Source organism: Nyctibius grandis, chromosome 5, assembly GCF_013368605.1.
Source record: "Nyctibius grandis isolate bNycGra1 chromosome 5, bNycGra1.pri, whole genome shotgun sequence".
NCBI classification, from domain to species: domain Eukaryota; kingdom Metazoa; phylum Chordata; class Aves; order Nyctibiiformes; family Nyctibiidae; genus Nyctibius; species Nyctibius grandis.
Genome location: NC_090662.1, coordinates 4,546,813 through 4,666,643, shown reverse-complemented (window position 1 = coordinate 4,666,643; position 119,831 = coordinate 4,546,813). Strand labels below are relative to the sequence as shown.

The 119,831-nt window shown below is 45.3% G+C and overlaps 3 protein-coding genes across 8 annotated transcripts; 1 reads left to right on the top strand and 2 right to left on the bottom strand.

Annotated features, from left to right (window-relative positions):
* Window positions 1-14,219: 14,219 nt before the first annotated feature.
* RBM17 (RNA binding motif protein 17) lies at window positions 14,220-28,203 on the bottom strand. 6 transcript variants are annotated; one of them, XM_068400930.1, is made up of 13 exons: window positions 28,115-28,203; window positions 27,293-27,501; window positions 26,261-26,401; window positions 24,729-24,845; window positions 23,513-23,679; window positions 21,465-21,562; window positions 20,425-20,481; window positions 18,370-18,511; window positions 16,274-16,425; window positions 15,491-15,564; window positions 15,033-15,131; window positions 14,628-14,700; window positions 14,220-14,496 (listed from the first exon to the last, which is right to left on the bottom strand). In XM_068400930.1, the coding sequence occupies exons 3-13, from the start codon at window positions 26,381-26,383 to the stop codon at window positions 14,393-14,395; spliced, it is 1,206 nt and encodes a 401-aa protein (XP_068257031.1). In that variant the 5' UTR covers window positions 26,384-26,401; window positions 27,293-27,501; window positions 28,115-28,203; the 3' UTR covers window positions 14,220-14,392. The 6 variants fall into 6 exon arrangements, with proteins under 6 accessions (XP_068257031.1, XP_068257037.1, XP_068257033.1 ...); XM_068400936.1 differs by having other exon boundaries at window positions 21,465-21,559; XM_068400932.1 differs by having other exon boundaries at window positions 27,350-27,501.
* A 22,674-nt stretch (window positions 28,204-50,877) lies between these two features.
* Window positions 50,878-66,023, top strand: LOC137664350 (interleukin-2 receptor subunit alpha-like). Its single transcript, XM_068402288.1, has 6 exons — window positions 50,878-50,938; window positions 61,441-61,626; window positions 61,849-61,971; window positions 62,270-62,506; window positions 65,021-65,068; window positions 65,980-66,023. The coding sequence occupies exons 1-6, from the start codon at window positions 50,878-50,880 to the stop codon at window positions 66,021-66,023; spliced, it is 699 nt and encodes a 232-aa protein (XP_068258389.1).
* A 10,399-nt stretch (window positions 66,024-76,422) lies between these two features.
* On the bottom strand, window positions 76,423-79,471 carry LOC137664453 (endonuclease domain-containing 1 protein-like). The gene is made up of 2 exons (XM_068402504.1): window positions 79,187-79,471; window positions 76,423-76,968 (listed from the first exon to the last, which is right to left on the bottom strand). Exons 1-2 carry the CDS (start codon window positions 79,469-79,471, stop codon window positions 76,423-76,425), a joined length of 831 nt encoding a protein of 276 aa, XP_068258605.1.
* Window positions 79,472-119,831: the final 40,360 nt, after the last annotated feature.

Here is a 119,831-nt window from a genome sequence, read left to right as displayed (position 1 = left end):
GGGCTTCCTTCCAGCAACTAGAACCAGTTGCACCAGCTGGTTTCTACCCTGTCCCCAGGGAACACAGCAGGACACGCTGGGGCTGGGTCTCTGGCCAGGCAAATTGAGCGGGCAACCATTTCCTTGGGGAAAAATCATCCAAAAATGGGATTTTCCAGGTCATTTAGCCACCCTAATGGGCTGCAGGCTGGGAAAATTCAAGGCAGCTGGGCTAGATGCCCACATGCCGCTTCCAGACATAGCCCAGCAGGTAAAGGAGAGTCCTTCCTCGCTCCACATGGCCCAACACCCACACAAGAGAAGGACACCCCAGCCATGCCCGAGGCCAGGGCGGCACAACAGCAACCTGACTTTCATCGCATTTTCCAGCAGAAGCAGCCAGTGCTTTCCAGAGGCAGTTCAGCAAGCCCTGATGCTACTCCAGAGCCTGCGCAGCCCCTCGAGTGTCCTTCAGGCTCCTTCCACCCCTTGCTCGAGGCTGCTGAGCCCTGCTCTGTGCACAGGCTCTTGCACCGCATGGCCCTGGCTTCTCCTTGCAGCCGTCCCAGCACAGCTCATGGCTGAGAAATGGAGAGCAGCTAAAGGGAGAGGGAGGACAGCCCGGCACTGCCCCGGCTTGCTCGGGGAGCCCAAGCAAGCGGTGCTGCTCACAAGTGCCAGCATCTATCCATGATGGTCCCTGTGCAGGATCTGGCCCCAGGCAGGCAGGAGCAGGCACAGGGCAGCTTGTGTCGCTGTGTCTCCAAGCATCCTGGATTCCCAGGGCATCGGGGAGGTCAGCATTTCAGCTCCAAAAGCTTCCCTGTAAGAGCATATTAGAGCATTGTAGGTGCGATCAGGTCCTGTATTAGAGGCTGGTGGTTAAGGTCCCCATTAAGGTGCTTCCATCACCTGGTCAGGGAGGCAGAGAGGCTTTGCCACCCCCTTGGCCAAAATGGTGCAAAGGCTTAAGTAACCCCTGGGAGAGCACCCAGCCTTGGGGCAGCCGAGGGGATGGAGGGCTGCTCCTGCTCCAGGAGCGTTTCAGGACTTATGAGGTGCCTGCTCAGCAGTGAAGCACCTACTTCTCCCCTGCATCCCATGGGTGAAACCAAGGCCAGTCACCTGGGCCCAGCTGCTCTTCAAGGGAAGAGGCTCGCAAGCTACGTCCTCCATTGAATCTGGTCCCCCGGAAAGTGAATAAAGCATCTGGTTGGTAACTGGGATTTGCTCCAGTCGCTCTGTGTGTTGGGCTAGAAAAATCTCAGATGGGACCATCCTTGGTCTCCACGCATCTGCTCTTTGTTTTCTCCATGGGCAATTTCTAGAAAGCAGCTTCCAAGCTCCAGCCAAGGCCATCGTAGGTGTTGGAGCATCTTGTTACCTCATTCCTTATATTAGGCACTATAGTTTTTCGCCCACAGAAAGCACCTCGGGCAGCTAAGTTGTGCCAGGCAGTTTAAATAAACAGGTAAGCCTTCAAACGTAGTCTGGGGATTTCTGGTGCACCAGGATTTTCATCCCTTACTCACTGTTCAACAGCATTTGTGTCTGGGATCTAAAAAGAATGACATGAAAGCAATAATAATAATTAAAAAAGGAGAAACACTGAGAAGCAAGCTGGTCCCAAACCCAGATTTAGATGAAACCGAACAAAATATGGCCCAGGACAGTGAAATGAAGACGGCTCTCTTCTTGTCAGAGCACAAATGCTGGGCTGCACGGTCAGAGAGGCTGGTGGGTGGCTCAGCTTCACTCGGGGTTTTACGCACAGGTTGGGCAAACATGCTGGGAACGGTCTTAGCCAGAGCTGATCCTGCCCCGGGGCTGAGGGATGGTCCAGACGGCTTCTCAAGATCTTCCCAAGCGTTGGTTTCCGTGGGAGAGGCACAGGCAGCAGTGATGTTCACAGGCACCTTTCCCAGCCGTGTCCTGTAGGAAGCTGTCTCCAAAGGAAGGAAAAGCATGAATTAATGAGTATTAATATTTTAGTGGGGTTGTTCAGATCGAACTAATCCAGTGGAGAGCCCTTTTCCCTTTCTCCCAGGTTTAAAACCCATATTGGACTGAGATGCTGTGACTGCAGCCCTCAGCTTCATCCTTAACCCCAGAAAAACCCTCTTTGGCCAAGATGATGGAGACTTAACTTCCCTTCCCCACCTCGCACCAAATCGATAGGTGTGCACGAGCAGGCTTTATATCAAGGGGCACTGGAGATGCGATGCTCTTCTGGGCTAAGCTGCTCAGCATTTCTGCACATACGGAAGGGAAGCAGAGATGTCTTTACCTATAGAGGGAGGAATAGATCTTCGTATCAGTGATTGCCCAGCCAGGAAATCAGTATTGAACTGACCTCCCTTTCCAGTTAGTGGTGCAGGAAGATAATGGGTGGTAGCAGCCTGCGAGACAAGGATGTCGATGCTTTTCTTGGGTTGGAGCCACGCAGTTGTTTCAGCCTGAGAATCAGTCACAGGGATCTCCTTCATTACAAGGGTTGTACTCTACAAGCAAATAATCACAAAATCATAGAATCGTTTTGGTCGGAAAGGACCTTTAAAATTATCGAGTCCAACTGTTAACCCAGCACTGCCAAGGCCACCACTAAACCATGTCCCTCAGCACCACATCTACACATCTTTTAAATCCCTCCAGGGATGGGGACTCCACCACTGCCCTGGGCAGCTTGTTCCAGTGCTTGACAACCCTTTCCATGAAGAAATTGTTCCTGATCTCCAATCTAAACCTCCCCTGGAGCAACTTGAGGCTGTTTCCTCTCGTCTTGTGGCTTGTTACTTGGGAGAAGAGAACAACCCCCACCTCGCTACACCCTCCTTTCAGGTAGTTGTAGAGAGCATTAAGGTCTCCCCTGAGCCTCCTTTTCTCCAGACTAAACACCCCCAGGTCCCTCAGCCGCTCCTCATCACACTTGTGCTCCAGACCCTTCACCACCTTCGTTGCCCTTCTCTGGACTCGCTCCACATAATGCAAACAGCTCGTTTAAAATATTTATAACGTTTCGAACAGCTTGTGCAGCACAAACCCAAGAAAGAGGAGGGTGCTCATAATTGCTGGCACTGGGTATGTCGTGGGAAACGCTCACACGATCGATCAGGCTTGCAGAATCCTATTTTGTCCTTTTATAAGATGTTTGAGTGCCCAGGCAGGCTCTCAGCCTCACTGATCATCAGCAAGTCGTTTATAGCGCCGAGGCTTCAGTTTTCAGCCCGTGCCCACGTTTTCAAGGCCTTTGCTAATCCTCCCATGCCCCAGCAGCCAAAGACACCTGGTGCCCAGCTCCCTTTCACACGGCGAGCTTTCCCCATGCACTGATCACAAGCCTGACGCTACAGCCTTGCTGATTTAGCAGAAGGGAAAGTTGCAAAGAGGCTTGTGGCCTCTCGCTAGCAAAGGCAATACGGTTTCTGCTGGGAGAGCGGGCAGCACAACCAGGTCATCAGGGCTTAAGAGGCAGCAGGGACTGGGAATGACAAGCATTTGGAAACTTTCCAGCCAAGCCCCATGTACACTGCAGCCTGACCTAGACGGATTACTTTTTGCTAACCTCTGGTATTACAGCTGGCATCTTCATATCGCAAAGATTAGGCGCTCTATAAAGGTGTCAAGCCAAGATTAGATTAGAGAGATGCAGGTCAAAGACTTAGGACCTGGTGCTCTTGGTCCCTTGCACAGCTCTGGGTCCAGACCTCCTGTTTTGCACACAGCTTTTGGGTTTTGGAGAGAGAAAAAGGTCCCAGACAGCAGTTCCCAGGAGTGATCTGCACACAGTAATTACTGCAGCAGCTGTCAGATACAGACCATGGTGGCTTTTCTGCAGCTGCCTGCTTGAGCAGGTTTCTAAGCGTGATTTTGCTCTTCCCATGCAGGAAACTCTGTCTCCCCTCTCCACTGATTTCCATGGTTTTGAACTGCTACCACACACCCACCTGGCACAAAAGAGAAAATGTCATGTTTGGAGAAACATCTCCATCCTTCTGGTGCATCCAGAGCGACAAATAATCAATTCTGTTTTGCACAGTCCAGGCTTGGTGAGGCAAAACCTTGCCATGCAGTTCAATCTTTTTTTTTTAATCAGAAAAAAAAGGTATTGATTTTATGATGACAACATCATGATTTTTTAATATAAAAACTGATAGTAGACTCAAGCTTCCTGGCTTTTATGTTCGCCAAGCTTTGCCTGCAAAAGCACTGCAGGAAAAACAAAGACCATCAGGCTTTGCCCATGAGGAAAGCAACTGCTAGATAGAAATAAAACTAAGCAAAACACTTTGAAATGATCAGGTATAACCTTTTTCTTTTCAGAAAGGGTTATTAGACATTGGAAGGGGCTGCCCAGGAAGGTGGTGGAGTCACCATCTCTGGAGGTGTTTAAGAAAAGACTGGACATGGCACTTAGTGCCATGGTCTAGTTGACATGGTGGTGTCAGGGCAATGGTTGGACTCGATGATCCCAGAGGTCTCTTCCAACCTGGTTGATTCTGTGATTCTGGTATAAAGCAAAGTGAAGAAAGCAGGGGGAAAATACATGAATAGCACTGTGATGGCTGTAGATATTTTCAGGACTTACTTGATTTCCTTATCAGCCCTAAATTCCTGACTTTCTCAGAAGAGCTGAGCCCAGTTGAACAGGATACTTCTGGGACAGCACCTGCAGAAGAAACTGTGTTATGTTGTATGGGATGACATGCACAGCTTTAACTGGTGTGGTACAGGGAGATGGGCTGCACGCTCCTGGGTCTTCCTCTGAAAGTTGTGCTTGAAGCAAACACCTGAATCCTGGTTTCAGTATACTTCATTGCTGTATGATACTTCCCCAGAAAGATCTTTAAATTTTGCTGGGCAAGTGCATCACCCTTCTCCTACAAAGAGGGAAGAAGAGTCATTGACAATTGCCTCCAGCCTGTACCCTCTCCCAGTGATGACCCTGCATCACTACAATTGCAGAGTCCCAGCACTCTCCCGAAGTGCCTCAAATGACACAAACCCACCGGTTTTCTCTTCCCACCCTCATGAGAGGAATGGGTGCTGAAGGAGCTTTGTGTGTTTTGCTAGAGTATCATTTGAGTTTTGGTTCACAGTTGCTATACGAGTTTTACAAGTTCGAAGCAGCAAAGTCCAAAAAAGCTACCCAGCTTTCTGCCCGCAGCAACAGGCGTAGAAATCTGTAATGAGTTGAAGACCTTTGTCTTGGCAGGACCACATGAGTTCCTGAGCTGTTGACTTGCTGCAAGCTCTCAAATGGAGGCTAGAGATTACACCTTAGAGATTGGGAGAGGAAAAACAACTCAAGGGCTATGAAGTGGCAAGATGCTTAAAAACTGCTTTGGAAAAAACCACATTCTTCCTACAGGAGGAGTAAGAAGCAGGAGAGAAGCAAGGAAAGAGTTAGTCATCTTCCTGGGAAAGATCCTGCTTTTCATATAGCTGAGGTTGTCTTGGGCTTTAAGCATGTGTCGCTTAAAGCATCCTTGCAAAATCCCCGGTGCCTGTTTAGCCATCCCCAGTGTTAGCTGGTTTATCTTGTAAACCAAATGCAGTGCTGGAAAGAGCGTGCTACAACTGCTGGAGATGGGTGGGCAAGCACCAGCCTTCAGGCCTGCCAAAGCAGGGCAGGAGGGTGTCCTGCACAGGGACATTGTCCTGTGGGAGCAGAGCTTTGGTCCCCCGTCCCCTGCTGCCCACACCTCCGGGGCTGAAAGCTTAGGGTGTGCTAACACTGGATATAAGACATACGGCTGTGCTCTTACATTTCTATACTAACAAGAACAAAACGCAGCACGAATCCTCGTGCTTTGGGATTTCCCTATTTCCTGATGCTAAAAAGAAAAGGAAAAGACAGGAAATGCTGTAAAGCTGCAACCATGAGCTCAGCAGGGACCAGAAATCAGAGAAAGCAGATAGGAGAGGAATAACCTGCAGAAGTGTGCATGCTGTCCCTTCTTCAACTAACCGCTGTTTCCTTTGTTTTTTCACCTCTCTAATCTTCCGTTGCAGCTTTTCCACCTCAATATCCATGTTTCCCCTCCATTCAGGTAGGACTTTGCCTACTCATATGGAAAGCTGTGGTTTTTCTCCTGCGTACAGAAAGCCATGAGCAGTGCCCAGCCCCACTGGACACAGACAGCAAGAGCACTAAAGGAGCACAGCTCGCAACAGCATCATGTTTGTATTTATTGTCAGCTACTGCATAACCCGAGGTAAGCTATCAAGCACAGGCACACGGACAAGGACTTTATCATCTGTTTCTCTCTCCTGAAGAACACAAAAGTGGAAGACTTCAGGTTTGCCCACCTTTTTTTCAGCAGATAGCAGTTACTGTTTTCTCCTCCTCACCACTAACTTGCTGAGTTACATCTTGAGGGAGAAAAGGTTTTTGCAGTAAATAGCAAGTAAAATAACCCTGGACATTCAAGGCAAACAGCACATCTGACCCATTGGCCTGCAGAAAGAGAAAGGTGATATTAGCATCCTAAAACATAGAATCAGAGAATTGTCTTGGTTGGAAAAGACCTTTAAGATCATCAGGTCCAACCATTAACCCAGCACTGCCAAGGCCACCACTAACCCATGTCCCTCAGCACCACATCTACTCATCTTTTAAATACCACCAGGGATGGTGACTCCACCACTGCCCTGGGCAGCCTGTTCCAATGCTTGACAACCCTTTCCATGAAGAAATTGTTCCTGATGCCCAATCTAAACCTCCCCTGGCACAACTTGAGGCTGTTTCCTCTCATCCTGTTACTTGTTTCCTGGGAGAAGAGACTGACCCCCACCTTGCTACACCCTCCTTTCAGGCAGTTGTAGAGAGCAAGAAGGTCTCCCCTCAGCCTCCTTTTCTCCAGGCTAAACACCCCCAGGTCCCTCAGCCGCTCCTCATCACACTTGTGCTCCAGACCCTTCACCAGCTTCGTTGCCCTTCTCTGGACTCTCTCCAGCACCTCAAGGTCTTTCTTGTAGTGAGGGGCCCAAAACTGAACACAGGATTCGAGATGCGACCTCACCAGTGCCGAGTACAGGGGTACGATCCATGCCCTAGTCCTGCTGGCCACACTATTGCTGATACAAGCCAGGATGCTGATGGCCTTCTTGGCCACCTGGGCACACTGCTGGCTCATATTCATCTGGCCATCGACCAACACCCCCAGGTCCTTTTCCACCAGGCACTTTCCAGCCACTCTTCCCCAAGCCAGTAGTGGTGCGTGCGGTTGTTGTAACCCAAGTGCAGGACCTGACACTTGGCCTTGCTGACCCTCATACAGTGGCCTCGGCCCATCGATCCAGCCTGTCCAGATCCCTCTGCAGAGCCTTCCTACCCTCCAGCAGGTCAACACTCCCGCCCAACTTGGTGTCGTCTGCGAACTTACTGAGGGTGCACTCGATCCCCTCGTCCAGATCATTGATAAAGGTATCAAACAGAACTGGCCCCAATACTGAGACCTGGGGAACACCACTTGTGACCTGCCACCAACTGGATTTAACTCCACTCACCACAACTCTTTGGGCCTGGCCATCCAGCCAGGTTTTTACCCAGCAAAGTATACACCCATCCAAGCCATGAGCAGTCACTTTCTCCAGGAGAATGCTGTGGGAGACGGTATCAAAGCTTTACTAAAGTCCAGGTAAACAACATCCACAGCCTTTCCCTCATCCACTAAGCAGGTCACCTTGTCCTAGAAGGAGATCGGGTTAACCAAGCAGGACCTGCCTTTCATAAACCTTTGCTAACCGGGTCTGATCGCCTGGTTGTCCTGTATATGCCGCATGATAGCACTCAAGACGATCTGCTCCATAACCTTCCCTTGGCACCGAGGTCAGACTGACAGGCCTATAGTTCCCCAGATCCTCTTTCCGGCCCTTCTTGTAGATCAGTGTCACATTTGCTAACTTCCAGTCAGCTGTGACCTCCCTGGTCCATAAATGCTCATTTAAAGAAAGTTTCAGAGTTCACAGATCCTTTGGTGAGGAGGAGAAAGGAGCAGCTACTCCTTTGTTGCTCCTGGCACAAGACATGAATAACTATGATTATGTCTAGAGCTGCCCAGGGGTTAAGGCCCATAGGCTCTGGAGCTGGTTGACTTTATAAGCAACTCATGTAATTTCCAGTTTTTGCATCCTTGAAAAATCCTATCATCCTCTACGCTGCATAAAATGTCACTGCAGTCCTTCAAAGAAAAGATTCACCTTCAAGCTCACTCTGCAAATGCATAACAGGCACAGATGAGGGCCTTCCCGTGAGATCTGTCTCCTCACACATAGACCAGTTATTCAATCAACCAACACCTCAAAATACCCACAAACATCTCTCATACATTACTCTGAGCACCAGCACTCCTACCTCCTCAGATCAAACAGTTGTTTCTCCAGAGCACCGTACCAAGCCAACATTCAGAAAAAGGAAAAGCAGGTCTATTTATCCACTAAACCACATCACAGGTGAAAAACACCTGCCTGAAGTGCAGTTTTGGGCCAAAGGAGGACAGAGATGAGGTTCACATATTAAACACACAGTCAAGTATCATGCGTCCTACCAGGAGCTGCCTGACCCATCTCCAGCTGGACTTCACAAAAGTCCCTTCTACAGCTGATAACCAGAAGGCGGTGCTGGTGTGTGAGCAATGTCTGAAGGAATTGCTTTGTTCCATGGTCACACAGCACCAGGCTTGCTCATGACTAGTCCCTCAATATGAAACAAGAATAAAGTATTCACGTTTTAAGATGAGCTCTCTCAAAAAGGCCTGGATCTGGTATACAGGATTCAAGAGAAACCAGTGCCAGAGTCTTGGACAGCAGATACACAAAGCAGATACAACGGCCAATCTGTATTTCTGCCATCTCGTAGTCTCCATCATACTCTGGAGGAACATGCTGTAAGGGATCAGTCACCTTTTGCCCATCAGTGTCTCCCTGTCGATGGGTTTAGTGTAGTGCTAACCTCAAAGCCTTCAAATTTCTGCAAGTCCATGGGGGCTTTCAAAGGAGAGCCCAGGCCCTGAGGACATGACAAAAATAATGAAGTTTCACATAAGCCAAACTGATCGGATGATAAAGGCTCTGGGACTACTCTTTAACTGCTATGCAGCTAAAATAAAATCTTCAGCATCACCAGGCAAGAAGGAAGTCCTTCATTAGAAGTCTTGCTTATAGAATACACCAAAAAAAAATTCCCAAGCCCAGGCACTACTCTCAAAAAGTAATTCCCAAGCCCGTCTATGAAAAACCCACTTCCACAGCTCAGCACAGCAGAAAGCCAAATCTCCTGCCTGACAGATCCAGAATTTCACAAAAGATCAATTCTTCCCTCTGGCACAGGGGTGAAGCCCAAACCCAGGCACTGACTGTCACCATGCAGTAGCTGGACTCTGGCCACTGAGTGGTTCTAGAAGTGGTGGTACAACAACCCACCACGATGTCTGTCTCTCTTGAAGGGTCTCCTTCCATATAGAAACTCAAACGTAAGGTTTAGAAATCCAAACAACACCTGAAAAAACACAGGAGTTTTCAAAGTAGCAAATAAACCTGCCAGCTGCAGACAGGCTGGATGCTCTCATTGCTCAGCTGAAAACAAATTAACAGACTGCTACAATCAATCCTTATTCCTCTTTTAAAGAAAACTGCACGAATTCTCCGAAGGGGTCAATTATTACCACACAGTACTGCACTTACTGGTGCAGAAAGTGCTCGTAAGCAACATAGTAAGTTCTCCATGATCACAAGCAGCTCTTGCTTTATTGGGAAAAGGAACAGGGTTATAGGCTTGTACTGGGTCATGAACACACGATCAATGCTAGATGCATCTGTAAGCAGCTCTCCGCTGTGTGGATGCTCTTGCTCTTTTCCAATTTCTAGAGAACTTTCATTGATTTCTAAGATTCTGGAGCAGCTAATGCTGCAAATTGTTTTCATGAAGGACAAGAAAATCATCAGTAGTAGTCAGGATGGACTCACCAAGGGGAAGACATGCTTGACCAACTTGATAACCTTCTATGATGAAATGACTGGTGGATATTGTCTACCTGGACTTCAGTAAGGCTTTCAAACATTGTCTCCCGTAAGATCCTTCTCATAAAGAAGCTGTTGAAGTATGGGCTGGATGTGCAGACACCGAGGTAGATTGAAAACTGGCTGAATGGCTGATCCCAGAGGGTGAACAGTGGCACGAAGTCTAGTTGGAGGCCGGTAACTAGTGGTGTACCCCAGGGGTCTATACAGGATCCAGTCCTGTTTAACATCTTCATTAAGGATCTGGATGATGGGTAGAGTGTACCCTCAGCAAGTTTGCAGATTACACCAACCTGGGAAGAGTGGCTGATACTCCAGAGGGTCGTGCTGCCACGCAGAGGGACCTCAACAGGCTGGAGAAATGGGCTGACAGGAACATCAAGAAGCTCAATGAGAAGTGACAAGTCCTGCACCTGGGGAGGAACAACCTCAAAAGGCAAACGCTTACACAGACTGCAGTACACAAATTATGTCTCCTCCTCAGCTGAATTCGCTTCAGAATCCAAAGTTCAAGGCAAAGAGCACTTACCATTTTCTGTTGTTAAAACAAGAAGCAACTCCACAAGGAACGTGGGTTTGGGTTGTGTAGTTGCACGTATAGGGCAATAGGGTGTAATCCCAACTCTCCAACCAACCTTCTGCGTGACCTCGGGCAAGACACTTTTTGTACCTGCCTCGCTCCCTCTTCGTATGGCTATTCAGACAGCAAGTTCTTTGGGGCAACAACACTCACCTTTCATATGACATTGGCCAAGCAAGCTTAGATTTTGACAACAGTTAACGTTAAAAGTGGTTCCCGTGAGCTCCATCTCATCAGATTTCTTTAGTCTGACACCGAGTAGGCAAGTGGTAAACTGACAGCTGAAATTCAGCATAGGTTAAGCGCAAAACAGCGCACATAAAATACAATCATAACCCATGTACATACTGATGGGCTCTGAAATAGCTGTTACCACTCAGGAATGAAACCTCAGATTAATAACAATTACGAAAGCAATCAAATCAATGCTTCCCTACTGTTAAAATAACAGCCAGTGATACAAATTAGGAGGAGAAAAAGACAGCAAACTGTTATGCCACTAGGCAAATCCCTGTTCTTAAGACTTCAGGGTTGATAATGCACTAGGGACACCGCACTAGGACACATGTCCTACACGTCCCTCTCAGCTTGCTGTTAACTTCAGGACACTGTCAAATCTCTCTTAAGCAGGCATCTAATCTAGATTCCCAGAAGTAATGAACAGTTCATACTTAGCCCAAGAGGAGCTTCAGTTATTCAGCACATTAGAGAAGCACAGGGTTTACATGGGTACTTAAAACATTGAATTAAAGCTTAACTTTAGGAAATCAGGCCTAAAAAATACCAAACGCTTCATCTGAAGCAGTATAACCGATACCGTGCTGCCAATAAAGCAAATGGATCTTAACAGGCCCACCATCCTCTTCATTTTCTGTAAAATCATAGTCTTTTAAGGCACCACACAAAAAGATAAACAAAAATACTCTTGCTTCAGATGAGTTACAAGTATGTGCCTTACAGAAAAAGGCGGGTGCACAATTTCTAGTATGCAAAGACAAACAAGTAAAACTTTGTAGCTGCAGTGAAGCACTCCAAATTAAGAGCTGCTGAGCCTTTTGAGAGGGTGTTGATGAATCACAGAGGGGAAAAAAAAAATGGATGCTTAAGCAGGAAGAGCTGGAGGTGTGAAATAAAAAGCAATTTGAGAAACTACTAGAAATAGAAATAAGACAGTAATGAGATTCCAGAGGATGTAGGAAGTAGAGAAGTAAATTCAGAACCAGATTTTTAACGGCATGCAAGATACAGCCGTACCTGAGAAAGTCTGAGCTGACACACCAACACAGGCCACGAGGAAGAATGTGCGTTTGCAAAGAAATACTTGCTAACAACTATAGGAGCTGGGACAAGTAAGGTCTGACTAAGGACCTCAGTCAGTATGTCTGATCCTTTTCAGGTTTCCACATCTGTGTATGTGTTTGCATTTACTGTGGCAGCACCTAAAGAACAACCGCTTACAAACCAGGCTCCAGTGTCATGTATTTGTACAGCACCCACCAAAGCGAGCACCCACAAAGAGATGAAGCTAAGGCAATGTGGGTCTGCTAGCACTTCAGAAGGAGGCATGCTCATGCTGTCTTAGAGACCCCATGGTACAGAAAAATATTTATAGCATGATCTTCTACACAAAACACTACATGAACAAGTCCTCTCCCCTACATTTCCAGGGGTAAACTTTACCCATAAGTCTTCAACCACAATAGAACTAAATTCTTCAAAACTTGTCAGTAAAGCAATTCTCAGTGAACGGATGACCTCCAGCTCACCAAACTGGAAGCTCAGAAGCTGGTATTACAGAGGGAACAGCAGAACAGTTGGTTAGAAGACACAAAAAATAGTCTGTATACCTCAGGAAATGCTTACAGCTAGTCACTCAGAACAGAGGTATTTGCTGAAATAAGAGCCATAAATAAATCATGTTGCTTAAAGCCAAGCCATATTTCAAGCTAAGTTCAGATCACACTAAATCTGTTATCAGTGCTTAACTTTCTACAGCATGCCACTCAAATTATTCGACTCTCATAAGCAAATCTATGCTAATTCACACTAGGTTATTTTGTTTCATTACGTAGTAGCAAAGGCCTTGAAGTGTTGCTCAAGGTCAAACAGAAAACTAACAGCAGAGCCAATAACAGAATCTAGATTCTGTTATTGCCCCAAGTCCTGTGGTTTTAGTATTAGTCAGCCTGGTTCTTCACCTCTGCTGCAGTGAGGTTTTCCAGTGGTGGATTACAACTATTGCCAACAGCAGCACACGTGGTGCAGAAGTGACTGACTCTGTGGGAAGGCCTTGTGCAATAGAAGAGGACAGTAACGAAGCCAACACACAGTAGGTAAAATACAAGGTTTTTTTAAAAATTGTTTTCCGTTTTACAAGCAAATGTTTGTACAGAGGTTGGTGGAACACAAGTAGACAAAATAAGCAAAACACAAGGCCAAGGGTTTGTCATACAGATCTGCAGTCAAAACTCAATTAAAGGGCAATAAGTGGAGATATTCACAGCATTGATCAACTACAGGTCTATACCCCCTCCCCCCAATACATGTGTATGATAGGAAAAAGACATCCAGCATCAGCTTTCAAACAGCTAAAACGCCCCCAGAGCTCACTGCCATTTTAGTATCTGTACAGTTCTAGGTGCAATGGAGCAGAGACAACTGCCATCATTGCATAGCCACCTCTTGCCAACTCTTTGTCACATACCGTTCCCAAACAAAAAGCAAACATAAAACCAGGAGTAGAACGCTGTGTATTATTTTACATCAGGTTAAAAAAAAAAACACCATAGAGCTATAGTGTTTAACAGTTTAGTTTGTCAACTCTTCGCATTTTCATATTAGAGTTTTCTTCTACCACGGCTTACTCTGAAAACTTCGACTGGCACTTCTCAAAAAAAAGCCCAACCATGATCTTATTTGACCTCAAATACAGAAAGAGAGAGAGAGCAAATGCCAGGTTTGAATCAGTTAAACAAAAAGTTAGTTACCCACATGTGACATTAGAGGAAGTGAGAATCTGATAGTTGGCCAGATAAAGAATGTTTCCCTCAGTTCTACCTATAGCATTTCAGTAACAACCTGTAATCAGTTAACCCTGGATACTTCTAGCAAAGACTGCCTGACAGCACAGAGCTCCTGCTCACAGTCCACTCATGCTGTTTCAAATGGCTAAGCGTTTTAAATTCCTTCCTCCCTCACCTTCCCTGGGTTCAACGTGTATTTTCTTTTGGATTTGGGAAGACAGACAGACTCATTCTTTGTTACTTTAGTCTCCATTCTGGTATAAAAAGTATTTTCCTGAAGTCATGAGAGAACAAACTAGCTGCCAACTGTCCAACGACCCCAAATCACTCTGGCATGCAGAGGGAGGACTTACGAGAGCAAGGCCGTAACTCTGAGATACCATCAGGGAAGAGAAGCATGATAGCACAGAGTCCTTTTCCAAAGCTTCCCACTTATTGTGGGTGCAGCACAGGGACTCCATGATGAAGCACCAGAACAAGGAAAGCAGGAACACACACAAAGCATCTCCTCAGCAGTGGGTTTTCAAAAGAACAAAGTCATCTGAAAGCTCAAAAAAACCAGGATCCCCAGAGCAATAAGCAGAATTGTGCAATTCAAAAACACACAGACGTGAATCTTACTTTCAAATGGCTTTATATTACAAAAAAAATGTAAGTCACAACGAATGCGAAAAATCCATTCAATGAGGCTTGTCTCCAGTTTGCTAGGAAAGCTACTTTTCTTTATTCCCAGCCTACCGCTGAAAACGTGATTGCCAAAACAGTGACACCTCGAGCTAGATTTTTAAAATCAAACTTGCTCTGCCAGATCCAATACTCTGAACTTGTCCAGGTTGTAGAAACAAGCCTTCACGACTCTGCCTCCAAAGTATCTTCCATTTAGATCCACAACAGCTGGAATTGAAACCAAGAACAGGTCAGCAAGCAGCAATTCAATAAAATAAACCTTTCTTAACAGTCTAATCAGTGAGACTGTTTAATCTCTCTACAGACATTAACTCACAGGACACAATTTAGTATCCTACCTTTGATGGCAGATTCAACCCGTTCAAACTCGAGAAATATTCTTACAGCTTCATCATCAGGGGCACCAGGAATCTGAAACAAAACAAAACAAAAAACCCCAAACCAGAAGTAATTAGAACTGTAGCAAAAACACTGTTTTAAATTGCTGTTCTTCACAAAAGTAGTGAAGAGAACACAATAAAAAGGTTCCAAAAGCACAACACCCAGAGATTTTTGCCTAGCTTCTGACATTAAAAAGTTTCTATCTTACAGATACAGAAAATCCAGAACCACAAGACAGCAAAGCACCCTGTGAGCTCTTTTAATCTATGGCTCTTCTCTTAGGCAGTCACAAGCCAGTTGTGAGGCCCAAGTGCCCGGTTTGCTTTCAGAGCAGCCAAAAAGAGAGACAGATTATCTCTTACCTCAAAGATGACACATTTCCCAACCTTGCCATATTTCTCACATTCCTCCTTAGTTTCAACTTCCAGATCTTCATCCACCTCCCCAGCACCTACCATGTTCTGAAATTTAAAAAAATAAACCAAACTCACTGGATGTAGTGTGTATAGATGATTATGCAGGCAAATCACAGATGCATGCAACTATGACCATGAATACTTTAAGCTTCTGTTTACCAGTCAAGAGCCACAGGAGGAGACAGTTTCTCAATACTAAGACAAGGTAACTGTATAATCTAAAGCAGTGTTGATTTACAGTCACAACTTGTATCTCAAGAAGACACATATTTTCTCCACAACACAAAGCACCAGGCCAGAACCATTCAAACTGTAGAGTCATTGTAACAGGAACACCGGTTTAAACATTTCAACCAGTCACGTATGCTGCAAACACCGAGAGATGTTCTCTTACTCCAACTTACCCTTAGTAAGACCACTTTAGTTGGGCATTTCAGTATCTCAGTCAATGGGTTAGAATCCGCTTTCTTGCCCGTTTCTGTTATGAAGATAGAACAACAAATCACGGAATAATTTAAAATGAAAGCTCATTTAAACCTTATATGGAGGCTTTTATCAGAATCTTACTGTTATCAAACAACGAAATAAAAGCCACAAAATGTAGTTTCGCATTGGTGAGGAATAGTCATTCAGAACTTGTAGCTACTTGGAAGGACAAGCAGCAGAAAAATCACTGCTACAGAACGTGAATTAAGCTAGAACATTGACAACGTACTATTTTTTTGATGGAAATAATTCATAAGTTCAGAATTGTATCAGACTCCCTAAGAACTAAACATCAGACCTCCTGACTTCCAACACTTGTGCTCAGGTGGAGGTGCTGTTCTAGTAAGCCTAGCTGTTGTCTCTAGATCAAAAGCAGGGAAATGATAGCAATATCTAAAGCATATGATAGGAAGAAAGCCAGCAGGAGCAGAGCAAGCAACCCTTGAAGAGAAGGGGCTTCCAAACACTAAAGGAGGACAACTGATGGACGGAGGGGAGTATGAGCTAAAAAAATTAATAGAGGACCACTTTAAAAAAAGATAAATTTCCACACGAAGGAATACAAGTCATTCTTTCAACTCTAACTAGTACTTCTGAAAGGACAGATGGTAAATAAAAAATCCAGGAGCTTCCACAGAGCCTGAACTATTATTTTTCCCTGACCATTTTTCACAAAACTTATTGGTGTAGGACAAAATTACCTTTCTCTGTAGATTCGCCAACAATGATCTTGCCACCCCTCTTGCTCGTTTTCTCTACTGACAGTGCTGTGCTCAGCCCCTGTTCATGCTTTCCCAGCCCCTGGCCCTCTCTGAAACCATACTTCTGCATGATTTTGTGAGCTACTGTCCCTCTGCAAAGAGAAAAAGCATCAGTTAGTAAAGGTTTCTTACACAAAACCTTAACATTGCATTTCTCCTAAGTGCTCAAATATTCTACCTGCTAAAATCTCATTACAGAGACTGAAAACATACGAGCTTCTACACAACTTTACAACCTAGCAATTTCACAGCACCTTGTGAAGACGAAAAGTGTTACCCCTGAATTACAGATAGAAGAGTTGTCAGAGAAGTTGACTAAATAAAATTGTTCATACTTTTATAAATACAACCCAACTTCCATCAGCAGTGCAAGTCAGCATCACACACTACATAGAACGGTTTGGGTGGGAAGGGATGTTTAAAGATCATCTACTCCAACCTCCCTGCCATGGGCAGGGACATCTTTCACTAGATCAGGCTGCTAAGAGTAACTCACAAATCAGATTAGACAAAGGTCTATTCAGTCCAGTTTCTTATCTTTGTCAGTGGCTGGTATCAAAAGCTTGAGAGAAAAGGCAGATGTGGAACAATCTACTTCCCACATTAGATCACATTCCACTATCCATTAGTTCCAAGTTAATGTAAGCTCCAGAGTACGTGGCTTTGCTAGCCCTTTCTGTAACAAATCTGGATGTCCTCAGTATTAAACATGTCTCATCTTTCTGAGTTTTCAAGAACGTACTGAGGCAATAAAGTCCCCAAGCTATTTAAAGGTACCTTTTTTTCATAAGTACCTTACAAAAAGCACCTCCACTGACAGGTTTTGAAATTCCCACTGAACAAATACTCAGAATCAAAATATACCTACACACGTTGACATTTCTTTGGAGACCATAACTAGGTAGATCAAGACACAAAAACCATGCTATTGTATACTAGTTTAAACCACAGTAAACATTCTATGCTCAGTCACCCCCATTTTATCAAGAGGCACATAAGATCACACAGAAAACGCAGCATCAGTGACTACATGACTATTTTCTAAGCATACTATATGAAACATACACAGACACATTAAAGAAGGCCAAAAAGTCTATGTAATGCTGAAAGGTTAAAACACGAAGTCACAGAATAAACAGTAGCCATTTGTGTGGTCAAAGTAAGGCAGGTTAGGTCATATTTTTAGCACTTTCTTCAATGAAGTGAAGGTCCCAGCGTATTGCTAACTAGAGGTAGTAATAATGCATAAACTGGTCCAACAGTACTGAGTTTGGTTATCCTTTTTCTGGATCAAAAAAAAGAAAAAAAGCATTTTTATCCAAAAAATGCATCAAAAATTGTCTCCAAAATGGAAATGCAGCCTAACAATGTAATACGCTGCACTTCTCTGTCTGTGTTTGTCCGGGGTACAGTTTTGACTACACCGAAGCTGCATTTCCGCAGCACCCGATGCAACTGATAAGAGGACCATAGCTAACCACCACACCTTTCAAATGAGGTCTCTAAGCCATTTTTACTATAAATTCATCTTCACTTCGCTGCTCTGGTAGTAACACAAGCATGACACACAAAGCTAATCCAAGGCAGAAAAGTAAATTGACAGATTTGCAGCCACAGCTGCTACATTCATGCAAATACGCTTTGAAGCTTTGAAAAAACAAAGCAGAGATGAAATTATTTGCCCAAATTTAAGACAAAGCTGGAAAAGAAACGTAGAGGAACTAACGTGCCATCTGTATTTTCCTGTATACTACATTAGCTTGGCTTGTACAAGCCATAAACACTTTATACTGGAGCGTGGCTTCAGAACTCACTTAAAAGCACAGCCTTGAATGCAACCACCTCAAATGCATTGCTCTCAATCGAGTAAATCCATGGCTTTTTCTGTATCCTGCCAGTTAGGACTACATGCACTCAGACTAACCACATACATGCAATGGGTTGTGTTCTCCTCTACCGACAAACTATTTTAACTTTTGGTTTCCACCACCTTCTACTGCCTTTTTCCACAAAATGTGCAGAAGTCAATCATTTACCCCATGTTAGCAAGGAAAGAGTTGCTAGGTCCTGTGGGGGAACGAGGTCTTTCTTGCTCATCATACATTGGAGGAGGAATAGCTGCTTTGGAAGATGGTGCCCGAGGTCTCGACTCCTCTTCAAATGGAAATGATGCTACAGCTGAAGAAAATGGAGACATTTGCTTTTTCAATAAAATACTTTGCATGACCTACCTACTTGTTATGAACACTAGAGTACCATGCCTTCAATCTAACTCGTTTGCAGACAGCTCTTCATCTGCAAGTTGTACTTTATTCTGCTTTAATACTAACTACGAAAAAAAGTCTTCCACATAAATCCAAACCAGAAGAATGTTTCCTTAGCACATGCTGCTTTAACACCCCCTCACCTCTCTCTCTCTCAGAAACAAGATTTGAGTTGAGTTATTCGGGATTTTCCTCATTGGATATATGGCAAGTTTGTATCCACGGGTTCATAATGCATTTATTAACCTCTTATTTATCAAGTGGAGAAAAGAAACATTAAGAGGCCACCTGCACTACAATGAGTTTATCCAGACAGAGGGCAAGCAAACTTAAAAGCCTCATTCATCAGGAACAGAACTATGACAAAAATGGATCAATGCACACAGCTTGGGGCTAAGGACTGTAAAGAAAAGTACACTACATGTTTACACAGAAGAGAATCAGTCTATTAAAAAGAAGGAATGCAACTCGAAGCAAAGTATTTATACAACCTTAAGAGATCTCTGACAATTTCTGAACTGCAACTTTTCCTGGGGGATGGAGATATATATATCTTTATATCTATATATAGATATCTCAATCATACTGATTAGATTATTAAACTACCTTCCACTGACAAGTCAAATGGCAAAATGTAAAAAAAAGCCTACGGAACACTACAGGAAACATGCAGAACACACTTCTGAATGTACTTACGGACTTTTAGACTGACTGCATTTTAGATTATTTTCTTGTAAACTAGTACTTGTATCTTACCAAATAAAATGTCAGATGTGAAGTTTGGGGATGTCATATGAGGAAAAAAATCCCTATTTAAGCAGCAGATGGACTGGACTATGGCACTTCTGCTGCAACAATATTTTCCCAGTTTTTTCCAGCCTAGCTTTGAGCATCAAGCAACAAGCAGTACAAAGGTTTCCTTGTGAGATCATGTCATATTACGAAAACTCTCCCCCTCAGGACATTTCTACCATTTCCAGCCTATATTTACTTTTCCTTGACACCGCTCAATTGCTCTTAATTATTTACTCAAAACAATCTCTTTCTGTTTTTAATGTTTACACACTTACAATAGTGAAAGCATTTGATCATTCACTTACTCCATAAGCTTCATTTTTCTTAACTTGAATCTTCTCATAAATAAAATCAGGACTCCAATAGGAAAGTTTGTGTGCCTAAGATTCTTTTTTCTTCTTATTTTTTTAACAACACACACAACATGCTGTTCATTACTTTAATTTTAAAACGTTAAGACAATTAGACATGAAAAAAAAGGAACAGTTTTGTTCTTACAGCAAGATTATGCCATCTAGTGGACAACGGCAATCTTCAAGCTACCTTCACTGAGGGAAACCCAAGTGCACGCACATCTCTTTAGCAGATGCTGTATCCCTTAAAAACTTAAAAAATTCTGTCTGTAGCGCATAACCCCTTTAGAAAAGATACTCATAAAGTACCTCCTAAAGCCAAAGGTAATGGAAAAATGCCCTCTCCATGCTGTAGAGGTTTCTAGTCTACCCAGAGAAACCTGTCTGCAGTATTTCTTCCTTCACATCAGCAATGAGTAACTGAACATGGTTATAAGGGACCAGCTTGCCAAACCACTTCTCTAGCAATACAGAAAGAATCCTTCAGAACAGAGGTGTGAAGCACAGTAGTATTGCAGGTTCCCCACAGCCTCCCCTCATCAACAAAGAACTAGGACAAGTTCTTCTGCCACAAAGAATCGTACTGGAAGAGCAGCAAGACAACTTAACTGAACAAAAGGTTGAGTGAGAAATAAACACCACTGCTAGGTTTTAGAGAATAGGATTTCGGTGTACTTACGTTCTTTGTCCTTCTCAACAAGAGAAGTGGGTGGTGCAATGGCAGCTCCTCCCATACCTATGAGGAAAATGGAAGACAACATATTCATATGATTAGGCTCTGCTGCTCAGAATAGCTTTGCTGAATCTTAACACACCTGCTGGCTCCTTACCAGCCCATTCTTAACATGCATCTCTTATCAACAGAGAAGTAGCAAGAGAGCAGTCTGAGAAGTTTCAGTAGTGGTAAACTAGAAACGGATGAAAAGCACATCAAGGGAGACAACATCAAACTGCAATGATGTACTACATATTGTGTTTATCATAAACATATTTCACAGGATTTCAAAATTAAAGACTACAGTGAAACAAACCTTCAGTTCTAAAACTGCTCATTCAAACCAAATGAAAAAGATACTCTGTTCAAGATTAACTACACTTCCAAAACAGCAAAGTACAAAGACCCTTCCATATTCTAATAGGCAATATTCTAATGTAGTCCCAAACTTCCAAGGCAAAGCAAATATTTTAAATGTTCCCTGTCAGAAATTTTCTTTTTTTTTTTAAATAACAGATCTGAATTATTTCCTGTAACTTTGTTGCTGAAAGAGAATAAAGTTTAATTTTCTTTATAGAAAGACATATCTCATCACCTAGATCCACATCTTCTAACTAGTTCTAAGTGCATTCAAATAAATACAGGAATGGTAAGTTTTAATAGTGAAAACTCAACAGTGATCCTCATAGCCTGATTTTATCTCATGCCTCACCCCTTTCCTGGAACCTACACCATGCAGAAACTTAAAACAGGTATCTACAAACTAATGTAAAAAGAGGTCTTTCCACAAATAATTTAGCTGTCATCCGCCTCCATGGAAAAAAGTTTTCTGCATTACAACAGTTATGGTGTAATAAAATGCTAGGTTTATTCTAAAGGCTCAGAAATAAGAACATACTTCTCAGCTGAGAACAGAGAAATACAGAATCCATGAAACAGGATTGTGAATTCCCCCCCCCCTTCTTCTCCTCTTTCCCCATCAAAAACATAAACTGCTCCCTTACTTCTTTTTCGTCTCTCCCTTTCATAATCTTCATCTTCGTCAGAATCTGGATCTGGTCTTCTTGAAAACCCACTGGCTTCATGTCTGTCTTTACGTCTTCTAGGAGACACAGTAAGTTAGGATAAGAAACCATCAAAGTTAATTCTTTGCTTTAATTTGTGATACCACCTTTACAGTGTGAATTATACTGCTACACTCTTAATTGGCATTTTATAATTTTTTCTATGACGGTGTAAGTAAACACCTTTACTTTTTGTTTCTTTGCTTTTATCCTCATGCAGTACTTTTTGTAAAATATAAGACGGATCCAGAGCAAGATCGTTTGCCACTTCCAAGTCAGCCAAGGAGAATGTATGGAAATGAGAAAGCATCTGAATAAATCTAGTCCAAACTGACTACAGCAACTGAGTGACTACAATGGAAGAGGTGGTGGATGGAACAGATAAAAAAGTAACAGAGATGTTAATTAATCACCCTGCTTTGAACAGAATGCTTTTTAAATTCCCCACCACAGGCTATACAAAGTAGTATCATTTACTCAGTCAATTAAAAAAAAAATCATCACGTTTAAACATCAGATTATTGAGAAGTTAGCTTGGCAATTAAAATGAGATTTGGGCAAGTCTCTCAAAACTTTTAACATTGAGGTGAGAAGTGCTTCAAGAATTGTTTGCATTTCAACTGTTATTGTGTTCATGAAATTACTCATTTTAATACTTTAGAAAAAAGGAGAAGTATTTTTCCCAAAAAGTTAACAGCACAGCTTGGAGCATAAATCAGATCTCGTTCCCAGCACAGCCATCAAAACTGTGCTACAAGATGCTAAAAACAGCACTACTATGCAACAAGACAAAATGTCTGAATCTCTACACTGTGAATTTAAAACAAATGTACACTCTGTTCAAACACCCAGGTTATCACAAAGCATACACCTGATGCAGGCTTGGCTGAGATTGTTTCCCCAATTTTAAATCAGAATGTACTATGTATTTTTCATCTCCTCTCTCTGATTTTATACATACAGACTACCCTCTTGGCGCACGTACAAGTTACAAACATGACTAAATAGCAATCAACTCTGAAGCTGTGGAAATGACAGCTCAGATTTCTGAGATCTTGCATGCTACTTAAGTACGACAGGGCCTCAGGCATTCCTCCTCCACCAGAACAATGAAGATACAACTGAGAGAAGACAGAGAACTCCAGATGACTAGAAATATTAATTAATTTGCACAATCTACACAGAGCAACAGACTATCCCTCTTGCAATTCCACAGACTTTAGATGATTCATACCATGATGAAGCTGGCTTATTAATTTCACTTAAAATAAGCAACTATAATCTTACTGCCTGGCTGGCAGATGTTTTACCACCTATTTCAACAGGACACTGAATCTGCATTCAACTTCTTTAATACGATTAGAGAGATTTCTTACTCCAGGGAAAGGGCATTAAGGTAATGAAAAATAAGTAGTATTTTCTTTTGTCTAGAGACAGAGAGAGTAATAAATACAAAATTAACTTACTTAAAGTGAATGAGGAATATTAAAAAAGAAAATGCAACTATGCCTCTCAAAGGCTGTGTTAGCTACATCTTTAAAACTGAAACGCATTCATGTTTTCAGTCTGGAGCATTTAAAAGCAGAAAGGATGGTTTATCACTGAGTGTTGAAAGGTATTTCTGTAGTCAGGTTATACTGACAGCAAATACTCTAAAATACCTACAAGGTCAAAGGTCTGATAATGATGCATGAAGTACCCAAATACTGCTGCTACTATCAAAATAAAATAAATGTAGAAAAATTCAACATGTCTTTCAGCCAAAGAGGCTATAAACGTGATAAATCTTATAATTTTTGCACTGTTACGTGATTTTAGCAAAAGCATTAAAATGTATTAATTAAAACACTGAGCTTGCTTGTACAAGCATACAGTATCCTTCACAAACTCTTTAAGAATTTCCCTGAAACTTAGAGAGATAAAACTAAACAAATCGATGTTTCTATTCTTAATTGTCAATATGTCATGAGTTTAAACAAAAACCTTACTTTTCTCTTTCTTCGATCTCCTTTTGCCTCTCCAGCTCACGCTGCCTCTGTCGTTCCTCTCTTTGACGTTTTACCACTTTTTCGTAGTCATTTGGGAACATGGGATCATACTCATCCGCCAAAGGAATCAACACATCTCCAGCAGAAAAACCACTAGGTACAGGATCCTTAAAAAAGAAAAAGGAATTTTTTTCAGCCGAGATCTGAAACAACATCCAGTTGGAAACCAATAATCACAGAACCACAGAATCAACCAGGTTGGAAGAGGCCTCTGGGATCATTGAGTCCAACCGTTGCCCTCACACCACCCTGTCAACTAGACCATGGCACTAAGTGCCATGTCCAGTCTTTTATTAAACACACCCAGAGATGGTGACTCCACCACCTCCCTGGGCAGCCCCTTCCAATGTCTAATGACCCTTTCTGAAAAGAAATTCTTCCTAATGTCCAACCTGAACCTTCCCTGGCGAAATAGCGGAGGTTCAGGTTTTCACTATCTTGAAGTTTTTCCGTGAAGAAAGAATCACCCCCACCCACTCCCCCTGTCAAAAACAAAGCAGCAGCAAATCAACGTGGCCAAGAATTTTTCAAAACCCATTAATTCATTATTCGAAGTATTATGGTATCTTGCTGTTGCAACCATCTGCAAGGAGACCTCCCACACAATCTCCAGTCTTTTTTACCATCTGCTATTATTATAATACTGACAGAGGTGCACATACTGTTCTTCTCTCATCTGAAAGAACTATTTCAAAACCATCATCTTTGAAAAAGTTTCAGGGAGAAGGTTTCTTTTGATTCCTTACCACAAGAAATCCATTTTAAAAGGTTAGGTGGCGTTTCTTTCCTTTTTAAGTTGATTGTTACACAGGTCCTCTTCCAACACCGGTGCAATTCCAATTACATTCATTATTTACCTGACCCAATGGCTGTCTTGCAAAGTACTTTGAAGTTGTCCAGGAGAAATATGCTAGGAACACTGTTTTATTTTAACTGCACATTAACCTTGGTAATTCCATGTTGTATCACATGGAAGGCTGTATAATGTTGAAACATTCATTAATTAAAGAACCTCTGAGCAAAGGATTTCAGAAAATGATCGCTTCTTTGACCACTAGGAAAGGTGATGAAAAAATGAAAATACAGACTGCAGTCAAAGAATTCCAATTCCAAAACATTTGTTAACAGCTGGACTTTTTAGCTGCCTTGCTCTTACCTTTAACCCAGCTGCTACATGAGGCGGTGTGTCCACAATCTGCCTCTCATCAGAAGTGCTACCTCGTTTCAGGTCAATCACTGGAGCAAGGACTGTTGTTTGTTTTGTTCTCTGACTCTGAAAAATCACCAAAACACAAAATGTCTAAAAAAAAGATAACAAAATAGTTTTCTAAAAAGCTGCTTGCTTTATATACTTGCAGCTGGGTACCTCCAATTTTTTTTTTTTTTACAAGGATGAAAACCACTGTCTCAAATTCTTCACTGTGCAAAGCTCAATATATCAGCTCTCTTCAGTTTATCAACATACAGTAATTCTCAACATTCCTAATAAACCTTGATGTGGGTAACTTTAGCTTATGCCATATTTTAGTGGTGGCAAAGGTCACTCATTTCTGAGACAGATGCTTGTCAACTATGGCTGAAGAGCTGCTACACAAATACTGATCGGATGCAGTATTTCAAAGAATGCCTCAGTGAAACCAGTGCATACCTTCCTCTTTTTAAGCAAGTGAGATCAGACTTTGCTTGTGCATGCACCAGAACATACAGTGGTAGGCGAATCGTCCCCAGCTGGACTAGGACCAGAAACATATATTAAAAATTCAGAAGATCTCTTCAGATGAGTTTGAACCAAGTGGGTTTTTTTACAAAGGCGCTCAGACTTATTCTGAAGATCTATTTTATCATGTGATAAAATGTATTAATCTATTCTGAACTCTAAATTTTCTAATCCTATTCTATTCTTCTATTAGTCTTTGCATACACTACATATCAGTTGCATAGACAAAGAATATATCTAATATAGTAGCCATTTAGATTTCACTCAAGCAGGTTGTTCCAATTATCAACTAAATCCCGCCCTCAATTTTAGCAGCATAAATCATGAGTAATTCCAGTGAAAATACGCTATGCCTAATAAGTATTTGGTATCTATGATACTACTTCTTTAATTAAGCAATCTTACTTTAGAACATACACACCACAAAGAACACACATGTCCTGCCTGACCCAAAATATGAACACTGCTTAAAGAAAAAGAGTGAAATACTGTAGCAATAGAAAGACAAAATGGCTCTGTCACAGCTTAAGCTCAAGGAATTAGCTTGCACTCCCTTCTACCTTCTGTGTACACTGGAAATACTTTCTGCAAAAATTTCCAGTGTGTGACAATTTGCACTTTAGCACCAAAAGCCTTTTAAATAACAAGCATAAAACGATGCAAACATGTAAATAACAGCAGATGCAAAATGGCAAGAATGACCAACAGCTGCTACTGCCAACTATCAATCACAGTATGACCCTCACTTACTTAAAAAAAAAACAACCCTTAAACTCATTATCTTTAAAGTTAGATACGAAGATCAGCTTTTGGCTCTGCTAGTTAAAAGGCTAGGCTCCTCGCTACAAACTCATAGACAAATCCCAGCAAAACTACCCCAAACTGGTGTTCTAAGGTCACAAACTCTCCTCAGTGCTCCAAACACAAAAGAAGTTTGAATAATAGAGAGCAAAAATACAAAGGGACTATACCTTTGCTTGCGTGAGAGCTGCTTTCTTCACCTGCAATTGAGACTGTAGTAGTTTGAAATTTTTGGACCAGCCTTCTGTTTTAGAATCGCTGGTCTCAACTCCCAAGTCATCGTAAAGAGACATTTTCTCTTCAATTTAAAACTAAAAGACACAAAAATCCAGATGACATAACAAACCTATGTTGCTAATAGTTTGCATATGTTTGTACACCATATTTTTATATTTTTTTTTTCAAAGACAGAGAAAATTCAAAGTAACAACATTTTTCTGGTTAGTAGCAGATACACATAACTGCAGTAAGGCTGTTTCAAAGTAACTGCTTGAAAGGTAATGAATACCTTGCAAACGTCAACAGTGTTGGAAACTACCTAAAATTATGTTTGTAGCATTAGATATCAATCTTTTCAGGCTTTGAAGAAGTTACGCTGTAATCCACACTGGTATTTTGAGGTTCACAAAGAAATTCAACGCTACGTATCACACAAGCCTCACGACTTCTGAATCAAACAAAAAGGAATTACTGTCTCTGCTGTCCTTAAAAACAATCCACACAAATATATCAACATTCCAATCACCTTCTTAAATTACACCGTTTTTTGCATCACTGTAAAGGAATATCTTTCTTATACTAAATATATTTACCAGAGTATCTTGCCAGTAACTATTTCCACAACATTTAAAGGCCTTTCAAATAAATAGAACTTATATATGCATACACAGACAACACACACATATAAAGAATTAGCTAGGTAACAACACCAATAACATAACATGAAATGTGTCACTTTCTCTGATGTTGCATCTGACATGAACAGAAGAAGAGAAAATCCGAATGTAATGAGAGGTCTATCACCTGTGGAACAACTTGTCAGCTCATTGTTTAGCCTCTGATAGGCCTAGATTACAGTATCTTCACCCAAAAACTTTTAACTTCTTAATTTACTGCAGGATCAAACATGACTGATTAACAGTCTGCAGTGAAAGCTTATAGATCAGCAAGATCTTGATCCCACAGATCTGACAGATACTTACATTTGAGGAAACCTGCCCGACATATAGGAGATGACTGTTGCTATAGATATAACTTACATGCATTTAAACCTGTGGAAAAAGTCTCAGATGCAGCAGATGACAATATATTACAACTCCAAAAGATGGCAAGCTCAGTAAAAATTAAAAAAAAAAACAATTTAATCCTGCAGTAGAATATGAACAACCAGGGCTCAGCAGAAGAGAGTTCACTGCAAGAAAATGGAGGAAGTTGCATTCATTGGAGATTATTACATATATGGGCACAGGGAGTGAAACATACAGGAGAACATTATAATGCATACGGGAACAGGATGAGGGGAAGGTAGTACAAGAATTCCCACCTGCCACAGGGGAGTGAAGTTTATGCAGTACGAATGCAGCTATTCTAGGGCAGATATGATGCACTTGGGGTGCGTTATGCTATGCATATGGATACAGGGAGGCTGCTGCCACCGCAGGAAAGGGACTTTGTGCCTCAACGCCTGGAGGGGAGAGGGTGCACCACAGCCGGGGCGCACACGGCAGCAAAGCAGCGGGGCTGTAACCACGCCAGCAGAACGAGTAGGCTGCTATTTCCGACCCCCCTGAGGACAGCGGGGGCCGAGGCCTGGGACGCAGACGGGCCGCGCAGCGGGGGCTGAGGGGCCCTGACCCCCCCCACGGGCCTAGACCCCTCCGAGGCGAGCAGCCGCAGGCCCGAGGCCGCAGAGCGGGGACAGCCGCCCACCTCCCGCTCCGCCCTGCCTCCCCGCACCCCCCCGGAGCCCAGGACGGCCTCCCCGGGCAGGCGCGGCCGGCCGAGGCCCGCTGCCCGCCGCTCACCCGTCACAGCGCCGCCGCCATGAGCCGGCCGCTGAGGCAGCCGGGAAGGGCCGCCCCCAACGGCGGCCGCGCCTGCGCGCTGCGGCTCGCCCGCCCCGCCAATGGGCGCCGAGATCATTGTACCGCCCCCTGGCGGCGGGCTCGGCACCGCCTCACCCACCCTCCTCCCGCCCCGCCCAGTGCGCTCCAGTGTGGCGCTGGGGAGGCCGCCGCGCATCGCAACCCGCGCATCGCAACCCGCCCATCGCCGGGAGCTGCGGGCGGGGGGAAGGCGCTCTGACCCCGAGAAAGAGGGAATGCAGGAGCCATGCGGGTTCCTGGCCTCCCCCCAGCCCTAGTTAAGGTGCCAGACCCACAGCTGAGCCCCCTTTCACCTGCCTGGTGCCGGCCCGGCCCGGCCCGGCCCGGCCCGGCCCGCCTCCTCCTCAGGCTTCCTACACCTCAGAGTTCCTACACCTCAGGCTTCCTACACTTCAGGCTTCTTACACCTTAGAGTTCCTACACCTCAGGCTTCCTACACCTCAGAGTTCCTATGCCTCAGGCTTCCTAGGCCTCTGACTTGGTAGCGTGTTATTTCAGCAGGCAGGACAGGGCAGGATGCAGCGAAGTGAGATACGGGGATGAATTCTGCGAGGGCAGAAAGGTGACAGCTAATTGCACACACGATTTTTCATCACAGGTGTGAAGTTTGGGCTCCCGACTTCCTCAGTCCCAAAGAAACCTGAATTCCTTTTGTTTTTCACAGTGCACATCCAGTGTAGTTGGCGCTCAGAGCTTTGTTTCCCTCCTCACCCCAGGACTCCAGTACCTGATGTGCCTTGGGGGTCCTGTGACAGGGTGAGACCGTGATGCTGGTGGGGTCTGGGGTCCCCCGCAATTGGGATAACCGCGGAGTTTTGAGTCCTGAGCGGTGGTTGTGGATCACAGACCCACTCTGGGGGAGTTTCCAGTTGAGCTGAGTGAGATGGGGGTCATTCATTTCACAGTCTGCATGTGACGTTTGGCAGGTCTCTGTAATCATCCCTGCAATAACCCTTTTAAAGAAGGTGTGCGAAACCATGGAAATAGAGACAAACAACAATAAACACAAAGTGAACTTTATTTTGGCCGGATGGTTTCATGCCAAACAGCAAATACTATCAGATGCTCCACATAGCTCCCATAAAGACAGCCACTTCAAATCCCAGAGGCAACAGCAATACCAAACCCCACGTTAGTTCTGCATTCAGAATTTGAACGATCATTACGAGCCGTCGGGGTTTTTCAGGTTTAAGAACCTGTGTTGCTGCTGAGGAGAGAAGAAATAAATCGTTATAGCTGAATTGTGAGGTTTTTGGGAAATGGAGTCAAGCTTAGAGATATGTCCCTGCAATATGATGAGTTGCTGCTGACCCTTATTTAGTTGGAGCTATGCTGGAGTTTGAAGCAGATTTAGGAATTCGCAGAGGGCAGGAGGGCGAAGGGGCAGAGGGCAGGACTGTATTTATGCCCATCACTATTTTCTCTGGTATGTTATATCACAGTTCTCTATACTGTATTTCTAACACCTTAAGAAATCTGTGGTAGCTCATTGAATGAGTAATCTGTCAGCTTGTCTCCTTGGGCATTCGGTATTTCCAATTACCAAGTGCACCTTAATTTTGGGGGAAAAAAATTGAGACAACAATATGAGACTCTTCTGAGTTTGACAACAGTTGCAGCGAAAAAGTTAGGAAGGAAGGAAGAAAACTTATTCTAATTTCACATCAAGTGTATTTCAGACATCTCCATTTATCGTGTTTGTTACCATTTCCCTGTGCCATCACTCCCACTAATACTGAGGTCACCAGAGAAACGTGTTACTGCAAACTATTTGGCTATTAGAAGTATTTATGGCATTATCTCATTTGGGCCTGAAGTGGACTGAATCAGTTCATTTCTCTGATTGTCTAGCTGCAGAAATTATTTTTGTTTTCCAAAACAGTCCCTAAAATTCTGTATCTGTCTGAGCCTGGATTTTACCCAACCACAGCTATTTCCCGTCTTTTCCAGGTAGCTCATCCCAAAGTCTTGCACTAATTATTCAGTCTTCTTTTTGACAGCAGCAAGAATGGATTTTCTTTTTTGCTTATAAGGGGCAGGTCTATCTCCAGCTCGTACCACGCATGTCAAAACAGATGAGCTGAGATTTCTAAGAATTATGGCCACTTGCACCACATGATAAAGTGATGCAAATAAATATGCAACACTGTCTGCAAAGCAAAGAACAACCCCCACCCCAAAGCAGATAGCATTGTCCCTTCAACCTCAAAATACTACAATCACTATCTCTATATTAATCAGAAAGTCCTTATCACCAGCATTGCTTTCATCTGTGCTAATATGCAGTTTATTTCCCTATGGTTAGCTCAAAAAATGATGCTAGTAAGTAAAGCTACTACTTAAAAAGATCTGATTTCAAGTTCTGGACTGTACTAGACTCTTCCCCTTCTAGTTAGGCTGCTTTCTACTAAGGCAGTCTTTCTAGGCAGTGCATTTACAGGTAGGTCTATTTTCATAATAATAGCAAAAGCTTCTTAAATATAAGAAGAAACTTTCTTGACTTCATTTATGGAGGATGTCCCAAGTATCTTCCTTTAGTTTCTTGCCCTAGCAATGCCTGCGATTTTAAAATAAGGGATTGATATGATTCACCTTTCTGTAGCTTTGTGGAAGAAAGAAAATCAGCAGGACACTTGAATATTAATTTTACAGTGACAGAATCCCATTGAGAAAAGAACTGGTATCCTATGTTAAAGGAAGGAATCAAATAGTTAATTGCATCAAAAGGTACTGAGAGAAATCACTGTGGGCTGAGATGTCGCAGAGCAATATCACAGCGTGACAGTCATAGGGAAAAACTAAAAAGAGATTAGAGACTGCAAAGGTGGAAAACATTATAATAATGGGAGATTTCCACTCCTTTTAGGAACAAGTCACAACAGGGAGGGCAAAGGCTAAATTATTAGACCCATAAATAACTACCTATTAAAGCAATGAATCAGAAAATTCACAAGAAGAGAAGCAGCTCTTGGTTAAGTCTGGAAAGTGCATTAGGCGTGGATCAAAATTTATCTGCTACTCTTTGTAATAATAATCACAATATACTTGTACACACCCGTGTAGGAGCAAAGAAGCCAACCAAATCCATCTTATTAAATTCAGAAAGGCTGCAGGCAGGTAGAGAAATCTCACCCACCTGCAAAGTCTAGAGGTCCCAGGCAGACTGGAAATGGAGAAGACATTTGTGGGGTCATCCCCAGCATGACATGTCTTGGAAGTATGTAATAACTGTGGCTGAAATCTATTTTTCAGCTACATCTGCAAAGGTGGGGAAGCATTGGCCAGCTCTGCACCCTACAACAGACCCTTGATGATGCTGAAGTCTGATCTTCCAACTATCTTTATTTTTTTTCCTTCAGGATTTTAAACCTTTCCGTGTTGGTGTTTTTCCTCTTGAATCCCACTAATGATCACTGTCTCAGCAGTCCTACCTCTGTACCTGCCTTTCTTGTCTCACCTGGCTCTTCTCTATAACTTTTCTTGCAGCTCTTTCTCCCAGCTTAGCAATTTTCTCAGCAGTTTGAGATGAGTTTTATGCAGCCAGGTCTCCTGAGCTCCTGGGAGCGGAGAGAAGGGGAATTATGGAGATGGAGTTACAAGCAAGACCAAAAGGCTGTGAATGAACTCTTGATTTTCACACTGTGAGAAGTGCCACCAGCCTTGGTCGGGACACCTCATCATACCGACAAGCAACGTGGAAAAGGTGAACAGCCAAGGTGATAAAATTTGTTGCAGTTCCCATAATTATTCAGAGTAATCAGCCAAACGCTGAAAGCAAAAAGTTGCAGAAGGATGGCATAATGCTGGCTGGGTGAAGAGGTGGCAGATGGGACCCAGTGTTAATGAATGCAAAGTAATGCACGCAAGAGAAAATAGCACTAACAAAACACACACAGCAGCAGGCTCTAAATCAACTGCTTTCATTAAGGAAAGAAATGCTGCATTCATTGTGGATAATTTTCTAGAAATGCCTACTCAGTGCTCTGAAGGAGGCAAGAAAGCAAACAGGCTGCTAGGAAGCATTAAAATTAAAAAAAAAAAAAGCAGAAAACGTACTCAATATAAATCCAACATTTATATGCACCTTTCAGTGGCCATCTGCAGTTCTGGACATCTCATCACCTCTGAGAAGCTGCTGCGCAATACAAAAACTTAAAGAAATCAGATGTGTTGACTGAAAAGAGACAGCTGAAGGGGACCCTGAAAGCATCTAGCGTCCAAGATGGTATAGAAAAGGTAAACAGAGAGTTCTCATTTTTCTCCCTGATGGTGGTCTCTATGAAGATATAAAACAAAGCAATGCTGGGGTAAAAAAGCAGCCTTTAAATCCTTCATTTCTTATAATTTCCCTTAGCTTTGATAGCATTTTTTGATGGATTGGGATAATTTCTACTACATATTACAGATCTTTGCTGAGGGTGAGGGTTGCTAATGTGCCAAAATGGCATTAGAGGGCAGTGCATTGCAACCTAACTGGAGGTCTTTGGGGTGGCAATCGTGGTTGCAGGAAACCCCCCCAAAACCGCTGGGGAAGAGCAGAGCGGTTCCCACCCACGCAGGTGGGAAATGGTGGGGACCACAACGTGGCCCAAAAGCAAAACATCAGGGCGGCTCAGAGAAGTGTCGATCGGGTTAAAAAGTGGTTAAATCCCATCAGATGGTGGTTTCCAGCCAATGGTGGAGGTCCCAAGTGGAGAACCGACCCAGCTGCACACCACATTTTTTGTGGTGGCCCTGGCAGCACCTTCAAACCTTTCTGGACTTTTTTTTTCTTTTTCTTTCTTTCTGTTTTTTTTCCAGAGAATACCTGCTTGATTATCACTGCCATCTTCCCAACGACCTTCAGCATTGCCCACGTGGCAAAATGAAATGAAGAGGATAGTGCCAGAAGACAATTTATCCTGGCTTGGGAAGATTTGCTTTGGTTCTCTGGCTTGAAAAAATACCAACTTGAAGGCGTAACAACCTGAAAGAATTGAAAATAGTTAGAAAGGCATTTGAAATATTCTTTCTTCTGCTAAGGGAACAGCTGAAAATGCCTCTATGAAAGCAACGAAGAAAACAGTGTATTTTTTTGCCATATATAGAATGACCCAAAACCCCAGAAAATTGTGGCTTTTTTTCACCTAGTTTTTACTTACTTCACATTTTCACCTACTTTCATATTTTGGCTGAGTTCCATAACAAAAATGAGTAAGAAATGTCTCAGAACAGAAATATTTTATCACAGATGAAGTTTCCGACACACATATTTCAATATTTTTGATCACAACTAAAGAAAACTCTGTTGTTATTGACACTGCACAGTGAAGTGTTTTTGTTTGGCCAGTGATGGGGAAAAAAAATGCTATAAATGAGGAAATGACCATTTTGTCCTACTGTCACTGTCTCAAGCTTGTTTGAAGAACTGAGAAAACATGTTGAAAATGTAGCAGTGAAAATATTACACATGACTAGACTCGGTACAGATGGGATGTCTGCTGTCACCGAGAGGAAAAAAATGGTTGTGCTGCTCCGCTAAAGGAAGGGTTTGGATAGGAAGTTATTCAGATCCTCCTGTGTTAGTCATAAAGAGGCTCTTTGTGCCAAAGATGTAGGTTTTTTACATGCTTCAAATCCCACTGTCTGGGGCATCAATAAAATCGAAGAGATTTGAGGAGTTCTGTGTTTGCTGGGATTTGGACTCAATGATCCTTATGGGTCCCTTCCAACTTGAGATATTCTATAATTCTCTGATTTTATGAAAATGAAGAGAGAGAGAAAATAAAAGAGTTAAACTTCCATTGCATTGGTCATCAGCTTTAAAACTAATAGCTTTGAAAAAGATTTTGGAAGCCAAGCCAAATAGCAAGGGAGGATTTGGAAGAGCAGCTTTACAAGCTGGCTTGCCTGCCTTCCCAACCATTACTGTGTGTGCCTGCAGTGAAGCTTTCTCTCTAGCGTTACCATCTTTCTTTTAATTTTCTTTTATATCAGAGCCAAACCTTGGCTGAACCATTATTTTTTTTCAAAAATTTCAATAGCTTCCACTCCTTTTTAAAGATCAAGTGATGTTAAGTATTACACTGGAGATCATTCACTATCAGACTTGTCTCCAGGTTTCAAGATTTTATGCCAGGAAAGGCCATTGGTTAAATTCACTTAAACTTTTACCATGTAAAAGGGCTAGTTCCCTTTTAGAATTATTTAGTCCATTCAATTTTCAATCCTAAAATATTGCTTCAATCTTTTGCAGGTTTAATAGTGACACTAATGCATCTCCTATGGTTTTGAGAGCCCAACTTGAGACCGCTTGAAGGATTCTGGGCATCTGTTCTCTGAAAATGAGAATATCTCAAGTTGAGTACTCAAAAACAGAAGGAGCCTCAGACAGCAATTTTCACCATCCGTTGAAGCATCTGAATGAAAGCTCCATCCAAATTTACAGGTACGTTTTTTGAACTGAAATACAATTCTGGATTTGAGATTAAATTCTAAGAACTGTGGGTTGTTACTGAGCTATACGACATCACTCTGGAAATGCATCCGTAGTGATATTTACAGATAGGCAAGGTCACCCTTCCGCTTGCTGCAGATTTATATCAAGTTCTTATGAACAACCATTTTCAGTCCAAAACAGCTGAATCTGAGAACTTAAGGTTCAAAGAGAACACTCTGAGCTCCTGTCATGATGGTCATCATCACATTCGTGGCATAACTGGAATTATTTGGTGTTAATAGCACATTGATGGGCACTAAGACGTTCATAGATAGTAACAGGTTGCCCGGAAAGGTTGTGCAGTCTCCACCCTTGAAGGTTTTCAAGACCAAGCTGAATAAAGCTAGGTGGGATCTCATAACCAACCTTATGTTAAGCAGCAGGCTGGACCACTCCTTTCCAATTTGAATTATTCTGCATCTGTGATTATTTCTATGGCTTTCTTACTTGCTATGCTTCTCCAGAAAGGTGAGATGAAGGAGAGGACTTAGCATCCAGGCTTGCTCTGGATTACTGACCAAGTGCTCTGATCACTGGGAAAATGTGCAAAAGGAGTTCTCCTCCTCCTTCTCCTCCTCCATTAGTCTAGCTCAGAAATGGCATGAGTACTGTAAAATCCAAGTGGATGAAGGCACCTGCTGTGTTCCCTGAATGAGCCACCTGCTCACCTCACCCCAGTGAATTTCCTATTGCCTGATTCCAGGTGACACCTTGTTCTCCCTAGAGGAGCACCATGTCAGGTGCCCGGATAAGACCTGTTACATCAATGGAGAGAGCTGGATATTTCCCTTGAACTCTCTGAATTGCTCTAGGAACACTGGATTCTTGCTAGCGACCACATGGAAAGCCCAAACACTTAAGATGGCTATCCTAAAATATCCTGTAAGATAATCTTACCCAGGCATCTAAAAGGTGTAGGCCACCTAAGTAGTCCTCCCATTTCTGATTCTCAGCCTACATCCCACATAGTAATACTGATCCTACACAATCCAACACCCTAGTGTAAGCCCAACCGTTAACGATTTCACAGAATCAGAGAATGGCTGATGTTGGCAGGGACCTCTGGAGGTCATCTGGTCCAACCGACTGCTCAAGCAGGGCCACCTAGAGCTGGTTGCCCAGGACTGTGTCTAGACGGCTTTTGAATATCTCCAAGGATGGAGAAGCCACAAGCTCCCTGGGCAACCTCTTCCAGTGCTCGGTCAGCTTCACAGTAAAAAAGTGCTTCTTGATGTTCAGAGGGAACCTCCTGTGTGTCAGTTTGTGCCCATTGCCTCTGGTCCTGTCACTGGGCACCACTGAGCAGGGCCTGGCTCCATTCTCTGTGCACCCTCCCTTCAGTTATTGATACATATTGATAACACCCTGGTGAGCCTTCTCTTCTCCAGGCTGAACAGCCACAGTTCGCTCAGCTGTTCCTCACAGGACAGATGCTCCATTCACTTCATTATCTTCATGGCCCTTTGCTGGACTCTCTCCCGTATGTCCATGGTCTTTAGGATGGATTCAGGCCTCCTTATGGAAGTGCTGGTCTCCAGTTATGGCATGTATTACCCAAGCTGGTGATTTCACATAATTTAAAGTTTTCTGCTTTTCTGAAGAGTATCACAAAATCTCACCTAGATTGTGCAAGGGATTGTCAACTTTTAAACAGAAGTTCAACTTCTTTTTCATGTATGCAGCCTTTTGTGCTAGGACATGTTCTCGTCTGTTTTTTTCTGTGGCATTCTTCCTGTGTGGGTAATGTGCAGTATCCTTGACCCTAAAGTATGTCCAATAGCATTGATATTCTAGGTGCATTTTTGAAGCTAAGATGAAGCTGTGATATTCAGAATCTGTTGAATGAAAAACTGCTGCTTTAGAGTAGTCCCAGAGGACTTACACATCAGCCCTTCAAGATTGTCTCTGTCACAGAGGTGCTTGATGCAAACAGAGACAGGTATATTGGAACATCTTCATCCTTGATGTTGGGAATGGACCAGTCTGGTCTAAATGGTATGAGACTGCTTTAGGATTCAGACCTTCAGCAAGACCCAGGCAGAATTTTCCAGCTGTTTAGCAATGATACTTCCCATCCCAGAGTAGGACTGTGTATATTTGATATATAAGGTCAGGTAAGGTGTCTTACACAATTACAGTATAATTCATCTCATCCAATTTTAGCTATCTAAAACTGAGATGCCCAGGAAGTGTTCAAGAATGGGCTATGGCCAGGAGGTGAATCATCTCTAGAAGACAGTCCATGAAACAGCACTTTCTTAATTTACTGGGACAGTTTCCATATTCCACCTTACGTCCCAGGAGTTATTTTTGTTCATAGTTTTCCTTTTATAAAAAAGTTTGTGTGCCTTAAGGTTTTTGGTAACTCTACAATTCACAAGATACTGCTGTAGTAAGAAACATTCAGCGAGACTTGGACAGGCTGGAGAGCTGGGTGGAGAGGAACCCAATCAAATTCAACAAAGGCAATTGTAGGGTTCTGCACCTAGGGAGGAATAACCCCATGCACCAGTACAGGCTGGTGGTTGACCTGCTGGAAAGCAGCTCCGCAGAGAAGGACCTGCAGGTCCTGGTGAACAAGTAGTGTGGCCAGGAAGGCCAGTGGTATCCTGGGGTGCTTTAGGAATAGTGTGGCCAGCAGGTCAATGGAGGTTCTCCTCCCCCTCTACGCTGCCCTAGTGAGGCCACACCTGGAGTACTGTGTGCAGTTCCAGGCCCCCCAGTTCAGGAAAGACAAGGAACTACTGGAGAGAGTCCAGTGGAGGGGTACAAAGATGATCAGAGGACTGGAGCATCTCTCTTACGAGGAGAGGCTGAGAGAGCTGGGTCTGTTTAGCCTGGAGAAGACTGAGGGGGATCTTATCAATGTTTACAAATACCTTAGGGGCGGGTGTCAAGGGGATGGGGCCAGACTCTTCTCAGTGGTGCCCAGTGACAGGACAAGGGGCAATGGGCACAAACTGAAACATGGGAAGTTCCATCTGAAAATGAGGAAAAATCTTTCCTTTGAGTGTGCCAGAGCACTGGAACAGGCTGCCCAGGGAGGTTGTGGAGTCTCCTTCTCTGGAGATATTCAAAACCCGCCTGGACACAACCCTGTGCAAAGTGCTCTGGGTGACCCTGCTTTGTCAGGGGGTTGGACTGGATGATCTCCAGAGGTCCCTTCCAACCCTAACCATTCTGTGATTCTGTGGAAGAGCTGTGTGTTTATTCAAAGTATGCCATCTTACGCAAAAGAGAAAAACTTCTATCTTGTATGTTATAAAACAACCCAATGACTGGAAATCAAGACAAGATTAAGGACAAGGGCAGATTATTCTACATTTTTCTAGGTGGGATTTCTTGCCTCTTCCTTTGGAGATATTATCTTCAGGCCTGATACCGAACTACATTGATGGGGAATCTAGCCCAGCCTGTCAAATCCTATGTTTCTTAAGAAAAAGTACTGTAGCCAGAGATAGAGTACCCTAAAATCCTTAACGATCTGGTCCCTTGGCATCACGGAAGGCAAATGAAGAAAATTGAATGCTAAGCTTTCATCTTTTAAAATATGAAAGTATTCACTGTGTCTGTTGTTTTTCCTTCTACACTCTTTCCAATTTATATAAAACCAAGACCTTAACCATAAGTGAGCAACAGCCAGGTGTGAACATCGTCCATCCTTCTGTTCCTGAAAAACAAGGAAGACATAAGAAAAAAAATTACCCGCTCTTCAGGTAACAGCCTTGTAAACAGCATTATCTCCACCGTCAGAGCAGACCACATGCGCGTAAAAGGATGTGTTATCAAAAATATCTATAATGGTGACCTTAAAAAAGTACAAGAAGTGCTAATGAATTTCTTGTTATTTTAGAAAGGGACTTTCTTCTCCGTTGGTGCAGAGAGCTTCCTGAAGCAAAAACAAATGAAGCTTTTCTCTCTTTCTTTTTAAATATAAGGTAGAAAACTTTTCGGGTAAGCTTCTGCTCACTTGTTTCCTAGCTATTCAGAATTGGGAGGAGATGCTCCGAATGAAGACTTTCAAAGTACTGTCTTTGCTCAAAGACTGCATGACATTAAGCAGGAGAACATAGAGACATCTCTGCAGATACAATCAAGATCGTTGTCAACAATTTATTGTTATCAACAGCTTACAGGTATTGGGCAGGGGGGAAGCAGGGAAGTGACTTCCCCAGGCCACATTTGGAGTTAGTGGAGGAGCCAAAATTAGGATGAGGTGCTCTTAGCTGTGTCCTCTGGGTTCATCCTTCTGATGCTTGTTGCCTTCAGCAGCAGGTCCTTCTCATGAAGCTCTCCCTCTCTTAGCTCATCTGGTTTCTCAGTTACATTTGTTGGTTATGATTTTTCATTTTCAAGCCCCATGGTGGAGCTGGACATTGCTTGGATGGAGCCTTCCAAGGGCTGAACCGGGCTGTCCCATCATGGGGAGCTCATGGCGTTGGTCGTGGTGATGCGTCAGTAGCAGAAGCTCTGCTCTGACAATGTCACTTTCTGGGGAGTGTGAGAAGCTGAGGTTTGGCTGTGCACGGCCATTTGGGACACCACAGCAACCAGAGTACAAACCCAATTGCACTACAACAGGTGCAGTTACCTCCTGCCTCCTGAAACCCAAAGGAGAATGTTTTCTTCTGAGTTTCTCCTGCTAAAAATTATGCCATATGGTAATGCTGACTGGCACCACTGAGCCACAGCGAGAAGAGGGTGCTGGTTTTGTGCCAACCTGAAGCAAGCCATACCCTTGGTACTTGTCCAGTTTCACCATGTTTTCTTCTCTCCTTTCCCTCTATGGTTGATTTAGCAAAGCTCTAGGCAGTGCCCAATGAAGGCACAACCGAAAGACTCCACGTCTGGACTTGTCACACAGCAAAACTCAATAAGGTGAAAAAAGGATCAAGCTGTACCTTGGGCCCAATGTCTGGGCCAAGAACTGGGAAAGAAAACATTCATTTTAAAGTCTTCATGCAAATCTTTAATTTCTTAATCTCCTTAATTCCACTTAAGAGAGATGATACAGATATAATCATCTTGGTAGACATGGTTTGAACACTTAACAGTCAAGCAGGTATATACTATCCTTCTATTATACTTTATATTTTCATATTATCCTTTATCCTTTCTATAGCATCTGAGCTGCACACACCTGGCATGGCATCTGGAGTACTTTCCTCTTCCAACTTTAAATAGGCTGACAAAACACTCCAAATTGAGGAGGCTCGGTGTCTGGCTTATTAGTCACATCAAATATTTTGGCTTTTCCACTTGCTCACCGTGGAAACAGCTAATGAAATTATTTTTGTTGAGTGCTACTTTTTGTCTCATGCAGGTAACAGGTGTAATGAAGATGGTCATGAGGACACCTGAGCGAGGGGCAGTTAGAGTCTGACTGATACGAAGTAAATCAGCCCTGGAAAATCTTGCTCTGGGAATTAGAAATAAAGAAATTTAGGAGCTTGGAGCATGCACCTTAGGACAGAGCCTGTCATTATAAGATTGCTTAATACTTTCTTCATAGGACCCTGTTCTCCTATAGGGCTGTCTGCTTATCAACATGCAGTGATCAAAATAGATAGGACTTGAGAAGGGCTGAACTGTGATAATCAGAGGCATCAACAGAGAACAGAGTGCATGTATGTCCAGAAGAGATATAAAAGAACCCACATGTTGCTTTTCCATACAATTTCTTGCCTGCAGTAAGTGCTGCTGTACCTTTTTGAAGCACGAGACCATCCCATACCTGATGGGATTCTACTGGATGAAAGTGGTCTCCAGCAAAGTTTGCACATTTCTTGCTCAGTTGGGAAATGCAACCAGATTTGAAGCTGATTGCACTCACTGTCTGAGCTCAGCGTCTTGAGGTGAGGACCCTTTTTCAGCACCGCATGCTCTCTAGTTACAATGAGCTTTGTCCTGGCCTCAGGGAGAAAGTTTGAGGCTATTTGCCACACATGAGTGAGTCCTCTGCAACCTCCAAAGTCAACCACTGGGCAGTTGCCTTGGTCAGATGGATGCAGGTGATGAAATAGGGTCTGGCTATAAAGTGTGGACAGTTCAAATTATGAGGGTCTGAGGAGAACTTCCTTGGGAGAAGAGGACTTTTGTTGAACAGCCTGATAAATAGCTGCTGGGTTTTTTTGAGGAACAGCTTCAGGGCATGGAATATTAACTGCTTTATGGAAATAACTTCTGCACTCCATTAGCATGTTTTACATTCAGCTTGATCCTTTCTAGATCACCTTTCTCCTTCCTTCTCCTCCCAAGCCTTGGAGAGGCACTGACCATCGGAGGCCCTGAACAGCACAAGTGTTAGGACTGGTATGGACATCTTGGACTTTTAAATACGACAGTTTTGCCAGCTGCAGTTCAATGCTTTCACCTTTAATTGCATTGACCTTCAAGAGTGAAGTTGCCCAGAGCTCAGCCCCAAAACCCGCTGTGCTCCAGTATTTATAACCCATGCACAACACTGCAAGAGCCAGAGAGATGGTGGGGTTGGTGATGGGGTCTGGATCCAGGACTTCTCACAAACATACTTGCTTATCTGTGTGAAGGAGATAAGTCTGATGGTAGGGAGATTATTTTTGCCAGGGTCCCTAAGCACTGGGAAACAGTCATAGACACCAAGGCAACACAAGGCCATTTTCGCTGCTAATTACAGCGAGTTTGTTTGTGACAGTCAAAAGCCAGGTGGGAATGTCTGGTGGGTATCCTCAGACCAAATGCAACATCTGCAGCGTCTGGGCGTTCGGCTTGTTTGGAGCCAGTGTGGAGGAGCAGACACTTCTGTGGTGCAGTTAATCTCACCTAAATGCAGACATCTAAAATAGGTCATCTGAGCTGTGCCTACTCCTCTCTGTTGACTGTGACAGCAGACAAGTGACTAAATCAAAAGTCTGTGTCTGCACCAACATCTAATATTATGTGAGAAAAGATAAAAAACACCTTGTTGATCCCAAAGTGTTTTCTTGTCTGTCAGTCAGACTTCCCTGCAGAGAAAGAGATGGAGTGCTCTGCAATTCCCAGCAGGCCCGTTGGGTTACTCAGAGCTTGGCACCTCAAACATCCATCATCTCATGGTCAATTGTTAATCCCAAGGTCTCCATCCCAACCCCACACCTTCTCCATTGTACAAACAGTGTTCGGTCCATGAAAACAGTATTAGGGTAACAGTAACAAAATGGGTCTCGGAAATTAACCCGATGGAGAGGATACCTGCCAGTTAGCTATTTATTTAATATTTCACCTGTAAGTTTCTCTGTTCAGGTGTACATCTCTGTTTACGAGCATCAGTGCTCCTTCATTAGCCAGAGCAATGCTTAATTGCCCCATTTTAGATTGCCTTCATCATCAACCCCTTGAATGCTGGTGTTACAGCAGTATTTAAGAACAGCTGAATATGCATTAGAAAAACACCCTACAGAGAAAATCCTAGATCAACCACGGGAAACTATGATTTTAAAATGATGTCCCGAAGCATGAGGTCTGACTTTTGTAGCATAAACTCAGCTTGAGTTACTCTGGCAATAATTTGAAGGATTCCTCTTGATACTGTAAGAAGAGGCTTGGATTGAAAAGATATTGTAAAAAAGTCCTGAGCCTCATTAGCAGCAAAAAACAAGTCATGAACTCTTATTCTGCAGTGGATAAAGGGGTCACCTTTAATAATTTATGCTCAAGCAGGAAAAACTCATATTATTTTCTGTTTCTTTAGCCTGGCTGATGCAAAATGCTTCCTGACCTTTCTACATTCAGCTTTTCATTTTCTTACTCTATACTTCCTTCCTGAGGACCACACCAATTTTCTCACTCATACACTAACATTTCTTGGTTAGTGGTTAGATCTAGAAACCTCCAAGTTACTCTAGCTGAAGAACTTTTCTAAGTATTTCCTACCACTACTATTTGCATTTAGAAATTCTTCTTTTTGCATTTCTGTAAGGGATCCTCAAAATCTGTACAGTTTAGGAGGTGTTTTTTTTCACTCCCAGGGAAAAGGCACTAGATTAAGGTCATCTAAGAACTGAAATACAACCATTTACATTTATTTCTGTGGCATAGTATTTAGTCGCAGTTCTTGGAACATCTAGAACAGCTTCCTATGAGGTGGTAAATTCAGAGCTGACTCAACAAAATTCATACAGTTGAGATTAACTGTGCCTTCACTGAACTAAAGTTCAATGCCTTCCTAAACAGAAGCATCTAACCTGCCCATAAAACTAAAGAAGATGTAGAAAGCTTCCTTGTGACATGCAGTAGGAAGATTTCTAATGGTGGTCTTCAACCGTGGGAAGTTCATTAGGTAATATAAGGGCCAAAGGTGGCATGGGAATATTATAATGTACCAGTCTGTGCTTTAAAGCTTGCTGGAGGTCAGATTCATTTCCTCCGATTTTAGAGATGCCTATAGTAAAGGTATCTATGTGTGAGGTTATCATCTAGATCCTCTTTACTTTCAACAAGGAAAACCAAATACTTACAGGGTACGTTCCATCTGACCTATTTAAAACATCTTTTCTAAGATACAGCCCTGCCCTAGCTGGGTCTACTTGTCTTCATTGACGGTAAAAGGAATCTAGACAGCCAGCTCAGGTGTTTGTCTCCCATGTGAGTCTCCAAAGGTGTTATGACTCCCACCTTTAGTGTCTAGTTATTGGATAGGAAAAAAGCTGCCTTCTTGATTAGACAAAGGCAGATATTACATATCCGGATGTCCAAGATGGATATTATGTAGAGCTTTTGTCTGACTTTTACTGCAACAATGCCATTTTGTTATGCAAAATGTGCATTTCTTCATTTAGTCTTAGACCCTATACAGTCACAAAGCCCTTTAAAACTGAAGGCTAAGCTCTTTCTCTGGGCTAAAAAAGGTATAATTTTTACAAAAACCAGTCAGACTCTGAGACTGCCCAGAGAGGTGGGTTAGATGACAAATATGAGCTAATGATAATGCAGAAGGGCTTTCTCTGATTATAAATGATAGGGTTAGAGCACTGGTTGAGCTTGCTGGGCTGCGAGTCCAGAAAGTGAGGAGGAAGAGCACAATCCTTAACAGATCCTAGACTCTAGTGCTGGAAGAAAACTTGAGGGTTCATTTAGTCCATGCCTAGGCATAATCAGCTCCAACTCTATCACTGCTGAAGACTGTTGTGTTGTGTCCCTCTCTATCATCATTCCTCTGGCTCAAGTTATTCAGTCTTTCCTTTTAGGAAGTGTTTTCTAGACTCCCTGATCATTCTGTGTGCTGTTTTGGACCTCTCACTATGAGAAAGACATTGAGATGCTGGAGTGAGTCCAGAGAAGGGCAACGAAGCTGGTGAAGGGTCTGGAGCACAAGTGTGATGAGGAGTGGCTGAGGGACCTGGGGGGGTTTAGTCTGTAGAAAAGGAGGCTGAGGGGAGACCTTATTGCTCGCTACAACTACCTGAAAGGAGGTTGTAGCAAGGCGGGTGTTGGTCTCTTCTCCCAAGTAACAAGCAATAGGACGAAAGGAAACGGCTTCAAGTTGCACCAGGGGAGGTTTAGTTTGCTTTTTAGGAAAAATTTCTTCAATGAAAGGGTTGTCAAGCATTGGAACAGGCTGCCCAGGGCAGTGGTGGAGTCCCCATCCCTGGAGGTATTTAAAAGACATGTAGATGTGCTTCGGGACCTGGTTTAGTGGTGGACTTGGCAGTGCTGGGTTAAGGGTTGGACTTGATGATATTAAAGGTCCTTTCCAACCAAAACAATTCTCTGATTCTATGATTCTTATTGCTCCTCTGAACTGTCTTCTGCTGGTCCATGTTTTTCTTAATGTGTAGTGGGCACAGCACCCTATCCATGGCTTTATTGACACAGCATAAAACAAGGACTGCTTTGCATGGTTTTTACATTTCAGAATTAGATTTACATTTTTAATTTGTGACATTGCCAATTGATCTTTTGCATGTGAGCCTTAGTTCATTTTTGGAAGAACAGCTGTCTAATCAGTGATTCCACTACTCCATTTCACAGGCGGCTGTTTTATTCTTCCTACATATAATACTTGCACTTTTTCTTTAAATTGCATGTTAATTTTTTTTGTCCAGTGTATTGAGGTCACTTTGAATTACCTTCCTGCCCTCTAATATATGCGTGGTCTCTCCTGGCTTAGCATCTTCTGCAAGTGCAGTAAAGATTGTCTATATTTATCATCCAGATAACTGTTGTACACTGAGTAGCGTGAGACCCACATTATAACCTGGGGAACACCTTTCATTACATGCTTCTCTTCTGACAGTTAATCGGTGCCGCTCAATATGCTCTTCCATTTGACACACTTTTGAACCATTTTAAGGGCACTTTCTTTTCAGGGGTTTTCCAATCAATTTTGTACTCACCTTTTAATTCAGCTAGGTTATATTTCCCTGACTTGACAGATAGTGTAAAAATTCTAACTAAAGTCAAGCAAAGAGACAGGGTGTCTTGGGTAAGGAGCTCACTACAGAGGCTGTCTTAAGACTTGTGCACTTTACAGGATTAAGTATAATTGATTAACTATAACTTGGTGGTAATGAAAAGGAGAAGTGAGGAAAGCATACAAACATACAATAATATACTTAATTTATCAGTATATTTTAAGGTCCTGATTTTTTTCTGCTCAGACCAGAGGAATGATGATTGCAAGTAAGAATATCTGTAGAATAAAAAGTTATCTGTACTATTCAGCTGTATTTGCATGGGGAAGTATTAAAGAACCCAATCTAGGCATTGCTGTGTTAATGAAATTGTGGCAGTACTCACTACATGGAAAATAAATATATCCAAAGAATTTTTCATGTAATCCAGAAGCTCAGCAGATACTGAGTCTGAGGAGCATAAGTTTAAAAATTAAGTCTCCTCCAGATCTGCTCATTAGACACTGTGTTATTGTAATAATAATAATGTGCTCGGTGTTTGATTCCCACAGGGAATGTTTTGGCTGTTGCTACGTACTAACCTGATGACTTTGGAGAACAGCATCAACAGCCAAGAAAGCCAACACAATGTTAGGTGTCATCACTGGGAATGGAATGGGACAGAGAAGATCATTGTGCTGCCATATAAAAACTTGGTGGGCCTACATGTGGAGTAGCTGGTGCCATTGTGGTCTCTGCATCTGGAGAAAGATTTAGTGGATTTGGAGAAAGCCCAGAGAGATCTGGAGAAAGTCCAGAGAAGGACAACTAAAATAATCATGGGGATGGAGCAGTTGCCTCACACGGAGAGATAGCAAAGGTCTAGGACTGTTCAACATGGAGAGGGGGAGGATGTGCGCAGGTTAACTGTATCACGGAGGTGAGGGATACAGTGAGTGCAGACCATTAGCTACCAAATGCCACAATAACAGAAGCAGAAGACTTTTAGTAGGAGATCAGTTTAAAACCGACAAAAGGATGGATTTATCCCAACACTGAATACTGGACCCCCAAGGTTCCCTTTCAGTTTTATGGTCCTCATGTATTTATTTTTAAGGACATGGTTTAGTGGTGGACTTGGCAGTGCTAGGTTAGTGGTTGGACTTGATGATCTTAAAGGTCCTTTCCAAACAAAACGATTCTATGATTTTATGGTTCTATGATCACAGAACTTGGATTAGTGAAAGGAATAGTTAATAAAAGTATAATGAACCATGTCCAGGGTATTTGACAGGGAAGACTGTTCTCAGCCACTCAACAAGCAATTTAAATTCTCTTTTGAAATTCACTATGTATTTTCAGGGTGGATTTGTCTCATCCAGATGTAACTGCCTAAAAAGCCCGTTTTTGGTTTAAACTAGTTATGCTGGTTTAACAGTTGTCTGCAGAGGGGAGGGAGAGGAGTTCAGATGGGTGATTCATTCCGTAGATGTTGATGTCCAGAAGAGGAGGTGAATCACTCTCTAGATGCACTTGTTGACTCTTTCCATTGACTCAAGGGGGAACTTTGACAACTATGTTGACCATACAACACTCTCTTGACTGGAGCCTAAACCCTTGTTGGTGTTGCAAATGTTCTTCATTTAAGATGCAAAAATTTATGTGCCTCATGTCAGTTCTGTCTCATTTTTATTAGAACTAAAAAGCAGTTGAAAATAGTTTGGTCATTATAAATAATTAGGTTGGGTGAAAAATTTCTGATGATCATTTCTAACATGTGGCATAACTAGGGCTTCTCCATACCTCTGCTTTGCAGCAGAGCTGGATGGTGCTGTGGAGGATGGGAAGGGCCCTTGTTCATGGCATCTTTAATGACTTTTCTTGAAAATACTAAGCGTGGCCCTCTAAGTAATCTGTAAAGAATGCCAAGAGTAGCCCATTTAAGTGAAAAACGTAGCTATCTGAGCTTCAGCCGTTCAGTAGAGTAGCACTGTATCCCACGCCTAAGGTAAAATTCCCGATACATTTCCTCCCAAGTAAAAAAATAAATAATGTGAGTTAAGAACCAGCATCACTATAATTTCAAGGGCATATAAGCAATATACTAATCAACAGCATTTAGTTAGCTATTAGAGCCACCCTCCCACTCCCCCAGGCAAGGTCCATATGAAGTGGTATTCCCTTGAAGAGAGGGCTCATGTAAGAGTGATTCACAGCAGAAAAGTTGAATTAAAGAAAGAAAAGACAAAGCTTGCTTATTTTGGTGAGTTATGTGGATATTTACCACTGCTTTGAACCGGACAGGGTTGCAATAAGATCATAGTGCCGTCCTTTCTTGAACCTGGTTTGGTTTTGCTTGCAACATCATTGGATTTATAAAACAAGCAATGCCCAACTGAAAATTTAGTACCACTTTGCTTTATTTGAGATGGTAACACAAAGGGGTCAAGTCTCCCGAGTCTCGGGCGATGTTGATACAACCGTCTATGAATTTTTGTTTTCTCCTCAGCTTCTAAATGATTGTTTTTTTCCATCAGATGAAACTGCACCAGATACACTGGAAAGTCTGCTTACAGCCTCCACTACTCAGACCTCCAGACCAAATGAGTTTGTGCACTAAGAGTTTTAAAAGCACTTTCAGGATTTCAAAAGGCCCCTGTTAAACCTAGACCTAAAGAAGGCTGGAGCTATATATGTGTTTTACTTCCTGGCAACTCCATTTCTGCATCTTTCTTGGTCTTGTGACATTGAATAAAAATAATCTTCATAATCTTTGTGGTGGCCTGGACCATGTGACAGTCTCTTTTCCTCCCAGCTCTCTGCTGAAAGAGAGGACTTCTCTGAGCAGCAGAACTCTGGTGATCAATGGAAGAAAGTCAACAAGCAACAGAGACACCAGCACCTTCTTTTCCCCCTATACCTTCCTAGATGCTTATGATGCTCCTAATTCCCTCCATCACTTTCCAGGTTTTCACCGAGTTTTCACAGCACCTCCCCTCCTTTATTGCCACACCCTTCTGTTGCTAACATCATAATGTTAATTATAATGCTAATGATGTTTTTTTTTCTCATAAACCCCTGTTTTTTCTACGCCTAGATAACTTTCCCCCTTGCTGGGTCTCTCTGTTCTCACACTCCCCTTCTCTGCCTCGCTCTGCTTTGGATCAGTTGCTTGCCAAAGCAGCACTGGTTTTTCCTGGAATCGTTCAGCAAGCTGACCTGTTTCACAAAGCTGACCTAACTAATTGCTCTCACAAGCGGTAACCGTTTTTTTCTGACCTTTAAAAGGTCTAAATGCCGAGTTACGGGTCTTTCTCATGCAAACTGTGCTTGTAGCAATTAGCCACATGGGGTCACCGTTCCTTCCAGTACAACTGACTATTGTACATTGCATGTTCTTGCTAGGATAAAACCTCACTATTTCTAATAAAATCTTAGTGGCTGTTATCCACCTACACTGAGATTTGCTGCTTGAAAGCAAATGGCTGAGGGAAAGAGGGAGGGCATCTCAGCTCACCTACCAGAGGAAAGACCTCTTTTCAGCAAAAGAAAAAGTTCAGCTTGTTGAAAACCTGGGTGTGCAGTCCAGGCTGCTTCCCTCTGCTCAGAATTTGCAATCATTAATTGACTGGCAGGGTTCTGAATAGCTGAGAGAGGCAGACTGAGCTGAAGGACTGCAGAAAAGGTCTCCCATCTCTGTCTCCATCATGCAAATAGCTATGAAATTAAATAGTTTGATGAGGCAAGAAACAGAAGGAGATGTTGGGGAGGAAATCCCTGCATCTGCAAAGAACAGACCACATGTTTAGTAGGGGAAAGACAAATTGTGATAAACAGTCGGGGATTTCTTTCCGTGCAGTGTTAACAAAAATGTTTTACCAACACAGATGGTTGTGGTTCTGCACACGCAGTTGTATTATCTCCAGGTATCTTGGAAAAAGGTGAAGAATTGGGGTCTACGACTTTCAGACAGATGTTTCAAGAGCAAATCTCTCCGAGTCCTTCAGTGGGCTTTGGCATGAGTGTTTCCTATTACCCTATTAAACATGGAAGACGATTTGGTACTAAAGCAAAGGCAGTAAATATCTGTGGAGCATGGAGCAGCCCCTGGGTGAGCAAACATTTTACCCACAGCAGTTGCTCCAAAAGTCTTACTTGTTCTCTGTGCCCTGTTGCATTTTGGTTTAGACCATAATCTCCTGGCCAAAGCCTTGTGCCAACAGACCCTCCAAGAGGACTTGTCATCTGCATCAGTGAAGCTGCACAAAAGCTTTCATGAAAAGGGCAAAGAGATTTATCAGGAGAGAGAGAGTATGGGCTGTGGCATCTCTTCTGTCTGCTGCTCTCATGAGCACTGCCTGAAGTCTTGTTTACACCTTTCCTCATGCTGAAGGAGAAGATGCACATTTGTGCAACCTCCTATAGACATGGCATCTTCATTCACCTCCCAAAAAAAGGTCTGTTTTGGGTCTCACTCAAAAGAAGCTCCTTTGTGTCAGCTACCTTTCACAGGACCATCACCCTTACGGGTGTCAGGACACAGCATCCTCTGCGTCTGTGGCTACGACTGATGGACGCAGCCGTAGCGTCATTTAAAAATGTATCACATCTATTTCTTAGCATGCCTGTTAGGAAGATTTCATTCATTAAGGATTTATAAAGGAGAAATAAATGTTCAGCATGTAATAATCATGATAGAATACCACAGATAGTTTAAACCTGTTTTTCCATAGTCTATCTAGTGGTGCCCAGTGACAGGACAAGGGGCAATGGGCACAAGCTGAAACATGGAAAGTTCCATCTGAATATGAGGAGGAACTTCTTTCCTTTGAGGGTGCCAGAGCCCTGAAACAGGCTGCCCAGGGAGGGTGTGGAGTCTCCTTCTCTGGTGATATTTGAGACCCACCTGGACATGACCCTGTGCAACATGGGAACCTGTTTTGGCAGGGGGTTGGACTAGATGATCTCCAGAGGTCCCTTCCAACCCTTAACCATTCTGTGATAACCACTAATTCTGTAGGTACTAACAGACAATAATTTCTGTGGAAACGGCTGTAGAAAAACTACATTAAGTGTGAAGCTTCCTTGATAATTTCCAGTCTTCCACTGACATTTGGAAGAACCAATTTCACTGCAGCATAGCAAACCCAGATAATTCAGGAGCAACAGAAACCCTTTCCAAACCTGCCAGCCTCATCCTCACAGATTTTTTTTGATCAAACTGTCCATCCTTCAGAAGCACAGCTGTCACTCAGGGAAACCGCAAACATGCATACATCAAAAAACGAATGGAGTGTGCCTTTATCATCATTAGCAGAAGACCTCCAAAAAGCCAAAACAATACCCCATGGGACCTTTTCTTTGTAGGTAAAGCCCACAGATGGTGTCTGAGGTCCATTGTCGTACAACGGATAACTCTTCTACAGCGAAGGTCCCTCTCAAATGCCTGCCCAGCCACACATCTGGGATCAAGTGGCTGCACAAACCCTTTAAAATCTTACCCCCTTCTACTGACCTCAGCTGTAGTGGAACAGCTCTGGAGTCAGCTCTGATGTGTCAAACCACTTCCTACACACGACGGCACGCTCTGCCACACTGAGCATTAAGTTTGATTTCCTGGATAAAAGCTACTAATACCTGAACAGAGAGCAGCCTTTATTCTCTCTTGCGGAGCCAGCCAGCGAAATGACGATTTGCTGACCAAAGAGCAAAGTCCTTGCCGTGCACTCAGGGTGATGCTCCCCACTGCTCTAACCAGGCAGTAGACGGCTCGTCGGCTTGGTCGGCACCAGCCCATCACTTCTGAGAAACTTCACCATCCTCGGTGTTGCGGGGAAAAGATGTGAACAAGTCCCATGGAGCTCAAGTGCCTTTTGATGTGGCTGTTGTTTGGATCCGTCAAGGGGAACAAGCCAGGTAAAAGACTATTTCTGCCTTTTGGGGAGGGAAAATACGATTTGCTTTTTTGTGGTGGCTGCTGGAGGATGTTCGCAACATCCTGGCTCCTTTCAGGTGAGGAAAGATGTTAAGAGTTTAAGGAATTTATGATTCTAAGAAAATGAGAGAAATGGGTTTTGTGCCCACAAACCATCAGCTGCAGATGATCCAGAGCACTACAGGATATTTTTTGTCTGAGTAATGTATGTATCCTCCAACCCATCGCTGGCACAGTGGGCAGATCAAAGCAGCCTTGTACACCTTTGGTAGCTCTTTGAATTTTTTTCCATTTTGCATGTAACTTTAGGAAATATAAAAATAGACACTGAAATGTCAGTAGCTCTGTAGGTAAAATGGATAGCAATGGTGTAGTGGATAAAAGGTGTCATCCAAGTTTGCTGTGAGTACTATTAGATACCAAGTATTCTTGCAGCCACACCTCCCAACCAGTAGTGCCTATAAACTGTGAATGGAGGCAGATAATTAATTCAGCATAATTTTACACATTTATAAATCATGATACTGATTATATTTGGCTTATTTATTGTGACAAGTGTGTGCATCGAGAAATAGTCTGGTGATATGGAGGAGGTGTTGGAGTGAGTCCAGAGGAGGGCGACCAAGCTGGTGAAGGGTCTGGAGGGTCTGACCTATGAGGAACGGCTGAGGGAGCTGGGGTTGTTTAGCCTGGAGAAGAGGAGGCTCAGAGGTGACCTTAGTGCAGTCTACAACTACCTGAAGGGAGGTTGTAGTGGTGTGGGAGTCGGCCTCTTCTCCCAGGCAACTAGCGATAGGATAAGAGGACACAGCCTCAAGCTTCGCCAGGGGAGGTTCAGGTTGGACATTAGGAAGAATCCCTTCTCAGAAAGGGTCATTAGCCATTGGAATGGGCTGCCCAGGGAGGTGACGGAGTCACCATCTCTGGATGTGTTTAAGACAAGACTGGACATGGCACTTAGTGCCATGGTCTAGTTGACATGGTGGTGTCAGGGCAATGGTTGGACTCGATGATCCCAGCGGTCTCTTCCAACCTGATTGATTCTGTGATTCTGTGATTCTGTGATATATTACTTGAATTTAAACTGCTTTGTTAAGAGGGGAAAAAAAATATCTTACATTCCCAGCGCTCCATAAATGTGATGTTTCCTTCTCTATCTGCTGATGATGTCCTGGTTGAGAGGTATGAGCAGATGCAGCTCAGGGCAGGTTCTCAGATACAACAGTACTGTAACTGCTAACGGATCACCTCTAGCAGGGCTGCGAATTTTACTAGGGGCAGGGCATCTCAAGGGAAAACTGTGTTGCTTATAACCGAGCTCATTAATGCAGGAAGTACCTTCACAAATATTTAACCCCCAGGTGATTTTATTCTCGTTAAAGTATTTTGCCAGTAAAACACTGTACCTTTTCCTTCACGGGGCATTTTAATTGCCAAATGAAGTGCCAGTGCCCACGGCAAGTGTTTAAGTGCTGCGTGCAAGAGCATCACCACGAGACGTTCAGCATGTAAATAGGATCGGTTCTGGGATGAGTCAGGTCCCCTATACCATGCTTTCTGTATTACTGTGCCTGGGACAGGTTGTGAGATTTCTTGCTGGCAAGTCTCGTTTATCAGAAATCTTTCTGGGGTTTGGAAAAAAATGAGGGGTGTTAGAGCAGTTGCATTTAATTCTCCGATGAATGAATAAATGCATAGCATTGCATTCTCCACTGTGTCACTAAGCTCTTCTTTCCTCAGCTTCCTGTGTTTATTTTCAATGTCTCTCCCAATGTTTAAACATAATATTTATATATTGTTTTTAATTTCTTCATGCAAATAATACGCTAAGGTAGAAACACCACCTTTTAACAGTTTAGGGTTTTTTGTTGTAGAGATGCCTGAAGCATTGTGGCTGTAAGACCTATTGTTTTTAATTCCTTAGAAGGATCAACAAAGAGACCTGGGAACAGACATAAGCAAAGAAAAGGGAAAGAAGCTATGTCAAACTGGTCAAAAATCAACTATGTCTCAGTACACACAGGGCTATTCATATTATTTTGGCTTAGTCTTTTCAGCTTGTCCCAGCACTGCAAGTTCAGTTTTGTAAATAGATCCTGACATAGATGTTTGCAAGAGGGTTTCTGGCAAAATGCATGATCAGGAATAAATATAATTAGGGGAAAAAGAAAATATAAAGCCTTTGTTTTACATAAGAGTTTCACTGATGGGTCTCAAAGTGCTTTGCAAGGGCAAATTCCTCTGATATACATCTGGGTAAACTAAGGCATGGGATCGTCATTCATTTAGTAAAAATTAAACTACAGCTTAGTGCTAAAGAGGACAAGAGAAATTTGGATTTTTCTTGTGCAGGGCATCACATTTATCTCATTTATGCTGCACAGCAGCAGCGCCTAGAAGATGCAGGCATGGATGAGGCTTGAAGTATGCTAGGTGAGGGTCAAATACAAGATAAAAGCTGGTTTGTGCTCCTACGACCTTTCCATCTTGGTATTCATCTTACAGGAATACACTGAATAGATTTGCAAGTTAAACCTGGAAAGGATTAAAACTCACAAAAGAAAGAATTTCATTCAACTGAATTTCATTCACACAAGATGGGTACCAGATCTCAGTCATTTAAATGAGAGGAGTTTCTTTCCCATTATACTTGCATATTAGTGCTCGCTCCCATGGATTTGAAATGCAATGCAGAATAAATTAAAGTTGTCAAACACATACAAGTGTTTCTTGTAAGGTCAACCAGAGAGCAAATACCTTTAGAAACCTTCCAGCTACAGTGGCCCCCAGCAGCAAAGTGCCCAACATACAGCTACAATAAAAAAAAAATTGTTAAAATTGTGATCCTGCTGAGGAAAAGCAGATGTTACGGACAGAGATCCTGCAGTATCTGCTTCTGCCTTCAGATGCAGAAATCTTCTCCTCACCTCATCAGAGATGAGGTTATGTCCTTCCCTTTATCACAGCAAAAACCTCCACTCTTTAGCTACTGCTGGAAAGCCACTACCTTTGGCTTTCCTCACTATTGCCTTCATAGTGTTGCAGTTTTGGTCTCCCTGCTTTCTTCCTCGACGTTCAGCTTTAACTCTCCTATTTTTCCTGTTACCTTAATTGTATCTTCAAAACTCAGCTTTTGGATGTTTTCTACCCATGGTTTCCATCTCCTGACCCTGGTCCTGAATCTTGGAAGAACCTGATTTGCTGAATTTTTTTCTCTGTCTCCTCCCAACGCTTCCCCAAAACGCACATTTCCAAAGTCCTTCCGTGACTTTCTTCACTTGACTCCCTGTTCCTCAGCCCTGCCATGGTAGCAGCACTCTGTCATCTGCTGCTTTTTCTCTGTGTTCTCTCTTTGTAAAATGCGAGCTCCCAGATAAAGAACATACAGCCCTCTTTATTTGGCAAAACATTTCATGCATTACAAGGTCAGAAAAAATCATCAACACTAATAAATAATTTCCATCCCACTCTTGAGAGCTCCAGCAAAAAGCTCATTGACCATGCTAAGGCCAGAAGTCAAATGAGATGAGTCCTAAAGCCACATTTGAAATCAAAAGAGTCCCACCAGACCTTTTGTCACTGTTACCCAAGACTGGGACACATGCTTGTCAGCCAGTTCAATTATTTTCAGAGAGGATATTCTCTACTGCCCTTCTAACCCAACAAAAGGCAAGGCTGAGAAAGTTCCAGCCAAAGAAAAGGATCTGAATTGCTGCTGCTGTTTTAAAAGCCAATTTTCTTTCTCAGTAATATATTCTTCCCTTTAGATGAAAATACCAAAGAGGCGGGTGTTACTGAAGTCACAGATTTCAGCAATAATGTAGCCAAACCTATTCAAAACCCAAATGTCACACACCAAAACAAGGCTTTCACGTATGATATTCTTAAAACCAGACACTGTGTTCTGCTGCCGTGCCATGTGCAGTGGTTGCCTTTAAAGAGTTTGAGCTCTGCGGCTTTACCACAGAACCAAGAAAGTCATAAACACCCAGAAACAACAGAATAAGAAAAATAAATGTTCCCTATTCTCCACTTAATACATTTTCTACTCCATGCACTGTGCTTGGGCTAGTTTTCCTCCTTCTCCCTGCCTTAGGAAACATGCTCCCTCTTCCCTAATGCTCCTTCTTCCAGCTCCACATTTGCAGTCCATGTCCCCAGCCCAGCCTCTGTGCCAGGGCAGGTGTGAAATTCATCTCACTTAACTTCAGCCATCTGCACCATCAACATCTCCACCGAGCTGGACGTGTGGACCCCCGTCATAGCCAGGGGAGAGACAGTAGCACTTTCAGTGCACAGTTCGTTGACCAGATGGCAGATAAGGGTGCAGTGAGTCATGTCCTGTAAGTCTCTTTCTAGTGACTACACAGGGAATTAAAATGTCTGCTTCTTGTCGGCTGGGTGACACTCAGTCCATGCCTTAAAACAGGAGTAAATCGGTGATGAATGGCGATAGTTGTGTTTAGGAAGAGGAGAGAGAGATGTTTAGTCAAGAAACATCTGGGTCAGTGGAAGACACAACTTCTGAAGACTGCTTTGCCGGGAACTCACAGCAAAGTGAGCTTTAAAATCACAGAATCAATCAGGTTGGAAGAGACCTCTGGGATCATCGAGTCCAACCATAATGATATCAATGTATTAGCTAAACCACACTAATTATCAATGTGAGCATGTAAGAGCGTTCTTCCACCACTGTAGCTGATAAAAAGAGAGAAGCATCTGTAAGCATTGCTTTGGAGAACTTAAGTTAGGTGTCTGCTGTCCTCCAGAGAGGTCTGCCTGGCTCCACTTCTTACAGAAGCAGCTAAGAAAGCAGGTTCCTGAGGCTAAATTATGCTTAGCATGAGAAAGCTTAGTCAAACCAACTCTAGCCTTGCTGTATATGGAAATTTTTTTTGCATTAGATTCCACTGCCTAGGTCAGTGGCAAACAGCTGGCTAGCATGATTAAGCCAAGAGAGAAGAGATGTGCATCTCTCCCAAACCTAATCTTCTATGGTCCTACAAAGAGTTAATGGAGAGCTCCTGCTGGTACATATTCCAGTTTATTTTATGCCGTATTTCCAACAGAGACATTTTCTAGTACAGCAAACTCATCAGGCATTGAACTGCCTAGTCCTTAGAATAGGACATGCCTCTTCTACCCTGCTAGGAATGTTAAAACCCATCTCCTGCCCCACAGGACTCATCTCTCCTCCATTGCTGTTTGCATTAAATCTTGTGCCTGGTTATTTCATCTGCATTGTATTTCTGTCACTTAAATTGCAGTCTTATTACTACTAAGATGACTTTGTAAGATAATCTCTGTGCAATCTACAGTATAGCTAACCAAAATCTCACAGGCAAATTACCATAAACTTCAAGTCTGCACTCCAGCCCCACAGCTGGGACCTATTGCCAGCTTACAAATCCACACAGACAATAAGTGACATTAATCAGAGAGGGCAGAAGCAGGCAGAGCTGTAGCTAGCTTGTTAACGGACCCTTTGAGAGTAAGTTTTCAAGTTAGAAAAAGTTCATTACCATTTCAGTCCATTTGCTGGTATCAATTCCTTCTCTTCACCTGTATCAGTTTCCATCTTCAAGAACATGCTCTATTTAGAGAGGATGTAGTTTCAGACAGCATCTGAACCCTCAGGGCTGAATTAGCTTTTCAGGCATGTCTGGGAAAATGTCTTCATTTTGGCATGGTTTGATGTCTTGGTATCTCTGGGGAGAGGCTCTCTTCATCTCTGAACTGGGCAGGTGTGTGAACTGCCTGGTTTCTTTCACTGCTTCTACCCAGATCTTCAGAACAGCTGGTTTCCTACCGATCCCATCTTACCGCCTTTGTATTTCGGGGAAAATTGTCCTATTTTTACACCTTGCCTTTTTAAATTGACATCAGAATAATGTCAGCGCTGGTGACACACAACCGCATGGCAGAGGAAATTCTGAGTTTAGGTTATGGTGGCATGACTCACTGTCTGTATTTACCTAATACTAAAAATACCTGCTAGAAATTTTCCCCATTCACTTGTTCTGTACAAAAGGTGTTGTTCTGATGCCTCGTCTAACACTGCTCTGCCAGATCAGACATGGAAGAGAAATAGGCAGGTGGGCTTCATAAATCCTAGTACTGCCAGCACGTCTACTATGAGCAGTTTTGTGTTGGGTCACTATGTATTTGAATGGGAAACCTCAGGGAAGAAACCCAATCACTGAAAGAACTGATGGTGATTTAGCTAGTGGGTTTCTTTCCACTGAGCCTAAATATTGATGCTAGATGCTGAGGGAACCAAAGGCAGTTAAGCTTTATTTAGCACATGGCAATGAACTTGCAAAAGAAAGCATGGCAGGGTATTCTGCCTGGCACCAGCCTCCAATAACTCCTATGTGATATCTGACAGCTTACGTGGAGGTCCCAGATGCCCTAAGACACTTCAAATGGCATCAGGCACCATTACTTAAGCAGGGATAGCAGGAATCCCACCAATCTTGTGGCTCAGATGACAAGGAGTGGCTTGCAGGTCTCAGAATACTTATCAAACTTAATTTGGGGAGCACATCAGAGGATGCAATAACTACTTTTTAATTTTTATGTTTCACAGAAGTCTATCATTTGAATTCACTGGTCTCCTAATTCCAAGGGCATGTCTCCATGCACTATATGATAGTATCTGAAACCAGTTCCAAAATTTCCAGAAATGCTGTAGGCACCAAAAATCCAATAATATGGGGAGAAATGCAGATTCCCAGGTGCCTTAGTGGATTCTAGCAATTCTGCAACTGATAGCAGTGCTAAATCCCATGAATGTAATTACACCAACCTTTCTGTTTGGCCCTTTTAAATACATCATGTTTGTACCTCTAAGTGCAAAGAAACAGTCACAGGGCACTTTTGGGGTGTAGGAAATGAGAATGGTAGGTGGGGGCTGATGAATCTTGTGAATGAAGGAAAGGGAGGACAGAGGACATCAGGCCTAAAAGAGAAGGAAATAGGGACACACAGCACCTTGTCATGGGGATGGAGAATGGGAGGATGGGAGGAGGGAAAACAAGGAGGCAAACAAAACCCCAGGAGATTTGAAGGTGATGTGAGGGCAGTCTTTTAAAGCAATACTAGCAGGAGTGTAGCCCTGGAGTAGCTGTGGAGGGATGCAGAATCCAGAGGAAAGCTGGGCTGTCCAGAACTGGGCCACTACAGGCTACGAGGCAGGTTACACCTCGGTGTGCTGGCCTTATATATGATTTATATTTTCCTATCACACCAACTCAAATGAATTGACAGACTAATTCCCAACCAGGTGCAAAACAGCAAAAAAAGCTAAGTTAATCTCCCCTAAAAATGTAAAAAGTCAGAAATCTAGTCAAGGAGTAACTCTACACTGCCATTCCCTAGTTTCCTTGCTTCTTCCCATCCCTTAGTTCTTTTATCACCACCATGGCAGGGATGTTGATTTTTTAGGGGCAAACGATGCAGTTTCCTCGGGCACAGAGACTGAATGAAGTTCTGGGGCTGATTCACTCCAGAGGTCATTCTGTGTAGGCAATATGATCCAGACCTCACCAGGTCTGCTTCCTCTGCATAGTCTTCCCACACTACCCTGAGAGGTCCAGTGCCATAAAAGACCCTTGCACACCTATATGCCCCTACCTAAGGCCTCTGCAGTTTTGGGGGATTCTTGCCTCATGGGAGTTTGAATACAGCAATTAGCCTGAACCTGTGATGCTGCTAAATATCAAACCACTGGGAGCACTCCTGGGTTTGACGGCCAAACTATAGCTTCCATTCTCAGATAGACTTGACTGAGTGTATAGTCATTATCATGCGTTACTATCATATCTACTGCCACAATGCCTGGAGTCCTGGCTGATAGCTAGGACTCGTTAGACATGGTACAAATAGCTGACAAACAGAAGAAGTTTAGGATCCCAATGTAAGGCAAGAAAGTACAGAAGTAATACCGATCAGCATGTTGGGTGCCTACCTGTTCTTGAAAGATGGGTAAAAGACCACTTAAAGAGAAGCACCTCTGAAGATATATAAGATACTTAAAGACAGTGAAGAGGAATAATGGCAATGAGTATTTTGAGATGTCCATATTTATGCACAGCTCCTCCCAGTGTGAGGACTCGTACAACAATAAACCCCAAAGTTGATGACTTTGATATCAAACACATTGGTGAGGAGGTCTAGCATGGGAAGAGAAGCCAATGTTTTGAAAGGTTATGTTGGTTGATAAGGAGAAGGTTCTTCAAAATGGGAGCAAAATATTTGACATGACAGTAAAGCAGTTAGAAGTCAACAAAGGGAAGCAAACAGAAGGTCACAATGAGACCTAGGAAATTCGTCTTTCCAAATGCTTTCTGGATCAGAGACAGGACTATGGTTGTAAAGGCCAAAGGAGTAGATACTGCAGTGGTTTAGATGTGAGAAGACCAGAATTTGAGTAATGTGAATGAAATGAAAAGGCTGGATCCTAGGAGTGTTGCATGAGATCCAACTGCAGTCTGGATGAGTTGATCCAAAAGCACCAGCCTGATGGGTACTGCTTGCTGTCAGCCGTGTGCACCATTTCTGCACAATCCTTATCTGACATGTGCAAATTCAGAAGAACCCTAACTTCATTTGATCATTGATTAAAACAACAGTTGCCCTTTATGATGAGTAGGCTAAATGCTGTGGGTTCTCTTAAGAAGAGACTAAAAAGTTGTAGGTTTGAATGCCTCGTGCTGAGATTCAGATCTGCAGTCTGCTTCAAAGAGGCTTTTGAAGTCTTGAGGGAAACATGCTTTTAGCTTTCAGGGAAAGTGAGAGAACGTGATCTCAACTTGCTGCTAATCTGATAACTCTTTAATTTTAATCACCCTGACAGTCTGTGGTAAACCATGTGGTTAACTATTTCGGGTACAGTCGCTTCTCTCGAAGCCACAGTCTGATGTAGTTTACAAGGCGAATCCTTTGATAACACAAAGATACAAGGGGATTAAAATATCCCTTACACAGCTTAGTTGTTAATCTGCTCACAATACTTTTCATTGTTGCCTTCCTCAACCTTTGTGCCTTTTACTAAGCGGCAAGATAATGAAAAGTAAGAAGGGCAGAAAATATCAAAGCGAGAAAATGATGGGTGGTTCTGAAAGAAAAGGGCATTGCAGGACTGGCTCTGCGAGTCACTGATTGGGTTGCTGTTAGCAAGGCATGGCTTTGTTTCGAGGAGAAGGCACTTTGGGAGTCAAGGGCAGATGCCAAATGATGAACAGCTATCAGGGATTCAAGGCCCTTTCGCAGTCATTCTTGCTGGTTGCTAAGGCTGCATTAATTAGGGCTGCAGAAAATGTGAAGACACGATGACAAAGAAATTTTACTTATAATCACTGTTACTATTATGCAGAAGCATAAAGGGCCACAGATCATGCACCCAAAGATCCTGAATGCCAGCCCTGATGCAACCAGCCTGTTTGTGTTTCATTTTCTCATCCTTTAGGCCTTAAATAATCATTAAGTAGTGCCTTTATCAACTTCTGGGTCTCCAGCTCAGCTTCAGTGGGCTTTTCAAGTGCACTGAAATGATCTAACTTAATTCATTCCAACTGATTGAGAAGTATATTTAGATGTGATTTGCTGATGACACAGCACTTCATGTCCTTGTTTTGTGACAAGTTATATTTAGGTTTGCAAACTTATTTCACAGTAAGTTGCTCTTCGGTGTGCTCAGACAGAACTGAGAGTCTGCTCCCCTTTCCAATGTTTGCTTATAGATGATTGCAACTTTTAATGACTTAGTTTTGCTTATTGTGCCTCACTGGTGCAGGCGGCAGCTCTACGATGTGATCGTGTGAAGCTTCATTAAGAAAATGCTGGTAGCGCTTCATGTTGCTCATCTGCTGGGTGAGGAAAGAAAGGGCTCAACCGCCTGATTCAGGCAGCGGGGGCAGGAGCAGGCAGGTAGACCTGGTGCCTCCCACCACCGCTCCCAGCTCCTGCAGAACGTCCTTGCTCCAGCATCCTTTCTCCTCTAGAAGAAACACAAGGGAGTCGAATCAGCCCCTCCTAACTAAGAAAGTGTAGACAAATACAGGCTTCATGTCGCTTGGTGGAGAGGGAGGGGATTTTTCTGCACCCTGAACAAATCTATACCTATAAAATCAACAGCAACAACTAACCCCAGTGTGAAGAAGGCTTTGGAAGGAGGGATTGCTCTAAAATTAAAATAAAAATTTTCACTTAAAGTAACTAATAATCTCACCAGACACTCAGACCCTCTCTTTGTCTTAGAGACAATCAAAGAAACAAAGCTTTACTACCCTCATGTTCCCTTCATGACATCCAGTTTCATCCCTCAGCTCTGGTTTTATCCCTGTGGCTGGGAACAGAATTAGGCTTACGTCACTGAGCTATGGGAATGACCTGGTATTGGTAAGACAGAAAGATGTGGCAACTCTTCGGTGAATAAGGTAGATGCACAAGCTGTCCTGATTCTCAGGCTTTCTGTTTGCAGAAGAATGCCCAGCTCTTCCAAGGACTGACTTTGCTGATGTTGCTGCTGAAACGTATCCAGTGGGGACCAAACTGTATTATGAATGTGATGATGGCTACACGAGAAGAAGGGGACAGTACTTGGGAATTCGGTGTCAGCATGCACAGGGGGTTGCTTCTTGGGTCTACAAGGAATTTGAATGCATTGGTAAGTGATTAGTGTCCTTTTTGTACACTTGTTGAGGTATTTTTCCAATGAGTTATTCAGCCTAAGACGCATCTGGGCATTGCTCTAACAAATGATCTTTTGTGCTTATCTTTGCAAATTAAAACTTGCAACAATTCTATCCTGACACTAAAAGTTTGGGTGCTCTGACTTTGCTCTGCTATTGGTCCTGCTGTAATTCAGCAAATATAACTTCTCCCACAGATAAGAAGATTTTGTTGTCAACGGCTCCCACGATGAAGTTAGGTTTTACACAGCAGCCAGAAAGAAAAACACAGAGCCCTGCACCCCAGAAGCAAGAAAACCTGTCAGGGTTTGACCAGAAGGGTAAGTAAGAGCCCATTCATTACTGTAACATTTCTTCCACTGATTCCCATGGAAGCAGTGAAAGAATGATGAATAATTTTTAATTATTTTGACAGACAAAGAAACAATTGCTGTAATATCTTGGCTGAACAAGCAACATGGTGTAAGCGAATGAGTATTTTATATCCTAACAAAGAATTAGGAAGGCTTGGTATATGCTGCTTGTCTGTGTTTTGTGAGAATACAAATCGTGTTGTTTAAAGAACAAAAGCAGTAGGTAAAATCTGCTTTAACCATGTGCTGCCTTGTGATCCCACAGATTTTTGTGGTCCTCCCAAGACTGCTCCACATGCCTCTTTAAGCCTGAACAAACAGTATTACCTGGGGCAAGTATTACATTTCAAATGCCAGAGCGGTTTTGATAAGCGATCCCCCACCTCTGGCACCCGCACGTGCAAGAAGGTGAATGGCCAAATCATCTGGACCCCCCTTGACATGCGATGCACCAATGACAGCAGCTACAGAGACGAGTGGCCCCCACAGACTATTGAGCCAGGTAAGATCGTTGCTTTGGCATCACATCAGTGTCATGAGCTGTTCATGCAGGGTCCAGACCCCCCAACTCGGTACATCAATTGTAGGGAACAACCTGCTTGGGGTTCGGGATGGAGAGATCAGCGACCTCAGGGCTCTGACACTGATAGAGATGTCATCTCTGACTGATGGAGATGACATTTCTGGGGAGGACATAGCTGGGTCCTACTTTGCCTTGGCTGTCCTTTCATACTAACTGCAAAATTGCAGGAATTTGTGAGCAGATAAGAGCCACACTGTCATATACTGGGAAGAAAATAGTAGAATAAGCCTTTATCTTTCTCCTTCCTCCTGGCAGCTATAGGTCATCTATTGTCACTTCACCGTAAGGTACTCCAAAAGGTATATCTAAGTATCCCTCATGATTGCTCAGGGTTTTAGGATCCGGAGTTTAGCTACTCCATAACTAAACCTGAGTAATATACAGCTCAGTTCTTAATTTAACACCCAGGATGCTGTTTTGAACAAAGAGACAGCAAGAAGCCCACCAGTATTGCAGTGTAGTCTTTATAGACCCAGATTCAGCAGGATATGCACCATTGTGGTCTGGCATCTTGAGTCTGACTGCTCAGGGAGCCAGCAAGGCTCTCAAGTGGGGCTGCAGAACCTCTTCCTCTTGCTTTTATGCCTTTAGATGTGTTAATGCAAAAAAAAAAAAACAAACTCAAAAAAACCAACAAAAACCACCTTCATGGCCTCTGTCCCACCCAAATGACCCACCTTTTCTGATGGCATCTCCCCTAACTCTACAACGCACATGTTCAATATGCAGAGAGAACATGGAGCCCCTTTCCCAAGTGTCTGTGATAGCACTGAGGGTCTTGGGCTCTCTCTCAGTGGCAGGCAGAGTTATTGTAGGTGGAAGGACCCAGCTGTCCATCATCTCTACAGCCCTCAGGCTTTCATTACCCTCTCAGCCTCCTCTGAGGTAGGGCAGTGCTGTGGGCTGAATTTTATAGAGGTGGGAGCCAATGCAAGGTCAACATGAGAGGACTTTTCCTACCAACAGAGTGGAAAAAACTGGTTTTCACCAGTAGTTGGGCCTTTAAGGGGAAATTAATCTTGCGGAACTGTAGATGTCTACTGCATAGATTCCCACATCTGAGTTTAACTGCCTTTATAACCAGCAGAGGGGAACAGGTTTTGATGTTAGCTGCCCTATTTCACAAGTCTATTTTAATGTGAGATGAATTGCACCCTTTAAAGGCTTTTTTCTCCTCTGTGACTATAGCAGACCCCAGATAACTATCTCAGAGGCCACATCTATGGAATGGTAGATGAGATGAATGCCAGCCCTTGTGACCCATACCAGGCCATATGGTAGAGCAGGATAGTCTGGGCAGGCCCTTTTGCCTGGAGAGCAACCTTTCAGGTGACACTTGGCCATCGTTGCCTCTCATTGCTGCTCTGACCGTAGGAATGAATCACCTTTCTCACTGGACACACTAACTCAGCATTAACCCAAGATTTTCTCCCCTTCCTCATAGATCTGTCTGTTTCCCTGTGGTGCCCGGTTCAGAGCGTTCCAGGTATAGCAGTCACAATTTGTTGTTTGGTCTTTCCTCTTCCTTCAGGACAGTCATTTATTTTCCATTGATAATTTGACTTGGTACTATCAGCATGAAGGAACTTCTTGCTACAATGGAAATAACCCATCAACATACCAGTCCCAGAAAAGGAAACAACCTATTGAATAGTCAGAGATTACAAATATTTGAAATTTTAAAATTAGGATAATGAAGAACATGAGACTGGGTGATGAAATAGGCCATCTGGGACTTTAATTCAACAGAACAGTAATTCCAGTTTCCTGCACAAGTACACTCAAACCTGAGCAAGGTCAGGCCTTCATAACTGGTGCACCAAAAATTTATTCCCCCCAAGTGTTGCTTTCCTCTTTGTTATGATGTTTTGTCTTTAATGGGACTGGATAAGGAATACCCTCCCCTTTCTCAGTTCTCCCCCCCCAGCATTCAGCACAAAGAGATTTATCACGAGACCACTCTTACAGGACCTCTTGTTAAAAACCTGCCCATATCTCATACTGGCTCAAGTTCAGAGCTTCCTTTTCAGGATAAGGGAGAAAAATCAAATAATTTCTTGCACCAGGGAAGTTTTGGGTTACATTTCTGGGGAAAAAAAGGTCCTGTCTGAAGCCATGTTTCCAAATCTGAGCTTGACACCTTGAAAGTCATCCTTCCCAATCTCATATGAAATAAAGACCTTGGCTGGATCCCATTGCCTGGAAGACACAGTTCACTTCATGCCCACCGTTAACAGGTATCAGATCAGCACATATGCTGATATCCAGGCTGGAAACATCTATTGATGGCCAAGAAATGAACATGGCAATTATTAAGTCTTCTGTGCAGAGGGAGAGCTGTCAGACCTAGCCTGTCTCTATCCTCGTCACTCCTTTGATGCTCATCGCCAGAAGAGCAAATCAATAGAAAATCAAGAATTTATCTCGTTGTAGGTTCGACTCCTCCATCCTCTTCCTCATCTGTGATCCTGCCGGTGACAGGTATGCCATTTTGTTAATTGAACTCAGACTTCACCCCATCCCCCAGAGCAGTTACTTTGCCTTTCAATTTGCTGTCCTACCCAAGAGATCCATCTCTGTTATAAGAGCTAATAAATATACTGCAAGACACATCTATGTCCATGTATTGGGTGAGAAGTCAGTAAAGAAAGCGTAAACAGAGACTGTTAAGCACATAAGCTTTTTATAGAGATGTTTTCAAAGATTCATAAGGGATGTAAAAGAAAATAGATGAACCAAAAGTCTAGTTTTTAAATGAAGCAATTTTCAGATTCTTTCTCTGAGACTTTTCATGAATTCAGTGAGTAACTTCAACTGGAAAAAACAGGAAAAATGTAAATATTTAAACGATGCGTTTCTTCACATTTTCAAAGGAGTAAAAAAAGGATGGGCAAATTTTCTCACCGCTAAACTGATGCATTTAGATCTGTCTGAAGAGATTTTCTTCCCCCCCTTCCCCATCTTCCATTCAGCCATTAGCTGCTAAAATAGAAATTGTTTCTTACTGTGCATGTGCTCAAGACTTTGTACAAGGGCTCTTGATTCCAGCTGGAGTCTGCTGACAACTGTAGCACACATTAAAATAAGGAGGACTAATGGAGTGAGATAAAGAAAGGGAAGGAGGAGTGTTGCAAACTATACCAGAGACTACAGCATCAGTAGCCCCTGGTTATTTGGCCATGGTTGCTCTCTAGTTGCCCAGGTTGTCTCTGACTGGGTCCTGTTTGTCCCAGGGAGCAAAGCAATGGGGTAATATTGAAGAACTCTTGCCTCTGGGCATAGTGGCAAGATGAGCCCCTATCCCAGGTCTTACCTGTTTCTCCCAGCTGGAATAATTTCAATAATTACAGATAAAACCAGGTGCTAACTGTGATGAATTTCTGTTTCAACAGCTACCTTTTTTGTTCTGCTTATTATTCCCGCTGTCTTTGTGTGACTCACCAAGCAGAGAATACGGTAAGTGGGAAGGAACCAGGAAAATGTGACATCTAAAAAAAAAATGGAAGAGCTATCAACCGGATCAGCCATCTCACTATTGCACTGCTTAGATTTCTGAATATCTTCTTTGGTATTAAATGAATGACCCTGGATTTTGGGTTGTCTGGTTCAGCTATTAAACACTGGCACAAGAAAAGGAGGAATCAGAGCTTTTGAAATCAAAATGCATGCTTTGTCTCAGCCATTGTGGAACTGAGAAGGGCAGTTCAAATAACAGGTGGAAAATGAATCCTGTGGGGAAATTAAGGTTAATTATGCAAATATGTTGGTTTCAGATAGATTACACAATCAGTCTTTCTCTCTCTGGCTAACCTGTGGGAAGTCTGGTGGAGCATCTGCCACCGTGACCACGTAATTCTTCTTCCTTCATCCCCCTGATTTTTCAGTCGTGTCGTGACAACTTTGTACTTCAGACTTATTTTAGCCTGGCCTCCTCGCTGTTTCTGTTACTACACTGAGATGCACAAAGGCTGTTTCTCTTCACAAGTTAACCCAAGATGTCCCTATTTGACACTTGGGAGTTCTCCTTTTCTCCTTTCTCTTTGCTAATCGTCATCCCCTTTTCTCTTCATGTTCTTTACTAACTACTGATGAGCTCTGCTTCTCTGCTGAATGGAGATTTTTCTTGAAAAGAAGGAGGGGAGGACCTTGGGAAACCACATCAGCAGTGCTTTTTTGCCAGTTCATGATAGGATAAAGCTGTAGAAAGTATAGACAACACTTTGAAACATGTCTTAGTGAAGGTGGTCAACCATGGTGCAGATTGCCTGGGCCATTGTGGGATTTCTGAGAGTGTGATAGGTGAAAAATTGTCGAGTGATCTACCTTTCACTGTCCCTGTGGTGGAACAAGTGATGAAATAGCTGATACTAGATGAAATAGTAACAGAGATTCTAAGTGGTGTCTTCTGCAAAGAGTACTGTGTGGTTTCTCATAGTAAATATAGAAAAAGCCATAGAAAACCTGCCTCTTCCCAGCTATAGTAAAGTCTTTTTCCTGCTGTAGAGAAGACTTCTCAGGGAATTGCAGTGTTCGGATCCAAGCTCATGAAATCAATGCCTTGCTACTGAAGAAACCAGATTGTACAAGAAACTCCAAGACCAGTGGTGGCAAATGAGGAGGAAGCCTGGAGACTCAAATCCAACATGTGAAGGAGGCAGAAAATGTTATGGTTTAATTCCTAGGGGGACAGATTGACTTTCCACCTACAGAGTACGAGTGGAGGGAGTGCACCCCATCGTTGACAGACGAGGAAAGAACCCTGCCTGAAACTGCTTCCCAGAAACACTTCTCCTCCTCCTACCATATAGCAGATGTATTGCTAATATAACTGTTGCCTCTCCCAAGCGACCAGGCGTACATACAGACCGCTCACCCAAGCACATTAGATGATGGCACCATCATTACAGCCCACACACCACCTTCCCCACAAAGAGAGATGCTGGATGTCTGATGTCCCCCCGCCCCTTCCCTACCCAGACAGTCACACTTTTCTCCTCCTCACACTGTTCCTTTTGGAAAAGGAAATTAAGCCCATTTACGTCATGCATACGTCATCACCCTCTTCTTCCCAATTATGTCAGACTAGCTCCTTCCACAACAGCTACTACGTTACTCCTCCAGCTCAGAGAAGGATGCTGCAGATTGTGGCAGTTGGTTAATTTGACAGCTCCTTTCATAGCTGCAGGGCACCAAAGAACCTAGCGCAAAGGCATTTGAGGACAGACTCAAGCATACACGATACTTGACATGTACTTACGTTATTGGGAATTTGTGAAGTTCGAACAGTCTTCTGCCACTTTTTAGCCACTTTTTAGCCATGTTCAGCTTGGTAGGATGGGGTTCATCTGACAAAATGCAAAATCTATGTCTGACAATGGGAAGGACCAAGTCCCTTCAGAGAGCAATTCATCTCACCCTATTGCCTATATATATGTGTGTATGTGCATATTTATTTATTTATGCCACACAAATATATATATATAAAGGCCAAATGACTCATGCTCTAAAGGCACCCGTTTCTCTGCATTGACTCTAAACGATGCCCAGATTGACCACATTAGCTATAGATGCTTACATGGCATATGTCAAAAGCAACATGGGATGAATCCCTTCCTTATAATTCAGGAGTCATGAGATCTTAGTGTAGTTTTCTACTTTGTGACAGAGTGTGTCTGTCATTGATTTACTGGTTTGTATTCCTGTTGAGTTACTCGCACTCCATAGCCTTGATATTTATACTTCCCATGGCTTTCTTTATTCCTGTTGGAATAGGATTTATTTGTACGATGTATCTTTATAAAGATGGATGTGTAATGGTCTATTACATGTTGTTATTTTATATGGGAGCAAACAACAATCTGCATTTACACAATAGATGGTAGGGTTTTCACACCTGTGAGCTGCTCTGAAGGCTGCAAGCAGTGGTACTAAGCTCTTCTGCTTCATTCAGTCGATATACGTTACTTATTGCTAACGTACCTCTGTTAAGCACTGCAGTTAGGCTGACATGGCTCGTTCTGCTCAGGGCATTTCACTGGAGAGGGCTAATATTTCATCTTCTCCTACCATGCACATTTTTATGCAGATAACAAGAGCAGAGTCATATGTCTCCTACTGCTCAGCTGTTTTTCCCTCCTTTCCCTAGCCAGCTTGGCTCAGGGCATCTCTCTTCACATTTTGTCTTTGTTTCTTGGAAATTAAGGGAGACACACTGCTGGTAAGGGACCTGTAAGCAACGGTGGGTTACAGGCTGGACAACTATTATGGCATTTAATTTCCCTAGCTCTTAATGTCTACATAGAGAGTCTGAACCCAGGTCACCTCCAGCACGGGAGCTCTATACGTACTTTATCAGGAAGCTATAACTCTCAGTTGAGCTGTACTTTACCTCTCAGTTGGGCTTGTTGGCCCTCTGGGGAAATGTTTGTATCTATCTGAGGCTTGATCCTTCAATACAACACACAGAGAGCACATGGAAACCCGTAGGACCCATCCTGGGAGCAAAACAGCACCACTGGAAGAGGCTGTGGCCAAAGGGACACCGTCACTGTTGTGCTTCCTCCATAGCTGCTCTCACTTGTCTTACATGAGATGTGGTGGTTGGTATTTTTATTTTGTAGACTTTGATTTTCTCAGCATGGAACAACTAATAAACTATAACAATAAATCATTCTGGATGTTTGAAAGGCAGCTTGTACTTCTTACTATTGATCTAAACTTTGAAAAATACAATATTTATTTTCTGTTAACCCTCTCATTTTAACAAAAGGAATGATAAACTTAGCAACGTGTCTCAGGAAGGATTATTATAGAGACCTGTGCTAAAGCTCACATCACACATTACTATCACACCTAACCTTTAAAATGCAGGAGAAGACTAAAAATATTTGGGCAAGAGGATCTCTGGTAATGATGTCTCTAAAATAAATAATGGAAGCAATTAATAGATTTGTACAGTCTAAGGGTGGTGGAGCTCCCTTAACCCTGACCTTCCCAAGGGGTGGAAATACACATACTGCTATCCCACGAGCAGGAATCCAAGTATGAGAAAATGTATTTTTCCAGAAGTCTGCAGTGTAAGAGTCAGTGTGCACATTGCAATGCATCATTATATATGACTCCATATAGGAGTCTCCATGTGAGCTGGTCCCGTCACAGTGGAGATAAGAGGAGTCTAGAGACTCAGCTATCAAATGCAGGTGTTCACCCAGGTTGAATAGTTGCCCAGACCCCACGGACAGCATCAACTAGATCTCCATTGACTCTACTGGGAGCTCAGACAGCAGCTTGCATGGAAAGCAAGTTAGTCTCTTCTCACAGGTAATAATAGGACAAGATGAAACAGCCTCAAGTTGCCCCAGGGGAGGTTTAGATTGGATATCAGGAACAATTTCTTCACTGAAAGGGTTGTCAAGCACTGGAAGAGGCTGCCCAGGGAAGTGGTGGAGTCGCCATCCCTGGAGACATTTAAAAGCCGTGTAGATGTGGTGCTGAGGGACATGGGTTAGTGGTGGGCTTGGCAGTGCTGGGTTAACAGTTGGACTTGATGATCTTAAAGGTCCTTTCCAACCAAAACAATTCTATGATTCTGTGATTCTATGAAACACCTACTGATTGATCTGATTGCCTAAAAATAGGTATCTATCTGCCATGGTCTGAGACACCCAGGGGTGTCAGAGACAACTACATAGGGCTGGAAGCTACAACAAAGAACCTGTGGGAGGCCTGTCCTCCTCTGCACTGATAGCTGGAAGCCAAGCAGCATGATTAGTTTGTGCCCAGCCTGCAGAACTACCCCCACCTGTAAACGCCTACTATAAGATGTCCCAATAAGTGAGCCAAATCCCAGCCCCAGAAGCCATCAAGACTTGCAGAATCTGTCACTCACCTCTGTAAATGCATCACTGGAGAAACATGATAAAAACATTTCCTGCCACCCTAAGGCAAAATAATTTCTTAAGTTCAAATTTAAGCATGTTTTTTGGTTGCAACGACAAATAAAAAACAGCAATAAGTTGGGAGCTTGTGCACAGGTGCTGTTCAGTGGCCAAAAATGGCCCATGTCTTAGACAATTTAGAGAGTAGATATAAGGCAAAGCTGAGAGAGAGTGCAAGGAGGCAGTGAAACAGTACAGATCTGCCTCTCAGTGACAGCCTTAACACTGCAGCTACCTACACATTTTCTAGATTTGTTTTGACTTTTTCTACAGGAATAACAGCGTGGCAGGGCAAATATGTGCTCACCTAGGGAGTATAAAGGCATGTGAGCAAAGACTTCAGGACTCCAGCAAGCACCAGCTCCACCAGTCATTTCGAGGTCTCTCATTCCCTAATTATTTTCTCCTCTAGAAGAAATTCAGGGAAGATATTCCCCTAACTAGATTTCATTTTTAAAGCTGTGACATTCATATCCATACCAAATACGACCCTTTCTGTCAAGAGACTCCAGAGGTGTCATCCCAACCGTGGGGAGGTCCGTGTGGGAGGAGGGTGCAGTCCATGGCTGCAGGGCAAAGTGCTGCTGCATAAATGGTTTGGGTCTTTTGCAAGAAATTAAACTGGTTCTTCAACCCTGCCAACAGCCTCCACCTTCCTCCATCTTCCTAACACAGCCCTTTCAACCACCTGATGTCCTGCCAGGACCAAAGAAGTGCAACGCCGAAGAAGTCCAGCATGGACGAGGGCTCCCAGATTAATGCTCAGAGCCCAGTGATGCTGGGAGGGGCTCCCGGGGAGATGTCACCGTAGGTGTCCCCAGGAAACCTCCCACCGCCTCAGGGAAGCTGGTGACGGCACCCGCTGTAAGCTGACGAGAAAGTTGATTTCACTCGGCAGGTCTGGGGCGGGAGGTGGGTATCAGAAACACCCTGCTTCAGCGTTTCCAGACCCAAATTATCAGAATTTCCATTTCAAGGGGAATTTGGAAACTCTTGGGGTTTTGTTCTGATTCAGACTGAAACCACATTTTGAAGTGACAAAATTTCCTGTGCATGAGTAGCCCTGTTTTCCAGCTCGCTCTGCTCAAAACCAAAGGGTTCTCTCTCCTCCAATTTTTAGTGTTTTCATGCTGCTCAAACTCCCTCAATCCTCGGTAAAGTTCTGATTTAGGGCAATGTAAGAGGGAAATAATAAAACTGAAAGTTTTTAAACTCTCTTTTTTAGCCTTAAGTCACAGTGCACAGTAAAACTAAGATAATTCTATCTCTTTTTTATGGATTGGAAATGGTGGCACTGAGGTGACTTTGTCTCAGTCCCAGTCCAGTGCTCTGAACGTTCAGAGTAAGATCTCAAAGCCCCAGGAGTAAATGACTGTTTACCATTCATGCACGCAGCAGTTTGTTAAAACGAGTCTTCATTTACTGAACTAAGAAGATGTGAGCAGGTTACTCAGAAAGATTAGACTCAGGTAACATAACTGGTGAAAGACATGCGGTTGTGTGATTTGTCAGAAACAGAGTGCAAATTTACATTATAAGTACTTTACAGAAGCCAAAGTGATACTTGGAAAGCAAAACATTAGTTCCTAGTAGGAGACCTGGCATCTTGGATCTGAAAATATTAATCTCACTGATATCATTATGGCATGTCAAAAAGAAGTATATCCTGAGTATATCCTCAGTATATTTTCCTGAGAGCTGTGTAAAATCCTGAAGACACAGCATAAAGCCTTCCAGCACATGCAGTGCTAACTCAGAACGTGCAGTGTTAACTCAGTGTTAACTCTTTTCCCCAGTTTAAAATTTTACTAATTCCTCCACATCAGATCTGAGATCTCCATTTTCCTTCCCGCAGAAGTTTTCCTCCAAGCCCAGTTTATATCTGGTCTGGCAGAAGTTGTCCTCTTCCCCTTCTACTCATTTGTTACCTCTACGCAAATACGTTCAATGACCCCGTTGTTTTGATGGTGCCATTCCCCTTTTATAAGCTCTCAACAGACTTTTCTGCTGTCTCAAACCTTTAGTTCATATATTCTGGGCCCTTCTCTTTATCCCACACTGGGTTTTGCTCTAGGAGTTGCCAAACATGATTTTAGCCCTTCAAATCAAGAAAAGTCACTAAAGACCAGACAGAAGATGCTGTAGAGATGCAAAGATCCATGATTCATTATTCCTCCATTTAACTGGCCAGCAATAACATTTCATATGTTTGGGTGAAGAATCAGGAGGGAGAATTGTTTTTCAAGTCTCCAGGCTTTCCAGCTTATTTGGTGACCTTGCAACAACAATGCATAACATGTGCAAATAGATATGTTTGTTTTCCAATAAACTGAACATTCCTCTCTTCTAATAGCCCCTGGCAAGATAAAGCAGTTAGGTTAATGGAAATTATTTTTTTTTTTGCCTTTTTGTAGATCCATATTTAACTGAAGACAGGAAATTCCCAGTGGGACCTTCTGTGAGACTCAGGAAGGACCCTCATGGCTTTGAGCCTCATTTCCCAGGAAAAAGCCTGTCCCTGCAGGATGAGATCAAGAGATGTGCACTCCCCCTGGACAGCCAGCTAGGAGATCAGCTTGGTAGTGCCACAAACAGCACATCTTTCGTGCAGAACCACACACAGTACATTTGCTGCCTACGTGAAAGAGATAGGCAAATCAAACAGCTTCAGTGTGTCCAACCCAGCAGATGGAGATGGCATCTCCTTTGCCCAGGAGACGGCAAAGCCCCAGTAAGGTGCTCCCAGCCTGCCTTCCCCATGTGGCAGCCAGAGAGGCTCCTGGAGAGCTTTACAAATAAGCATATTGTATTTACTCTTGTGAAATGTTACAGCTGCTCAAAATCTGCATGCATCAAAGTTTTGCCCAGATGTTTTCTCAAGCAGAGGCCAAATGATGCCACTCTCTTGATTTTCTTGTTTCCTTCTTTTTTTTTTTTTAGGACAGAATGTGACAACATATTGTTCAGTTCAAGGAGTTTGAACCATTGGTGTTTTTGGAAAAGGACTAAGCAAACTGCATGATCCAGCTCTTTGCAGTGAAGAGAGCTTAGACAGTGGTAGGGCTCTCTGCGAGCTGCACGCCCATTCAGACAACCCCAACGGGCAATAGGGCTAATGGGGTTTAGCTCCCAGCATCCCCTCACAGCTCCTGGGCAAAATCATTTTTCCTTTGTGTCTAAACTCCCAGCGACCCACTGGTGCCCAGAGTCTCCCCAAAGATGGACGGACACAGAACAAAATGCGAAATTACCTTCCCATCTCAGTGCAGCTGTATCTTCCCAGCAGACAGAGGAGCTTCCCACCCCACCGGGGGCACACACGTGATGCACGGAGCAGCTCTGGGCTCACCAAAGGGATGTGTCCCTATTCCCCGTTCACAGCCAGGATCAGCAGAAACTAGAGTAAATCACAGACGAAAGCTGCCTGGGAGCATGCTCCTGGAACTGGGGATGGTGGGGCTGGGGCAGCCCTCTGCTCAGCTCCAAGCCGGGGGTGCTGTGTGAGGCACCTCTGATATCTGCTGGAAGGCACCCTCCAAGCTGATTCATTTATTTCTTTGGCTTCCTATGTATTTTACACACTTGGTGTGGAGGGGAGAGCATTTCTGGGTACTGCCAGGGTAAAAGGTCCTGGGGAGACCCCAGGGAGCCGTTGGAGGGGTGACTCATGGGGGTGATTGGGGAGGGGGGGATTCCAGCAGAACCTGGAAAGCAGGGGTGGCAGGGCATGGCATGGGCAGTGGTGAGGATGAGAGCAGTTTCAAGCCCCAGTGGGCATGAGGAGGTGGTTGAGTGAGTCAGAGGAAGCCCCGTGAGCAACCCCAGAGGTGTCTGGAGAGGTCCCTCAACCTGAAAGAGCACTGATGGTTTCACCCCATTAGTGGTCTGTGTCAGCTTTTGAACCGAGGAGCAAAAATCTGTTGGGGCAGGGGACCTGGGACTGCAGGGGCTATCCAGCAAAGGGGGGGTGAGTGATGTTCCTACCTTGTCCTCCTAAAAAGCAAAATATTCTCCTACCTCACTGAGCAACACAGCTGGCACAAGCGAGCGCTGTTGCTGCTCTCACCATGGCAGCTGGGGACAACAGGAGCAGAAGTCCATGGTGCTACCGGGCACTGCCCAGTGGTCTGTGGTGGGATCTCTTGCCTGCGCTCAGGTGTTCAGAGCCACTGGAGATGCCCTTGAGGAATTTGCCTGGCCTCTGGCTGCTGGCCCATATGGGTGCGGGTGTCCCCAAGGATCCTACAGCAGATCAGCCAATCCCACGGGATGTCTTGCACGCATCAGGGCAGCTCAGGTGGCCCAGGATGCCTCTACTTACAAAGCTGGGCCACAGCTGGCTGCAATCAGATCTCAGACACCCAGCACACATGCAGACACCTGCATGTTGGTGTCTGACTCTGCACCTGAACCCCACCCCGTGTTTCTGTGCAGCCTCCAAAGAGGTTTGTCCTGGGTGAGCGATGAGACCCAGTTGGCTGACGAACAGCTCCTGAGCTGAGTTCAGGCTCAAGCTGGTATCTCTGTGAGACAGTTTGTATGAGCTGTTTGCACCATGATCCACTTTGTTCATGCACACTCATAGAAAAAGTAACTGGAGTCTGATGGTGACACTTTTGTAGGCGTTATGGCATCTTCAGATTGGATTTGGACAGCTTACCTCCTGCAAGGGTGCTGTAGGTACTAGGGCATTACTAGTAGTGGAAATTTCAGTGGGAAGCAAGTTCTGGTTTACATGCAAGGTGACCCTATGATCCAGCACTGGAGCAAATAATTTATATTGTAAACTACTCAGAAACTATATTATATGGCATGCATTGATCTTTTACACCTATTGGACACATTTCACAAAATCAGTTATACATAAATCTGCAGAAAAAGTTCAGAAGTAGAGCAGAGAATGAAATTATCCAACCAGTGTATCACAGAAATTTTACTTTGACTGATCAAAGCCTGCTGTGTATCTGATCCCTGAGCCTGGCTGTCCGACACCTCAGCTCCTGCTCTCAAGGTGCATGGTCCAAAAGCAAGCAAACAAAAACCTGCCAGGAATTTTACATAAGGACGGTCTTCATGTAAGTTCAGGGATAGGGAGCCTAGTGATTAATGTAGGTTGTTTCCTTCCTTCTCCTTGCTTTACTTATCTATAGACTTCAAGAGAGCTGGGATGATCCTCCTACACTTAGTTGTCTTCTCCCTTTCCACCTTCCTCTCTCCCTTTATCATTTGCTGTGGTCATTGGCTGTGTTGGTCAGAATGTATTTGTAGGATAATCCTAACAGGCTCTCAGCAATCCTTGGGCTCTTTGCTTTCCTGGCCCCAGGATGAATCACAGAATCACCGAATCACTGAGGTTAGGAGGGACCTCTCGAGGTCCTCTAGTCCAGACCCCTGCTCAGGCAGGGTCAGCTAGAGCAGGTTGTCCAGGGCTATGTCCAGTCGGGTTTTGGGTATTTCCAGGGATGGAGACTCCACAACCTCTCTGGGCATCCTAAGCCACCCTAGACCCACACCCTTCCTGATGAGGTGAGGGACAAGTCAGCAGCACATTATCAGTGTTATCTAATGAGGAGAGGAAGGAACTATGATCTGTGTATAGGCATGGAGAAAAAGGGAAAAAAAGGCGAAGCCCCTCCAGTCTCAGTGACAAGCTCTGAGTCCCTTGCCCATGTGCTGTTACCCAACCTGCCCCTCCAGAGTGGCCAGGGCAAGGGCTCCCTCCAAGGGTGGGCAGCAAAGCAAACCAGCTGGAGGCTCTGCAGAGGAGAAGGTGCTCTGAAAGGCAGAGCTGGAAGACCGCTAGAGAAGGAAGCAAGACAGATGCTGCACAGGATATGTGGTGATGCTGCTAGTGGCAAAGGCTCACGAGCCTTTTACACCCGGGATGTGAAGTGGGGCTTATTCCCGGGGACAGTCGCTGTCAAACAGAGAAACCTGGTCCCTCCCGTAGAGCTCGGTCAACACATCCTCCAGCTCCCCCAGCGTGAGGAGCTGGACCTCGTTCTTGTCATTCTCAGCAATGGCCGCCCAAGACTTCCTGTGGTTCGTGTCCACCTCGCAGCAGGCACTTGACCAGATGTAGCTGGGTTTATTAACCCTCCCCTTGGCAATATAGTTGTTCCCAGGCACGGCACCCACGACGACGTAGGTGGTGTTACAGCCCCGGGTCCTCCTGATCATCGTTTGCTGCTCGTAGTTGTTCCAGGCACCGCCATTGAGTTTCTCGTCCTGGGGCACTATGTTGGTGAGGGTGAAGGTAGCCGTCCTGCTGCTGGAGTCGGGGTGATGGCCGCTGGGGTTCAAATGGCCGCGGTTCAAACCCGTCAGGTTCTTGTAGTCTTGGAGGATAGCCTGGCTCTTGCTGAGTTGCTCTAAGCTGACGTTGAAATAATTTAAGAGGGTCCACTCTCTTTCCAATGTTTTGGGATAAGTTGGACCCATCAGCTTGACAGGTAAAGAAGAGGAAAAGGTGTTAGTATTGGGGATGGGAGTAATAGAGCAGGTTTCCCCAGAGCAGAAGTCTCTGAGTGCCGAGTATCCATTTTTTGCTGTCTCAGCGTATGAAAATGCATGAATCAAGAGAAATCATAAAGCTGCCCCTCCCCGATGAACACAACAGATTGAAAAAAAAATAAAGCTCAGAATTTGACTGCTCTCGATTTGACTTGTGACCTTTGAAATCCAACCTGCAGCCTGCGGTGGGAGTGTGGGTGGACGCATGAGACAATGAGCATTTTCCACTCCCAGGTTTGAAAGGTGACTTTGGTGAGACATCTCCCCTGCCACATCTGGTTCCCTTTCCTCCCTTCTCCACATCCTACATCTACACAGTGCTCTCCCCAGTTCCTCCCACCCCCATTAATCACATCCAACCTTCATCACCTGCATCTAGTCACGCTATCACCAGCCTTGGCCTTTGCTCTGTTCAGCCCCATTTCCACAAGAGCGCTCTCAACCTCTATGAAAGGTTTTCATGCCTTTTTTTAATCCAATCTGTCAGCACCCTAGTGTTTTACAAGCTTAGGAAAAACGAGCACACAGGTATCCTTTTTGAAGGTTGGGTGTCTTAGGGAGTCCTTGAAGGTGGACAGGATGGGAAGAGGATGAGCAGAAGAGCCATGGAGCCCACAGGACTACCAGGAGGAGATGAGGAGGACTCAGACCTTCCTGCTCTTCTTCTGCTTTGCCCCTCACTTGAGAAGAAGTATGTGTGGTTGCTGTAGGTGTATCGCACTCCTGAAACACCCATGTTTCCCTCCTCTAACCCCACACACAGGGAGATGTGTTGGGAAACTGATCCTAGAGGTGAGGTTTCCCCGGGAGGGCTATAGTTCATTGTGAGGATGAAGCTTTTTGCTCAGTAAGCAAAAATGCAAGTGGGATCTGCTACTGGAGTGCTAATAACATCTCCGAGCTGATCTGTGCTAGGGAGCACAGATGTGTGCATTCTGCAGCACCACTGGAAATAAGTTAGAAATGATCTGCCTCTTAAAGCAGCTCATAATCCCCAAAGAGACCTGGGGAACCTAAATACTGCAAAAAGACCTCTGAAGAAAGTCAGCAAAATCACATATTTCGCAGATGGCCTGGGTCCATGGTCCAGGAGGAAAAGAGAGAAGCTTTTATCGTCTGTAAATGTGAAGACTGCAGTGGTGCAACAGCAAATTAGTTGCTTGAGTTCCTATGAGTAACAAGTGCAAATGTTTTTTTTTTCATAACACCTTTCTTTTCATATTTAGGGAAACATATTTAGCCTTTCTCTGGAACATGGAACATGGCTTTCTTCTGTGGCTCATTTTCACCTAAATTCCTTACTGCTAGTGTGTCCCTAGCAATGACCTGAATTCCCTCTTCTTCTGTTCCATACTTTGCCTGGTCTTTTTTACCGAAGGTCTGAAGTTTGTCAGAAGGACGTTTGGGAGGCCTCTGTAGTTTGCAGAGATCTGTGTGTCTGGTGGATCCTTCTGAACCAACCCTAAGGCAGGGGTGGTAAGAGGCAACTGCAGGTGGATGGAGATCATGCACTTCTGACTTGACTTGATACTGATCCTACTCACTTTTCACTGCCTGAAATATCACTCAATAAATTTCACGCATTAATCCAACCCTCTCATCGCTGAGTGCCTGCACCTGGACTTTTTCACTGGTCATCTCACCCAGTTCTGAGTTTCTCCACACTTCTCATGCCACTTACGAAGCCAAATTGACACTTAACTGGGAGCAAATAAGCTATGTCAGGGATGTGAAACAGCTCAGGGTGAAGTGGAGATCAGAGCTCAGCACAGCTGGTCCCTCAAATTTAGCTGCTGCTGGATGTCTTTTCCCCATGATTTGGTCCCCCACCACAGCATGGGACAGGGAGGGGGGTGATTTGACTTTGTAATCTAAAGTAATGTAAAGTAATTTGACTTAATGTTCCTATAAGGTCAAGGTGGAAGAACAGGCACTTTTAGGATATGACTCATCTCATCCTCCTGCTGCTGTCTCAGACACATCAGAGGAATCGTGTGGTGATGATGTTTGAAGTTAGATGAGATAAATCCTATCCAGTGGGTCCATTTGCATGTGCGTGGGGGTGGGAGGGAAAAGAAGTGTTTGGTTAAATGCTGCAGTTCATCTTTTAATGACTGCAGGGTGACGCGTTGTAAGAGAGGACACTCACCTGGGGCTCGACCAGCCACGTTTTAGGTCTCTTGCCCGGTCCAGGCTGGTAGAGGTAAGCGGAGTACACGGGAATACGCCGGTTCCTGTCATACAGGGTGGCAAAGTAGTACTGGTTCTTGTAGCGCTGGCAGATCCAGGCTGGGCTCTCCGGCTCTAGGGCTTCATTCGGGGGAGTTTCCCGGAAGAAAAACTGAGGGCATGAACTTTCAAAGGATGTCACCACCTCGCTGCGTCCCAGCCAGAGGCAGCTTGCCGAGACCTGCAGCAGCAGCAGCAACAGCATCGCGGGGAGGATTTCAAGTGAAGGGCTCTTGCTCACCTGGAGGGCAAATGCAGAGAGACACTCAACATGGAGAAAGCTCATCATGGCCTGGAGTCTTTTTTGTGCTTGTGGGATATGGCTGCAGAGTTGAGGGGGTGGGGATCTTGAGAGATCAAGGAGGGGACAACTTCTGTCCTCCTGGATATGGAAAAATCAACAGGGGAATAAGGGTGAAATCTAAAACAGGTATTAGGTGCCTAGAGGAGACAGCAGTGGGAGAAGTCAGCCCCTCTGAGGAGTGATCCAAACCCACCCCATGTCTAATCAGCTCACACAGCAAAGTCTTCTTGGAACTGAAGCATGGTGTCAGGACAAGGCCACCTTTTCCAGCCTGCTTGTGTTGCCCAGAGCTCAGCAGGAAGGCAGAGTCTTGAATGGTAGCACTTTGGGGCTGGTTTTTTTTCGTTGTTTTTTGTTTTTTTTTGCATTGGCACTGGAGAAAAAAGCCCGAAGCAACTCAGGGGCTTCCAGCCCGTTTCAGTGTACCATCTTGCTCCCTTCTGCTCTGAGGACTTTCCCACAGCAGAGGACCTGCAGCTGGACATATGCTTTCCCCAGTCACCTGCAATGCTGAGCTGGGCTTTAGTCTCGCAGGGGATTTGGAAGGGAAATAACAGTGATGCTGTGCTTCCTACATATCTCTGGCCCCATCCAAGTTCACACAGACATGCAGCTCTTCCATAACTCCTCTGTGCTTGTAGCAGGATTAATCTCCCCTAAAGTTAGGTCAGATGTTTAACCCAAAGTGGTCCAGCTTGAAGTCCTGGCTCTCAGACAGCTGACTTTGGGAAATGTGCATCCTGCTGCTCAGCTTCCATTTTTGGGTTGTCCAACCCCAGACAATGAACTTACAGAGACAGAAGGGCTCAAGCAGACGGTAGCAGCAAGCAGGAGGGAGGATGCCTCTATCTCATCATCACCCTGGCTGCCTTTGTACAGTAAAAGGCGCTGGTGCAGGAATTTCTATTTCTTGAACTGAAACAGGTCCTGTTTTGTCTTACTCAGACGTTGACATGATTTTCAGCAGTCAGCAAGATCTTTCTGTTCAGGCAAAACGGCTCAAAAGTTCCCTGCGATGCTGGCAGCGATGCAGGGTGCTTTATCTTCTTTCAGCTGCACCGCAGGCTTTGGGATAGCAGTAATATTTCCATTTTCATTGCTAGACTTTTGACTGAGTGGTTTTAAAATAATTAGCATTCGAAATAAGGCAAGCAGGACAAGCAGCTAAAGGGATTCATGGGGAAGAAAGCTGCCATGGCCTCTAAAACACTAAACCCACCTGGGGAAGGGTCTGAGGTGAGGATTGGGAGAGGCTTGTAAAGTCACCTTCCACATTTCAGTTTTTAAACTGAAAGAGGGGAGATTTAGATTAGATCTTAGGAAGAAATTCTTTCCTGTGAGGGTGGTGAGACACTGGCCCAGGTTGCCCAGAGAAGTTGTGGCTGCCCCCTCCCTGGCAGTGTTCAAGGCCAGGTTGGATGGGGCTTGGAGCAACCTGGTCTAGTGGAAGGTGTCCCTGCCCATGGCAGGGGGGTTGGAACTAGATGATCTTTAAGGTCCCTTCCAACCCAAACCATTCTATGATTCTATGATTTGCCCTTTTCTTACTCTTTTCCCTGACCCTCGTGCATTAATTTCCATTGGCTCCAGGATATCGAGCTAGCGATACCCCTGCTCTGATCCAAGACGTCTGGTCCGTTATCTCTTTACTAGTGCTGGATCAGGAACGTGGTGACCAGTAAGCTGAAAACTGAGACAAGTGAACCACAAGAAGTGCCTTATTACAGTACTATCCAGAGCATGAGAAGTATCTGCCCCAGCTCAGGCAGAAAAGTTACTGAAAAGCCTTTCTTTTGCACCACCCCTTCCACAAGCTTAAAATATATATAACTAACTTCATTTCAGATATACAGAAACCAACTTACCGTGTGAAAAAATGGCACATAAATATTTTTATTCACGTGACTCTGCTCGCAGCCCCAAAGTGGTAGAGGATTTTCAAATGACTCTGCTACAGTCTGAAACTGGCTGTGACCTTGGGGTGGTTTATATACAGTCTCCAGGAAGGCAGAGCTGTACTTAATTCTGTTTTGTTAGAATTTCTCAAACTGGGTTTAGAGGAAGGTTGCCCAGGGGTGGAGCCAGGACCTGTGTTTTTCCAAAGGTCTTTTGCAAGGTCATGGGCAGAGTTATGGTACTCAGTAAGCTCCCCCCTCTCATTCAACAGTTTGATGTGAATTTTCCAGGTGACTTGGCAATTGAATCTTAATTATGCAGTTTTATGGCATTTCTGATAACCTTGAATCAAGTCTTCCCTACACCTGTGAGCCAAACTCTGTCAGTGGGCCAAAATAAGACCTTGAATCTATCCTTTCCTGAAGTTGAACATGAGAGGAGGGTGCAAACCCAACTCCCACCTGCTTGGTGCATGCTGTAATCGGCAGGCAGCAATTAATAAGATAAGTGATGTTGCCAGATCAGCTGTAGAAGTGGTGCCTGGCTGCACTAGCCACCCTCAGATCAGGAGGGGACTCTGCACGCAGCATCTTCAGTGCATCTTGTACAACCTTTGTCAGACTCCTGTGCTGCATTCAGGCACAATCTGATGCCTGGTGTTGGCTCTTAGCTAGCCAAGACGTTGCTGGACCCTAGGCAATAATTCATCCTCAACGAGATGTCTAAGAAAGGGAGGAGAAATTCCAACCATCAAGATGAATAATTAAAAGAAAAAAAGAGAGAATCTATTTTCCTACAGTTAGACATCTCAGTTCACCATCAGGCATCTCCTTGTGCATCTGTTCCCAAGGCTTCCCACACTTACGGTTTCCCTGAAGCGCCCTTGGACAGGTTCAACATTTGGCTGGGGCAGCAGGTGAGCAGCAGGAACACTGCCACTACTTCAGAGCATCCCACCAGGTTTTTGGGGACTTTTCCAGATGGGTGACACGTCGCCTGCGCTGCTGAAGGCTTCAGATATAAAAGGATCTGGGGGATCAGCTTCTAGGAGTGCCAGTTCATCATGGGATAGTTCACTTCCTTGAGGAATAGTGTTCCTTCTTCCAGTTTTTGATCTGAGCATCACCAGAAGTGAAATTTTTCCTGGACCTCACCTGATTTTATTCTTCTCTCAAAGCCCAGGGATTAGCTTATGTGGTGACAACTTCCCAGCTTCTTCCAGTCTCTTTTCCCTCTAAATGTCTCTCTTGTATTCTCCAGATCTTTACCTTTCTATGCTTGAGTTTCTTTCCCAAGTCATTCCTTCTGTCCTTGCCCTCCCTAATATAAAATGTTAAAGAGCTGCAAAATACAGTGCATGAATAAACTCTCATGTTCTCCTTGGAGGGGGGATGTTAGAGCTCAGCAACTGCAGCCCACCCTTTGTCTGATGTATTTATTCTGAAGCTAAGGAAACACTTCAAATATTGCAGTCAATGGTGAGAAAGGAGCAAGAGCTTACCTTGAAGCAGAGCCTCAGAACAAGCAGCTGAATCGTTGCTTCATTCTTCTCCCTGGAGAAACGGTTGTCTGATCCCTCAAGAGTCTCACTGCAATATATACCCAGTCATAAATCTGCTCATTTTTATAAAAAGGGAAATCACTGAAAAGAGAGGATTTCTGTTGTTATTCAGGGGAGATTTGTTCATGCCTGCCCAGAAATGGGGTGACAATCGCTATTTGCTGTTTCCTCAGGATTCCTCCCAAGTTTGCTGACTTGCAGCATCACGTGTCAGAAGCAGACAACTGTGTCTGGTGATTTCCCTTTCCATTTCCCCATTCCCCATGGGGTGCTGCCGCTGCTGCCACAGCACCTACATGTGTTTCTGTTCCCGGCAGACCATCTCTGGTGGCATTAGACCAACCAGCCTGTCTCTGAGTACACACAGATGTTCATAGTCTGCTCTTCTGCAGCCTCTTAGAATATAATTAGTATGGTCAGGCTACACGTTTTCCATTGCCTGATTGCAAAGGCTTTGTAACAGCACTTATTACAGAATCACAGAATCAATCAGGTCGGAAGAGACCTCTGGGATCATCGAGTCCAACCATTGCCCTGACACCACCATGTCAACTAGACCACGGCACTTTATATTAATGCCATCCTACAGATCCTGGGGCCACACCTTGGTCTCTGGTTGCTGCTGTGATCCCACTGTGCTCAGAAAGGAGGTCTGGTGGAGACAGTCTTTCCCCCTTAGGAATGGATAAAAGGGATTTGAGAGGATGGATACAGAGAATAAGGCGCTCTCGACCTCAGAGGGCAGAGGGAACGAGAAGGGTTGGCTCCTGTGGTCTCTCTAAGGACAGCTGGAGGAAAGATGCTAGTTTCCCACATTATTAGTGGGGTGGAAATGGGACTAAAGATTGTTAATGATTATGATGAAGAATCACCAGAAATGGGTATGACAAAAGTCAGGGACTCTAAGAAGGGTCCCTTGTCCTGAGGGGACCCTTCTTAACGCTGGAGCAGAGTTAAAGGGATCTGACAATATTTTGTACAAATTTTGATTAAAAGCTGCAGGAAGCATGACTATTTTATCTTGAATTGTTAATTTCTATACAAACCCCTAGTCTCCAGGCCACAAGCTGCTTGTCTGACCCTACATATCTCTGAACCCCAAAGGTTCAGTTTCCCTGATCTAGCGAATACTCCCCCCCTGTAGCCCAGTAGAAGCATCAATGGGAAGCAGTTCCTCACACTGGATTTCACTCCCTGAGCTCTGCCCTTGCCCCCTGGGTCTGATCCTGCTACATTTTGACAGTGCAAGAACTTGGCCATTGAAATCATATCTCGAGGTATTAGAGCAATGGGATTCTGTGACTCTGGTTTAAAACAGCATTTGATGGACATTTCTGAAGAAGAACAGCAAAGTGCTGAGCTTGATGTCCAGGCAATCCTTGTTGGTCCTCCGCTTTTAACACAGTCAAGTATCAGGTCATGGTTGGAGTGCTGCTGCTCACAAAAAGTCATTATATACAGAGAAAGGAAGAGGACGGGCAGTCAACACCAAGTTTCTTCTTTCTTCAAAAAGGACTTAAAATATCCACAGTGAAAGAGTAAGCAGCCAAAGCAGATACCAGCTTAGATAATGCAATCAATACCTAGCTGTGATATCAAAAAAGCAATGGAAAAATAGCTCAAGGTTTCAAAAGGCCTGGTGGTGAAATCCCACGCAGAGCAATTTGCAGCAAGCCAGCCTTGGATGGCAAAAAGTTTTTCCATGTAACTGGCATTAACAAAAGCTAACGTGGGTTAACTCTTACAGTGGATCAGTGAAACTGTTTAAAATCCTTATGTGGGCACTCTACTTTTGGAAGTGGAGGAAAATGAGTCCAGTTTAGTTGTGAATGAATGATCAGTGGCAATGAAGCTGAACTCTTCCACTTGTTCACAGTTTTAATTAATCTCTACAACCTTTCCTGAGTGTATCCAAAAAAAGTACTGTGTCTAAAATACAGAAAACAGCCCAGGACTACTGTAACAACGAGTTGGTGAAATAACCAGAAGAAGCCATGAACCTCTCATACTGCTCCTGAGGTCTATGAGGTCATGCTTTTGCACTTCACTGATTTTTATGAAGATTGTGCTCTAATGATTAATAACTGGCACTATTCTGCCTTTCATGTCAGTGTAGGCAGTGCCTACGTGTTGTCCAGAGCTGGGCACTTTCTGGATGGAGAGGTGCTGTGACTGATGTTGAATGAGCTCTCCTGCAGGCCAGCTCCTACATGGTCTGTCCTGTAAGACAAACCTCCATTTTTTCAACTTGTAAAGGTCAGAGATGGAAAAATCCTATTGGATACTCCAATCTTCTCCCAGTTGGGAGCCCAGAGATTCACAGATGAAGTGCTTCCGATAATTTTTGCATGTCATGGTTGAAAAGAAACACGACTTGCAGCACTTTTCTAGGGAAAGTGTATTGAAGTCCAGATCTGGCTTCCCCAAGAGGATGCTCTCCTGATATCTACCTCAGTTTTCTTTCTATCAGACCGCAGTCCAACCTCCTTCTCAAAGCAGGGCAAGCTATGAGGTAGCCATCCAAATGCAGGGAAATACAAATACCTCTTGAGACTGCAGTGCAGGAAAAGGGGGATTTTGAACCAGCAGTGTCAGAGGAGGGCACTATTTCCTCTGCAGAAAAAGAGGTGCCACAAAAGCCTTCCCTTGAGTCTTCGGTCCCAATGGAAGAAGGAAATGAATAGCCAAAGAAATGCTAAGTTGATTGAGTGGTGCAGGTCTTCAGGAAGGAGTAAATCATAGCAGCAGAGGCCAAATGGGCATGAGAAAACAAAATGCAAGGAAAAGAAACATCACTTGGACATGTGAATTGAGGAGACATGTTGTTCTGGGCTGTTCTCCTTAGAGGGCAGCAAAGATCCTGGTATCCCATGGCCACAGGCAGGACGTGAAAATGTCCGGACACTGGATGTGCCACCCTGATTGACCTGTGTGTCATCTCTTTTTTTGGGAGATATTCCACTAATGTGAGTGAGGACAGACTGGGAGCAGAGAAACCCTGGGGCCAGTGCACTCTTTTGCAACAACCAGGATGCTGAGACACGAATGTCTCACCCTACCACTATGCCAAGTATGTTCACCCTTGCCAGGTGTTCAAACGAGCATAAGCTTCAAATGAGGGATGAAAAACTGACCCAGACCAGACCAAAGATTTGAGGTGCCCAGCAGAAGCAGCAGCTGCTTCTTCTGTCCCTCCCCAGTGTCCCAGAGTGGTCTCAAAGCAGCTCTGCTGTGCAACTCTCCATTAAGGAACACGGCCCATCTCCCATGCAAACAACACAACCTTTGTCCATGGCCATGTAAAAAGTATCACACATTTAAGGAGAAAATTCAGGAAAAAAGTAAGGATGTAAAAAATTTACTAGGTTGCCTAATCCCTCCGAGGAGAATGGGTGTATATTATTAGTTTTAAATGAGATATTCGTCTATGAAGACCTTGAGATATTCTTCTATGCAACAAGCTAAATGCTGACTTACGGCAATCCTTGCATTTTGGAGGCAAATGTGTTCAATCCATCCTTTCCCATAAGGATCAAGCAGTGTTGTTGATACGTTATGGTTCAGCTGAAAAAACTGGCACGTGATTTGGGTAACTTTAGTTACATTAACTCCATGAGACTGAATGCCACGGTCCCTGTGCATGCAGAGCAGGTAACACGTGGGGTCTCCTCCTTGTCACTGATGAAGCATCACCCTGCTACAAATACTCACCAGCCGACAGCTGCTGGGTTGCCTGTGGTTACTTTCACTCTTTCAGTTTTGTTCAGCTTTGGAGACCAAAAATCAGTCCGTTATTTTCACTTTCTGATTCTCATGCAGCAGCACGGGGTCCGCTGGGGAGGGTTAGGCAATAACCGAAACCACTCACCACAGATGCACGCCAGTACTTCTGGGGTTGGGTGTTGATGGATGAAGAGACGGCAGCAAGGAAAAAGCAGGATATTTGTCTGGGAGCAGAGGTAAAATGCAGACAGCTAAAAGCAGTGACGTAATATTGATGTAGAAGGAAAATAAGAACTCTGTGTTTGTATCTATCTTCTGGCACATAGAAATCTTAAAATAATCTTATATAAAAATCTTACAAAGGAAGAAATAATAAGATACCCATTCCCAGGACCTTTGTATAAGGGATTCATTCATCCTAACTCATGCATTTGAAAAACCAAATCTGCCCTTTATAGGCAATGGAGAGAAAAAATTGTCTCTAGAGGTGAGTTCACGTTGGCCCAAATTAGGCAAATGTAAAATGTGAAACTGTGTAAAATAGTTCAAATTAAAGCGTTTATTTTGTGTTGAGTATAAAGGCAGTCTAAGCTGATAGCTCGGTCACAGATGTCTGACTTTTAGATACTTAAAGCCTTTTGCAATAAATCCACCCCCTCTCTTGGTGACTTTGGTCACCAATATCTGGAAGAGCATTGCAGGCCAAGTCACACCATCACTGGGGTCACATCTCCAGGTTTCGAAGCAACTCTTTCCCACGTACCCAGGAAGAAGCTCGGTTCTTGCACTGTGGTATGAAAATCAGCAGAGAACTTCTGTGTCTTAACACCTTTTGTGGACTAGAAGTGGTTGCAGATGCAGTCTAGGTTATGTCAGACAGATGGGTTTCCCCACGGAAAAAAAAATTGTTTGCTCAAAGTTCAAGAAACTCAACCCCATGACTCAGGGTGAGGAGGGCTGGCTTCTTGCTGATTTTATGGTGCTGCACTAAAAAGGTGAGTGTTGAATCAATGGGGAAATCCTGCCAGTGAGGTCAGGGCTGGGCCTTTAGGGATGGAGGAGGTGTACACTCGTGAGAGGAAAAGGAGGGACAATGCACATTTGGGTCAGTAAGCTTGGATCACTCCTGACTAGATCTTCCTAGAAATGCCTCCTCGTGTGGCCTGGGTCATGAAAGATTAACACCAAAGGGGAGGTCTAGACAGATTTGGGATCTGTCCTTTTGCATTTTCTGGGGCTTGTGAGACCCCTTTCTTCCACCCCTCTAGTCTGCTTCTTCCTCAAAGGGCTCCCTCGTTCAACCTAGCAGCACGGCGGCTGGGCTGCTATACCCGAAATAGTCAACCCCAGCCTTCAGCACAGCCTGTCCAGGTGGTTCAGTGAGCAAATGCACTTTCCCTGCAAGTGTGGAGCACGTCCTGTTGCCCCCAATCCAGGCTTTGCTCACCTTTATGGGCAGCGGGTCACTCACCTCCATTGAGGTGCAAACTTTATCCGGAGAAAAGCAGCAGCACCAAGCTGACGCGCTGCTCTGGTTGACTGCTGGTCTTGTTGACAGCAAGGGAAATCGAAGGGTCCTGGGGTAGCAGGTTGGGCTGGAAAGTATCTCACACCCTGCAGTTGTTCCTCAGGTAAAATGGAAGTCCCAAGACATTAGAGCAACCCTGGAGCCTGAATTTGTGGGATTTCCTTCCTTCCTCCATGCAGTGATAAAAGCACCCTTCTTCATAAGCTATAGCAACACTCACAACTGTGCTTTGATTTCATGAACGCGTTGGTCTGTAAGGAAAGTAATCCATGCTGTGGTCTCATACAGGTATATTAAGAGGATGAAATATCTTTACTTATTAATACAACCTGTTTATTAAGCCTCCTTTGATTTCTCTTCCTGGAAGACATTTGTGTATTAGGGCCAGGATTTCACCACGTACGTGGACTCCCAAATCCTGTTGAGACTTGACTGGTTTGGAGCTGCTCTGAGATATGCTACCAAGGTGGTCAGAGGCATGGGGCACACATCTTAGGAAAACAGGCTGAGGGATTCAGGCTTGTTCAGTCTGGCAAAGGGGAGGCTGAAGGGCAGCCCAATAGCTGACTACAGCTACTCGAAAGGGCAAAGATAATGAAGTCAAGCTCTTTGTGGTAGAGCCAGACACTATAACAAAGGGCAGCAGCCACAGACTGTGGCTTGGGAGGTGCAGGTTGGACAGCAGGATAAAAAATGCCTCTAGGCGGGTAGTACAGCGCTGTGACAGGTGATTGGGAAAGACAAATGGTGAACTGTGGAGGTGACTCAAGGCTTAGCTGGATGAAACCATGGCTAAGCTGGTCTAGAGCTGACAGTGCTTCTCCTTCAAGCAGGAGGTCGAATTAGAGTCCTCCAGCTGATGTTTCCAACTAACATTTCTATGACCCTATGGTAGATGCACCTCCCATCTTCTCCCCCCCCTCCCTGTGGGGACACACTCAGATACTGTCTGGAAAATTATAACAAAGCAGTAGATGGCCAAATTCCTTGGTTCTCAGAGTTGTACAAAGTCTTTCTATAGCCCAAAGCCACAATAAACACACCACATACCTCAGAGAGCCAGGAGGAGGGCATGTTTCCGGATCCATGGTTCAGACTCCTCTGGGGGATAGATGCCAACCAGATGAGACCCCATCAGCTCATCTCCCCCCAAAAGGAGAGACTGATGATATCCAATGTCTGTGCACCAACCCAGCTCCAACACAAAATCGCCCCACCGTGAGAACTGCGCTTCAACTGCTCGGGAGCCCCATCTTGGCCGTCTCTACGATAAACACAGGCTGTGTTACTGCACATTAATTATGCCGAGGGTAATTAGTAGTTACGTCAACATGAAGATTTCCAGCTCGGCTGCTGGCTCACTCTGTATGGAAATGAGGTTGTTGACTGTGAGCGGAAATATGTCAGACCGAACTCCAGAGGAAGAGCCTCATCACTAATTAGAAAGAGCAGCCCCTTTGCTCAGGGGTTGTGCCTTGGGTGGTCTCTGCCGGACTTGGCATCCTCTGAAGCCCACGTATGTGGCATGGTAGGGAGGGCCAGCTGTCCACGGCGGGCAACCCTGATCTTCACTTCACCTCTGAAGATGTCAGCTCTAGTCATTCAGTGCTCGCTGCCTCTAGCCAGAAGAGATGTGATAATGCTGCGTCGCAGAAGGGTGGCAGATCCTGCTGAAACATGGGCATCATCTTCTGTTAAGAGACAGAAGTTGTGATTTAAGAGAGAACCCTTGGAGATGCTGCCAGGAGAGACCTTATTCCTGTTAAGTATAACCTTAACTATGTGTTTCGTCATTTTATCTATTATTTGTGACCTTCTTGTCATTACTGAAAAATCCAGACTTCTAAGTAAACAGATCCTTCATTCATAAATCTTGCCCAGTGCTCACACTCATTGATGCCTGAATGTATTTGCGATAAAAGGCTTCAGACGTAACACTTTTAACTTATGGGAAGGTGATAAAACCACTGGGTATTAAGTGCTAAAATGCCATTAGGAGGTTGATCTTAGGAGTTTATTCAATGAACTTACTAAGTTTAAGTTAGGACCTGTGTTTAAGAGAGCATGAGCCAACCACTCAAGTTGAGTGCACATGGTGGGACGTCAGTGTGAGATCCTTGGCATTTTGAGTGCCCCAAACATAAGATGTTAACGTTTTCCAAGTGCATTTCAAGGATGTGTATGCTAAAGTCTGTGACTGAATTGAAAACCAACAGAATCTGCTCTCTTCTACCTGCTACTTAAAATTTGCACCTGGAATATCAGCTGAGGACCAGTGGGGATAGAGAGCTCAGATACAGAGGCCCAGAGCTGCATCACGATGTGTGGGTGAACAAAGTAGGCAGGACTCAAATCCTGGCCAGCAACATTTCCTAATTAAGCTGTATTTACAAGAAACTGGCCCTTGAAGCCAGACTAACACAGACAAACAATTGCAACAACCCCCTCCCAGCTCACCCCATCAAAATGACTCAGACTCACAGATTTGCTTCTGGAGATCTGTTGATGGCTAAGCAGGACTGGTCCTGTTGAAGAGCTAGTTCTCAGCACTCCATTTAGAGTCAATAAAAGATGAATACAGATTTCCAGGGCACAGTTCACACCAAGCAGATAAAGTGAATTATACTGTAGAAGTGCTTATTTCTCTCTGATGACTATAAGGAATCAGAGGGTGACAAGCTCTGATTTACACCTCTAGGATTACATGAGATGAGTCCCACTTTATGTTGCCATCTCGATACATGTGATGTCTATTTTATATGACTTGCTTAGCCAAAGCATAACATAAAAATATAAACGCTGTCCTTTTTCAAAGCCCCTTCCTTAAGGACAGACCTCTGATGCAAACAGCCCCTCCTCGTTCATTCTCATGACCTTGGCATGCCAATCCAGCAGGAATTTCAGGGGAGTTTTGTAACCCTCTTCACTCACAGCACCTTTCCTGTGTGGCAGGATGCTCTCTTGAGAGCACAACGGAGAAATAATCAGTGTAGCAAGGAATAGGATGAAGGATGCACTTCATGCAATTCAATCTTCATGTTCTCCAAACCAGTCGTTTGATGTGGTTGGAGAAGCCAACAGAGGGTGAGGACCAGAGACATTTTTTTCTTACTTCTTGGCAGGATTGGCTGGGCTTAGAGTAGTGCTCTGCATGTTACTCAAGCCCAAAATTGCTGTGAGCACCAGAAAATCACCTAGAATGAAGATGAGCTCATGCTAAACTAGCTATGGGCTAGATGCAGATTTGGGGTGCTTGAGAAGTGAAGTCAAAAGCTGTTTGTGCAGGTGACTTGCTCTGAGTCAGACCTCCTGCTAGACCAAGGGCTAGCAATTGCATCGTGGATGCAATGAAGCAAGTCAAGAGTCAGCTTATGCCCGCTCTAGGCTGACTCTTCCCCTTGTGATGCAGCCTTGCCCTGTAACACTCCCCTTTCAGCCCAAACAGATGACCTCAGAGGGCTGAGCACAACCCAAGAGGACCAGTGATGCTTCCTTTGTGGCTTGGCTTTCTGCTGGAGCTACCACTTCATGAAACATGACCATTGCCAATAGGATGCGTGAGAAAATCCTGAGTTTCGACGCTATGGATGCAGAATTCACTGCCCGTTTTCACTATAAGCATGTGGAGAACAAGTTTACTATAAAAATTATACCTGTGTCTGTAATAAGCAAGTGGGGAAATTTGAAATGGGTATTTCCAGGAGTATGTCAACAAGATACGGTGAGTCACGAACTGTGGTAAGCTAAACTCAGCATTTCCTTTGTTTTGTGTGTTTCTGCGCTGACATGGTTTTGAAAGTGTTGTGTATGGGCAGCAACCATCTTTTCCAAGTAGGAGAGAGAGGAATGGGCTGACGGGTCTGCAGGTCTAACTCAAGCAGGGTGAGAAAATGAGCCATAACAACGGTCAAATTCTTCAGTGATGAACAAAGATTTTCCTCAAACAGTGGCAGACATGAACCCAGCAGGGAAATGCAGAAACCTGCACGCAGCCAGTCCAGACCTCACCTCACTGGCTATTTGATGCCTTTCCTAAGATGAAGGTGCTTTCCTAGAACACAAAATTCACAGCAAGGACTGACTGCCAGAACCCATCTCTCAGCGGGGGATATTTGCTGGGGCAGACAAGGTAGCTGATTAGGTTAGAGAAGCATCGGGCAGCAGCAGCCTTGTGTCTAGGCAAGCTGCAACAGCAGTTGACCTGCAGTCCACCATATGGGTCTAACCAGAGGCTGTTTCGCTCTTGAAAAGCAAAAGCAGAAGTACCTGCTGATACCAGCAAGGAAACCAGCCCAGCAAAACTGTTTTATAGGAGATGCATTTGAAATCCAGAATGGCTGATAAGAGGCAGATCTCATTAGTAATAAATCCAACTTCCTGGTTGCTCTCACTGAATCTCTAGGTTGCCTTGGTAGAAACAATCAGATTCACGACTTCTGAGTATAGACTGTTGTGTCTGGGCAAAGCAAGAGCAAATGCCACCAGCAACATTTGTGACTGGGGAACCCTAAACCAGAAGCACACCAGCCTCACGGTGGAGGTACTGGATGCAAAGTGGTGGGCTTGCTCAAACTGTCCAATGTCAACACTTGGTGACAGCATAAAACTTGGGATGGAGTCAACCTTGAGCAGCCTCATCTAGCATTGACGTTTGATCTGCTGCAAGCAAAAGTTTGGGCTCTCCAGAGCTCCCTTCCACCCTCAGTCTCTCCATGATGATCTTTTTGTTCTTGCCTAGGCTTCACAAGTTGAGAAGCATAGCTTCAGCAGGAGCCAAATCTGTGTCGCTCATGCTCAGTGTGTGGACACGGACCCCGCAAGAGTGATGAATGAGGAGGCTGACCTGGAATTTGCCATCTACATCTCTTTTTTTTTTTTCTCCCTTGAAATACTGTATCTGCAAAAACCTAGAAGTCTCTGTTAAAAAAACCCATCTTCCTATGGTTGCAGAGAGTGCTACAGCACCCAAAGGAGGTGAGAGGGAAGGAGTCAGCATGGAGTCAAGTCCAATCTCAAATGTCAAAAGGCAAATCTTTATAAAACCATGAGCATTATGAAAAAGATCTGGAGAGTTACTCAAAATAAGACCAAAATACAGGTCAATGCGGGTAAGGCTGGAGCAATAAGAAGGTAGAAAACACCAGGTTTAGAGTTTGGTTTCTATGTCCTGGTTCTTGTTTTTGTCAGCCACAGACCTAAATCACAGAAATCAGCACAAATGCATCGGCTGATACTTCTCAGTTTTTTCAGCGGTAAGAAAAGTTTCTGATAAATGCAGAGCTGTTACCATCAGCCCCAGCACAGTATCCTGGGAGGTGGGCTCCACAACGCTGGCGACGTGACTCACTCTTTCTGTCCCACTCCCACACTTACTCCTGGATATTCCCTGGGGACACCGATGGATGCTTTATTTAGAACACATTGGGTTTAGTGGCACGAAGTTGCTGTTAAAATCCACCATTTATTTAATAGAAACCTTTCAAAACATGATTCTTCTGCAGGATTAAAACAGGTAACACCCCTCTTTATTGTAACCTAGGGCAACCGCTCAGCCAGATTATTCCATTACAGAGCTGATCTCTCCTAAAGATCACAGGTGCCCTCCGGCTATTTGGATATTATTTGTCAGTGCTTATAACGTGAAGTCTTCTGCTCATCCGAGATTCTTTCTCCGTATGTCATGCTCTATATTGAACTTTTATTTTTGCTCTTGGAACTCACTCAAACGTTCAGAAGAGAAAATAGAAGAACAAACTTAAAGATATTATTTACTCTCAAGCTACTCCTTCGTGCTCCGAATAATTTTCATTTAGCATCCGTTCAGGCAGCTCATCTAGGTAGCCTTTAAAAGGCTGCATGTTGTTTACTCTCAGTCACCCACACAAATTGTCCTTCAGGAACAATCTGTCCCCGAAGACAAGTAAATAACATTCACTAATGGCAGGTAAAAACGCAGCTTTATTGATTTCCCTACCAGTCATGGACTGACTTTCTAGTAGAATACGATTTTCAATGCAAGTTACAAACATTGCAGTTAATATTTTTAGATTTCATTTTTGCAATTAATTGCAATAACATTAGATAACATTATTGATAATGTAGGGAAAAAAAGCCCACCAGTATGGAGAATTCATTTTTCTGCCTTCTGCCCAGCGATATTCAAGGGCAAAACACACACAGACACAAGGTATTAAAAACTCTGGACTTTTTTTTTTCGTGACTATGTTGTTTGAACAAAACCCATCCTAAAGTCCCACCTTCCTAGCCCGAAAGCTGTCAGGCGCTCAGCAACCTACATCAGCAACCAAACACGAGACAACCAGGTTTTACTTTCCAAAAAAACAACTATTTTTAAGACGTGCATTTCACTCCATCCCATCCAGGGCACTCCGAAGACATCACATGGGAGGAGGAAAACAACCTGCCCACCTCACTGTGCTCTGCATGGCACCGAGATGTCTCGCTGGGGAAGGGGCTTTCCCCGGGAGCCACCACCTCTCTGTGCTGCTTTGCAAAAGGGAAAGGAAGAGCAGGGACATTTTTTCGGTCATATATTTTTTTTTTTAGGAGAAGCAAAGCTGCCCTGCTGAGTGTCAGCAGCCCCGGTACGGGAAAGGGGGGTTGCAGATAGCGTTCAGCTGCCGTGCGTAGGAAGTGGTGTGACGCTTCCACATACACAGCAGTTACCGCAGCACCTTGGTTTCGGCTGGGGACCGACGTGAGGGCAGCAAGCCAGCCCTCTTGGATCCTTACCTCAAAGCAGAAAAGCTCTTTGTCTTTGAACTGAGCTGCCCAAGTCAGCAAGAGCTGAATTGCAACGGGTTTTTGCTGGCAAAACACGGTGGTGTTCACTTAACTTGCAAACACAGGGGAAATTTTTTATGGGAAATGTCAGACCTGGTCCTCCTTCGACTTGTCTCTGCTGTTATGAAAAACACCCTGCCAGCTGCAGGGAGGGGAGCCAGGATGTCCTGAGCCCCAGTCTCAGCTTTGACAGGGACTTGCTGAAGGACTAAACTCCTATATCCTCTGCCTCAGCCTCCCTACCTTGATATTGCCAACACAAAACACTTGGGAGCTTTTGAGTGACCCAAACAACACAGCAGACAGACCTGGAAAGGACATTTACTCCATCGCCAGCCTCCAGAAAGGTTCAATCCAGAGCACACCATTCCTGGCAGCTGCCTGTCCCATCTACTCACAAAGACTTAACTTATTGTAGACTCTACCACAAGCCTGGGCAATGTGTGCCTACCTGCATTACCTAACTGCATTGGCTGCCTTTGCTGCTGGAGTTTTATTTTCCTGTTGTAAATTTTATTTTCCTGTTGTAAATCCTAAATGAGTTTGTTACTGGAGTTGCTGAAAGGTTGGTTTAACGTTCAGTGCATCAGCTCTTCAAAGAGGAGGTGGTCAGCATTCTTGTGCTACAAGCTGCAATTCCGGACAGCTCCACAGTTTCATAATTCAAAAGATTTTTTTTACATGAGACAGGCAACAGGGGAAATAACACACAAATTCACTCTTGATTTTAGGTCCCTGTCTCCGTTTAGCCCGCACCCAGGGCTAAACAATAACCAGTTGTTCTATCACCCAGTGTCCCTTCCCCAACTGGGAAAGGGAATTGGGAAAAGGAGGGAGACTTGTGGGTTAAAATTTAAACAGATTTAATAAAATAAGAAAACCAATATCGATGCTAATACAGAACACAAAAAATTATACTTAGCCCCCAGAGTTGTGGCAAGTGGCTCCCAGGGATAGCAATCATTGAGAAGAACAAGAACGGGGGAGTAAAGAAGAGAGCAGAAAGAGAGAGAGAAGAAGGAGAGAAAGAAGAGAGGAAAGGAGGAGAAAAAGAAAAAAGAAAAAAAAACAAAAAAAAAAGCCCCACGCCTCCCCAGCAGCTTTCCCATTTATAGTGAACCTGACGTTAATGACACAGAACACACCTGTGTGCCAGCCTGGGTCAGCTGCCCTGGATTTAACTGCTAATGGCCTTAATAACCATGGCTGGCCACAAGCTGAAACAAAATCTAACACAAACTTGATTCTATAAATTTTATCCCCACAAAACCAGGACAGTCCCAAAATCTGTTCCCTTAGTGAATGATTTTATGAATAACCATTATTCTTGTTCTTTAAAAGTGTCTGTTTTGGAAGAGTTTTGAAACTCAGATTTGCGAATGCTTTTAGCTGAACACAAGTGTGCCCGTGTGCTTCACTTGTTTCTCAATTTAAAACAGCAGCGATGAAGACTTTTTTTGCTGTCCCTGAGCCCTCTGCGGAACGCTCAGCAACGAAGGACAGTTCTGAGTCAGAGCTCCTTTCTTCTTTCATTTTACCCCATCTTTTAACTGCCTGGATCTGCCAGAGACACCAGTCCCCAGTGCCACTTTCATCTCTCTTTTCTTGGAACACAAAGGACTGTAGACCATGGTGGGTGAGGAAGACACTCCCATTTGCGAGTAGATGCCTCCTGTTAAAGTCTTCCTTTCTAATCACCAGTTCACGTGTCATCAAAATTAGACTAGGACACCTAAAAAAAGATGCACCTGTCACTGAAGGTAGCAGAGGTCTCAGCTGGAGACACTTTCTGGGAAAACCATCCTTATATCCCAGAGGCCTCCAGTGGGTTCCTCTTGTTGCAAAGGGTGAAAGGAAAATAAACAGGATCCAGCGGAAGGGGCTTGGCCATTTTTAGGCAGCTGTCAGCAGTTAAACCAGCTAATTCAGTACCTCTGGGTTGAAGTGGCAACATTTACAGTCAAAATACACCCTGAAAACAGAGCCACAGTCCAAGAGCCAATTACCCAACTCATAGCAGTTTCCTGACCATCACAAGGCAGGAGGCACCTGGGGGACTTGACGTCCTAGGATGTGGGAATCTGGACACTTGTGTCATCTGCACCTGAGCCCAGCTCAGCATCCCCCAGTGACGTGTTCAGAGTGGCACTAGAGAGGAGCACAGGAAGAGGCCTCCATCCTCATCTTCAGCTTAGGCTGAGGCTCTGCAGAAGGCCTGGGAGACACAGGAGCACCATGAGACACAAACCTTCATCTATCTATACAGTCTCCCCTGGTCTCCATCCAGCTTTTTCTTCTTCCCTTTGAATCTTCTTATTCTGCCTCTCTTCCCCTCCTGGCTCCCCTGGACCTCACAGCATTGTCCTCCTCCCTTCCTCCATCCCTGCCCCAGTCCCCTACAACCTTGGCTTCAATTTCACTATCTTTAATCTCACCATATGTTTACTCATATATTAGATATACTATTAATATATTTATTCACATATCATATATCTATATATAGCAGAGACTATAGAGATGCTTCTACGTGAGATGTGGTCATCAGATACATGATAGGGAGATAGCTGTGACTTAAACAGATCATCTACAGTTTCAGAAAGTTCAAAAACATCATTTTTTGCTGTTAACATACATTCTCCTGGTACTTGTGGTCCTGTCTGCTCTCAGCTCTTCCTTGCGTCAACAGCAATTTTTTAAGTACTAAATCTCCTCCTTCCTACCAGGCACAGCTTTGTACTGTAAGATGGAAGGGAAATGAAGTCTCTTCTCTCTGAACAAAATCTTCAGTGCAATCTACATGATTTTTGGCTTTCCCCCAAATAGGACACCCAACATAGGCCATTTCTCTGAGCCCCATTTCTCACTGGTCAGAGACAAAGTCACGGGCGCTGTGGGTCATCCTTGGCCTCTAGACTTGTTCATTCACTAAATATCTCCCAGCTGACTTTCAGGGCTGTGTTTAGGGGTTTGACTTGTCCCCATGTCAGCACCCCAGATGTTATTCCTTTCCCATCCAGCTGTTTGTCCTGCCAGAAATGATCCCCTTCAACATAGACCTTGTGGGAGCAAAGCAGCACTTCAGGTGACATCCAATTTATGAGTAGTTCGTGAATCTGCAACAGGTACATTGGTAGACCTGCAGAACTTATTCACACTATTCTCCTTTGAGTTTCAGTGGCGGAAGGTCTATGGGACTAGCAGACCATGGCCGTTCCTCTTTGTGGTGGGCCAGCATAAGCAGATTTGGGCTCCAGCTTTCCTAGAGTGAGCCCAGTCCCAAAAAATCAAAGAGACTTTTAACTGCACAGCATTAATTTCTAACCTCTTCCTGGGTGCTTGTTTTAATTTAAATTCATTTAAATGAAAGGGGGCAATGAGAAAGGCAAAAGACAAAAGTTCAGTGAGGGCATGAATGAGGAAGAAGCACAGCTGTGTTTTTGGGACAAGTATTGGGAAGTGTCTGCACTTTGTTGATGTTTTGAGGAAACAAAGCAGCAACACAGGTGGTACAAAAACCACAGCAAAGACCTTCAGGAAGGAGGTTTTGGAGGAGGAGACAAAGGTGGATGCCGTGAACAAAAGCAGAGTCCCAAAGAGCCAGCCATTGGGAGAGAAAGCTTTCCTCCAGCACACAGGATGGAGTAGCTCAGGAGATACGTGTGGGCCAACGCTTATTTTCCCCACTACACTTGAAAGTATTGAACAATGGCAATGGTGAAAGGATGGATTAAAATCCCGTGGTGATTAAAGCTCCATGGGGCAGGGGTGAGCACATGCATGATGGAGGTAAGGTTCAGAAGATGCTGAGATTTGAAGACCAAAGCCCCACGGAGGAGCAGAAGGGAAGGAACCCACAAAGCTCTGCAGGGTCTGGAGTGTGTGAAAAGGAAACTACTGCTTCTGTGTTACGTGGTTTCTCACTTAGGGGTGGGGGAAACATATGGTTGCAAATCACTTGCTGGGCAGAGCATGTAAATCATCTTCCCAGGGGTGATGCAGAGTTGCTGGTGTCACTGGGGCTGACCTGCTGCTGGTGGGAGGATTTTCCCAGCTGCCCCGGGCACGGGGATTCAGGCTGCTGATCCCCAGCTTCTGGGGTAGGGGTGGAAGACAGGGACTTGTTTCGTTTCTGATTCCTGGAAAGTGTAAAGGGGAAGGAGGGCTTAGTTTCTTTTCTTTCCAGGAGAGAGACACTGCCTATGCATGTCTTTTTGAGGAAATGAAGCTCCTCTCCACACTGCCCACATCTTGCCCAGGGAGGAGGAGGACAGGGCGCAGCCTTGGAGCCATTAATTTTCTGCAGATGTGCCTAGAACCTAGAACCTAGAACCCACTCCTCGTGGGTGGAGTCACCATCCCTGGAGGTATTTAAAAGACGTGTAGATGTGGTGCTTAGGGACATGGTTTAGTGGTGGACTTGGCAGTGCTGGGTTAGCGGTTGGACTTGATGATCTTAAAGGTCTCTTCCAACCAAAGACTGGTTGGAAATTTTGAATGGAAGAGTGGAATATAGAATTTTCCATTCTATGGTTCTATGAAATTGTCCTCAAAGCGCCACCTCAAAGTGTCACCAGCATCCTCAAGCACCATTTCACAGTGGGAGCCCACACAAACAGGGCCTGTCCAGGGAGGAGGAGAAGGGGTTTGTAATTCAATCCCCTAAATCTCTCATACCCCAGTCATTCCCAAAGTAGGCGACAAAGCTGACCACCTCCAGTTATTACAGCACCATAACGGAGACTGGGGTCACTTCTTTGCCTCGGTCTTTAATGTCAAGACCGGTTGTCCTCAGGAGACTCGGCCCCCAGAGCCTGAAGTTAGGGACGGGGGGCTGTGTGAACCTCCCATGATCCAGGAGGAGACGGTTAGTGACCTGCTGTGCCAGTTGGACACCCACAAGGCTATGGGCCTGGATGGGATTCACCCCAGAGTAATGAAAGAACTGGCAAATGAACTTGCCAAACCACTCTCTATTATCTACCGGCAGTCCTGGTTAACTGGAGAAGTTCCAGCTGACTGGAAATTAGCAAACGTAACGCCCATCTACAAGAAGGGTCGGAAGGACGATCCAGGGAACTATAGGCCTGTCAGCCTGACCTCGGTGCCAGGCAAGGTGATGGAACAGATCATCCTGAGTGCCATTACACAGCACATGCAGGACAATTGGGGGCATCGGGGCCAGCCAACATGGATTCATGAAAGGCAGGTCCTGCTCGACCAACCTGGTCTCCTTCTATGACAAAGCGACCCGCTTAGTAGATGAGGGCAGGGCTGTGGATGTAGTCTATCTAGACTTCAGTAAGGCATTCGACACTGTCTCCCACAGCATCCTCCTGGACAAACTGGCTGCCCGGGGCTTGGATGGGTGGACTCTTAAATGGGTTAAAAACTGGCTGGATGGCCGAGCCCAGAGAGTGGTGGTGAATGGGGCAAAGTCCAGCTGGCGGCCGGTCACTAGCGGTGTTCCCCAGGGCTCAGTTCTGGGGCCGGTGCTGTTCAATATCTTTATAGATGATCTAGACGTAGGGATTGAGTGCACCCTCAGTAAATTTGCAGATGACACCAAGCTGGGTGGCAGTGTCGATCTGCTGGAGGGTAGGAAGGCCCTACAGAGGGATTTGGACAGGTTAGATAGATGGGCTGAGACCAACGGCATGAGGTTCAACAAGAACAAGTGCCGCGTCTTACACTTCGGCCACAACAACCCCATGCAGCTCTACAGGCTGGGGGAAGAGTGGTTAGAAAGCGGCCCGGCGGAAAGAGACCTGGGGGTGCTGATTGACAGCCGGCTAAACATGAGCCAGCAGTGTGCCCAGGTGGCCAAGAAGGCCAATGGCATCCTGGCCTCTATTAGGAATAGTGTAGCCAGCCGGTCTGGGGAAGGGATCGTCCCTCTGTACTCGGCACTGGTGAGGCCGCACCTTGAATCCTGTGTCCAGTTCTGGGCCCCACACTTCAAGAAAGATGTTGAGGTGTTGGAGCGAGTCCAGAGGAGGGCGACCAAGCTGGTGAAGGGTCTGGAGGGTCTGACCTATGAGGAACGGCTGAGGGAGCTGGGGTTGTTTAGCCTGGAGAAGAGGAGGCTCAGAGGTGACCTTATTGCAGTCTACAACTACCTGAAGGGAGGTTGTAGTGAAGTGGGAGTTGGCCTCTTCTCCCAGGCAACTAGCGATAGGACAAGAGGACACAGCCTCAAGCTTCGCCAGGGGAGGTTCAGGTTGGACATTAGGAAGAATTTCTTTTCAGAAAGGGTCATTAGCCATTGGAAGGGGCTGCCCAGGGAGGTGGTGGAGTCACCATCTCTGGAGGTGTTTAAGAAAAGACTGGACATGGCACTTAGTGCCATGGTCTAGTTGACATGGTGGTGTAAGGGCAACAGTTGGACTCGATGATCCCTGAGGTCTCTTCCAACCTGATTGATTCTGTGATTCTGTGATTCTGTGATTCTGTGACTGACATAACACCACGTTGCAACTCAGCACCCAGGGGAATTTTCAGAGGCTTTTTGCACCATGCAAGGAGGGATATGTTTCCGTGCAAAACACAAAGACATGACTAGCTTCCTACACGCACGCGGCTGCTCGCTTAAGGTTGTGACAAAGGTCTGTGAAATTTGGACTTGCTCAGCAGGCTCACTTGTCCACGTGGGAAGAGGGTGACTTTTCACAGACAATATTTGTCAAACACACTGTCCCTGCACAATCGCCTCAGAAGGATTCGGACTCTGAATTCTTGAACTCTTGCGGATGTTCAATGGCCTACACAACTCCCAAGAGCAAATATCGGCCACGGATGGGAAGTGGAGGGGAGTTTTCCCTCCCGTGTTTTCTGAGCTAGAAAGAGCTTTAGTCACGTGTGGGAAACTTGCTGACTGGGAGCATGGGGGGTCGTCAGCACGGACGCTTATGATATGAAAGTGAAAAGCAGAAGTTGAGAAGGTCACACAACCATTTCTTAAACCCTGAGTGTGAAAGAACAGCAAATCCTCCTTTTAAACAGATCCCCCAGTGCAATCAGGAGATGGGAGCAGCACGGTGCCTCAGTAAGCTGTTCTGATCTGCCCAGTGCTGGCACTGAGCGAGCAGCTCCCGGGCACCATGCCCGGCCACCTCCTATGTGGCAGAGCCCTCCCTAGTGTGGGGTGAGGGCAGGAGGGTGCTTTGCCAGGCTGCTCCAAATCCCTAATCCCTCTTGGGAGGAACCTCAGTGCAATTCTGGCCCTTTGAGGGGATACTATCACAGGCAGAAAGAAGCAGTGCTCAATTTATCAGGGCGTGGGGCGGATGAAGACCTGCGGGCACTGTGGGGAGATCCGGGAGGAGCAGATAAAAAGCCCTGTTTCCTGGAGATGGAAGATGAACTGGCAGGCATGCATTAGCCCTGCAGCACACCCGGCACGCCAAGCGTTATTTTCCATCATTCCCTGGTAGCAGCTTTCTCTTGCAGCAGTGCCCGTGCTGGGCAAACCTATGAGCAGCCAACACCTATGGCAGCTCTCACAAGCTAGGTCTGCTGAGAAACCCCAAAGAGATACCTCCCCTCCAAACACCTCTCTGGCCAGAAGTACCCTTTGCTTCTTTTAACGAGGACTTGGCAAAGAAGAAGGTCTGGTTGGATGCCTGCCCTTAAGTTTTGTCCCTTGCAGGCTGCAGCTTTCTCATCACTGTATCCCTCTGGTCCCCATGGAGATCTCTGGAGGTACCAGGAGATGCCTAGGGGTGCAGGGGCCAGGGCAGGGTCTGGGTTTGGTTGGCCATGATCATCCACATGAATGGGTGTTTGTAGGTTTCTGCCAGGCTATACGTTATGTGTTTAAATGCAAAGGACCTTAACTGCAGTTACCCGCACAAACGAGCACTGTGCACAAAAGAGCATCAACTGCAGCTCTTCACCTGAAAAATCATACGATTATAGAATCATTTAGGTTGGAAAAGACCTTTAAGATCATCAAGTCCAACCATAAATGACCTGTTGGATTAATTTTCCTTGCTTTTCCCCCATGTAAAAATGATGTCTGAGCAGACTTGGTGCCCAAGTGGAGCTATCTGGCACTAGGTCAATCAGCACAGTCCTGGCTGAATTTTCACGTCTTCTCACCCTTGCAAGATCCTCCTGCTCAGCCCTGGATAAGAGGAGTCAAGCGTAGGAGCAAGACTGAGGCATCCTGACAAAGAGGAGGATAAAAAAATGCATTCCTGTAGCCAGCTCTTACAGCTGCCTGTAAAACGAACCTCATTTACATTTTGTTGCTTGGATTAAAGCATGCTCACACTTCAATTCAGAGCTGCTGCTGCAAGTTGGGGTCCCAGCAATGAAACAAAACAATGGAGCTGAACATGTGAAGGCAGGACGTTTAGTTCTGCTGCTAACAGAAGCCCAGAAACCTTGTTTAAAAAAAAAAACCCCCAGTCAACCCAACAAGATGAGCAGATGAGTGGTAAACCCAAATGAGTCGATGCAGGAACTGAGGAGGACAGCTAGTGAACCTGTATCTCTTAGACTCACAGAATGGTTAGGGTTGGAAGGGACCTCTGGAGGTCATCTGGTCCAACCCCTCAACGAACCATCTTCAGATGGCTCATCATTCTTGGGGTAATGCCATGGGAGACCAGCTCCAGAGGCAACATAAAAAAAGAGAACGAGTCCCAGGGCTTGCGGGTGCAGAGGGCATGTTAACATCCAAATACTGTGCTCCTTCAGTAGGACAAATTCAAGCCAACTGAAAAGCTGTCTGTACCAACTCTGCTGGCCTGAGCCAGGGTCCATAACCCTGGCAGGAGCTGGTGGCCAGTACACAGCAAGGGAGCTGGTCTACCTGGCTTTTAAGACCAATTGCACATTGTTTTAAACTTTACTGAGAGCTCCAGCTACAGGGAGACGTGAAGCCAGCTGGGGTACAGGAGGCATCATGTTGTCATATAATGATATGGCATTAATTTCCACCATGCCGCACTTCAAGATTTGGTAGGAACCACAAGAACGAATTTGCTCTTTCTAGGCCTTGGTTTAAAGCTTGTTTGTTTCTTCTCCAGCTTATCTTCCCCCTCTTCCCCTCCTGCCTGCAGCCTCTGCTGTCCTGATGGTGAAGGTTTCCAGGCACTTGGAAACAAAATCTGATCATACCCTCCTTGTTCTGATCTCTTCCCATGCAGCTCTTGAAACGTCTGCTCCACAGACCCTGGAGAAAGCTGCATGGGCTGAGCATGGGTGGGAGTAAAGCAGGTGAAGATGAGGTGGTGTTGGTTCATGATTCTTCTAGCTGTAGAATATAAATGCAGAAGGATCTCCAAGAGCCGGAGGGTTGTTGTTGATGGGATCAAAACATAGAATCATAGAATCATTTTGGTTGGAAAGGACCTTTAAGATCATCAAGTCCAACCGTTAACCCAACACTGCCAAGTCTATCACTAAACCATGTCCCTCAGCACCACGTCTACACGGCTTTTAAACCCCTCCAGGGATGGTGACTCCACCACTGCCCTGGCCAGCCTGTTCCAATGCTTGACAAACCTTTCTGTGAAGAAATCCTTCCTGATATCCAATCTAAACCTCCCCTGGCACAATTTGAGGCCATTTCCTCTCGTCCTATCACTTGTTACTTGGGAGAAGAGACCGACCCCCACCTCGCTACACCCTCCTTTCAGGTAGTTGTAGAGAGCGATAAGGTCTCCCCTCAGCCCCCTTTTCTCCAGGCTAAACACCTCCAGTTCCCTCAGCTACTCCTCATAAATGCTGCCCACCAGCTGAGTGTGAGAGGGACTGGGAGAGCTGGTGTTGGATAACCAGTAGTCTGGCATATTTGCAGGTAATTCTCCCTCTAACCGCCTGTTTTGCAAATTTCGTCTGTTTTAAATAAGGTCAGGGCCACGTGTGGGGTCAGACCTCATGTCAGATTGGGGGTTGAAGATGTTCTTTCCTTTTGGGATCAGCAGAACATGCCTCAAAGACGTTGCATTTAACCATTTACGGTGTCACAGGCAACGCAAACATCTCCTTTGCTGGAGCTTGATTGGTTTTCCTTCTTTTTTTTTTTTGCTTGGTGCACAAAGATGAGTCTCAAAACCGACTTTCCCTTGTCTTGTCAAAATCCATGGACTTCATATGTGGTGCCTGAGTGCCATGTTACAGCGCTAGCACCAGAGATCAATGCTCCTGTGGTTCCTTCTACCTGCCCCAAGGGGAACTTCATGGGGCATCATCCCCACCTGAGAGGAGTCTCATTTGGGCATGCTGCCAGGGGAAGGATCACAGATACTGAGCTACTGTGGGAAGCAGGAGGAGGGTTTTATTTCGTGATTTGGTTTCTACAAACACCACCATCATGGACTTCAAGGAGAAGAGGATGGAGAACGGGAAAGGAGAACATCTGTACTGGAGCAAAGGAGATGGAGGTGCAGCAATGAGAAAGCTGGATGTTTGAAAGAAAACACCTTTCCTCATGAATAAAGACATTAAGGTTGGGACTCAGCTGGGGATTAAAACCCGCTCTGTGTCCATACATAGGTGTCTCCATGTAACCCAAGTGTCTGAGTTCTCACCACAGCCACAGAAGATCTGGTCAGTGGATGCGATTCAGCTGGCAAAATGCAAGGACACAGCTGACCACATGCAGGTGTTTGGAGCTACCTGAGGGGCCTTGGGCCATCTGAGAAGTCTACACAAGCCCAGCAGATACAACACAGATTGTATGGAAGGTTGTATGCCCTTCTCTACTGGCAGATGGAGGCCATCTAATGGCCATAAAATGGCACAAGACACAGGTATGTGGGCAAATCACACCCATGTGGCCTTTCCTGAATTTAGTGAAGCATGGAGCTATTAGCAAAGACCTTTTAGCAGGTCTTTGTCCCTCCCGTTACCTGCAGCCAACCCTTCCCACATCAGGGCGGACCAAGAGGGCTCTTACATTGGAGTAGAAAGCAAGGGCGTTCTCTGACAGATATATGTTCTTAAATCTTCTCTGGTAGCAACCAGAAGAGCACGAGTCTTTCCAACAGCAGTCCTGCCTGCTGTCCCAGGCCTCATGGGTTACTCAGCATGGGGACCAAGAGGCTTCAAGGGTTTGGTTTGGCTGGTGACGTGGGCCTGTTAGCCAGGATGAAGCAGCTCTTGTGATGTGCCGCTCTGCCCAGGAGTTTGTCAGTACAATATGGTACTGCAGAACCAGTTTTTGACCTGCTTGTTCTCAAAGAGCAAGAGGGTTCAGACGCCTTTCTGAAAAAAAAATAGCAGCTGCGCTTGTTTTTGCTGCAGGAAGTTCTCACTAATGGGGAGAAAAGAAAGTTCCTTTTAAAAACAAGGCATTCATTAGCAGTTCTTGTTCTTTGCTTTACAGTCACCCTTGGAGCCATCGCAATATCGCATCCCTTTTTGTGCCTGTAACCTGGCCTGCTGCGGACAATAATACCCGCCAGAGTTACAGGGACCTCCACTTCTCAGAAACAAAATACAACACTGTTTTTTTCTTGCAGTCATTTTTTTTTGTCTGTTCTTTGTCCTCCTGGGTGAGTCATTTTGCCTAGATGTCCCTTCCTTCCTCACCCAATCTACTACTGCTGGTAATAATTTTTAGCTGTTGAGCTAAAGATCTAGCAACAGCTAATATTTTGTCTCCTGTTTCCAAAATAGCTTTTAATAGCAAACAAACCAACCTATCTCCTCATTGTAATGATGTTTTATGTACCACGAACCAGCTATCACACTCCCTTTGCTGGTGATGCTCCTTCCCCTCCATGCTTGTAGCTTAGCTGCTCTTCCAACTATCTCTACTTGGGCCACACTTTTGAACGTGCCACCAGAGAGGACAATTTTGGGTGTCTCTGATGCAAGTTCATCACCTTGGGCTACAAGTGCATGGGCTGTCTCCCAGCTCTGCCCAGCTGTGGCACCGCCACCACAACAAATAACCACCAAGCCCTTGGCCCCATGGCTCCACTTCATTCTTTGCACCTAATAACATGCTAGACAAACACCAGCAGCGTGGCTCTGACGCTACCCAGCAAGAGAAAGATCTGGAGGTATAAAACCGCAAACCACAATTATTTATTTCACAGCATGACAGAATTAAGATTTCTGTCGTTATAAGGTTTCTGTCGAGTATTTAACCCAACTGCATCTTGCTGGTGGTTCCCCACAGAGATGCCCTCAAGATGCATCCACGGCTGCGCCCGCCCCATGGCTTACACAGCCCTGGGCAATGGCTGCTAGGAGCAGAGGAAGTGCGCTCCTTCTGTTATCTGGGAAACATCATTTCTGGTCATCCAAGCTGATATTGTCATCTTGTGTCTTCTACTGACAACCCACCTTCCCAGAGAAACCCAGAGGCACCACGTGCATCCTTTTGCCCTGTCTCCTGCAAAGGGATCATTGCAATTTCCCATGACCAAGCTCCTCTGGCATGGTCTACCTAACAAAATGCCCTGAAATTTCTCTGCAGGAGAGACGGGATTGAGAAAAACAGCAAATTCCTCTCTATTCTGTCAGGTTGGCAGAGAGCTATAGCCTCACGCTGGCCAAAGCAGCAAGCCCTGGCATCTCCCGGCTGCATGACCTTCTACAGGAGGACTGCAATGACTGAGGCTTGTACTGACATGGGCAGAGCTCCGGCGGCAAGGTTTGTTATTGAACTAAACTCCTGGCAGCTGCTGGTGAATAGGTTGACTTTGTGTCAAAATCCTCCCAGAAGCAGTAGACAACGGGAGAAATTTGCAGGATGGATTTGTTTCCAAACACGCCGGGAAATTATCCTGATCTGCAGCTGATGAACGCCCCGGGGGAGCCTCCCCCAGAGATGGGGACGGGCTTAAAGGTGGGCTATGGCCAAGCCAGCCCCATGGGAGAGCTCAGGGTGTAAGTGGAGACAAGCCCAGCAAACAGGGAGAGGAGAGAAATCCTCCACATCTCCAGGGCCAAAGTGGGAAATGACTTTTTTTGTTGCTCATCTTCACAGAGAAGAAAATCCCCAGGTCCCAGAGCAGCTGGTTTGGAGATCAGCCTCCTCCGTGGGTGGTGCGGGTTCCATGAGCGTGTCCTGCACGTTCCCCAGGGTGCACTGACCGGGAGCACCGCCAACGCTGAGCACAGACACCACGGCCGTCCCTGCAAGGGCAATTCAGGACCCTGTCCCCTTCCCGCCACCTCGTGCTTCCCCTGCCCCCCACCCTTGTCCTCACATACCCAGTCCCTCCGGTTAACCCATCCCAGGAGTGTTAGGCTCCAGGCAGGGTGGTGGCAGAGTGATGCTCCGTCTGATGAGCACGCTGTCCCCAGGAGCACTGCGCATCTCCTCTGCAGAGCCAATGATGCTCAAAGTCCCCAGCCAACCCTGTTGGCCATGATCCTGCACTATGGGGTGTCCTTGAACCCCACTTCAGCCCCCAGTGCCAACCCACCTCCCTTCGCTGGAGCTCCGCCCTGCCCAAGGTGTGGAAGGTGTCCCCTTTCTCCAGCAAAGATGCTCTGGGTGAGTGCTTCTGCCCTCTGTCCCCACGCTGCCGGCCCAGAGCAGCTCTGGTGATGCCAGCAGTGCCAGACCAGCTCCGTGCACATGGTTCTGCCTCCCCCTAGTGACAACGTGGCCTCACATCAGGAGAAGTGAAGGCTGCGGCGCAGCTCCTCCATCTGCAGATGGCTGCTCTTCCCTTTGGCCTGTGGAGACGTGGCCCTTGGGCTTGGAGCCCTCATTGCACGCTCCAAGGATGTGGGGTGGGAGCACCTCCATCCCCACTGAGCTGTGTAGAGCTTGACGCGAAGGATTCTGTGTCCACATGAACAATCTTCATTCCTCTGTCCATGCCCTCTGCCCGTGCCTGCTCATGGGCAGCCTCTTCCCCGGCACGGTGAGGTGTCACTCGTGTCCCTTAGGGAGGGTGAGCCAGGAAATCTTGATTCTGATAGGAGCTGCATGGGGGACAGTGGGTGGGAGATGTGACCCCCTCACATATACATATGACCACCCACTCCCCCATACAAAGTCCTTCAACCATTTATGCCCATAGTCCTTCTCCTAAAATGGCATCGTGGAGCAGCTATGAGGAGATGGGTTAGGATGAAGCAGGGACAGAGCTGGACTCCAGTCTAGTGGCAGGAGCACTCACCTGGGAGGAACCATTTCCCAATTCCTTCTTTTTTTTTGCTAAAACACCCCAAACTAATTCCCAAACCACGGGTCATTGCTCTTTTGGCTTCTCTAGGCAGGGTCTCTCCCAGGGTGGCGAAAAGCAGCTGTGTCCTGGTAACGAACAGCTCTCCTCGTGCTTTCTGCAAGATGCAATCTCTGCAATGTCTCTCTATAGATTTTTTTTACCCCAAAGCTTTTGTGCATGAAATATTTTCCTCCAGAAATCTCCTTCTCTCCACACTTATTCTAGGCTCTCCCCACCTCTTTACATTATGTATTCACAGCCGTAACATCCAGCCTGCTCCTCAAGGAGCTCTGAATGTACTTTCTATGAAATTTTAGCCATCCTCCAAGATTGTTTCATGATCCAAACCATGATCCCAATGTCTGTTGGCTCTGTGATGCTCCAAGCATACCTCATCCCATCCCTCAAAAATGTTTTTTGGAGCTTAGGAGGCTTTGTATCCTGGTCCCTGGGACCCACCACCCATCACATGGCAGTGCCCAACATCACCTCCTCTGCCCAGGGCAGCTCAACATTTGCAGCCCACTCTTCCTTGCCTGAAACTCCTTGTCCCCCATCACTCAGGGACAGGCACCCAGATCTGGAGGGAGCATCTCCAGATGCTCCACGTCCCCGTGGCAGCCCTGCAGCACCTGTGCTTGGTGGACACACTCATGAATCATCGCTCAGAATCACAGAATCACAGAATCAACCAGGTTGGAAGAGACCTCTGGGATCATCCAGTCCAACCATTGCCCTGACACCACCATGGCAACTAGACCATGGCACTAAGTGCCATGTCCAGTCTTTTCTTAAACACCTCCAGAGATGGTGACTCCACCACCTCCCTGGGCAGCCCATTCCAATGTCTAATAACCCTTTCTGAAAAGAAATTCTTCCTAATGTCCAACCTGAACCTCCCCTGGCGAAGCTAAGGGGCTCTCGGAGCCGGGCCCCACCACCACAGCTTGCTCACCAGTGATTTATCTGCTTGGTCAGATTGACTCCCTGCCTTTTGGTTGGCCACTCCTGCGTGTTTATTCAGCAGGAGACGACTTCCCTTTGCCACATAATTGTTTCTGTCTCTGCTTAATTTTCTGCTTCATCACCGCCTTGTTTCGGGAAAAGGGGCTTTTCGGGGAGGTGATTCATTGCTCTGTGGATTTTCCTGCGTATTCAGTTCATCGCCTGCCCTCTCCTCTTCCCTTTGTTGCTGCTTCCCCCGATTTACCCATTCCTCAGAGCAAATTGATTCACCGTTGAGGTTTATTTTTGGCTTCCAGCTGTCGGGCTCCTCGCAGCTGCCTCGAGCTGCCGTGTTCCTCTCTGCTCCCCCAGCGCTGCGTCTCTCCTCCTCCTCGTTTCCCTCCTGCTGCTACTCCTGACCGTACTCCTTCATCCTCCTTTTCTGCTTTCTCCTCCCTGCAATCCTCGGCTATTTTTTGATGACCTGAGTGTGCCCCAGCGATGATAAACACAAGCCCGAGGACAGCAGCAACGTCGGGGAGGTTTTGCACAGCAAAGATCTGGAGGGGGGACAGGTGGGGTGAGCAGGGCTCTGGGGCCAGGTGCTGCCAGCCTCTGGGTACCAGGTTTAAGGGCTGCCACCGGTTCCCTGATCCAGGCTGAGCACAAAGAGTGGTTTCGAGTCCACCTGCAAGTATTCCCCCACGGGTTAGCACTCAGTATCCTCCCTTTTCATTTTTATTCTCGTCTCCTCTGGGTTCAGAAGGGATAAAAGTCAGTAGCCACAATGTAACAGACCTGTCACGGTGTGCCCAAGTTCTCCTGGGTGCCAGGGTGGCTTTGACCATCGAGTCCCTGCTAGACCTCGAGTTCCTGCTAGACCCAAAGGAGCTGCTGCCTGAGGGTTGGTGAAACCAGGGCAGCCGTGGAGATGTGGGGGGGGATTGAGGCAGCTTGATGCCAACTGCAGTGCCTAAAGCCACAACGTGGGTCTGTAAATCCCCAGCTCAGCTGTTGTTTAATCCCAGAGGCGTCTCAGTTCTGCAGATGCCCTCGGCACGAGGGTGATGCTGGCCAGGCTGATGGCCTTGCCCTGGGCAGTGCTGAGGAGCTCCTGAAGCCTGATCCCCCCTGGATGTGCAGGGTCTCAGCAGAGGGGTTTAGTCACTGGGTAGTCTCCAGGCCACCCACCCACAGGAGCCAAGCCCAGGACTGGGGTCCCTGGGGAGACTTGGACATGGGACTTGGTGGTGGTGGTGGGCAGAGATCAACCCTCCTCGCTTGGGTACCACACTGAGCTCAAGTTTACCCCTCCAAGGGATGTTTTTCCATCTTTTCCTCACTCTCAGGGCGCTCCTTTGAAATCCTTCCCATTTTCCACCTTCCTTTTTGCAGCGTGGACCCCAGACCTGGGCACAGCATCCCCGTGCCTCTCACAACGCGCTCTCCCTGCTCCGGCTGGCACTCACTCGCACTAGCCCTTAGCTTCTGCGGTGCTCGGTCTCCCATTTGGGGAATTATTGACCCAAACTCATGTGTTTGGGCGATTTTCTGCTTCCCAGGTGTGGGTGCTCCAGCCTCAGAGCCACTCCCAAACTATGCCACCACGCCAACTTTGCAGCCCTGCAAAGCTCAGGTTTACACAGCTGCAGGCACCAGGCAATTCATCTCACCCTCGCAAACGACTTCTTTTTTCCTCCCATTTCAGCCAGCAAACAGGCTCTGCTGCGATCCCAGTTCCTTCTGGGGCTGTATGAAATAGCTGGGAGCACAGACCCGATCCCAAGGGCACACTGCTAGCAGCAGACCCTTTTACACCCCGTTTGCAGTCACATTTGTGCTGTGTTAGGTTTAACGTGGGGCCACGGGGACGTTCACAGCCTTTTCAAAGCTGGCAACGTGGGCTTGCAGCCCAGAAAGCCAACCATCCAGCGCGGCCAGCAGGTCAGGGAGGGGATTCTGCCCCTCTGCTCTACTCTTGTGAGACCCCCCCTGCAGTGCTGCGTCCAGCTCTGGGGCCTCCAACAGAAGAAGGACATGGAGCTGTTGGAGTGAGTCCAGAGGAGGCCACAGAGATGCTCAGAGGGCTGGAGCACCTCTCCTATGAAAACAGGCTGAGAGAGTTGGGGCTGTTCAGCCTGGAGAAGAGAGGGCTCTGGGGAAACCTTCTAGCACCTTCCAGTACCTGAAGGGGCTACAGGAAAGCGGGAGAGGGACTTTTTACAAGGGCAAGTGGTGACAGGACGAGGGGGAATGGTTTTAAACTGAAAGAGGGGAGGTTTAGGTTAGATATTAGGAAGAAATTCTTTCCTGTGAGGGTGGTGAGACACTGGCCCAGGTTGCCCAGAGAAGCTGTGGCTGCCCCCTCCCTGGCAGTGTTCAAGGCCAGGTTGGATGGGGCTTGGAGCAACCTGGTCTAGTGGAAGGTGTCCCTGCCCATGGCAGGGGGGTTGGAACTAGATGATCTTTAAGGTCCCTTCCAACCCAAACCATGCTGTGATTCTGTGATTTTTCATGACAGTATCATTTAGGGCTAAGCCAAGCACCTTCTAGAAACCTGAATATGGTACAGAATATGCTCTCAGATTCGGGATGCCATAAAAAGAAGCTACCTCCGCGGTCAGGTCTCCACCAGTCTGCTCCACAAGGCACAAAGCGTACCACCTCCCGCTCTCCCCACACCTGAATTAGCTGTGCCGTAGATCTGCACAGCTGGTTTTTCTCCACTAGGTTGCAGCATTAACTTCTATTTTTCTATCAGTGCCAAAACAAGACACTGGGGCCTTTTTTTTTTTTTATTTTACCAGGCAGCTCTGCCTTGTCACCCCTCGGTGCCCTCCCGACCCCTGCTTGGGGCTCCCGGGGGCTGGTGGTGACTCAGTGCTGGCGGTGGGGTGGTCGGAGAGACTCCCCTGGGGTCCCTGCAAAAACGCCTCGGCTCTTATTTGCACCTGGGTTCGCCCTGTTCATATTCATTGTGAAATTAAAAGTGAAAAAAATAATAAGCCATAATTACATCGCTAGCATGAAGCACGGAGGAAGGGGTCAGACGAAGGACGGGCAGTGAACTCCCTGCTACCTCTCCTTCCAGACAGCTCTTCTCCCTGGTGTCAATGCCTGTGAGGTCGTTGCTGCCGATTTACAGCTTTATACTCATTTTTATCCTGATGCTTCACAGATTTATTAAGGTCACGCCAAACCTGGTCAAAAACAGAAAGGCCATGGCGATACTGGGGATTTTACGCTACGTGCGGCGTCACCACGGGGACGTCAGTGGGGAGTTACTTGTGGTCTGTCACTGCTTGGCCACAAACATGCCAGTGGGTTGAACCAGGGCTGGAGCCTGCCCGCACCAGATGTACCCCTGCAAAACTGCCTGTGAACGCACTGCGACGTAGGATGGTCTCCAGGAAGAGGAACACCACGAGTGGTGTTTCCAGCTCCTTCCCCTGGCCCAGCCCTGGTGCTGCTCCCCCCGCTCCAAGCCCAGCTGGGAGGGCAGGATGTGATGCTCTGGATGGTCTCTCCTGGATGGGGCTGGCTCTACCAGGGCACCTGGGCTACAGCTGCCCACTCCGGAGCTTCTTCTCACCCCAGCTCAGCAGTCTGGAGAGCGGTGGAAGCTGCTGCCTGGGCTCCTCCACGTGCGCAGAAAGTCACCAGGGCAGGAGACGGTGCTGAGTCCCACGGGAGATGCTCGCGGTGGGGTGTCTCATCCCCTGCAGGTGGACCCATGGATGCTAGACCAAGTCATGGCTGACAGCCTGGCTACAGTCCTGCTCTGAGTGGGGGGGGGGGGGGCTGGATTTGAGATGTCCCTTTGACCCTACATTTCTGTGCAAGTTTGATTAAAAATATCTCGTTTTCCTGCTTCCGAGTGTCCTCGAGCTGCTTTCGTGTTGTCTCTGCAGACCTGAGCTCTCCTGCGTTTCTGCGTATGCAACAACGATGTTTCCAACAGCAACAGCAACGCAGAGCTCCAGAGGTGTGGGAAGCAGCAAGGAGGACTGCAGGAATCCCCTGCGGCAGCAGGAAAAGCCCGGACAGATGTGTGCAAGGTCCCCTTCGGAGCCATCCAGGCATCGGTCTGTGGCAACTCACCAGCCCTCCTGCCCCCAAGTTCTTCTCAGCTCCCTCCTACTTAATCACAGAATCAATCAGATTGGAAGAGACCTCTGGGATCATCGAGTCCAACCATTGCCCTGACGCCACCATGTCAACTAGACCATGGCACTAAGTGCCATGTCCAGGCTTTTCTTAGAAAACACCTCCAGAGATGGTGACTCCACCACCTCCATGGGCAGCCCCTTCCAATGGCTAATGACCCTTGCTGAGAAGAAATTCTTCCTAATGTCCAACCTGAACCTCCCCTGGCAAAGCTTGAGGCTGTGTCCTCTTGTCCTATCGCTAGTTGCCTGGGAGAAGAGGCCAACTCCCACTCCACTACAACCTCCCTTCAGGTAGTTGTAGACTGCAATAAGGTCACCTCTGAGCCTCCTCTTCTCCAGGCTAAACACCCCCAGCTCCCTCAGCCGTTCCTCGTAGGTCAGACCCTCCAGACCCTTCACCAGCTTGGTCGCCCTCCTCTGGACTCAGTCTCACAACGCAGGGGTCTTCCAAGGTCTCAGCTCACTGGTGCTGTGCTCATCTCTGCTCCTGTCCTACACTTGCGATATATCCTTTGTATGGTCACAAGCCACTGGCTAATGCAGCCAAACACAAATCCTCCCCGGTGCCAGCCGAGGACATCACCATCCCATTGCTTTCTTCTGCCAAAGCCCAACGCAAGGTCCTGATGGTAGAGGGTGTTTCCAGATGTGGGACAGAGGACGTGGTCACCCAAAGCCTGCCTGCAGAGAGGACTCTGCGGGCAGAAATAACAGACGGATGTGGTGGGAGGTCCTGCTTGGATGGAGCCCAGGACATGTCGTGTCCTCGTGCGGATGGGTACGGCCGTGCTTGGCGCAGCTGGGAGCACACACTGTTCAGCACTGCCGCTCCACCAAGACCCCAGGGGCTGGGCAGCATCTCACGAGGAGCATTGTAGCCTCACCCTCAGGCTTTTCCTGGCATTTCACCAAGACCCGCAAGTACATGCTATTCCCAATGCAATAAATACAGGCTCGGTACAGCTGGCAGCACTGCTCACCCCGGCTTCCCTCTGCCTTCCCATCCCTCCCGGGGGTCTGCTCTCTGCTTCTCCACACACAATTCTTCCAGAGCCGCCTCTGCTGAAGCAACGGCAGACCCAAGCCCTGAGCACCGAGTCCACCGCGGAGGTAAAAAGCAGGTTTTTCTATTAGAGATGCAGCTGCTTTGTGCTGTCATGCTCTGCGATGGGGTCCAGGGAAGTCACGGAGGGTAGGAGAGGTGAAGAGATCTCCACATCGCTCAGGTGTACTTTGGCTTGAATGATGTCCTGTTATTGCCTCTCGGACCTGGGGCTTTTTACCTGCAGCGACCTTCCCTGACTCGTTTACCTCGCAGGAAAAGGGAACACTCACTGCACACGGCGGAGTTCAGCTACAGCTTTTCAGCCAGCGAGCAAAACACTTCAAACCTAAGAGCAGCATGTGAATTTAAAAATCATCATTAGAGTGCCCAACAGGCAGGAGTTGGACGAGGGCAATGAACGAAGCAGGGGGGTGGAGGAAAACAAAGAAAGGCACGAGAGGAATCTGCACTTTGAACAGAGTGTCCTGAGTATCTTGCGCTGGCTACTTCAAATCTGGCACCCAAAATTAATGGATTCTTTGACCTTTGTTTCTCTGTGCTCCAGCTCCTTGTTTGTAAAGCAGAAATGACAACAGAGCCTCACCTGAAAATAAAGATGTCATCACAGCAATTGCTTCGGCCAAAGCACTTGGATACTGCAGAGATGAGCATTTTAAACTGAAAGAGAGGAGATTTAGATTAGATCTTAGGAAGAAATTCTTCACCATGAGGGTGGTGAGACACTGGCCCAGGTTGCCCAGAGAAGCTGTGGCTGCCCCCTCCCTGGCAGCATTCAAGGCCAGGTTGGATGGGGCTTGGAGCAACCTGGTCTAGTGGAAGGTGTCCCTGCCCGTGGCAGGGGGGTTGGAACTAGATGATCTTTAAGGTCCCTTCCAACCCAAACCATTCCGTGATTCTATGAAGAAGGAAAAAAAAAATTGCTATATGGCTGTTCACCAAGTACCACCATGGCGTGCACGGAGTGGGGCAGTGTCCCGTGGCAAAAACATCTCCACATCACGTAATGAAGGACTGTACCATAGCGCATGCACCCACAGAGGTTACGTGGGCAGCCTGAAGACAGGCATCTAATTTTTAAATGCTTTTCCAACCTTGTCACTTCTGATGTTATTTTCAAGTGATTTATGCTCTGCTATATCGAGTGCATCTACGCATCTTGCAAATAACTCTCTCCTAGCAGAGGAAAGCCTGGCACGCGTTCATGAGCGAAGCAGGGAGGCTGTCAGCTCTGGTGTAAGGAGCTTTGGATTTTGGTGACCTTCACCGACCACATCATCACGTTACATGGACCTCGCCGCTGACGTGCTGCTGGATTTGTTCTATCATGGTGTCTGCCACAGCTGGCCTTGCTGCTACACCAGGATGCCAGAGGAAGGTTAAAATCCACACGAGAGCGGCACGGCCTATTTGTGGAGCCTCGCTCCTTTAAACACACGTGGGAGGGAGGACTGGTAAATCCTTGGACAGTTTTTCATCTTGCCTCGACTGGGCTGGGCTTCGGGCTCAGTCTGTTGTCTGGTCCCTTGTCATAGCTGCTGTTATAATGATTCATCCATCTGGTTTTCTGGGAAAAGAAAATGAGCTAGGGAAATGGTTTTTCTCTTTTTTTTTTTTCTTTTTTTTGGCTGCATCTCTCCTCAAACGATTACAACTTTGCACCCGCTGGAGCTGAGGGAGGGGAAGGAGTTTTGCACATCGTTTTTCGCTTGCTGGAGCAGACAGAGGAGCGCCAAGAAGCCCATTCCTCAAAACCAGACCGTGACGGTGATTTCCTTAACTGTGCTTCCAAGAGCAAAAAGGATCTAACAAAACCCATCAGAAGATTCAGGCTGTCTTCAGCGGGTGCACTGGACACAGCTTCATGCTGATGCGCTCTGGGGACCACGTCCACCCCTTCAGCTGGCTCTCTGCCTACCCCAGCTCTCCAGAAATGATGCGGGATGAACTCCAGCAAGCAGGCTTGGAAAGAAATCCAGGGGGAGAATGTTGACACTGGAGGTCTTCTCATTGGGATTAAACAGCTGCTCTCATGAGTGGTGTATTTCATCATAAATTAGGTCATAGTAGGGAAAAAAAATCCTAAGAGTTCACACTGGGTGATGTTTAGTCTCAGAGTGTAACAAGAAGCCACGTCGGAGTCTTTCCTTGTTGGTTTGTATGGGAAGGATCAGTACTCCCTTGGTGGAGACAACGTGCCCCTCCAGCTGGTAACAGCAAGGTAACCCACTTCTTGGGTAAAATAGTGGCAACGCAACCTCTCTTTGCCAGCAGCCCTTAAAAACAGTTTTAAACAAGCCAGCTCCAGAGGAGATCTTTTCTCCCTCTCCTTGCTCCAAGAATGCATCTTCCTTGGTCCAAGTTTGGTTAGAGGTTAGACTGGGAAAGCAGCAGCTTGGCTGGGAGCAATCATTCCTCCATTCAGACACATATTAATAATATTTCCATCAAATGGGTCATGTATCAAAGTTCTACTTTCCGACGATGCTAAAGCAAGCCTTCCTGTGACAAATTCCTCCCTTTATACCGGCTTCGTATCTGTTACGAGCACAGCGCGCTCCTGTGAAAACCAGATCCTCCTTGAACCCACCGGCACAGGAACTGCCCTCCTCGCTGCTCCACCATCCTTCCTCTCTCAACCCCCTTTTTTCAGACCCAACACCTTCTTCGCCTCACCAGCCTTTACTCGAGCTCGCCTGTTCCATGATTTCATCTGAAGTGGGTGGTGAGTTCACTCTCCCCCGCGAGCAGCCTCTTCGCAACGGCTCCTGGGATCCCTGCCAGCTCCTCTCCACCCACGGCCTCTCCCGTCGAAGCAAACCACGCAGCTCCTGCTGCTTCCCGGGCCAAAGGCGGCATCTCGCAGCTGGTGGGCTGGCTTGGGAGGAGAAAGGGAAGCCAAGGAGCACGTCGCTGAGGGTACAAGCCCCCCGCTATCCCCTTTGTCCTAGCACTTCCCAGGGGTGGGCACCTCCACCCTCCCTACCCATGCCTGCACCCCAAGGGGTCCCCCGTTTTCTCCCCAGGAGACAGCAACAGGTTATTGAATCACAGAATCACAGAATCAACCAGGTTGGAAGAGACCTCAAGGATCATCGAGTCCAACCGTTGCCCTGACACCACCCTGTCAACTAGACCATGGCACTAAGTGACTTTTGAAGGCTCAAAGGACACTGCAAACCCAAATCTAGTTTAGAGAAGAGCTTTGCAGATTCAATACCAAATTCAAACTGGTCTTTTTTTTTTTTTTTTTAAAGAGTTACTCCTATTCAAAAGACCTTTGCGTGGATTTAAGCATTCCCAGCCCTTGGCTATGCAGAACCATCAGTGAAGTCAACTGGTCCCACGGCTTCAGAGCCTGCAGAGCTGAACGGCACACTGGAAAGCGGATTTGATTCGGATTATGAAATTCCATGTGCTAAAACAGAGTATTAAAATTGAAAATAGAGCACAGGACAGCTTCTCAAACCTCTTGGGTTCTTCCCTCCGCTCTTTCTCATTGGCTGTGGTTTTAAAAATTACTCTTTTGGCTATTCCTCCCAGTGCCATTTCTGGGCTGGCAGCCTAATTCCGACGCCGGTGATTTATATGCTTTGCTCAGAACGCAGCACACAAGTACTTCGCTTTTTTCACTCGCCCTTTCCAAACGTTTTTAACGACCTGCTTCCTCAGATCTGTTTACATTTGGGAAATTAAAAGCTAAGCAACAACTCCATTATGAACAAGAGCGTCATGAAAAATTCCACGATCGCCAGAAAACATCTCAATACGGTGACAAACATAGCCGTGCTCTAGTACGGCCGCTCATCCGTGGGAAGGCTGGTTTATAAATTATTCAGGAGTGTCTTAAAATTTCCAGGCTAATCTCAACTAAAAAGCAGTTTTTTACACCGTCATTTCACTCAAAAGTTCTCCGACCAGAATTTTGATTTGCACAGTGAAATCTGCAAATTTACTTGCACTGAAGGTTAATTTCTCTTTCCTTCATAAACGCTTCAGTTGTGGTTTTATTTCTCGCACTGGAAACCAATGGAGAGTCTTTACATGACAGCTTATTTGAAAGCCTGGGAATCTGTGATCATCTCCATGAATTTCCTGAGAAATTTAAGTTTACCCAGATGTGATTTTGAGCAGGTTCTGCTCTGTAAGGATCTCAGCACCTTTCAGCACATAATCTCATCAGCACAAGCTATTTCTAGTAATGAAAAATGATTAGGGAGACTATCAAGCCATTCTTCTCGCAATTTGTTCTACAGTAAGGACAGGCAAGACTAAAGATTAAATAACGGCAAAATCTAACGGAGAAAATCATTTTGTGGTCCTCTGGAGGCTATTAAAAAGATTGGCTAACTCACCTGTGCTTACAGCTTTTACAACTGCCAATCTGTTAGAGAGTTTTATCTTGCATGGTGGCATCTGAGTATCTTC

Bases quoted from the DNA above. Each gene is read 5' to 3' on its own strand.
- LOC137664453 (XM_068402504.1), bottom strand. From the start codon at position 79,471: ATGCTGTTGCTGCTGCTGCTGCAGGTCTCGGCAAGCTGCCTCTGGCTG. The intron at 76,969-79,186 runs GTGAGTGTCCTC...TTACCTGTCAAG, and splicing joins CGTGGCTGGTCGAGCCCCAG to CTGATGGGTCCAACTTATCC.
- LOC137664350 (XM_068402288.1), top strand. From the start codon at position 50,878: ATGGAGCTCAAGTGCCTTTTGATGTGGCTGTTGTTTGGATCCGTCAAG. The intron at 61,972-62,269 runs GTAAGTAAGAGC...GTGATCCCACAG, and splicing joins GTCAGGGTTTGACCAGAAGG to ATTTTTGTGGTCCTCCCAAG. The intron at 62,507-65,020 runs GTAAGATCGTTG...ATCTCGTTGTAG, and splicing joins CCCACAGACTATTGAGCCAG to GTTCGACTCCTCCATCCTCT.
- RBM17 (XM_068400930.1), bottom strand. From the start codon at position 26,383: ATGTCTCTTTACGATGACTTGGGAGTTGAGACCAGCGATTCTAAAACA. The intron at 21,563-23,512 runs GTAAGGTTTTTG...TGTGTCTCCTAG, and splicing joins GAGATCGAAGAAAGAGAAAA to AAGACGTAAAGACAGACATG. The intron at 15,132-15,490 runs GTAAGTTGGAGT...TTTAAATTTCAG, and splicing joins CTAAAGTGGTCTTACTAAGG to AACATGGTAGGTGCTGGGGA.